The sequence below is a fragment of the Heloderma suspectum genome, chromosome 4, assembly GCF_057233095.1.
Source record: "Heloderma suspectum isolate Gila_16-S chromosome 4, 16-S_ref, whole genome shotgun sequence".
In the NCBI taxonomy this organism is placed as follows: Eukaryota; Metazoa; Chordata; class Lepidosauria; order Squamata; family Helodermatidae; genus Heloderma; species Heloderma suspectum.
The window spans coordinates 241361603-241470269 of NC_139461.1; the positions used below are offsets into that span (position 1 = coordinate 241361603).

General features: G+C 43.7%; 3 protein-coding genes across 5 annotated transcripts; 2 read left to right on the plus strand and 1 right to left on the minus strand.

Moving 5' to 3' along the window:
- Positions 1 to 497: 497 nt before the first annotated feature.
- Positions 498 to 12462, plus strand: LHFPL5 (LHFPL tetraspan subfamily member 5). Its single transcript, XM_084852944.1, has 3 exons — positions 498 to 909; positions 9365 to 9601; positions 10523 to 12462. The coding sequence occupies exons 1-3, from the start codon at positions 498 to 500 to the stop codon at positions 10534 to 10536; spliced, it is 663 nt and encodes a 220-aa protein (XP_084709070.1). The 3' UTR covers positions 10537 to 12462.
- On the minus strand, positions 12235 to 53157 carry SRPK1 (SRSF protein kinase 1). Of its 2 annotated transcripts, XM_084852936.1 has the most exons (16): positions 52775 to 53157; positions 52179 to 52239; positions 40423 to 40541; positions 35151 to 35259; positions 34722 to 34809; positions 33674 to 33761; positions 32917 to 33023; positions 30009 to 30174; positions 26180 to 26205; positions 24876 to 25089; positions 24006 to 24437; positions 22832 to 22932; positions 21233 to 21340; positions 20519 to 20588; positions 19440 to 19532; positions 12235 to 14952 (listed from the first exon to the last, which is right to left on the minus strand). In XM_084852936.1, exons 1-16 carry the CDS (start codon positions 53088 to 53090, stop codon positions 14768 to 14770), a joined length of 2283 nt encoding a protein of 760 aa, XP_084709062.1. In that variant the 5' UTR covers positions 53091 to 53157; the 3' UTR covers positions 12235 to 14767. The 2 variants fall into 2 exon arrangements, with proteins under 2 accessions (XP_084709062.1, XP_084709063.1); XM_084852937.1 differs by lacking the exons at positions 52179 to 52239; positions 52775 to 53157 and adding an exon at positions 42326 to 42571.
- A 1480-nt stretch (positions 53158 to 54637) lies between these two features.
- On the plus strand, positions 54638 to 89982 carry MAPK14 (mitogen-activated protein kinase 14). 2 transcript variants are annotated; one of them, XM_084852940.1, is made up of 12 exons: positions 54638 to 55176; positions 62830 to 62959; positions 69986 to 70044; positions 72203 to 72314; positions 73689 to 73718; positions 74152 to 74199; positions 74913 to 75027; positions 75372 to 75443; positions 80552 to 80631; positions 85431 to 85509; positions 86164 to 86337; positions 87891 to 89982. In XM_084852940.1, exons 1-12 carry the CDS (start codon positions 55061 to 55063, stop codon positions 87956 to 87958), a joined length of 1083 nt encoding a protein of 360 aa, XP_084709066.1. In that variant the 5' UTR covers positions 54638 to 55060; the 3' UTR covers positions 87959 to 89982. The 2 variants fall into 2 exon arrangements, with proteins under 2 accessions (XP_084709066.1, XP_084709067.1); XM_084852941.1 differs by lacking the exon at positions 80552 to 80631 and adding an exon at positions 84194 to 84273.
- Positions 89983 to 108667: the final 18685 nt, after the last annotated feature.

Genomic DNA, 108667 nt, shown 5'->3' on the forward strand with positions numbered 1-108667 from the left:
CCGCTGTCCGTGGTGCTGGAGCGGAGCGCGGAGGCGAGGAAGGAGACGCAGCGGCGGGAAGCGGCTCCCTTCCTCCAACGCTGATGGGAGCGGGAGAGGCTGCGCCGCGAGCGGGGGAAGAGGCGGCAGCCGCTGGGAAGGGGGCAGGAGGAGGAGCCGCGGCGAAGCGCCCCTCGGGCTGCAGCGGCCTCTCCACGCGCCGAGCGGAATGGAAAATAACCGCGCAGGCGGGCAAAGTGGCGCCTGAACCCAGGGCAGGGCCTCCGAAGCGGGAGCTGCTTCCCAGAGCGCTGATCTCCTGGCTGCGAGCGGGACGCGAAGTCCCAGCGCCACCGCCGCGGATTCAAGCGTCCCCAGACATCTGCTGCTCCCCCCGGCCCCCGATCGTCTGTCCTGGAGCAGCCTTCTGACCCTGATCCTGGACTCTCCAGTCCTGCGTCCCGCGCCAGCCCTCGCCCCCTGTTTTCCAGAAGAGACAAGCCACTCACGGCATCACCATGGCGAAGATGCTGCCTGCGCAGGAGGCAGCAAAGATCTATCACACCAACTACGTGAGGAACGCCCGGGCCATGGGAGTCCTGTGGGCCCTGTTCACTCTCTGCTTTGCTGTGATCATGGTGGTGACTTTTATTCAGCCCTACTGGATCGGGGACAGCATTGACACGCCCCAGGCTGGCTACTTTGGCCTTTACTCCTATTGCATTGGCAATGCCCTTACAGGTGAACTCATCTGCAAGGGCAGCCCACTGGACTTTGGCACTATCCCCTCAAGTGCCTTCAAAACAGCCATGTTTTTTGTGGGCATCTCGACCTTCCTCATCATCGGCTGCATCCTCTGCTTCAGCCTCTTCTTCTTCTGCAATGCAGCCACTGTCTACAAGGTGTGCGCTTGGATGCAGCTGGCAGCATGTGAGTTGGGCACAGGGAACCCAGGGGATAGGTTGAAGCACCCCTTTTAAGTGTCACACACCTATGTGCTAATAGGCCAAAAGGATGCTGTCCCTGGGGACGGTGTAACTCCTCGTCCGCCAAGCCTGCTATGTAAAAGCCATCCATGCAAAGAGAATATATCTGCCAACTGAATCATTAAGTTTCCTGTTGAGATGCCCAATAAACAATGTTAAAGCTAAAGTGCTACAGTGGTGTTGCAATGTGAATACCAGTTTCTTAGAGAAGTAATACATATCTGATTTGTCATTCTTGCTGTTACACATATTACGTGAAGGCAAACCAAGGTTTGTCACTGAGTGTACACCCAAAAGGGAGCTGCAGCCTATCGTAGCTCCCTGAACAGTGTAGGACACCCATGTCTGCAAATGCACATTTGCACTATTAATATTTTACATTTTTGCATGCCCACTTAAATATGTAATATGTGAAGTGGTCTATGGATATATTTTTGTCTTCAGTGACCTGTCATAGAGTAGGCACTCAGGATGGTACTTCATGCAGAAAAATTTAGCAACATCTGCCTCAATGGTTGCTTTGTATAGTTAGAACTAACTCATCAGTACAGATACAAGCAGCATATAGCTTTTGATCACTGTGCTGGGTTAGATTGGACTATAGATTAAGATCATCTAGTAGCCAGAGATAGGCTAGAGCAGCTTTCCTGAACCTGGTGCCCTCCAGATGTGTTGGACTACAACTCTCATCATCCCAAACCAGAATGACCCTTGATTGTGCTGGATGATATTGTGGGAGTTGTAGTCTAATACATCTGGAGGGCACCAGGTTGGGGAAGGCTGAGTTAGAGCTGTGAAGCACAAGATTTTGTTCCCTTCCTAGTTTTGATAGGGCTGCCTGCTCGATCAAAACTAGGAAGTATTGATTAAGGTTTTGGGGAATCATTCCAATGGGCTCATTCTTCCTTAAATCTTGCTAAGTTAATTGCTCTAAATAATATTTTTTAACAAGGACCTCTAGCCATGTGGTGTTAGTTTTAAAGCATGTGATTGTCTATATACTTCTAATGTATAAGACACAAAAGTAACATAAAATAAAATAAACAGATGCTCAGGCAGTTCACAATCTATACAGACAAGGACCACGAGAAAGAAGACATGACAGTAAGAAAAAAATAATAATTTGATATGCGAGCAACCACCACCATTTACCACCTTTTATTTAATTCATGGAGGGAGCAATCCTATGGCCGCTACACAGTGGCTAGATGGCCATAGGATATGCTGTTATCTGGGAACTGACCTCCCCCCACTTCCACGCTGCCTCAGAGGCAGCATGGAACAGCCCCGTCCTCTGTGCTCACAAGAGAAGTGCAGAGTGGCTGTGGGCATTCTGGGGCGGGGAGAGCATAGCTGCCTGCATGACACATCCTATGTGTCTTACAGCAACCTCCTTCCCTGCTCCGTGCTCCTGCAGCGAGACAGCTGCAATGGCCTGTCTAGCAGAAAAAGCTGGGCAGGAGGAGCACGGAGGGAGCAATCCCCTCCGTGCTTCTCCTGCCTCGCTTTGGATAGACAGTCGCCTCCGAGTTCGGAGGCGGTCGCCTATCTAGATAGGATTGCGCCCTTAGTGTGCAATCCCATGCATGTTTAGACAGAAAAAAAGTCCTACAACTCCCAGTATTCCCCAGTCAGTATGTCTTTCTGGAGAATGCTGGGAAATGTAGGACTTTTTTTCTGTCTAAACATGCATAGGATTGCACCCGTACTATGCTGTAGAACAGCCTTCTCCGACCTGGTGCCTTCGAGGTGTTGTGAACTTCAGCTTTCATCAGCTCCAGCCAGCATGGTCAATGGTCAGGAATGCTGGGAGTTGTTGTCCAAAACAGCTGGAGGGCACCAGGTTGGGGAAGGCTGCTGTAGAAGAGCATTATCTATTTATTTTACAAAATGTCTACCACTTCTTTCAACAACAGGGTCCCAAGGCAGCTTGCAATAATGCCATAAGTCAATAAACCACTCCAATTGCAAAAGATGGATGTTACTCCTGTATTATTTTAAAACAGAAGTAAAAGAGAAGGAGGGAACACAGACCAAAGAACATAAGATGGGCCCTGCCCCTGTTGGAGGTGACCAGTGGTCCATCTAGTCCAGCATTCCCACAACAGCCAAGGAGATGCCTTCGCGAAGCCCACCAAAGACAAACATGTGGATGCAAACAGGATATTAGCACCTAGAGCCGTCTTCCCCACCTTGGTGCCCTCCAGTGTTGGAATACAACTCCCAGCACCACCAGGTTGGGGTAGGCCAGTGGCCATGCTGGTGAGGAATGATGGGAGTTATAGTCCATCACATCTGGAGGGTACCACGTTGGGGAAGGCTGACCTAGAACATTCTGAAGTAATGGAGAAGTTATTCTTTAAGGGAGAGAAATGAGAAACTGAGCAAGATAGCTGAGGCTTAAGAAAAAGGGTTAGAGGCAAGAGTAAACGGGGCGAACTGAAATGTTTTGGCTTTCGCCCTGAAACATCATGAGAGCAATGTGGGTAATGCAAAGTAGGCCAGACTGTTAAAGGCTTTTGAGGCAAAGAAAACTAAAGATTAAAACTGATATGAAAAGTTAATAGGGCAGGAACAGTAAAGCACCAACATGACTAACTGGAAAATGTGAGTAGCGGAATTATTATCTCCCATTGATTTCAATGGGTCTACTGTAAGCCTGACTAAGGCTGGACCCAACCCACTATTTCTTGTTCTCATATCAGAAGAAGACTTAGGGAGCAATCCTATGCATGTTTAGACCAAAAAAAAAAGTTCTACAACTCCCAGCATGCCTCAGCCAGGACAGTATTTCCTGTTTAAACATGTATAGGGTTGAGGCTTTAATGAAGAAAAACAGGCAGGGTGAAGGATAGAGTTGGGTGTCTTTAAGTATACAGATAGCTGAGGTTACACAGCAGATTAGATTACCACAAGAGTATACATAAAAAATGGACCAAGAACAGTAATCCTGAAGAACATCCAAAAGGATAGGCAGAGGGACACAATTAAATCATCCAGTTTGAAGACAGAAACATACATTTGCTGATGCCCATCTTTACATTAATAAAGGCAAAGGGCAATTGGGTCCCCCCATCCCAGGGAGACAAATGAGCTGCAGTATTTAATGTAAATGAAGAGAGAGTGACTACTTGATAAGATCCAGATCCAGACTTCCCATCTATCTAAAAAGCACATTAAAATGAGGGCACGTGTTAGGTGACAACTTTGCCTAGGATGTCCTGTCTAATCTGCTGGTTATGTGAATATTAAGGGTGGCCATCAGCAATGGCAATGTCTGGGGCAAAGCAACAGCAAGGATTCTGTGCAATTTTATACTCCTGGAGAGTCCTGGGAAGTCTGTGAGATCCCACAGTGAGAAGATGCTGAAGCCCAAGAGGGACACTTAAAACCTTCTGAAATATTCATGTCAATGAAAAAGGTGACAGCCTTGTTACACGATCTGCAGAGCTCTGGTTCAGGAGATAGAAATACAATGGGCCAGAGAGACTGGCAGCATAAATTAAAACTAGCAACAACCCGGCAGGATGAGTGCTGGCATTTTACATAAGCAATAGGAAGCTGTCACAACGGCATTAGGCAAGCACTAATTCCTGGTGGCCCCAAAGCATAAATAGCTTAGAGTAAGAGGTTTGAGACGGTCTCTAAATAGCTCACAGTGGCCACAGAGCACAAATGCAGTGGGAAAGCTAAGGTACAGATGACAGGTGTGAGTAGGACTTCATGTGTTCTGTTATTTCATGCAAGCACAGAAGAGACATATCATTGGTACTGACTGGTGGAGTGGAGCCAACATTCACGGGTTTGCAGCACCAGCACTTCTTTTAATTAGCAGGAATACTGATATCATCTGCTACCTCCCCCCCCATTCCCATATTTCCCTTCTCAGTAATGGGCCGGGGGGGGGGGGGATGGCTACAGGGACTGTAATGATGAGCATCTGCACTTCAAAATTTACCACTACACCACTGGTACTGGCTACAGAATTCAGCAGTCTGTGAACCTCAGTATTCATTCATACACTTCCAGCTCTTCTAAGCTTCATGGAGGATAAGGCTACCAATGGCAACTGGCCTCAATGGCTATATGCTACCTCCAGTATGAAAGGCAGTATGCCTATGTACACCAGTTGCTGGGGAACATGGGTGGGATGGTGTTTTGCATTCATGTCCTGCTTGTGGGTTTGCCCTGGGCAGCTGGTTGGCCACTGTGTGAACAGAATGCTGGACTAGATGAACCCTTGGTTTGATCCAGCATGGCTCTTCTTATATTCTTAAGCTTTAGAATGGGTAGACAGTATCTGGTGAAATCTCTGGAGCCAAGGGGTAGGACTTTTAGCAATCAAAAAGTTTTGACTTTTTTCTTTTTCTTTGAACAGCAGCCACCCTCTCCCTCCAATGCCATATCACACAAACTGTTTTGAAGCCCGCCCCCCCACCATTTAAAAAGCAGTGTGCTAGATGCCCAAAGCTCTTTTGGGCACATGGAAGTAAAACTAGTTGTATGGCTCTTTGCCTCCTAGTTGTAAAGTCTGTCAACTCCCATTACGAATCCTGCAGGTTTCTTGTATCACCATAAACTAAGAGGATAGAACTAGCATATGTAAAGGATCTTCTTAACTTCTTCTTCCCTTCTATTTGTTTTTTTTTTTAAAACCAGAAGTTCTATCTACACATTTTCTCTCTCCCCCCACTTTCATGCCTTGTAGGAAGACTGGTAGGGGCAAGCTGACTTTGCTGTCCAAGGAAGACAGGAGACACAGATTACACTGTCTCTCCCCATGTTTCTCTTTAGCCAATTTGCTTCTTTAAAGAAACAAAGGGTTTATCTCATTAAGCTAAAAGGGTTTGGATATGGCTGAGAAGTTACCTTTCCCTTTCCTATATGCGAAGGCAAGATAAGGTGGCTCAGAATAGTTACCTTGCAGTCCAGTGAAAAAACAAGGTGGGTGAGACCCAAAATAATCTCTTTCCTTGGATCTAATCAGTTGGGCATAATTGTGTAAACTTGTTCAGATTTGCTTATTTAAAGCTCATTTTTTCATATACTGTATATTCACAGGGTGATATAGAGTAGGGGTGAGCAAAAGGTAAATCAGGGTCTACTAGTAGATTTTGGGGGTGATTTGCAGTAGATCTGCAAGGGTTTCTGACTCCTTTCTAAAAAACAGTATTAGCAACAAAAAGCCCTCCCCTTCTCAGTCAGGCTGATGAAATGAAGAAACCAGGAATGGATTTTTGTGTGAAAAGGTTGCGTACACAGTTCTGATACTCAGAAAAAACTCTTGGCCTGAGCCATGTGCTCAGAGGCACCCTGTTCCTGAATTCTATTAGGTATATTTCTGATCTATCCCAGTTGAACCACTATTTGGCACCTGACTCCAATTCGGGGACCTTGAGATTCTAGTGAAAAACAAAAACCAAGTAGATCCCAGGAGCCATGCCTGTTTTAGAGATTAAGGGTGCAATCCTATGCATGTTTAGACAGAAATAAGTCCTACACTTCCCAATATTGTAGGTTGGCTGGGGAATGCTGGGAGTTGTAGGATTTTTTTTTTTCTGCCTAAACATGCATAGAATTGTACCTTAAAGGAAACTGAAAGAGAATTAGCAATTTATGGCACCATTAGAGGCTCTTTTCACTGTGTGATAAGTGATCATATGAACAACAGTAATGTTGGCTGGCATGCTGGGGATGCTGGGAGTTGTAGCCTAACACATCTGGAGGGCACCAGGTTTGAGAAGACTGCCCTGGCCAATCATTGTTGCTGGTAACAGAGATCAAGTGTGTCTGCAAGAAACAAAGGCAGAAAGGGGTCAGCATGAAAGATACACCAGAGGTGACTAGTACATCATAGTAGAATATTATCTTGTGGCTGCTTTAGTGCATCGAGTGCTGTGTGCCACAGAAATCAACATCCATTCTGGAAATAAAAAGTTTCCTACTGAATGCTTGTTTTTTTTCTACCACCCTTGCCAGCAGTGATAAATGCTTGCGCAGCCTGGAAGGTCCATGCTAACAAGTGATGTTGCCAAACTCCAGTTAGTCAGCTCATTGGTCAAAACTTGTCCATTAATAATGCACACCTTTGTAGCAAGCCTGGTTCGATGTATTATGAATTTTTAAATAAGTTTGGAATTGATTGCAAGCTTTGGAACCTGAGTTCCAAAGTAGTACACAAATCCCCCCCCCCTTTTAGTCATCCTACCACCTAGACCTCCATAAATGTATTTGAAGCAGTCTCCTTAAGTTGCTTCCTTCAAAGCTGCTGATGCTGCCACAGCTGTTGCTCCCCTAGGAGGAGGATAATGTCTCTCAGTGTCCATCTTCATACTGGCGATTGGTGACAGCAGGTAAACATCCCATATCATCATCACGCAGGCAGGCCATGTGAAAACAACCAATCATAAAGGGTATGCCACACTATACAATTCCAAACTACAGTTCTCATGATGTAGCTTGATACTGCACACATGAAAAAACGTGTATACACAAAACATTTTGTATTAAAGTGAACTCTCATCCAAGCTCACATGGACAAATTGGTTACTTTCCAAGTATGTAACAAATTCACTTGGGGTAAGTGCACCCATCACCAATGCTAACATAGAAATAGCAATTTGTCAGCAGAAGCGCTTTAAAAGTTCCATTCAGGACAAGGTTACATAAACCCAGTCCTGTATAAAGGTGTCACATTCAATGATTGGCAGTGCCCCTGGATTTCTTTGGATGAGTCACCTTGAGCTCTTTGCTCTGCAAGAAGCACCTGTCCTCTCCCCGTGGGGAGGCTGATGATCTGTAAAAGGCCGGTGGGTGGGTGGGTGGATGCTCCAAGCACTGCTGCAGGCTGGGGAGATGGCCTTTTGATCCCACCCAGCTCTACAACTTTGTCTCTAACAGCTTATGAACACACAAATGTATATCATTTCTATATCACTTTAACCGTCATGGCTTCTCCCCCAATAAGCTTACAAATTAGAGTTAGGTGAGGTTCTGAGGGAGATCGATAGCCCTTCCCCACAGAGCTGCAATGGCCAGGGCTCTCTGAGTAGCAGGAATCGCCTATGACAGTCTCCCCCAACCTGGTGCCTTTCAGATGTGTTGAACTGCAACTCCCATCATTCTCAGGCTGCATGGAATGGGAATTGCAGTACAGCCCAACACATCTGGAAGGTAGGACTATCACATCAGGTTAGCTACACTGTGTCTGTGGTGGTAAAAATGTCCTAACACAATTACTTTAGGTGAAATATAGCCAGTGACTCAACTTGAAACTGGGGATTTCCAGTCAGTTTAGAAAATCTACAGGCTGCTTGCTGTATCTGCAGACAGCTTGGTCCGCACACTGCAGCTCCTTGTTGTGAATGCATCCCTGGGTACTGCTGCAGCCCACACCACGGAGCCCTTTTGTAAGGCAGAAAGCAGCTTGCAAGCTTAAGCACAGAAAACCATGATTTGAGCTATTTCAATAAGATTGGAGGGAATAATACAAGCGGTCCCAAGGGAAGTCATTTTGCAAGCAGGACCTTGTTGCATATTCGTATCAGAATTCAAAGGTGTTGCCAAGGCAACGAAGTAAGAAATGTCACAGAACCACATCTAGCAACAAAGTAGTCCCAACCAGCAAGGCTCTTGTATTATTAATGGATGCTACAACCATGGCCATTTTAAAAAAGATTAGGCTACGTGCATGTGTGCTTAGGGAAACAGTTCTAATAATACAAAGCAAAAGCCAAACAGATTAGAGTCCAGAAAAGCAGACTTCTTCCTAGTCTCAGATACTTAGGGTTGGGTTGTGCTTATTCAAAGTCAGCAGTGAAGGAAAGGCCTAGTGATGAAAAATGGCCTTCAGGACTAGGAACCTGGCTCTCAAATTAAGCCTGGCATTGCACACATTCAACCCATCACTAGCCAGGCTAACCTAAAACTGTGGCTCTCAAAAGCAGGTAAACTGCAAGACAGCCTCCTCTATATGTGATAGGGAGGGATTGGGGTTTGCAGGGGGCACATGAAAGTTGCTCTGCCCTGTCTAAGACGGTGCTACATGGGCAAGGCACTCCATTTGTGCTTCCTGGCTCCAATAATTTTCACTCAGCCTATGGTTCCTCTGCCCTACCCATTTGTTTTTGTTCCCTGGAGACCTCTCACAAGAGACATCAAGAGATCAATCCTATACACACTTACCTAGGAGTAAGTCCCATTGAACACAATAGGGCTTACTTCTGAGTAGACCTGCATAGCATTGCACTGTAACTGAACCAGAATGAATTACATTTGCAAACCTTTCTATATAACATGATCACACTGAACTGACATCTGCCCTGAATGGGAAAAGCAGCCGTGCAAAGGTTACTACAGCCATGTATTTTGAAATTGTAACAGAAGGTCTCCCCCTTCAGGTGCAGGCTTGTCAATAGGCTGCCTGCTCTACCCTGATGGCTGGGACTCCCCAGAGGTGAAACGCATGTGTGGAGAGAAAACTGACAAATACACCCTTGGGGTGTGCACGGTGCGCTGGGCATACATCCTTTGCATCATTGGAATCCTCGATGCCCTCATCCTGTCCTTCTTGGCATTTGTGCTTGGCAACCGGCAAGACAATCTTCTTCCATCAGACTTCCAAGTGGAAAATAAAGGTAAGCCCACCTTTCTCAGCCAGGACTGTGGAATGATCTAGCAAGCATTGATCTTAGCCAGATAACTGCATTAAAGCTAGCATCAGCATTCAGGTGTTATATGCTCTGGTTATTTGCACAGCCTACTAAAATTAGCGTTCATGCAGGATTGGAAACTAGGGCTGTGCAGGGACACCCCAACCCACTTCAGAGGCAGATTCAGAGCTTCCAAATCAGCCCTGACCTGCCTTGGAACCAGGCCGACCTGCTTTGGACTCTGGATCTGAACTGAGATTTGGATATCTGAATCACACACACACACACCCCAGCACTGAGCTGTACGCACACCCTCACCGAGCCGCACACCCCCTGCATGAGCCCCTTCTCCTTACCTGGACGCAGCTGTCACCCTCTATGAGGGAGACCCCATTTTCTTTTAAAACGGCAACTCTTCTTCCAGTAATGAAATCCTGTGCAAATAGTGCATTACAGGTGTAAATGGCCCATTTACACCTGCAATGTTGTGTACATGATGGCCTTACAGCTGTCATTTGCACAGGATTTACTTACCAGAAGAAGAGTCGCCATTTTAAAAGAAAATGGCAACGCCCTTGTAGAGGGTGATGGCTGTGGGTGCTCTGCATGGGTCCAGGTAAGGAGCAGGGGGCTCATGTGGCTGGGCAGGCGGCAGTCCGGATCAGGCCAAAGTGCTTCAGAGCGATTCAACTCCCTTTGGACCGATCCCGACCCGCCATGGCACCATACCGTTTCGGTCCGAATCACCCTGATCTGCTTCAGGATTCGGACTGAAGCAGTGCATAGCCCTATTGGAAACCTCTGTGAAGCCTTTGGAGTTCATTTTAATTATTACCTTTACATTCCACCTTTCTTCCATGATTAAACGTTTCTGGATCACCATTTGGCTACTCTTTTGTCTTGCAGAAGGGAATGAATGAAGACAAAGACTGAAGTCATCTCAACAATAGCTACTTCTGCCTTTGGATGTACACACTCCTAACCTTTCAGCTGGACTCAAGAAGGCTGCTCAACACACACACACACACACAGAGGAAGGAGTAGCAATGTCATTGCTTTTGTTAGTTATCTGTAAACATTTGACTATGCTGTGACACGAGGACAAAGAACCACAAAAAGGGAGCTTAAACAGGACAGAAAGAGTGTCTCCTTTTGCAAAACTGACTTCCTTCTTTCTACAGAAAACTACTTCAGATTATCAAAACCAGGACCAGTGAAGGCATGTGGCAGGGCCCATTGCCAATGCTTGCTCAGGCTTCCTTTTAAATCTAGCCTCCATTTTAACATCCCACACAATGCCCCTGACATAGTGTTCCTTCAAGGCATGGTGAGAAATTAAGAATGGAAGCTAAACCCAACCATATGACAGAATTTGGACTGTTGTTACCCTCCACCCCCAGATAAGCCCACCAGGATGGAGTTTATGGAGGAGGGGGTTCACCAGAGGGCATCTTGCCAGGACCAGGTGAAGCCCTGGTCAAAACCTTCACCTTTGCTAAGAACTATACTAAAACACATTTTCCTGGAGAATCATAGATCAGGACTGGGGAACCTGTAGTCCTCCAGATGTCGTTGGACTCTACTTCTCATCAGCCCCAGCCAGCCTGGTCAGTGGTGAAGGGTTATGGGAGTAGTACTTCAATATCTGTAGAGGAGGGCCACAGATTCCCCAGCCATGCCATAGATATTCTATGCATGAATCAACGTGTTTGTAAGTTTTTGAACTGATCCATTTAATCAAGACCAAAAGCAGGCTTACAAGGTATCAAACAGCCCATGGGAAGTTATCTGCTCCCTCTTTTTAATAAGCCTTTCCATATACACACTGGTACTTTTCACATAAAAAGCCCCAGAGGCATCCCTTGGGGAACAGTTGGCATCCTTCTTTGAACAAGGCTTTCTATCCTGCACTAAGAACTGCCTTTGAAACACCTTTCAGATTAGATTGTCATGCATCATGGAGAGCTGGTGACCATGGAAAGGTATGCAACTGCTTGCAGTTTTCTGGATTTTGTCATTTTATTCGGTCCTTATGTTCAGTGCTACCTACTGAAGTTTCCAAAGGAGAGATTAAAGAAATCTATTGCAAAAATGAGCAGCTCAAAAATATGCAGCAATATTGGTACTCAAGAACAATTGCTCTGTCTCAGACCTTAACTGCAATGCTAGCCCTTTTCCTCCCTGCCCTTATCAAACATCCTCTTCCAATGATCCTAACTGCTAAAGCTAACCACTAAATCTTCCTAGTTTAAGACACACCAAGACAGTGCAGAGCTAAACTAAACTGTCCGTTATAAAGGTGAATTTAACTGGGATTGTGGTAATAAAATGTCTGATCAATGATGCATTCCAATGTATGCTTTCAAGGATCAATGCACCAGCATAACAGTAGAACCATCATTGGATAAACTTAGCAGTAGCCAAAACCCCATTTTCTTCTCTTTCCCTCTAGCCATGGAACTACATCACGAAATTACTCACCACTCCCACAGTACAATTACATCAGTAGTGCTCGCATTTTACTCAAGCTTCTCACTGACTCACAGCCTATTCAGATAAGAGACTCAACTGTACAAAAGCTCTGGGTGAATACAGACAGCATATCAAAAGTACCTGTGGATTATTTAATAATCTGTTTATTGTGCTGCATTTACAAAGAAAAAAAGACAATGCACCCAATAGAAAGAATAAAAATGTATTTTTTTCCTTCAGGTTTTAGGCTAACAGAACAAGTACAAATCAGTTCGTGAGCACTTTATGGCAATTTGGAAGTTGAGTGAACCCGATGTGAGCCACAAAATATATAGGCAATCCTGACAAGCTACCTCTTGTATTACCCCAGATCTTCTCTTTTAGTGAAAAAGAGGTGGCAGCAGCCTTCTTCTGTGGAGGGAACCTAGATTAGAATCAAGAGCTGCACCCCCACCTCCCCAACCTGTGAACATTTTGTTGCTTTTGGGTAGTCAGGATGTTGAAGCAAACTAAGTTGCATTGACACCGGAGATCCAATTCTCCCTGCCAGCAAGTCTTCACAGTATTCAAAGAGAAAGTATTATTATACATTCTAGTCCCATCTTAAATCTTTTTACAGACAGGCACACAAGTGCTTTTGGGAGGTGAGGAGGATACTCCAGATAACAGGAATATCATTAAAACTTTTGGAACTTTTTTCTTTTCATCTTTAAGGTTGCACATACAGAACCTTACTTAAGATCTCCTAAACGGACATGCAGAACAGAGTTTGCTAAAGCCCCAGTCAGGCATCATAAGATAGCATGGCCAAATTGGAAAGCAAAGGGGATATGATGGTTACATTTACATTTTTTAAAGAAACAAAAATAAAACACCGCCAGATTTTTTTTTGGAAAGTGTGTGTGTGGGGTGTCTTAAGATTACTGTAAACTGGGATTTCTCACACAGAGAAAACACCTGAGAAGAGTGTCTCACTGCTGGCAGCTTTTGCATTAAATTGCCCCACATGGTGCCTGCAGTTTCCAGCCTTGGAGAATTTTGTAACCTCAAAGGCCAATTTGGTCCATGGTCAGGAAGGGCCGTTGGAAATCCCAACGTCTCCAAACCTAACATTAGAGGAGGATGCAGGTTTGTTTGTTTTTTAATAACCTGGGGAAGCCTGGGAGATAGTCATTGTAAAACTAGCAAGTATTACATACCCTTCTAATAAAATAAAAGCCTACAAGAGTCAGTCACAACTAACCCCCTTTCCTAGGAGTTTAAAACCTTATGTTGCATTCTGCTGAGCAACTATGTTTGTAATGATTCTGAAAAACAGAATTTGACACTTCACCTCTAGGGGGAGGGGGAATTGGACTACTCTTCCCCTAGATTATTTGTCCTGATGTTAATACATTAAAAAAAAGAAGAATTTCTATTCAGAAAGGTAATTTCTAGAGTCCAGCACCTTGGACAAGTTAACAGGGTAGATACTTTTACATTCATTAACCTTTGGAAATGCGGTGGTTCACAGTCTGGGCATATAGTATGGATGAAAAGACAGCCACTAATACCATCTTCCCTTACTGGTAAAGAATAAGGATATATCCTATTTTTCTAGACTGAAAACTAACTGCTCTCTATTAAAAATACAATTTTACACAAGGCCAATGTAGTGGCATAAGGCAGACCAACATAACAGGTGGCCTGCCACATGCTTGGTAATCCCACTGTTTTCGCAGGATTTGTGTTGCAGAAACCTGTGCTATTATCAAGCACCTTTGGGGCCAGAATACACAGCTGGCATGCCACATATTGCCCAGGGCTGCATGTTGGGCAGGTCTGGCATAGAACGTGGGCAACCTGGCTGCCCTTCTGCAGCCAACAAATGCATAGATCTCTATTGGAGGGACTGTTACTTTTACCAATTTCTCTTTGCTTTGATTTCCCCCGTGAAGCTTATTCAAGTCCACATGCTCCAGCTTTGGAGAGCAGCTTATTTCACTGGACTCAGAAAGTCACCTGAACACTGAGGGAACAAAAGTGGTGCTAAAATATGTATTTCATATAGGATGTTTCAAAAGATTCAATGGCTAAAACTAGAGAAAAGTATGTCTGAAAAGAAGAACAAAAAAATGTGACCCAAGCAGCAGAGCAGACACCGAAGGAATGAGTCAAGTTCAGTGCTCCACATGGAGCTACCACTTTGGTGCCATCTGCCATTTCTCCTCTTACTGCCAGCAACTGGATGTGCACTAAGAAAATGACTCCCGGAGTCAGTGAGCTAAGGAGGGATTCACAGCTCTTCACATCCCCCTTGGGATGACTGCAATATAGTTAAGGGAGTGTGTCCCAATGGAGATTTCCCCACACTGTCAGGGGAAGGTACTTGAGTAAGGAAGAGAGTTGGGGGTAACTTCACATTCCCATAAAAACTCTTTGGCAAACTCCAATCACAGCAAAACATTGGATGCCCACTGGCTGACAATCGTCCCTACTGAGTCAAGTACACAAACTCACATGAACAGTTAGATTTATCTAAAATCTCAAAAGCTCTCAAGGAGAAGCTTTGCTCTGAAATTCAACAAGGAAAAAACTGACCCAGGAGAAGGGGGGAAAGGGCAGCTGGGACATCTAGGTGTGTGTATATATATTATGCTGTAAACCCAACTATAGGGCCATGGTGTCAGGCTGCAGCTTCTAGGAGTTGAGCCAGGGGTGCCTGAGACACTGTGCTGCTGTAGCTCTCTTCTCGGGATTCAGCTCCAGCATTGGTAATAAGAAGTCTGTGAATGCAGCTGCCTCATCTTGGGCCCATTCGTATTTCTCCACCAAAACTTCAAAAAGGCCCCACGGCTTCAGTTTGGTGATGTGCTTCAGATCACCTGTGAACGATGACAGGAAGATTAACATTATGCCATTAACATGAACGGGAAGGTCAACGGAGGGGATGGCGGGACATTGCTCCTTAATAAAAGGGGCAGCAGTGTGTGTGTTCTTCCATATTTCACACCTGCCGCTAGGTAGTTTAGGGATTTTATGGTGCAGCGAAAGCTAGGCAGTATTGTGCCAAATATGGCGTACACTTGAAAGGCATGTCTGAGAACTTTGTATTTCAGGTTTTCACTGTTCATCACCTTTGCTCCAAAAAGTCAAAGTCCAAATGAAATTGTCTTAAGGTGCAATCCTATGCATGTTTAGATAGAAAACGTCCTACAATTCCCAGCATGCCCCAACGAGCACGGGGCTGGGGCAGCATGCTGGCTGAGGCATGCTGGGAGTTGGACTCTTTTCTTTTAAACATGCATAGAATTGCACCCTTAAAGCTCTTAACATAAAAGAAGAAACATGCAGATTACCCTAAGTACCTTAACCAGCTCCCTTATTTGTTATCACTCCTAAGCAGGATGATATTGCTCTAATGACATCCAGACTCTGAATTTCAGACAGTATTTTGAATCATGGCAAGACAGTCCTAGCTGTATAGATGTAGGCTAATAATTAGATGTAAGTCACGTCACGTCAAGGATCACTGCCTTGTTGTGGCGAAGGGGCTTGCGTAACTCAATGAAGCCATAAGCTGTGCCGTGCAGGGCCACCCAAGACGGACAGGTCATGGCAGAGAGTTCTGACAAAATGTGGTCCACTGGAGAAGGAAATGGCAACCCACTCCAGTATTCTTGCCAAGAAAACCCCATGGAACGTATCACAAGGCTAAAAGAGATGACGCCGGAAGATGAGCCCCTCAGGTCGGAAGGTGTCCAATATGCTACTGGGGAAGAGCAGAGGGTATTTCCAAGTAGCGCCAGAAAGAGTGAAGCGGCTGGGCCAAAGCCGAAAGGACACTCAGCTGTGGATGTGTCTGGTGGTGAAAAGAAAATCCGATGCTGTAAAGAACAATATTGTTTAGGAACCTGGAATGTCAGATCAATGAATCAAGGTAAGCTGGAGGTGGTCAAACATGAGATGGCAAGATTGAACATCGACATCTTGGGAATCAGCGAACTCAAATGGACAGGCATGGGCGAATTTAATTCAGGTGACTATCATATCTACTATTGTGGGCAAGAATCCCTTAGAAGAAATGGAGTAGCACTCATAGTCAACAAAAGGGTGGGAAAAGCAGTACTGGGGTACAATCTTAAAAATGATAGAATGATCTCAGTACGAATCCAAGGCAAACCATTCAACATCACAGTAATTCAAGTCTATGCCCCAACCACTGAGGCCGAAGAAGCTGAGGTTGATCGGTTCTATGAAGACCTACAACACCTTCTAGAACTAACACCAAAAAAAGATGTCCTCTTCATCATAGGGGATTGGAATGCTAAAGTAGGAAGTCAAGAAATCACCGGGATAACAGGCAGGCATGGCCTTGGTGTACAAAATGAAGCAGGACAAAAGCTAATAGAGTTTTGCCAAGAGAACATGCTGATCATAGCAAACACTCTTTTCCAACAGCACAAGAGGCGACTCTACACATGGACATCACCAGATGGTCAATATCGAAATCAGATTGATTATGTCCTTTGCAGCCAAAGACGGAGAAGCTCCATATAGTCAGTAAAAACAAGACCTGGAGCTGACTGTGGCTCAGATCATGAGCTGCTTCTTGCAAAATTTCGGCTTAAATTGAAGAACGTCGGGAAAACCACTAAACCGTTCAGGTATGACCTAAATCATATCCCTGATGAATATACAGTGGAGGTGAGGAATAGATTTCAGGGATTAGACCTGATAGACAGAGTGCCTGACTATACAGGAAAGATCTGAATGTCCCTGATAGCCATGATAGTGCGCTCACTGAACTTGAGCCGGACATCCTAGAGAGTGAAGTCAAGTGGGCCTTAGGAAGCATTAGTAACAACAAAGCTAGCGGAGATGACAGTATTCCAGCCGAGCTATTTAAAATCCTAAAAGATGATGCTGTTAAAGTGCTGCATTCAATGTGCCAACAAATCTGGAACACTCAACAGTGGCCACAAGACTGGAAAAGGTCAGTTTACATTCCAGTTCCAAAGAAGGGCAACGCCAAAGAGTGTTCAAACTACTGCACAATTGCGCTCATTTCACATGCCAGCAAGGTGATGCTCAAAATCCTACAAGCTAGGCTTCAGCAGTATGCGAACCGAGAACTACCGGAAGTACAAGCTGGGTTTAGAAGAGGCAGAGGAACTAGAGATCAAATCGCCAACATTCGCTGCATCATGGAGAAAGCAAGAGAATTCCAGAAAAACGTCTATTTCTGCTTCATTGACTACGCTAAAGCCTTTGATTGTGTGGATCACAACAAACTGTGGCAAATTCTTAAAGTGATGGGAGTACCAGACCACCTTACCTGTCTCCTGAGAAACCTGTACGAGGGTCAAGAAGCAACAGTAAGAACCAGACATGGAACAACCGATTGGTTCAAAATTGGGAAAGGAGTACGACAAGGCTGCATATTGTCACCCTGCTTATTTAACTTATATGCAGAGTACATCATGAGAAATGCCGGGTTGGATGAATCAGAGGTCGGAATTAAGATTGCCGGGAGAATTATCAACAACCTCCGATATGCAGACGATACCACCCTAATGGCAGAAAGCGAAGAGGATCTCAAGAGCCTTTTGTTGAGGGTGAAAGAGGAGAGTGCAAAAGCTGGTTTGAAACTCAACATTAAAAAAACTAAGATCATGGCATCTGGCCCCATCACTTCCTGGCATATAGAAGGGGAAGAAATGGAAGCAGTGACAGATTTTACTTTCTTGGGCTCCAAGATCACCGCAGACGGTGACTGTAGCCATGAAATTAAAAGACGCTTGCTCCTTGGGAGGAAAGCTATGGCCAACCTAGACAGCATAGTAAGAAGCAGAGACATCACCTTGCCGACAAAGGTCCGTCTAATCAAAGCTATGGTTTTCCCAGTAGTAATGTATGGCTGTGAGAGCTGGACTATAAGGAAGGCTGAGCGCCGAAGAATGGATGCTTTCGAACTGTGGTGCTGGAGAAGACTCTTACGAGTGCCCTGGACTGCAAGGAGGTCAAATCAGTCCATCCTAAAGGAAATCAACCCTGAGTGCTCATTGGAAGGACAGATAATGAAGCTGAAGCTCCAATATTCTGGCCACCTAATGCGAAGAGAAAACTCCCTGGAAAAGACCCTGATGCTGGGAAAGACTGAAGGCAAAAGGAAAAGGGGACGGCAGAGGATGAGATGGCTAGATAGCATCACGGATGCAATGAATATGAACTTGAGCACGCTCCGGGAGAGAGCGCAGGACAGGAAGGCCTAGAGTGCTATGGTCCATGGGGTCACGAAGAGTCGGACACGACTGATCGACTGAACAACAACAACACGTCACTCTAGTAGGCAAGGGGTTTACATATTTTGGCTAGTCTTGGTAGCCGGCCCAAAATATCTGGATGCCAGGACCTGGCACATCTTCCCTACCACTCCATGGGGCATATCTAACAGCATATTAGAGCAAGGACACTGCCCACCTCCCAGCTCCAAGTTTGAAAGGAGGACTGTCACACTGCACTTTGAGATGCTAAGAGCACCTGCAAAGTACAGTAAACCATGCAAGAGTCCCAACCCTTCTCCCTACCTTGAAGTAACTCTGAAGTGGAGTGCAATGCAGGAATGATACCACCACCACTCCCTCCCTAGCTCTAAGCTCAGGAGGGGGCTGGGGCTTGTCACACTCACCAAACCTGGGTGGGACACTCAATATGATGAGCATATTTGTAGATACCAGAAGATGAACAAGATGTCCAAGTAATGCTCCCTGAAATTTGCCAAATCCATGTGCTATCTTCAGCATTTGTTCAAGATGAAGTTGAAAAAACCACATATCTTTATAATTACAGCCACAGCTCCTCCTTTTCCATTTGCACAATGCTCCTTGAAAGTCTCAAGGGCTCTAACGGTTATAGCATGTCTGACTGTTTCCAAAAAATTAAATATAGAAATAAGTATGAGTGGAACAGGATTTTCTCCCTCTCCCGCCTCACTGCAGTCCTCCATGCCTCTCAAAAATCTGCTCTGGTGTGTTTCCCAGCCCTCTGGAGCAGATTTTGAGGGTCTGTGGGGAGGGAATTGCCTCCCTCTCAGTTCCACTGACAGAAGCAGTTTCGTCAGTCAAATGACACCACTGGATCCAACCCTATAGGGGTTAACCCACCCAACCCTCACATTGCTCAGAGAAGACAGTAAAGTAAATGGGCACTTCACTATTTAAAAAATAAACCAAAAAAGGGAGTAAAAATAAGAACAATAGTAGAACAGGAGTTAAAAAAAGAGTAAAAAACCCTTCCAATCACCCCTAGATTGGAGCCCTCACCCTTTCAACCACAGACAGTAGGGATATCTCAGATTCTTTCCCCTTACCTTTTTTGGTGAAAAACTCTTTAGAGTATTTTCCAGCCACAATGAGCTTGCGAGGTATTTTTCCCAAGAGTTCTATGATCAATGCAATGTGGTCTGTGTTCCCCAGGAGAAAAGAAACAATGAATATCAGTATTAACCCACACTGCCTTTTTTGTGAACTTGGGTCAGACACTCAAGTCTTTTGAAATCCTCTCTCTACCAAAGCAATGACTAAAAAAAGAAGATATAGCCACTCTGTGTTGCTGGGAGCTCTTAGTATTGATCAGTTGGAGCCTTCTGGGTTTTCCTGCAGCCTGGGCCCAGGGTACTTCAAAACACGTTGTTCCTGGTTCCTGGGTTTTATCGTTTAGTGATTTATTGCTTTATTAGCAGTTTGTTTAATAGTTTGCAAGTCATCTTGATTATTTTTAATAAGAAGAGAATGCATACATTACTATTCCCAATGTACAGATTTATGTCTAACAGAGTGGATTGACCCAATGCACTTGTGTAGAAGGTTGCCCTTATTTTTGCTTATGTCTTAGAAATACCAGGAAAGCTAGGAGGTGTGGGTTAGACCCACGTAATTTCTCTCTCTACTTCCTACCCTACACATTTAATAGCCAGCTGTCAAAGATCATCTGCAAGATACGGCCACAAACAGAGTTAAGTGCACTTAGGCCCACTGAAATCCATGGGTTTAAACACATTTATTTCTGTGTTGGAATGTAGGCTGTGCTTTTCCACAAAGAGTATGAGTATCCAAGGTGGGGGAGTCTGCTATTTTCAGTCCATGTTGCTTTTGCATGTTTTTACCCCTAATTCTGTTCTGGGCCCACATTAATCTGCAATTAAAAACAAAATGTATGCATTGATATACTTTAACTACCAAGAACTCTGTAATAACATTAGGAGAAGTGTGAAATCTGGCCTTTGAAGCCCAACTTCTTTAACCTGCTTCTGTGCACCCCAAACACACGTGGAAAAACCCAATAGAAAAAAACTGATTTAAAAAATGTTCCTTGTCTTAACTTCCTCTCCTCATTCCCCTAACCCACACCATTTCTAGCTGATTAGAAGAGTCTGTTGTTAGTTCTCACCTTCATCCCGTGAGTAGTCTTCACCAGAATGAGGCTCAAACAGATAGTCACCCGTAGCCAGCTCAAAGGCCTGAACAAGAAAACAACAGACAACTTTCATGCTTTTCATTTGGGAACAGTCAGTAAATGTTACAACTGCAGTCCTAATTACACATTAGTCTGTAGGGCAGCCTTCCCCACCCTGGTGTCCTTCCCATGCTGGCCGGGAATTATGGGAGTTACAGTCCCACATATCTGGAGGGCACCAGGTTGGGGAAGATTCTCTAAGTCAAATACATTTGATTCAAAGCAGTATCCATACTCCAGAAATCCATACTTACCAAACACAGAAAATGAATACAGACATGTTATTGGTTGGACTTCAGACCTGTATGTTACTTTGGCCATTAAGTCTGAAACAAGTGGGACTTACCAAATATTTTTATTATTATTATGCTGCCAATGTTTTAAAATTCTCATTTCCATTAAATGAAAAGCTTCATTTAGTTTTTTAAGTTTAAAACAATTTTTAGGTGACCTTTCATTGTATCAGATTTCAAGGTGGTGTAGAACATAAAGTGAATGCACCATACTTAAAAACAAGAAATAGCAGATAAAACAGGCTAACATTTATTTAGTTAAATCGGTTTTTGTGGTCTAACAGAATATGTAGCAGGCTAGCAATTTGTATAGAATTCTGAAATCAAAACTTGAAAGAAACATGATTGAACTTACCATGCAGGCTGTACTCCAAATATCGGCTGGGGTGCTATATCCTGCTCCAATCAGTACTTCCAAGGATCGGTACTGCCTTGTCTGGATGTCCTCAGTGAAGTGTTTATGCTGCAGAAAGAAGGGATGCTGTGTTAAAAGGACCAATGGAGACATGCACAGGAATGTAGCTTCCTGGGTCTTCACAAACTTTAAGATTTACAATCTTAAAGCTACACAGCTTTAAGATTAGACAAACAAATGGACCTCACTTCTATAATTTGTTACTCATTATTATAATAGTGATGTGGCCTGGCAGGTGTCTTTGAGGTGGGAACTCTGCAGTTGTGGCACCACAACAGAGAAAAGCCCTGCTCTGCAAGTATACAGCCGAATCCTGTGCCCGTTTGCTCAGAAAGGAATCCCACTGTGTTCAATGGCATCAACAGGCACCAGCTGAAGTCAAGCGGGCCCACAGCATTCCCGTATGGTCCATTCCCATAGCTAGGAATGGAGGATAGGCACAAGATCAGTGTAGCTAGGAATGGAGGACAGGAAGTGCCCCTCTCTCTTCGTTCTAAAGCAGTACAGTTTCAGGAGTGCTGTACTATACATTATGTCTGAACTTAATAGTTCAGCTGTAAGAGTTAGGTTACTGTTGTCTGATAGTAGCTAAGTGAAGCAGCTTGGGGGTCATAAATGCATCCTGGCATCTGAACAGCTAGCCTTAGAGACTGCAGTTGCAGAGCATGATAGCAGAAGAGAACTGAGGCAAGAAGTGGGTGAAAAGAAATGGTTTACAAAATGAGGACCAACAGTGAGCTGGAAAGCCATTCCCCCCTGCTTCCCCCAGGAAAAGCAAGCTTTCTGTGAAGAAAACTGAGTGGAATATCTTAGAACAAGCTAGGTTGAAAGCTGGAGGTCAGAGAAAATGGTCCAGTTCAGACAATCACCATCCTAAATTGATTGAAAATGAGCTGCAGTGACCCTTGGGCTTGCATGCTCCAATTCCTGAACTCCTATCAAAACTCCTATTACTAAACAGTAATGTTGTAACACGCTGAATCTTCTATCCTAAAATTAGAAAAATTTGGAGAATAACAGAAAAACTGTATGTGGTAGCCCAGGTAACGTGTTCCCCAAATGAGTATCATAGCAATTCTAACAAAACCAAATACAAAATAGTAGAATCAAGCCATGTTACTGAAACATCAGCAATTTTAAAATATGATGAAGGATCAACGTACCACTTACCAGAATGGCATATATCAGCCAAAATGTGTGGTTGCCAGAGTGCGATATTGGAGACAAGACTCTGTACCTCATCCAAACTGAGCGATGGTAGGGGCTCCACCTCTGATATTGGACTGAACTTCAGAGGCACCTGGAAACAGCAGGACATCCCACTGCTTTCTAAATGCCTCTGAAGCCCAGCATGACCACAGGGATGAGCAGCTGCCCTTATTCCATGCTATGCTTAAGAGATCAAAAGATATGATCGCCACTGGCCAGCTGCCATTTGTAAAACCCTGTTTACATGCTTAAAAGAAACTACATCCACTGCAGCTAACTACAATGAGATTAGCAACTTTTGTCACGGTATGGAAAGGCTTTTAAACTTACCACCCAGCATGCATTTCCTAGATCAGCTATCTTCACTTTGAGCTTTTCAGCATTCACAGGCTCAAGAGGATTAAGGAGGAAATTCCCAGCAGCAGATTTCCCTAGATACAATGCACACAACAGACAGTTAACTTTACACTGGCAGAGCCAGCATCTGTCACACAAATTCTAAAAACATAATTTGTCATAAGAACACTAGAACACAAGTATTAAATTCACATCAACAGGCTGGTCCAGATGCCATGATAAACCATGGCTTGTTGTGACAGGAACAAGCATCAGCAAGCCTCAGGTTCATGCATTCCCCCTCCCCTTTCACATGGCTGTAAGGAGAAGATCAGAAGCGTTCACTTCCATTTTTTAATTAACCACAGCTTGGTAGTTTTGTCTGAACCCAATGAACTGGCTAACTTTAACTATGGCTTGCTTGAAATAAGCCATCTTCTAACCATGGGTTATGAAGCTGGCTTGTTTCCAACAGTAGTTAACATTAACCAGTTAGTCTTGCTGGGTAGCCTTAAACAAGCCACTATCTGCCAACCTGCCTCTTTCCTTATATGGGAAAAATACTAGCTTGCCTTACAAGGCTGTTATAAGATAATGGAAATCATAGAATCATAGATTAGTAGGGCTGGAAGGGGCCTACAAAGCCATCGAGTCCAACCCCCTGCTCAATGCAGGAATCCAAGTCAGAGCATCCCTGACAGATGGCTGTCCAGCTTCGTCTTGAACGCTTCTAGCATGGGAGAGCCCACCACCTCCCTAGGGAATTGGTTCCATTGTCGTATTGCTCTAACAGTCAGGAAGTTTTTCCTGATGTTCAGCCAGAATCTGGCTTCCTGTAACTTGAGCCCATTATTCCGTGTCCTGCACTCTGGGATGATGGAGAAGAGATCCTGGCCTTCCTCTCTGTGACAGCCTTCCAAGTACTTGAAGAGCGCTATCATATCTTCCCTCCTCTTCTCAAGGCTAAACATGCCCAGTTCTTTCAAATTCTTGAAAGTTCTTTCTAGTTCTTTCTACAGGGTTCTTCAGATACAAATCATGTCTCTGAAGCATCCTGAACAATAAGGAAAAGGTCTGTATGAACATGAAATATTGTCGTGACATATTCTACAGCATAACTGGTCAAAACCACACCATTTAGTTCTTACATAGAGCCCACATGCAGTACCTTTACTGTTCTCAGAGGACCCATTATTCTCATTCTCATCCTCTGAAGGTATTTCTGCCCTGATGCTCTCTTGTAAGCTGCTGATCTGTTGCTCGCTGAAATACTGTTCGTCACTTGAAGTCCCCTGGCATACCATTGAATCCAGAACCTCCGAAAGTAAGGGCACGCAGGAGTCTGATATTGGCCCCTGTATCGTGTTTTCTGAGCCACCATTTGTTTGGCTGTAAGCACAGCTCTCATCCTCTTCCTGCTCCTGAGAGGGGCCACTGCAATCATTGGCATTATGAAGGTCTTCCTCGAGTCTCACTGACACTTGGTTCATTGAATCAGAGAAGGTAGCCATTTGCACCATTCCATTGCAATTGATTTCTGTTATGCATTTTTCAACCCCCTCCATTAAGATAGTTTGCTGTGGTACAAGAGAAACATCATCTAGAGAAAAAAGGAACAAGAAGTCAGAAAGTTTATGAGGCAAGGGAAGTTTATATAAGAATAGAATCATAATTCAATGTGTTTTAATGAACGGTGATTAGATATACGAGGGCATCAGTCAATCAATGCCCAATGCCTTAAGTATCCTGAACACTTGCAGACAGTGGCCTAAGATTAGACGCCCATTCCATCTGCTAGGAAAATGCTGAGCTAGAGATTAGCAAACTCTTAGGATAATTTATTTAATCAATTGTTTTATATCCAGCCTTTCCAATGAAAACAGCACTCAAGGCAGCTTGTGCAATGTTAAAGCACGTTTGTTCTGTGTTCTTCCAAGTTTCTGAATATCTATCAATGCTTATTTTAAAACCTCTTTAGCTTAAAAGGATGAACTATTACCAAGTACATCCAATGCACACATTTTCTAGAGCTCAATACCTGTCTTTCCTGGTAGCCCTTCATCTGGGGGGCTCTCTTTTAAGAGTAGCTCAGGGGGACTCGGAACCTCTTGCTGCTCTTCAGGCTGTGCTTCAGGGGGGCTTGCTTCCTTCTCCATCTCCTCAATTTCCTGTATTCGTTTCTCCAGCAGCTCTGCTTGCCGTTTCTGTTTCTTTTTCAATTTCTTTTTCTTATTTTTGGACATTTTGTCAGCCTGCAGGGTAATTGCAAATATGCTAACCCTCAGGCTTCTATTGCCTATTGCAATAACAAATAATCTAGTACACACCATTTTTAGAATTTATGAAAGAGACTTTAAATAAGAGGAAGGACAGAAGGAAAGATATTCTCTCCCAACTAACTATAAAGAAGATCCAGATGCCATGCACACACTGGGTAGTATCTAGTTGTGACGAGGGGAGCGTAAATCAACGGTTGTGCAATGTAACTAGCACATGCTAGGGCAATGGGAAAAAGCAGCGACTTAAAGCAAAATGCAAGCGCTAATCATGTTGCCCAAGCATTGATTTCCAGAAGTGCAACATCATCAGTGCTAGTGTGGGGAAATTATGCTTACTTCTTAGTATATATGTATAGGATTGAATTGTAAGCCCCACTGAGTTCAGTAGGGCTTACTTCCAAGTAAGTGTGTATAGGACTGCAGCCTTAACCAAGTCAAACAGACTTCAAATTTTGTTCTTGTAATTCTGTTATGATATTCATAGTGCCCACAGAAGATGCAAAATGAAGGCTTCCTGTGGTGACATCTGTCCACAGATGCCATCTTCTCAGATGTTAATACAGTTTTCATTGTAGAAAGATGGGACGAAGGATGCAAAATTGTTTTTAGTATTTATTTTTCCTCTCATGAACTGCTAATCCTCATTAATAACTGAATTTTAGATATTTCAGATATTAAAATAAGAATCTTCATGCGCTACAGACTGCCCCAGGTCTGTGCACACATGACGAAATGTAACATATGAACATGCTAATCACAGGTTTGGGCAGCAGCAATTCCTGCAGCTGCAGTGGCTGGAAAAAGCCAGATTAGTCTCAATATTACTAAGGCAAAGAAAGGGTGCCTGTTAACAGAATGAAAAGACATGAAGAGGATACGGCAGCATGCTAAAACTTAAGCTATTGGAATGGTGGGGGCTACAAATCTAAATATGTTCAGACATTATTATGTCTTTGGGTGGGAGCCTTTCCACATTACTGGAACTGCTCTGCAACACAAAGATTATGTACATCTAAATGCAAAGTTCAACTCAGTTCTAAAAGGCATAAGTTTGCACACTTACTGGTTTAGGCTGTGGTGCAGTACTCACTGTGAAGTAAGAGAGAAACATAATGAGTATGCCTGCATTCTAGGTTACAATAACGATGCAGTAGTAGTATACTACTCACAATCTTCTATAGTCAGAACACTATTGCTATAACATGACTGCACTAAGGAAAAAGAAAAAAGCTCTCAACAAGACATCATCAGATTTCATTCCATTAGGAGGCAGCCATGCACTTAAACACTTCCTGAACATTATAAACCTGTGTCGAACACTAAATGTTACTTATGTAAGCACGGAGAACTCAGTGCCAGATTTGTATAAAGAATGACAATTCATGCAGGAAAGATGATACAGCACTAATACTGCTAGGGCTTATTTTTAAAGAAAATTCAGATATATTAGAGGTTGATAGTTCAGGACTGTTGACTGTTATCCTCAAACAACAATCCCTTAGTGGGCTGATTGACACAAACGAACAGCTCACAGTGTCTTATTTAAGCCATGGTGGGCCGTGGCACGTGCATGAGGCCATCTGGAATATATAGCCACCGGACTCCACTTGCTGTGTTGTGCAAACCTGGGTGGTGGGGATTATGTGAGGGTTAAACAACCCTTGGATAACCCAGCAACAGACCACCTGCAGCCCGGGTTGTCATGACATCACAAGCCATGGCCAGGTGTTGAATATTCAAATCCTGTCCAGCATGTGCTGGCACATGCCACAGCCCACACCATGCCTTAAATAAGCCATGGTGGGCTGTTTAGATAGTGTGAATTGGGTCTTTATTTGGCCAATGGATTTGGGGAGGCTTCAGCTAGGCCCGTTGTTTGTTACCATACATTATTTAGTGGTTTAGTGGTTGCTATTTATGTCTAGTGATTTCTGACCATCTCTGCATACTCAAAAGAATGATGATGCCATTTTTAATGTAATCCAGAAATGAAACATAGGCAAGGCAGGAGTGTTTTTATTCTATTTCAAGGCTGTTCAATTTCTGATTAACAAACTGAACTGGTAAACCACAGGTGGCCTGTTGGCAGCCCACAAAATAATTTTCTCTGGCCCTAGCAGACCTATCACCTTTAATTAAGGGGGCAAAAAGGTTTCCAAGAGCTGAGGAGCCTAACCAAACAGAAGGGCCTGGGTTATTCAGCATTGTACACTTTTGGTCCCTGGACTCCAGTTTCCAGAACAGAGAGGTCCCAGAGAATAAGCAGACCCTTGGATGCAAGGCTTATGTACATATACCACCCTGACTGGTAACTGAAGACACTGGATTACACGTAGCAATGATACTACACAGTACATTTTGAATGGGATGCTCCCCAACTGAAGGGCATTGCTTTAAAACTGTTATCCCAACAAAGGGATAGGCCTACCCCTCGGCCACCAAGCAAGCCTCTTCCAAAGCTTTGAAGCTAAGCCTTAAAGTGCAAGAACAGGCAGCACTTTTGCATGGTGCATCGGCAGCATAATTGAGGAGTCACTTTAATAATCTACATTTCTACCCTTAAAGATTACAAGGAACAATGTGAAAAACCATGATAGCTGAACCATTGAACTGGTAAAGGGCATGTGTCTCACATACTTCCTAGACATGCCTGCAGTTGACATGAATCCAGGAATTCACAAGACATAAATCCTCTATAGAATAGAATCTATAGAATAGAATCTATACTAACTACAGTGACTATGGAGAAACTGCCTGGTAGCCTAAAAGCTACCTTTACTTGAGAACAGGGAGCACTATTTTTGGCTGCCATTGAATGGCACTGTTCCAGATCTATGGATAAAGTCAATTGACTTGCAGTGGTAAATGTGTACAGATAATCTCTGTTGCGAGACTTCCTCTAAACTTTGGACAAAAATCTGGATTTTTAACTCTTTTTTTGCTACTGCATGTTTTGGGGAACAAATTCATTAGGTGGAAATCAAGGGTAGATTCAGAAAATGCTTTTCATGCAGTGACTGAAATTCTTATCCAATTGCTCGGACACCTGAAACTTCCATCATGTGCTTCACCTGAAAAGAGCCAGATGTGACTTGGTTGTGTCAGATGACTCTTCTAGACAGAAGGCACTGAACACCAAAGGTAGATCATTCCACTGCCATCTGTTGCTAACCAGCACCCCATGGTTACTAACGAGTGCTGCTACTGGCAGAATTCTCTTCACTGCAGCTACTTTAAATTAGACACAGCAGCCAAGAATCAATTATGTAAAGTCTCCCAGAAGTGAAACAACACTGGTCTTAAGTTAACTGTGTTTATCACAGGAACTGCTCTCTGTGGAGATACTGGACAAAACCCAAATCTTAATTGACAAAAGTTACCACAAACTCTGGAGACTTCATACGGGTACATATGGAGACCTTGATGGAGGAAAGAGAATGTGTGGAGATGCTAGTCTGCACACTATGGAACTCAGCATACACGCACTGTGAAGGTAATGCCTCAGTAATATTCCTTGTTTCACCCTATATTTGATTTGTCTTACAGGACAGAACATCTACAATAATAAAATCACTTAACAGGGTATCTAATTAAACATATACCAATAGATCATATGAAGGAAATAATATTTAAACTCTCTGGAGAATAAAAAATATGTACAACATATGAGGTACATCCTAGACAGGGAGTAGGCAATGTCATGCACGTGTGCGTCAGTGCACTCTCAGACACTGTTCTTGGTGCCTGCCAAGTTGCCCTAATCGTCCCACTTTAAAAAAACAAAAGCAAATAACAATAACAAATTTTCTTACGAGCAGTTGGGATTGCTTCAAAGCAAGGGAAGGGCCTCCAGCCACTGCCATCTTCTTTCCCATGAATGCCTCTGACGCACAGGGACTTTCTTAGGAAATGAAGATGGTGGGCAGCTGCAGGTTGATGCTTTCCTCTGCAGCACGCCCAGCTAGTTTGAGGGTCAGGGAAACTAGTGGGGAGGGAGAGCAGCAGAAAGCCAGTGGAGGTTGGGGGAGCCAGCTGGAGAGCAACCTGAGGTGTTGGGGGAGGGTTGTATGCTTGTATGTCTGAATGGATGGGGGCTGCATGTGTGAGAAAAGGAGAGGGAGAGAGAAAAAGTTTATGGGGATTTTGGAGGGATCCTGGTTTTTTGTGTGCTTGAAGTGAGAAGGGCGGGATGTGGGTGTATGTATGCATGTATGGGGTGACTGCACATGTGTGAACAGGTGGAGGATGGGGGTGCAAGTGAGAGTGAACGTGCGTGTGTGTGTGTGTGTGAGAAAAGGGGATGCAGGGACTGAGTTGGCTGGCGGGGGAACATTTGCCTTCTGTGAAATTGGTTTATGTTAGCACTGAAAACTGCGAGTTCAAAGGACTTGTTTAGTATGTTGGGGCTCAGACCCCACCTCTGCCTTCTACTCAGTCTTTTGGGCAGGTTACTTGACCTTTGTGACTAGGCACAATTCCCATGGCAGCCATTTTGTAGTGGTGCCCAGGTCAGTTTCTCAAATTGCCAAATGTGTCCACAGGCCCGCCAAGAAGGTTGCCTACCCCTCTCCTAGATTCACTTCATCACAGAGACCTCCTACAATGGAGCTCTTGGGAAATCTTTCATGCAAATGGATAGACGTTCTAAGAAGCTGTTGTTCTATCACTTTCTTAAACTACACGAGAGCAGAAACAGTATTTTGGAACTGCTCAGCATGACAGTTTTCTGTTCACAAGCTGCTCGTGGAACTGTATAGCTATCTAATGATTATGTAATTTTATAGACAAACTGAAGTGTTCCATATTAACAATGCACAGACTGATGCAGACACTTTATACCTGTCATGTCCTATCTAATCACTTCAAACTGAGCCAAGCATATTAAAAAGTACCTGCAGAGCCAGAAGGAGGGGGCGCTCCAGACCTTTGCCACTCTGTTGCTTCTGCAGCCAGTCTGCGGATGTACTGGTCATTAACACACAGCAGAATGTTTTCTGGTTTAATATCAGTATGGATAATTCGACATTTGGCATGCAAATAATCCAGCCCTTGCAATACCTGCAGAGTGAGTAAAAGACAACGAACACTTGCATTTAGATGACATAAAACATCAATGGTGCAACTTGAAAGTATACTGTAAAGAGCCACAATTTGGTAGTTATATATATAACGTGACAAAACTCTCACTGCAATATAGTCAGCAATCCTGGATTCATTTATGAAGTGACCAATTAGAAAACTGGGTTACTATGGAAACTACAGTAAAATGGGCCCTCTTCACTTGATCTTCAACCTACTATTGCTTAAATAATAATTCCTGTTCAATTTAGCACTATTTTTCAACCTACTTTATCTGAGCTCTCCCATCCTCCCCAGATTTTACTTACTGCTTTTGAATGATAACCAACAAGCTAGTTATCTATGCTCTGGTAACCTTTTGTCTGTATTACTGCAATACATTATATGTGGGGGTGTCTTTGAAAACACTCTGAAAACGTCAGCTGGTCCAAAATAGGGCAGCAAGATTGTTAACAGGGACTGGCCAATGCAATCACATTATGCCAGCACTTTTTCATCTGCACTGGCTGCCAGTCCACGCCTGGGCCTGATTCAAAGTGCAGGTATTAACATTCAAACCCCTAAACAACTTGGGGCCAGGTTACGTGAAGGATAATCTCCTCCCATATATACCTGCCTGGACCCTAAGGTCATCCTCAGCGGCCCTTCTCTGGGAACCCCTGCCAAAGAAAGTGAGGTGGGTGGCTACTAAGAAGAGAGCCTTTTCTGCTGTGGCACCCCAGTTGTAGAATGAGCTTCCCAGACAAGCTCACCTGGCACCTACACGGTGGTCTTTCCGGCATCAGCTGAAGACCCTTTTTATTTACCCTGGCATTTTAGTCTTTTAGTTTCTGTTGTTTTAAATCTGTTAGGGCACAATCCTATGGGGATAGGCGGCTGCCTCCAATCTCGGAGGCAACCACCTATCCAGTGCAGGGCAAGAGAAGCACGGAGGGGATCATTCCCTCCATGCTTTTCCTGCCCTGTGTTTGCAGTTAGAGAGCCAATTTCAGCTGTCTAGCCACAGAAAGGCGGAATGGGGGAGGAGACTGCCAGACAACACAGAGGATGTGTCGTACCGGCATTTCTACCTTCCCTGCCTTGGAATGTCCCCCAGAACGCCCCATTTTGGCCGCTCCGCACTCCTCTTCCAAGCACAGAGCACGGGGCTGTTCCGTGCTGCCTGTGAGGCAGCGTGGAATGGGGGGAAAGTCGGTTCTCTGGGAACCAATCTTGGAGCGCAGACTCCGAGGTCAGTTCCCAGAAAACCACATATCCTATGGCCATCTAGCCGCTGACTAGGGGCTATAGGATTGCTCTCTGACTGTATTTTAAATCGTTGCATTGCTGCTAGGTTTTATTTTGGTTTTTACTTTTATTTTATACTGGAGTTTTAAACATTTATATTGTATCTCATGTTGTATTTTATGGTTTTAATTGTGAACTGCCCAAAGAGCTTAGAAGTGTAATAAATAAATAAGGAGAGACCCACCACAAAACATTGCAGTGTCCTCAGTATGTGTGTCACAAGATGGAATGATACCTCCAGAGTTAAAGGGTGTGGCTGAGCTCACGTACAAGTGTCTTGTAAGAAGGGAAGATACCTCTTGCAGCCAATGCTATGCTCCTAGGCCGCCTTATATGGGAACGTGACACTGTTCTCAGAGGCTCTTACTTCTGAATAAGTATGCCTATGATTGGGCTGGGTATCATTTGGCAGCTTTTCACCAACTCCATTTGTTCTCCATTTGCCAGTGACTCAAATGGTTCCCCTCCTTGCTCATAGAATGAAGAGGTGGCAGGCTTCTCTGGTGTATATGAGGCAAACAGGAAGTGAAGCAAAGAAATACCCCCCCATGCCCTAGGCAGATGCTGCCACTCCATCCCCTTCTGGACTTCACCCCAGAGCCATACTGCAAGGCTGAGAAGGGGACTCAGCGAGTGACCCATGATGACCATCCACCCTTCCTGTGGCTGTGTGCATGAAATGGCCGGGGGAGGGGGGGGGGAGAAAGGGACGTCTATCTGCCACAGTCAGCAGCAAGGGTGCCAACACCTCCCTGTGCTTCCTTCTGGCCTATCTGTGTCTCCTTGCCTCTTAGCCTAAGTTTTAAGAAAAAAAACCGAGAACATGGAACCCCGCCCAAACATATATGAACCCATATCAAAGCGAATGAAAGCAGTTACGGAGCAGAGTGAGGCACACACGCGCAGCATTTTTCTATCCAACACCCTTTTTCGAATTTTGCACCCCTCGGGGAGAAAATGTACTTTGGCATACATATTCTGGGATTTCCCAGGGTACGCAGCAAGGTATCACTTGTTTATTAATGGCTCTGTTTCGCTTCCAACCCACTAAAAAAAGTGTCACTGATTTTGCTTTTAGATGAAATTATAACCTAGAAGGCTAAAAGGCAATAACAGAACTCTTGAACTGGCCGATTCACAGCTATTGCTGACTATTCTTAAACACTGTGTAAAGAATGCTTAATCTTCTTCTTAGGATTCTAGAGGAACTGGATGATGGGATGTCCACCAAGGTAAGGTCATAGTGCAATTTAGATAGGCTCCACCAGCAGAAACTGACAAGATAGATCAGAGCATCTTCAGCTGCACACACTCATTCTACAGCATAAGCTTCACCAAAGCATAAAGTTGAAAACCGTTCCACTGTAAAGAACTTTCTTACACTTGACAGCATGCAACTTTTAGCAAATTAGTTCCAAATTAGGTGGAACGTGCCTGATGGATGATTCTTTTTACACAGAGTAGTGGAAGCCCTTGATAATTGGATTTGATGATCCATTTCAGAAGATGGTGCCCCAAAACTTCAAATACCATGCAAATATCTGTAGCTTAGTCAAGGTTTAATTTCCTGTAATATCTAGCATCTCAGCCACTGCTGAAAATATAGCCACTCTCAAAAATTTGCATGATTAGTTATTGTACATTCCTTCTTTCCCTAGACTTTCTGCATGTAGTTTTCTAGAGCATCTGTAATACTATCACGAGGTGGCATATGCGGCATTACATCAGGAAGTATGGCTGGAGCTATTCCAATTATTAATAGCCCTACATACTTTTACCAGTAAGCTCTATCCACACTGTGATGCCAACATATTATAAGGCAGCATAGATTAATTCAGATCAGAACCCATGAGAAAAACCAATAAAAAAAACTTTTTTTAAAAGCTTCTTCTCCACTTCCAACATACAAAAAAATCTCTTACCACTCACAATTAGAAAGTGTGTGTGTGCAGATAAAGATCACAGTGTCATACATGTGTTTTGTTTATTAAAGAACAGGATAAGCTTGCTATGCAGTTACCAACAATTCTGATCTTATGCCCTCCAGATGGTGCAAAGCTCCAAGGTGAGTGGCATGCTTTTATTACATATTTGTTGTGGATAAAGAATAGACAGAGATAATTTTCTTCTCCTGCTGCCATTACATCAACAGCTGTGTATGCCCTTGTGGCCTGTTCTGTTAAAAGGATACGGGAACCATTCACTCCTGAGATTTTGAAGTCATCTAATAGCTGAACCACCCTCTCTCTATTTGGATCATTTGGGTCAGTGTTGCGGACCTGTAATGAGAGGAAAAAACAACACAAGAAATTCTTTAATGAATAATCTCTCCCCACAAAACCTTGTAGGTTTTTGAGACTCTCTCCAGATTGTCATCCCATATGTTTCTTTTTAGGAAACTGAAGAATCAAATAAGTTAATATTTCTGACTGTTGTTACGAACCCAGATTCCTATGTCCTCAGATTCCTATGTTTCCTATGTAACCTTGCTTTACACCCCAACTGATAAAAGCCTGCTTTAAATTTATCCCTAAATTAAAGCTATGTCGTCTTAGAAACTGTACTGATTCTGGTCTGCCTCATGAGCTCCTGGTTCCCTCCCTCAGCTCCTCCATAAAAATCCCTTGAAAACATATTCACTCTGTGGAACTCCCTCTCTAGGGAACTCCGCCATGCCCCCTCTTTAATGAGCTTCCGTCGTGCATTAAAAACGTGATTGTTCAGGCAGGCATTTGGGGTGGGTCAGGGTATTTTAGAAAACGTTTTTATTGTAGAATTTTATTGTTTTAAACTGTTTTATTATATGCTGTACATTGCCCAAAGTGGCTGGGTGACCAGCCAGATGGGCGATTAATAAATTTAATAATAAATAAAAAAAAATAAATATTGCTGAATACATGAAAGTAAGGTTACCACCTAAGCTAACATGTTGACAGGACACCCAACTAATGATATGAGCAGCAAATCCAAATTAGGGATTAATTTACCCACTCTCGTGGATTACAATATCTATGTTCTATCATCTTTTCAAATGGCCTAGGAATGAAGGTAAAATGTACCCTTTAAAGATTAAAGGATAACAATAAAATGCCTAATTTCTCCTTCTTTATACAAATATTCTGCTTCTATATATAGATATCACATCTATTACAGAAAAACAGATCTGAGAGCTATACGCCATTAATGTTTTTAAAGGATATACAATTTGAAGTTACACTGTAATCACTGTGGATACTCACAGATTTTAGCAGTTTGATTTCATCCAATGCTGTTTCTGTGTAGTGTTCAGCACTCTTTACGACTTTCATTGCCACAAACCTCTTCCCCCTAAATGGACACAAAGTTGAATACTAAACTGTTTTTGGGAACCAATGAATACTAACAGATAAAAAAGGTCACTCCCTACAAAAAACTAAAAAAACCTGTTCACTTCTGAACAATAGCTGTCCAAAAAGCGAACTAGAGGCAACAATATGAAAAGACAAATATGAATCAATATCAGCATAAAACTTGAACATAGTATTGTTACTGTTCTGTGTACAAAATACGTGAGATGAATGCTTTGAATTTGAAAACAGATAGGAACTTGATAAGGAAAACTCTCATGTTAATCTATAACCGTATCCTGAGCAACTAGCAAAAATTTCATCCAAAAAACAAAGACTTACTGGATGTCCCAAGACAACCACACTGTGGAAAAGTGTCCCCATCCCAGCTTTCGGATCACATGGTATCTTCCATTGAACAGATCCCCTATTTTTACAAGATGATAGCCCCCTAGGAAACATAAAAACAGTTAACAGGTCAAGAAATCACAGAGATGCTGAGGTACTCACAAGTTGGTCTACACATCCTTGTCAGCTTTTAATTTCAGAACACCGTTCTGAAATGAACACAGAACACAGTACATAGCTGTTGGCAGAGTCATGTAATTTCTTCATTTTGGAAATAAATTCTATGCAAATAAATCCCACTAACGTACCAAACAATAAATGAAGTGACAGTATATAGTAGATGGGGCACTTGCTTCTTCAGTTTCTGAGGAGGTAATAGCCCTACAATGTGACTGTGAGTAGGACAGACAGACCAACATGGCTATCTGCAGGGAGAACTTCCAATCTGTTGATTTCCTATTAAAAATACTCCCAATGGCGCAATCCTATACATGTTTAGACAAAAAAAGCCCTACAACTTCCAGCAAGCCTCAGTATGGCTGGCTGGGAATGCTGGGAGTTGTACGACTTCTTTCTGTCTAAACATGCATAGGACTGCAGCCTAAATGAGTAATGTAATGCACACACCCTCACACACACACACAAATCTAGTTTATTCAACTGCCATATTAGTTAAGTAATGTCGTGGTGGTGGTAGGGGGAGGGAACAGACAGATCATGGTTCTGGTTAATTAACCCACAAATTGCAGGGATGTGTGGCACACGCAAGCTGCTTCCTATTTACATTAACAACCCTCGGATGCCACCTTTGATGGTTGTTTCCGTGACATCCAAACAGGGACACCTGGGGTTGATCATCTGTTAAACAACCCCAAGTTAATGTATGGCTTGTTCTTGGGTTAACTTGGGGCTGTTTAAAACAAGATTTGCTGCTGGACGCTGCCTGCACCAAACCCCAAATTGCACACGTCCCCGCAATTTGTGAGTTAATTAACCCACGATTTGCTGCCGGACACCACGGTGGCACCCAAACAGGGTCTGTGTATTACTAACTGTTCTCTCTGAGCAGCAGTAAGAAAATCTGTAGTTCATAAGGCTCTCCTGTGCCCTTGACAGAAACAGGAATGCCACCACAGGGTATTTTCTAATCTATATATCAAGTGCCATCTGCTGCTGATCAGGCACACAGATGCATCCTTCAACTGCAACTTCGGCTGGAAAAGGATGTTAATTTGTACGGTCCAGTCACAAGGTTCACAACACCAAGTGGTTGATTCTGACAATTTCCTCGTAAGACACTGAGCTCATGAAATAGCAGAACTACTCAGCTAAAGCACAGCATTGTCCTGAAAGAATGTGACCCTAGCAAGGTTTTCACGGTGAGGAGCCTTTGCCATCAGAAATGAGAACGACTTGATGGGCAATGTGCTCAGTGTTAAGGTCACAATGGAAACATATCCATTCTATGAGCCATTACTAATATATGTATTTTAGGTACATAACTGACCACAAAAACAATACCAAGATACACAGTCAATCCCTGCCTCTGTTCTAAGGGTTTGAGTCATATCTATAGAAAATAAGGTATCTAGAGCAAAGACAGATGCATGGTCAGATGGCTTGCAAGGGAAGTTTAATTATAAAGGTGCCTGCCACTGAATTATTCACTTGCCGCTTATATTTGGCAGTACTGGATTAAGAAATGACAAAAAGAGGTCCTATAAGCAGCCCTGCCAGGCACTCTTGACCAATTCTCACATCCCATTTGTGTTGCGATTGCCACCACCACCATGATTTGCAAGTGGAGTATAAACAGTATGGGAAGTGGCATGTGTGAAGCAGTTCACATGTCATAACGACCACTCAAAGTCATCCCACATCATATGAGAGCTGCTTCACATACGAACGAAGCTTCCCACCTGGTTTGGACCCCACGCAACCTGCCATGAAGGCTGCAGCCATGTCATATTATAAGTAATGTGAGGATTGGACCTGAGAGGCAGTTAAACAAGCCTGCATTTGATCTTGCTAACTCCATTCTGAAAGTCTGCCATGATATAGAGGTAATTCTGCTCCTCATGGTGAGAAGATAACCAGTATTTGCTCTCAGTGGAAAATGGCTAACGCTTCCTTGATATAATATAAGGAAATATCTATAAGATTCTCTCCCTGCCAAATGTGTAACTTTAAAGCAACCAACACAGGAGGCACAACAGGTATATTCTCCACATGGATACCAGATTACCATCGTAGGAAAGGGGTGGGGAAACCTGTGGTGTTCCAGATGCTGCTGGCCTCGAATGCCTATCAACTCCAGCTAGCAGTGCCAATAATCAGAGATGTGAATTTCAGTCCAATAAAGTGTAGAGGGCCACAGGTTCCCCACTCTTGCACTACTGTCAAACCCAGCAACAGCTGGCTCCAGCTCTCTTCCAAATACAGGGGTCGAGGAGGGCAGAAGATCAGCAGCTAAAGAAAAGGCCCAGAATCACTAACACCATGCAGCTCCCTTTTTTTCCTTTTTAAAGCAGGGGACAAAGATATATGGGTAACGCAGAGGTTCAGTCAGGAAAATCAGTTACTATTCCACCTCCCCTACCAAGAGAAAAAGACTCCAGTCCCATGGGAGGGGCATGCCTTTGGGGAAGGGGCAGTACTTTGCTTGGCCTCACAGGCCAGGTGGGGAAACCCCATGGGCCTAATCAGGTCTGGGGAATCCCACCCCTACTCTATGCCATATACAGCTTCAATCACCTCACCACAGATAAACAAATGTAGAAGCGCCCTGAATTTTTTATTTTATTTAAAACATTTATATCCTGTCCTATATCATTAGGATCTCAGGGCGGTGTACAGATAAAATCAATTTAGACAGTATAAAACAATAAATAATTTAAACAACTTAAAACATATTGAACCATTAAATAAGCTAATACCAATTTATGATCTAAAACAATAAAACAGTTAAAACAGTGTGCTAGTTTAGGGAATGCATTTAGCTCTCAAAGGGTTTGATAAAAAGCCATGTTTTAACTTGGCGTCAAAATGAAGCCAATGTCTGCACCAATCGGGCCTCCAAGGGGAGGGCATTCCACAACCAGGGTGCCACAGCAGAGAAAGCCCTCTCCCATGTCCCATCGTAGTGTATGTCTCACACTGGTGGGACACAGAGGAGGGTTCCTCCAAAAGATCTCAATCCTCAGGCAGGCATATATAGGGGGAGGCACTCCCTCAAATATTGAGGTCCTGAGCCGCTAAGGACTTTAAATGTCATCACTAGCACCTTGAATTCCGACCGGAAGTGTCGAGAAAAACCATTCAACTGGCTTTGTGTTCAGCCAACAAGGAGAATGGAGCAATCATTCCCAGGACTGTCTTAGCAGCCCTACAGTGCTTTCTGTTCAACAATTTACGGATCAAGACCCACCCTTCAAATACTTCCAACAAATTCCCTGAAATTCATAGTTCACTCACTAGAGTCTTTACCCCTTGATTTTGTGAAAAAATATCCAACCAAATATGGACTACTCAGAACTACTGTTCAAGGTGCAATCTTTCTTCCTACAACATAACTTCAAATAAAAAAGCATTTAGAGTGCATGCTTTCTATGCAATTCTTTTTCTGACATGCATACCAAGTCACTGTACCACTGTGACTCATGAGAACACCACGTTCTTTTTGGTCACTCAGTTGTACATGTTACACCTACACACATTTCATGACAAGATGTCACTGTTTGCAGATGGTTCCACCTGCTTTTAAAAGGGAAAGGAAACTAAGACTCTCTCATTTCTATACTGTCAGTGTATCTTTGCTTCTTGCTTGTAATTACTGATTTAGATGAGGTATACAAAGAGACAATATAGATCAAGGAACCAATATCCTACTTTTAAAAACACACATCTTGAAGGCATTTCTTTTGAGCATTTTTTATTTTTCATATATCTCTGGATCACTACGCTAGACTAGAGAATGGAAGAACTATAAGTCAGTTTTATTTCTAAACATTTACACCTGGTTGCCATAGGTAACAAGAAATTTCATCCAGGTGAGTGACTGAACTGCTGGGGGGAGGGCGGGGAGTGCTCCGACCTTCCTCCAGCAGCCCACTGCCTTTCTATACTGTGCACAGAAACGCAGTGGGCTGGCAGTGGCAACTGAGAGATACATTCAGCTGCTGCATCTCTATGCTGCACATGCAGGAGGCAAAGCCGCCCACTGTGCACCCAGCACAGAAACCAAGGAGGCTGGTGGTGGAGGGAGAGAGTACTCTGGGTTTCTTCTGTCAGCTTGCTGCATTTCTAACCTGAAATTCTTTTTACTAACCTGCTTTTTACTCATAACAAGAGTTGGCAAAGAAGGGATGAAGTCTGTCCTCCACTCTCATGAATAAAAATCAGGCTAGTAAAAACCTTTTGCAGCGATAGTAATGGGGGGGGGGGGCGTAATTCACAAGGCTGCTATACATTACGTTGGAGGTAGTTTTGCTTTATTAGTACCTGACAGTTGCTCCCAACACTCTCTAGCTTCTGGCAAACCATGGCTTGCAAACTGGTACTAAACTCAAGGATGTAGGCTCCCTCCAACTGGAGTGAATGCCCTTCTACTTGCTACAAATTCCATCTCTGCATCTGGTTAATCTTATCAATGACTGAAATAGTCTTTTTCATGGGGCGATATGGTTTTGGAACTCGCCCCACTAGAAGGAACTACCAGGTGGTTTAATTGTAGGCATTAAATTAAGATGTTTCCCTATTCCACCTGGCTTTTAGCCTGTCATGTTTACTAGCTATTCACTTGGGTGTTATTTTCTGGACCATTTTTTTCCTTAACTGCATTTTGAAATTTCTGATGTTAATTCTGCCATTTTGATAATATTTATGATAGGCCCCTTCCTACTCTACTATTCTATGATTTTTGCTTTTAGTTGAAAGCATGAGCATAATTTTAATGGAAAAGATAGAGATATACTAAAATGTAAATAAAAAGAAGTACTAATACCTGAAGCAAGCATACTCCCTCATCTCAATTATTAACTCAAGTTGATTTGTTTACCAAAAAAAAACCTGGTGTGGTGAATAACTGGCTTTATTATAAACAGCATTAAGTCTATCAAGCCATGATGTAATCCCTATAAATGAGATCTCATTTCCATGAACAAAGCAAATTCACTTTGGGGGCTATACACAAAGGGTACCAAGCCAGGTTTAGAGCTTTATTGACCTAAAACTAGGATACTGAAGTTGTAAAATGACATCCTCTCACCTTTGCAGTAATCATTGGGATCTTCCTGCTCATCATCGTCTGATCCCAGGATTTCTTCTTCTTGCTCAGGGAGATCATTCTCTGAATGTGTGGCAGGGCCTCGATGTTGAGTTTCAGGCCTGGGGGACATGATACATTAATAAGCCATAAGCTTTGTGAGCACTCAACAGCAGGGATAGAGAGATTACACAAAGACTGAAATGCTGTTTGAGGATGGATAATGACAGGTAAACAACAAGTTCCTATTTTTTTTTAAGTCAAGCCGTTCAACTCAGATGTATCACACCTCTCTTGGATTATTATGGTTTTAAGCTGGATAGAACAAACTACCTCTTCTCTAGTACTCCAGAGCCATGCTCCAATGGGCTGTGTTGTGAACTCCACATATGCAGCAAGCCTTCTCAGATCCACTCCCTTCTGAAAACAGGCCCTTAGGCATCCCAAGAAAGTTGTTCCTGAAAACTGGGCAAACTTTGGAGGCAGCCTCTGATGCAGCACAAAGAACTGGACAGGCTCTCCATCATAGGCCCAATGCAGATGTAGCATCCCCCCATTGCCTACCCATGGCTAGGCAAATTGGGAGCACGCCATGTACTCACATACTCCTCTCTCTCTGTAAGTCATTCCTCCCTTTTTTGTTTCAGAACTAACTTCAGTTAGCATTACATGTGCACTGGTATTTTGTCAGTCATAGTTGGCTCAAACCACAGTTTGCATACTTACTTCTAAACGTATTTGTGAACTGTGTTTTGGCACTAACACCACTGCATACCTAAGTCTAAACAAGCTTAGCTCTTAAGGAGGGAGGAATGCCCATGGGGTGCTTCCAATTGCTAACAACCAAAGTTGCTATAATTCCTGCCCCTTTAAAGCAGGTGTCTGAAAAGAGTAGATGCCAACACCTCATACTGGCTATATGAAATTATTATTTAAAAAAAACATGTATGCCTGGTTTCTAATCTAAAAATCATATCTATTACATAACTCCTTTTTTCCACACTAGGAGCTATTACAACATCTGCAGTTACACATCAATGTTTCTTTCATACATGTTCAGATTTGTTGCATCTCTTTAGCCACTCCTCAACACCATTTTATACACCCTCAACCAGCACAAACAGAATTTAGAGATGCTTCACACATTATATTTTTAAAGTGTCCACTTAAAGTGTGAATGCAATAAACACATATTTGTGAAGATAAGCATTTAACAGGTACATTTGCCAGAGCACCAGAATTGGCTGAAGCTCCCTGTTAAGGATGCAGTTGGTAGCAAATCTTGATCTGCTGCTGCATAATGAGTGAGATGGTCCTCAATGGCCACTGCATTCAAATCTCTTCTTGATACCCCAAATAAAAAACTTTCAAAAGATATGAGTCACACCAATCTTACACTATCACCAGGTGGAGCTGAGCTTTATGATACATTTTGTCTGTAATATAAAGGATCTGGAACTGGAGGCCACTGGGGCAAATCCAATACTTGAGGGGTGGACCTGTCCCCACAACTGTCAATCCAGAGGTGACCGGGGGCCTTGGCCCAACTATCCACCATCCACTCCCTTCTCATAGCAGACCTCCAGAAAAATGAGTTGCTTGACCAGGGATGCAATATGGAGGTTACATCACCAACTCCTTCAAGCTGCTCAGAGATGTTGTACTGTCAAATTGACTAGGACAGCACCTGGATTAGGAAAAAGTGGTAATGACTCATAGAACTCTTCTAGTGAAAACTGCTTTTGCGGGGGGGGGGGGGTTAAAAAGAAAAACACAACACAACAACAATGCACATCCACTAAAATTTCTCTTAAAATTGTAAGATATCTACCTTTGGCTCCCCTTACACAACAAATGCTTATTATTATTATTATTCTCTAGTTGTTGACTTAGTTGTATATCATACATTGAGTTCACAGACATTATCTCCTTTCTCCAGTGAAAACTGCTTAGTGATGGGTTCAGTGTGGATGGAAAATTCTGGGATTCCAAATTATTTTCTACAGATAGCCCCTTAGAATGGCTTCACTTCATTTGTCATCTTACTGCAGATACCCAAATACATTCCAGCCTTCGAAGTAACTCAGTGGGCTTCCAGAAAGCAGAACATCTTTGGAAGGCCCTCAAAGTCAGCATTTCATGTGGATATATGCTAATAAAGGTGAAAAAAAGATACTTTTTGAGTAGGAAAAATGATTGTGCACATCTAGAAACATGAAACTATTAAGAAGCACAAAAGTGGTTGTCAGTGGCTTAGATTGTTGCAATGACTGAAGTCATATTGTGAATCATGTATAATGACCAAGAGAAACAGGCTAGATTACTAACCCCTTAGAATTATTGAAGGTTTCCCCCCCTCTTTTTAAGAAAACAATTACTATATAGTTATTTTGTAAAACAGCTAGTAGTCCTTCTGTGAAATGTCTGGTTTCATAATACAATTGTAATCCATTGTGAGGCTTGGCGGAGGAATGTTTAAACTGGGGAAAAAATTCTGTACCTACATGTAGCGCTCATGTGCACTTCTGGAACATGGTGAAAGCATTTTGAACTGAACATTCCCTCACTCCCCGCCCCATATCTTGCAGATTTACTTTAATTTCCTACATATTATCGAATGGGGTACGGCTACCCGTGAAAGACCAGGTCCGCAGCCTGGGGGTCATTTTGGACTCCCAGCTGTCCATGGAGGCTCAGGTGTCAGCTGTGAGCCGGACAGCGCTGTATCAACTCCATCTGATACGGCGGCTGCGCCCCTTCCTTCCCGACCATCTGCTCCCATCAGTAGTACATGCCCTGGTCTCCTCTCGTTTAGACTACTGTAATGCGCTCTACATGGGGTTACCTTTGAAGACGTTTCAGAAACTGCAGCTGGTACAGAACGCTGCGGCTCGCCTGATTAAAGGCAGCCGCCGGTGAGATCACATCACTTCAGTGCTGAAGGAGTTGCACTGGTTACCAGTTGTTTTCCGGGCCAAATTCAAGGTGTTGGTTTTGACCTTTAAAACCCTATATGGTTCCGGCCCAGCCTATCTTAAGGAGCGCCTCCAGCAGCACCAGACAGGCCGCTTAGCAAGATCAGCCTCAGATGGTCTTCTGTCTGTCCCATCAGCCAGGACAGCTAGACTGGTGGGGACGAGGGAGAGGGCCTTTTCTGTGGTGGCCCCCACTCTGTGGAACTCCCTCCCTAGGGAACTCCGTCATGCCCCCTCTTTAATGAGCTTCCGTCGTGCATTAAAAACGTGGTTGTTCAGGCAGACATTTGGGGTGGGTTAGGGTATTTTAGGAAATGTTTTTATTGTAGAATTTTATTGTTTTAAACTGTTTTATTGTATGTTGTACATCGCCCAGAGTGGCTGGGTGACCAGCCAGATGGGCGATTAATAAATTTAATAATAAATAAAAAATAAATATTTATTTGGCAAAAATTAAAAGCCAAATCTGCACAGTAAGCCTAGTGCAAACAGAGCACACGCAGGGATAACACAAAGCCAATCGTAAAGTAGTATAGTTTAATATGAGCTTTGACAGCTGCAGGCAATGAAAAAAACAGAATGCTAATCAATAAATCCTGAACCTGGAAAAGAAACAAATATCAAAAAAATCAATATGATCCATCTAGAAGCCACACCCATCACAACAAAGCTATTTTTGTTAATTATGTCATAAATACCAGAACAATTGATAAGGCATTTTATATAGTGCTTCAATTAGACAATCCTTTATGGAAGGCATGGGCAATGAATTAGATTTAGTTGAGTCTCAGTGATAATGCTCCAGTCAAACATGCTGTTTAAGATGCCACGAACATTCTGCAATTACTAATCTCTTCAACAAGCACAATTTTCCTGCAGCAAGGAAGTTACTAGAAAGCCTCCAGAAAGGTTTTGAGAACTGCTGTGATCCTTTATCTAAAGGAAGTAAAAATGTCATATCTCACAGACTAAGAGAGGTCAACATCTTTGCAATTAAGCATTTCAATCATTATACTTCCAAAATGAGAGTTAACTATGATTTGCCAGGCAGTAAAAGACACTATGTAAAATCATGCAAAGGCATGATTGCATTTCAAAGGCGATGCTGTCACCATTTGGAAAGTATGCGTACTTTTACTATTACATCCTTAATAATGCTCAATACAATCCCCTCAACTGCTTCTTCCCCACCCCTCCTAAATGCACCCCAAATCATTATGGGTACAGGCCAGAACTGTAAAACATGCATATACTGTACAAAGACTTTAGAACAAAAAGTATATTGTCATAAACAAAAACAAGGATTCATTCAAGTAAACTGGTTCATCAAAAGACAGAGAAACCTACAAGCATCTTCCTATCTATTTCTGCCATTCAAACAATTCAAATTCAGTTTACAAAGAAGGACAAAAGGCTGATGTGAGAGTTCGAGATTGAATTTCAATGAACATAATTGCTACACAGCTAGCAACACATCCAATGCTAACAGAAGCCTTGAAAGCATCCGTTTTAGTCTATCAGAACATTTTGTGGCCATCCACCCTAACATGCACCTAAGGCTTCTGAACATCTGTCTACTTGCTTTTACAGCCTAACTTCATCGGATTTATTCTGAAGCGAAGTGTCTAATGAAGATTATATGCTGGGAGAAGGGAGAATGACAACTGAATTAGTGATCTCAGGAAGATTGATGTGCTTTTATGTCATTTGGAAAAGTCCTTATTGAGGGAATCAAACTCCCCATTTTTTCTGACAAAACTGCAAGGAAAGAAAAGGAAAGCGTACCTGCATGAAGCACGGACTCCCATTGATGAAGGTATCTCTGAAGACAGACCCACAGTTTTTGAAAGAGCCATCAAAAATCAAATGGCTCACTGGTCCATGTAACGGAGTGCATAAATTGCAAGCAGGGTGCTGGCTGTTCCTAAACACAGCAAAGCTTTGTGCAGAAGCAAGAGAGAAAAGGAATTTGCCTCCACCACCTAGCTGCAGATGCATAGCACTGCATTGCAGGTAAATGGCTTGCAGCATCACTGGAGAGGGTTGATCTCAGCTGATTTGCTTCCTGCAAAATTCAGCCACCCTCTGGAATGACCAAAGATTCGTTATATTCCTCTGATGTTCAATAGCATCCAAAGTCTTTCCAAAGACACAATTTTGCTGTCCCGTTTTGAAGACGTAACTGAAATGCATGCTCTGGATAATTTGTGGCCAGCAGCTCCTCTTGCAAACAAACTCAAGTTCTAACCTGCACATCTTATTCATGAAAGGGGTACTCACTTGCACTGTGATGTCTGGACAGATACCACAAAGTACACTGCTTCCTTCTCCACTGGCAGGAACTCCTTTACTCAGGAGGAGAAGAATCGAAGCTGGTGTTCTCAAGTGAACCCGCCAGGCTTCAGTTTTGACTTGCCGTTTTACACAGCAACCTGCAGTTCTTCCTCTCAAACAGACCTGCTTGCAAGGAAGAACCGCAACTTACTGAGTGAGGCACCAGACTGAAGCCTTTTTACTGCACATGGATCTGCGTGCTGTTAAGTGCCACAATCACACACTGGTAATTCCTATGCTGCTCTGGGTGGGCATGGAATGCATGCAAGTGAAGAACAGTGCAAGTACTCAACCAGGGAAAAGAGGAACAAACACCTTGAAGAGTTTCTCCCACAAAAAACAGCTAGTGCAAGCAGCTGTCTGCAAACCTGAAAGTCTGGACTGTTGAGGGAGAAACAACCCAGAGTTTTAACCAAACAACAAACCATGGGTTAAAACTCTGGGTTGTTTCTCTCTTGACACCAGAGTTCCAGGTTCATACATCAGAGCACAACCCAAGAACAGGGTGGGTGTGGGTGGGTTCCTGGGTTGTTTTGTAATCTGGAAACAAAGTGGAAGTGCCAAGCAGTTGGAAAAAGCACACTTGCCGGAACGCAGCCCCACCAACCCAGGCCCAGTTTGGACATAATGACAACCCATGAGCAGCTGGTTAGTCGCTGTATGAACAGAATGGTAGGTCAGATGTACCCTTGGTCTGATCCAGCATGGCTCTTCTTATGTTCTTATTTAACTCCCAGCAAACAGGAATTTGGGGTCCAAAGGGTTCTCTCACATGCCCCTCTGGGTATAGGAAGCAAAACAGAGGGGGCTGAAGAACTGAACAGTGCAGCAGTAGGAGAGGAGTTTCTCACCCTAAACTCCTACATTTTCTCCATTCACGTAGCAGAGCACTGGTAATGGAAAAGAACAGAACATAGAGCAGACATATACAGATAGATCTGTTTAAAAATATTAAAGACACCATGTTTGTGGCAGATAATATCTTCCAGCACATAAAATGGCCACATTTACTCAAAGGTAAACAGCAGCGGTAAGTTTTATAGCCTTTGTACTGAGATAAATGTCATCCATACTGTTTACATCATTTTTATGTATGCCAAAATCATGTTTTCCTCTGACTCTTGCAAGTCCCTGGTGGCCACACACTTCCAATATCCAGGAAGTAATTTCCATAGAGAACTGAACTGGCTCACAGAATCATCAATGAAAGGCAAATGATGCAGAGAAGCAACTGTCTAGACACCATTCTCAATCCTGACAGGAGGGCCTGTTGATCTATGGCATCACTATCTATGTCTCCTCAATGCCCTGCCCAATGACCCACCAAAGCCTAGCTGGAGGCCAGGGGAGGGTGACAACTTGGCTTGTGGCCAGCTGCATATGGCTTGCAGCCCTTCTCCCTCCGACAAAACTTAGCCAAATGCTCAGGGTCCTCCGAAGCTTTGAAATATGGGGGAAGGGAACCTTCTTTTCTGCACTGTTGCTAATGCAGACATGTTTTCACAACCAATCAGAACTATACTGATCACATACTAATGGTGTAGTTAACAACACTTTGTAGTTGGCATACCACCAATAAGAACTACTCCCAGAGCCAAATTAAATAGCAAGAAACCCAGGTTTCCAATGAGTGTACAACTGCCAGGAAGCAGCATCCAACCCAGGTGACAAGTGCACCATGCACATTTTCAAATATTACTTGCATACTTCTGTATGAATAGGATACACACACCATAAAACACTGGTTATGTATGAGCACCAGCGTTACCTGGTAATGAACACTGGGCCAGAAGGCAGCGCATATGGTTTGCAGTGCTCACAGCCCGTAATCCAGTAAATATAAACACCCCACATATATTGCCATTGATCACATCCATTTTTGACCTTTGCCTTGAGTACTCAATTCCTCTTCTTTTCAAGTGTAAGCTTTTAGCAAAGATCTAATATTTGACCTTGTCAAATACCACATACATTATCAGAGCTCATCAAAAACCATTTGAGTAAGGCTTGCCTCCAGACAGGGAAGTTTTACAAAAGTTGCTTCTTTTCTGCTTTTAGAAGACAGATGATTAACATCGGTGTGAGTGTGTGGGCTAGTAACATTTTGTGTGGCCTTTCGCACACTTATATACAAGACTGCATTACTTATTTAAATATTTCTATTCCATCTCATCACTACACTTGAGATGTCTTTCAATAAGCCACTGATAGCTCTGTATACATAATAACATAACTGGTGCTCAAAATTATTCCATAAAAGGAGGTATCACTGGAAGCTAGTTTTCTTAGGGTAAGCTCGTGGTTGCTATGAAGAAAGAAACTTATCTATCAACTCTAGGGGCACAACTCCTCTCTGCTCAAGCAGCAACTCTGAGCAGAGAAATCCCCATATGGCTCAGAGACCATTTCTCCTCTCCCCTAACTCAGTGTACAGATGTACAGAAGGGGAGAGCAGAGGAGGGCAGGATGAGGATATGGAACACATGCATAGACCTCCAATTCCCCACAAAGGTCTGTTGTACACATGCAAGTGGGAGAAATGGGGCTCTGTTAAGTCCTATGGGTTTTGTAGTGAAGTGAATATCAAGTTATAAGACTTCTGTTCTTCTTAGATAAATCTGGATGATACAGCAAAGCTTAATCTCTGTTGTTTCTCTTTCTCCACTGCTCTACGTTCAAAGCCCTGGCTATTTTAAGGCTCTCAAAACTGCTGAAGTATTAGCAATCTTAGATATAAAGGTTTGAGACAACACATGCTCACCGTGTCTATTGGCTAAATGGCAGTAAGCAATATTAACTATCCTATTCTTGACATTTTGGCAAGAACAAAGTGTAAGTTTCTAAGTGTAAGTCTCAAAAAAAGGAACTTTTCTGAAATACTTCCATCAAATGTGAAGCTACTTTGGTTGAACATCTTATAAATACTATTCTATTCAAGCCAATTTCAGAATGTTTTTAGATTATGGGCAGTATCCAACAGGGCACAACCACTAACGTAGATTATGTTGTACTAGTGCAAACTACTGTAGTGCAACACCAATAGCTATTGGCACTGAGCTTGAGTAGTTTATACTAGTGAAACGTAATTTACATTAGCGCTGATTGTTAAGTGTTCTAATAGCCAGATTTCTTCAGACACAATTTTGCTTTGAAACTGTTCAAATGAGAGAAATGCCACAAAGGCATGGATCTGTGAAATGAGCAACAGATGGTAAGAGGCCAAAAGAGGAAAAGGATAAGGAAACATTATAATCTGGTTTATACCGTCAGACAGCTGGTACATCTAGCCCAGTAGTTTCTGATTTTCCAAGGTCTCAGAGGCAGAGGACTTTCCCAGCCCAGCTACCCAAATTCATTTAATTGCAAATGTCAGGGACTGAACTTGGGACTTTCTGCAAAGCAGTACTTACTACTGCCCCTCCCCAACTGGATATATCAAGGATTGAACTGGGGCCTTGATTTTTGCAAAACACAAAATATGTCTTCTCCCATACTGACCAAAACATACAAATGGGAGAAAGGCTTTATGAGTACTGAAGGGCAGGACTAAAACCTACCTGAAGATGCAGACAAAAGGGTTAGATTTGGGCCTAGACTGAAGTGGATAGGAAAGAACTGTATTTATTGGAACATTTAATAGCATAGGATGGCATCTACATACATACGTTTCTAGTGAATATGCAATACAACTCAATGCCTCCTTGCTTAGAAGCAAGTCCCACTGTGTTCAGTGGGGCTTATTCCCTTGTAAGTATATTTAATACTGCAGTTTTAAAGACCAATAGCACTCCGTTAATTAGTCTTACTAAATAATACACAGCTTTGACTCAGTTTTCTTCTCTGAAAACATTTGCCCCTTAGCATGCACAACTACAATTCTACGCACACTTACTTGAGAGTAAGTACCACTGAAATCAGTGGGACTGCTCAGTAAATATGCAGGGGACTGGGGTACCAATTTTGTCCACCCAGGACAGTATAGCAGCTATTTAGCATTATTATTATTATTATTATATTTATATCCCACCTTTTCCCCAGTACTGGGACACAAGGCAGCTTACAAAAATTAAAACATATACAATTATAACATATGAAAATATACAAAAGTTAAAATATAAATTAAACAATACAATTAAAATTATATTAAAACATTAAAACAGCATTTTAAAACAGCATTTATACCTACTTGTATAAATCAAGAGCAAAGTGCCTTCCAATATTTGCCAGACATATGGAAACCCTGTTCTGCCTATGGCTGTAAAACAGTCTTCTTGATTTCAGTGGATCTACTCAACTGCTCTGAGTGCTGCAGCATCCTTAAGGACAGGAGCTGCATTTCAGATAAGGAACTGTCAATCACTGAAAATACTATCATTTATTAACTGCCAGCCGTTACTTCTACAGAGAGCTTATGACATTGCCTAAATACCTATTCATTTTTAAAATAATTAAGAGTAAATAACAAAATTCAGCATGTCTAAATTTAAAAGGCAGAATGTACTGCATTGTCAAAGCTGTGTGCTAGTCATAGTAACAGGGTGGAAAAGGGAAGAAAGCAACCCTAGGTGGTTGCTGAAATGCTTTAAGTAAATTCTGCTCTACAGTTTGAGGGAGTTATTCTTTTTCAGCCTTACAATAGTCTTGTACAACACAGAGAACACACCCCTATTACTTATGTTTGCTAAATTTACCTGCAAGCATGCATGCTCAACTGCCTATGTATTATTTTAAACTTTTCTACTATTTTTCAAGCTCTCTGGGTCTAAGATACCTACATGCTTATTATGATCCAAATTATCATGGCCATGCAAATAAGTACCTGAAAATCCAAGGCTGGCTAGAAGATACTAGCCAAGTGTAAATCTCAAATCTTCTGTATGTTATATACCATTCTTCACTACCACATCTATATGAATATAATTTAATCATGCATATTTGATTTGTTCAAGGCATCCCACATTAAGGGTGCAATCCTACTGATTGCACCCTTGCCTCCTGGAAGCCCCCAAACTTGGAAGCTTCCAAGTTTCCTACGCCCCGCTGGGCTAAAGCCGGTAGGGCAGGAGGAGCAGTGGAGGCAATCTTTGCCTCACTATCCTCCATCTTGGATGTTTTTTGCTAGATGGGCTTTTTAGCCCATCTGGTGAGGGTGCTTCAGAGGGAGAGGGAAGGAGGCTGAGGATAAAACATATCCTGGTCTCTCCAGGCTCCTCCCCTCCCTGCCAACCGGAACGCCCCCTTTCCTCCTCTGAGCCTGTTTTGTCAACTTCTGAAAGGAAGCTGGCACAATTCTCTCTGTGCCAGCTGCGAGGGGAAGGAGTCTGGGGTTGGATCTCCAACTCCCCCTTCCGAGGTTGGAGCACTGCCTCTGACCTTGAAGGGCTTTTATGACCTGTTGTATGGTCCCTGGGATGCCTGCCCCAGGAGCATAGGATTGCTCTCTAAATCAGTTTAAAAGGTGTGTAAACAAACAAATAACTGATCTACTCAACTTACAAAACTTATCTACTATTTCAGGTTAACACATTTGTCTTAAAAAAGAAGATCCAGCCAATGAAGATAAGAACATTACCAAAAAGCTGTCTAAAGTGCTGCTTACCATCTTTAGAATAAACAACAAGAGTTTTGTGGCATATTAAAGACTAACAATTTTATTCTAGCATAAACTGTCATGGGCACTGTCCACTTCATCAGATCCATAAAGTGTTAACCTCAAATTGGCAGATTCATATATACATGCTCAGGGAGGTTGGGGGAGATGTAAATTCTATTGGCAGAAGGAACTGAAATGCAGAAAGTACAGACAGTGATAATTACTTTAACAGTTGCCATTCACAAAATATTGTTGGGTGACAATGCATACATAATTGCAATGGTGAGCAGATAACACATACAGCATGATTAAAAATCACACAACATTGTCCTTAATTGAAGCACAAGAAATAAGAGTTGAATCTCTTGATAAATTGTACTTCAGCAATTCCACATTGATATCTGTCTTTGAAATTCATTTGTTCAAGAATGGTTACCACTCAAGGCACCTGATGAAGTGGACAGTGCCCACAAAAGTTTATGCTACAATAAAATTGTTAGTCTTTAAGGTGCCATAAGACTCTACGTTGTTTTTGCTGCAACAGAGTAACTTCTGGAAAGTCTACTGTATGCAGTAGATGCAGAACCATATTTGATTGCACCCATTGATGTTATTTACAAAAAGCAGAAGAATACCGTCGGTTTGAAAGGAGTGGATAACTATGTACTTTTAATAGTGAGGCTGCCCCTTAGGGTGGACTCGTAAAGGGTCACTTAAGAGAGGGAAATATGGGAGATTCTTAAGTTTGTCATAGAACCAAGTCTATGAGACTAGCTTCCTCAAATCTGTTCAGGTAGTTATGATCCCTGTCATTACACCATCTTGTTTTGGCTTGAAGTGCCAGAGGTTAGACTTACTTTCTCTGGGCCTTTTCCTTCTTGGCTTTGGTCCGCTTTTTCCGGGCTTGCAGTGCTAGAACTGGAACAAGATGGGGGAAAAAGAGAAAGAAGAGTCAAGAAGTTTTTGTTTGGTGAAGAGAAAGGTTCATTGTTAGCATCATCAACCCAACCAGGCTTACTTTGGTTTAGGATTATCCCTATCTTTCCCCCAAAGCAGCGTTAATCCGTGGGCAAGCTCGATTAGAGAGAAACACGCTTACTATCAGACTATTTTTCCCACATTAAATAATGTCAGTGGAGGTCGCCTGTTATGTCACCCTCTTTATCTCGTGCACACAACGAGGGGTGGGGGAGCTAGACATTTGTCAGGATGCCTGAAAAATAGGCAGTTACGTTCGGTAAGGACTCGAGGAAAAGCAACAGGGCACGAGGAGGAAAACAGAAGCCCGATCGTGTGAATTGGCGCAACGTCGGGGATTTGAGAAAACTAACGCCGAAAGGCCAGGAGGTGAACCCGGACTAGGAGAGTAGGGGGGCCGAGAGGGGCGGGGGAGGACGGCCGCTGCCTGACAAGAGCGAGGCGGAGCGGGGTCGGAGGGGCCAAGCGCACTCACCTTTTCGCTCCATGGCGGCCAGAGTCGGCGGCCCCCCCGAGCCCCCGCGCGTGCGCTCTAAAGATGTTCCTTGCGCCTGCGCCGGGCGCGGGCGAGCCGGTCGGCGCGTGCGTATGGCAGGTATCTTCGCGCGCCGTTGCGCGCGCCACCAAATCTCCTCCACGCCGCTGCTGTCACTTCCTTCCGAGCTGGGGCTGCTCAGGAAAGCCACTCCTCCTGGCTCTTCCAAACGCGCGCGGCACCGCCCCCTGCTCTGCATGAGAGGCAGGAGCTGGAGCTGCGCGTCAGGCGCCTCGCCCGCCTCCCCCTGTCCCATGTGCGGAGCGCCTGCGCCTCCTTCACCTCCGGCCCACTGCTTTCTCCTTCGAGGCTTCGCCGGATTTAGTAGGGTCGAGGGGATGGGCCCACGCAAAACCTCGCGCAACGCATACATGAACGATGTGGCGTCGCTGGAGGCGGGATTGTGACGTGCCCGCCATCCGTTCTGGCTGTGGGCGACCTGTCAAGCCACATACAACCGGCATGGGGCCGCTAGACAAGCAGGATGCAATCCTATGCATGTTTAGACATGGCTGGGGCATGCTGGGAGTTGTAGGAATGTTTTTCTGTCTAAACATGCATAGGATTGCGCCCTTTTGCATCCACAAGCTTGCAGCACCTCCCGGGGATTGTTTTGCTATGTATCTTTTGCACCAGTAGATGGTGTGTCAGCTCGCAGCAACTGCAATTACCACAGGACTGGAAACCCCTTTTTAAAAACAAATAAAAACACGAATGCAATAGTGTTACTAGTGGTGTGCGTGGTATATTTGGGGGCACACTTTCCATTGTGTTTGTGGCATTTAGGTTTTCTGTTACGTTCACATTCTTGAAGAATACTTTTCTGCAGTTTTTCTTTCCATGTTTTTAAGTTCACTTAAACATGAACTTTCAGACTGGACTATGCATTGCAATTCCATTTAGGGCACAATCCTATGCGTGTATAGGCAGACAAAAGTCCTGGCTATGCTGGCTGGGGAATGCTGGGAGTTGTAGGACTTTTGTCTGCCTAAACATGCATAGGAGTGAGCCCTTAATGGCTATATCGCAGCCGTTTTTACAGCTTAGTTCAAGTATGCAGCGTATAATATATGATTTGAGTGTACATATATTGTACTTGAAAATGAGCAGAAACTAGCATTTGGATGCTATCAGTTCAATCTACTCTCAAGGAGCAGGTATAGGTGAAAATGTGCAAGATACCATCTGAACCTGCATATGTGCAGCTATGTTATCAGTCTTACACCTTACAAGAAACTGAAGCAGCCTAGTTGTGCCCGTGTAAGGATCTTTATGCTTGGAAGGGGTAAACAATCATGCTGTATGGTCAAGTTTCAAATCGGTTCGAACACAAAGACGAGAAGCAGCAGTTACAGCTAATCCATACTGGTGAAGTGATAGCAAAAAAACCATGTACTAGTTCAAGGATTCCACAGGACTGGCAGTATAATTCGACATACTTATTAATCTAATGGGTTGCCATGAAGAACAACGTAAGGAATATATCAGTATCATTATTACTATTATGGCACTTCTGCCGAGGTACGGGAAAAACGGGGAGGTGGATCCACGCTTGATCTAACTTGGAAGTAAGCCTTCGGACTTACTTCCGAGTAGGCGCGGGTAGACCCGCGCTGCCAGAGCCACCACACCAGGGAGGCGACCCTGACCGGCATCGAACTCCACCTTCCTCCTCACTGTCTTCTCGCCTCCTTTCCGTTCTCGCGAGACATGCCTACTGCTAGCTGCGCTCATCATAGGGGCGCTAGCGCGAGGTCCCATATTGGGGCATCGCCTTCAGCTTTTCCGTACCGCTGGTCTCGCGAGACCTGGTCGGGAATCTAGGAAGAGGTCGGGAGAAGTCAGACGGTGGCGAGTCCTCGTCATTGCTTGGCTACTCGCTTTCCCTCAGTACAAGTTCCGACCTCCTCAGAGACTCCCGCGCACCACCTGTTGGCCCACCCTGCGGGAGACTGTGCAGGCGGCTGAGTGAGCGCTTGCGGGGACCCCGGCGATCAGCAACCCCCCCCAACCCTCCTCCCTTGCCTTGGCTTCCTTTACCCTCCGGCGAGTGGGGCCAGGCGCTTGGGCCGGGCGCGGTCAGTTACTGAGGTGGGCGCAAGCGACCTCTCCATCCTCCGCCCTCTGGGCAGGAAAGCCCCTTCCCTTGCAGGGGGAGGAGCCAGCGGTTCTGCTCGAGGGTCTCCCCCTCCCGGCCGCGCTGGGTGGGGCGGGCTCGGGGTCGAGATGACCCAGGAGCGGCCCACGTTCTATCGGCAAGAGCTGAACAAGACGGTCTGGGAGGTCCCTGAGCGTTACCAGAGCCTCTCGCCGGTGGGCTCCGGCGCTTACGGCTCCGTCTGGTGAGTTGCTGCCGTGCGGGGGCGGGGGGCTCGGGGAAACGTCGCTGTTCCACTGTGTCCACTTTGCATGCAGACATTTCCCCGCCCCCCCCCCCGTCCACATTTCTGCAGGCGTCTAGGGAGGGCAAGCTCCACGTTCCTTCCAAGGCCCGTCACCCTGAATGGGTGCTTTATTCCCTGTGGCTGGTGAGCATTCCTAAAACCGGCCTCAGAAGGCGGTCCTTTCCTGCCCACCCCCAGATGAAACCTTGCTAGATTCTGGCACTTCAAGGGATCGCATCGAGGTTGCAGGTACTGGAAGGAGCTTTGGCTATCCGGTTCTCTTGAAGCCAGGCCCGTGTAGGTTTGTACTGGCCTCATATACATGCACATTATGCATGATCACATTGTTTGCTGCAGTGCCCTGACCTCCTCATCTCCTGTAGTCGCTTTCTCGTGTTATTCGCTTCTGTCTTGTACATGTTATATAGGCTCTGCACAGCCCTGTATCTTGCTTTTGGGTTGTTAAATGACAGACCCTGGCAGAAAAGAGTTGCTTGATTCTTCTTGTTCCAGTTTCATTGGGGAACTGCAGGGCAGAGTGTCTAAAGAGGCTTCATTTTTGAGGAGACGTTTGACTGGTTTGATAACTTTAGGGTCTTTCTACCCAAAAGTTGTTTCTTACCAGGATAATCCAGCATTCTTTTATTGCATGAATGGATTGATACTGATAAAGCAATATCATCTCAGCACAGTGGAAGGATTGTAGTTCACATTATTTATTATATTTTTATCCCTCCCTTCTTCAAAGAAGCTCAGGGTGGTGGACATAGTTTCTGTTCCCTCCTCCCCTTTTATCTTCACAACAACACAACAGCGTTAAGTATCACTCCTACAGTGACCTTGCTGGGAATTGGGACAGGATAGCCTTTTCCTTAAAACTGAGGTAGGTGTGTACTGAAGAGTTTGAGTGTGCAGTTGCTGAAGAAGGAATAACAGCTGGTGAGGAGTGGCATGAATTAGTAGCAGAGGAACTTGTGTTGCACCTCCTAGTGATGTCATGGCACCACTCATGTGTATTTGATATTATTACCACCTTCTGCACAGCAAAAGGTGTGTTACAGTTGCACTTCCTGGAGAAAGAATAGAAGATTCAAGAACCCCAAATTAAATGAATGTCACTGTGGCTACAGACTACCCTGTGTACAGAAATACTAGAGCTGTTCTGTGTATATGATATAGCAATGATGTGATGCTAGATAGAAAGTAAATAAAGCAATGATTATGTAAGGAACGATGGTACCCCTGAAAAATCTGCAGCCAAGAAATACTAGTATTAGTCAATAGGCATGGTATGACTGCATATAAAAGCACTGCTGTCATACACAGGGTGGAGTCAGAAGATATTCTTGTGGGCTGTCACTATAATCTTGGGGCCCTTTAGAGGCTGCGACGTTCCTGTGGAAAACTGAACCACCCAGGTGACATCACCTTGGCAAATGCTTCCAGTGTGTGGGAAATCAAACATTCAAAGAGTACCCCAAGTTGCTGGTAAATTGATTGCACAGTATATCCCACATTGGTTATGGGGGAAAGGACATCAGAAAACAGTTTATTGCAATTTAAATAGGAGTCAGGATAAATGTATGTGCACATTGATAATGCTATATGAAATCTGAGTAAACCAGTTGCCATTTGAGTTCAGTCTACTGTAACACATCGTTCTAAATGTTTCAAATACATTTTGAAACATGTAAAAGTTAGTAGTTGTTGTAGGTACAAAATGTTATATTCTCATTAAGTTTATGATGGTCAGAATTTTTTTGGCAACAAAATATGTTCAGTGTATTTTTATAAGTTTGTCCTAGCTTTTTGTGGATTCCTAATGGTTTGTCAGAAGCCCATGTAAAAGTTCTGCAAGAGCTACATGTACATATTGCCAGTTTTATATTGAAAATAAAGGATCAGATTTTGTGCTTCCACATGTTCTTCTGTAGCCACATAATTCCATTTTTTAAAGTTTATATATTGACCCAATTTACTATTTTAAACAAGACTGTCAGAGTTCCTGTTCTGCAGTTTTTTTCTAGAAAAACATCTAGGCTATGTTTTCTCATTTCTAGTTTCTGGAATTCATGAGACAATATTTTACTTGTTTTATAGCAATCCTCCCTGCACCATTCAGGGATGTTTCAGGAGGAGAGAAACATCTCTTTGTCTCTCTCCAGAACCACCCCTAGTGTAGAGCTATAAAATGCTGAGGATTAGGCTGGCAGCCATCCCTAACCTTGATCCCTCAAGTGTTATATGATACAACAAGGGAAGGTCTCAAGTGGATCGGACAAGAAAAAAATGTGTCCTTCTCACATCAAACTCCCCATCCCCACCTTGTGAGGCTTAAACAGTGCTCTAAAGCTCCCATTTCAAGCTGACTGGCACCCACCTTAGGGCAGGTGTGGGGAACCTTTTTGGCCTTGGCAGCTAGATTGCTGTGTGTGACCAGTCTGGTAGGCTGGATGACATCAGGGGCGGCGTCCCACCCCATTATGTTTTCAAGCCCCTCTCTGACCCCCATTCTAGCTTTCTCCATACTGAGAGAGTCTCTCTCTTGATACAGAGAATGAGTCTCGGCTGAGTTGCACACCTGCTTCATGCACTGCTCATCATTGTGATTGGGAAGGCACGCAAAAGTGAATCCCTGCTGTTATCTCCAATCAATTATCAGAGATAACAATGAGGATTTCTCTTCCCTTCCAACGGTGCACAAATGGGAGCCTCTGCTGTTAATATGGACTCCTAGTGGAGCTGGGGCAAGGTCTGAGAGGGAACTACTGTGGGCTGGTTGGGGAACATCCATAATCTGGATTAGGCCCGTGGGCTCAGACATTTCCCATGGAATTTCCCCCCTGCCTAGGGGGTTGGGGATACATGACAACACTTTGTGGAAGGTCCGACTCGTTCTTTCTAATACCCAGCTTGGTGATCTGAGCTATTGATAGCACTTTGGCTTTCCTGTGTGTGCCCACACACTCATGCACAGGAAATCATGCTAGCATGATGGATTTCAATGACCAGTTTAAATCAGGTTTCCCTTCTGCACTTCAGATATTTCCCTTAAAACCAGTTAATACTAATGCTATTTTTACAATTAAATAGAGCCCATTGTACCCTGTTCAGTAGTATGTTTATTTCCTGTATTTTTACTATTGTAGAAAATGGTTCATGATATACTGCTTGTTTCACAGATGTAACATTGCTTTGGGAGAGTAACTGGAAGTTAATCCCACACACATAATGACAGCCCATGGATTAAACAAATCAGTGGGTTGTTGGGGACAAGTGGGACAGAGCAGCCACTTCTTTTCATCAATGACTTACGATAGGTTCATTCATAGGTTGTTGAGTATGACATGCAAACCCAGACTGATGGGTTGTTTTAGTTGCAAACAACCCAGTGGTTAACCCAACAACAAACCATTAGTCTGGGTTCACATGTCACATTCAGCAACCTACTAATGAGCCAATCGTAGGTTGTTGAGTAAAAGCGGAAGTGGTGCGTGTGCGAGAGGCAGCGCCCTCACTCTCTCTCACTTGTGCATGACAACCCAAGGGTTGTTAAGTTTGAACCAGGTCAATACAAAACAACATACCTGGTTGTTTCATTTCAAAACATGGAGTTCTGTTCTTTTTTTCTTTGACCAAGATCATTGACCAGGATCATTTCTTGGGGACCAAATAGTCAAACTCTCCCAGAAGAAATAGCTGGTAGTTTACTGAGTGCTTGTTCTGTGATAATGGGGAGTAAATTTGTTTGTTAGGAAAACATAAATTGGCAAATGAGGGAATTGCAGAGCTAAAACAGAAGGCGTAAAATATCATGAGATCACCCAGAACATGTGGATAATTTTGGTGCAATACAGAATGGTATATTATTAAGGAGTCAGGTGCTCGATCTCAATGCTGTGATAACTTCCCAGCTCCCGGCACTCAGTTTCAAGCCCTTAATAATAAGTACAATACATTATCTATTGTACCATATTTATTCTTGTCCTCAAAAGGCAGATCTTAATTTTAAATAAGAAACTGATGCTTGACTCAAGATACCTTTTATGAGATTCGGTGTTTGATAGTTGGCTAGCGATTCAGTGTTTTGACATAATGTTAAGCAAAGCCTACACTTGCATTGCAATCCTAGCGTGCTTACTTAGACATATGCCCCACTGAGTTCTATTGAACCCACTCCCAGTTCAGTGCATGTAGCCTTAAATTCAGTATAGAATTTAAACTAGACTGTTCTTTAAAAGGAAGTGCTTATTATAGCTGAAGCGGAAATTTAAATTTTTAGAAGAATCCAATTTTTCTCCACCCTGCTTAACAGTGCTCATCTCTCTTTTTTTCTATCTACCCAATTTCTGAGATCTCACTAGGTGTTACCCATGCATTTCTAAGCCTATTTGCACAGTGATAATAACTAGAATTATTTCTCTTCTTTTAAGGGAGGTTTTAGAATCTTAGGATACTCCGTCTTGCACCCAGTACCAAATTCTATGGCTGCATATTACAATTACACATCTTATTTATTATGTAGTTATTTACAGAATTTTTACCCTGCTCTTCAGCTGAAAAAGGCTCCCACTACACAAAAGGAAAAGGGAATGGGAGGCAGGAGGGAAAAAGCAACACTCAGGCCCAAATTCTTAGTTTCAAAGTAATTATAAAGAGTTCTTTCCCGCAGTGAAAGGCAAAACAAGCTGCTTTGCAGCTGTTCCTTCTTTGGTTGATGTATGGGGCTAGGTTAGTCCTCCCGTTGCCATGACATACTTCCTGGGAGGCAGGGGGTGCAGCCTCCCAGTGGCCCTTCGTTCTCTGGCGAATGGATGAGGACAGAGTCTGCAGTCTCAGGCCAACATCTTTATAATACACAGAGCCCTGAGAATAGTTTTGAAGCATATTAAAACTACTGTTTTGGAGCATATTATTATTAATATTTGCTTCTGAGGTGTTTACTAAACACTGTAGACACATTTAAAATATGTTGGTCCCTGTCATGTTTATTCCCACTGAAATCAACATAAAACCTTAGTTATAACTAACTGAAGTCCTGTTCATTATTCAGTATGACCGAAGTGTGGATAACTTGCTCTGGACTGAGTCTGAAGTGTTTATGGAGGGACCATAGCTCAGTGGTAGAGTACATGCTTTGCATGCAGAAAATTCCAGGTTGGGCTTGGAAGGAATACTGCCTGAAATCCTGCCAGCTAGTGTCAACAGTACTGAGCTAGATGGTCAAGGGAGCTTCCTATGTTCCTAGACTGAATTGAAATATTAACTATTTTAGTATGCTGAGCTGCCAGTACTGTGCTTGAACAAATCACATGCGTGTGCTAGCTTCGAGAGTTAAGCATCCTTATGATGGGTATAAGCGCTAGTGGCTTTGCACATGGCTTAACCAGCATCAGGATTTAAGTCTTTCCAGGCCTTGTACATGGCATTACAGCCTCTGGGTTTGCTTTACAAGTTGAGCAGTTAAGAATAATTGAAACTGTATAAACAGGCTGACAATTATCTAGGCTAGCACGTAGATGATTAATATAATGTTTTAGAGTGGATTGCACTGAAAGGCTTAATGGAAGCAGGAACTAAAGAGTAGATCAATTCCTTTGTACCACTTCTGATTGATCACTTTAAAGGGCATGCTCTGTTTTTTGCTCATCAGTCTTGTTCATCTTACTTTTTAAAGCTTTTAGAGACATTTGGAGCTCTGATGGCTACTGCTATTCCGTTTTCTGCACCTTTCTTGTCCTTTAGGTTTGAAGAAATATGTTAATATCATTTGAGAAAACAGGGCAATGGAATATATATATGTAGTAGCTATATTTGTACTTTCCAGAGACAATTTGAATTTTGTACTGGAGAAATCAATACCATGGATTCTTCTTTCCATGTTTAGTTCTGGAAGTGGATTAAGAACAAAGGAAACATAAGGGAGGGTGGAGTAAAATTTAGCCTGGACACTGCAGAATTTGGGGAAAGGTGGAAAGTAAGTAAGTATCTCCTTTCAGTTTTATGTTGAAACAATATATAGTTGGATAGTTATTGTTGGGTAAAACCCGATTAAATGGTATTCTCTGTAAGTTCTAAATAAAATTCCTTTTAGTAGAAATCCAATAGAAGCCCTACGTGGTCCACTAAATGTGCCCATATAATATAGCTCAGTTCAAATTAAAGTAGTTTATTCAAATCACAATTTTATTCAAATGCAAACATTTCCATTCAAGCATAATTCAGATTATTTTTTACTGAACTGTTAAGAGGCACATCAAATGTAACTGTACTCTCTTCTGAGTGGTGGTGGTTTGCACTTCTTTGTAACTTAGTAATTATAGCAAAAACTTGGTCTGTGTTTTTTAAAAAATGTGTGGTGCTTGTTTTGAGGTATTCAAGGAAAATGAACTTATCTTTCTACTCTTTCCATCATGCTTTAGCCTTTTTTTCTTATCTTTATTCTTACCCTAATTTCAAATAATTTAGTTTTCCAGTTACAATATTTTTGTCAGGGAGAACTTGATTCAGATGCAAAACAGAGAGGGAAAGCAGAAGTAGAATTCGGTTTGCAGCTAAACATTTTTCTAATACTTGCAACACAGCACTTCGGTGAGGTAGGGTGCCATGCAGGGGTATGTTTATTGGCCAAAATAAAAATGGATGGCATTCCTTAAAACAATGCTTTCAGGAAAATATGTTTCTGTACAAACTTCAAATGTTTGATAACTAACATTTTATGTTTGGGTACCAGATACAATTTTTTTAAAAAGCAAATCCATAGTCTGCAGACAATCTTCATAGAAATACGAATAACTTCCTCCTTGCTGCTAGTGTGACACTAGCCCTGATCTAAAGTGGGGAATTTGATAACTGTTCTGATGTAGTAGGGGAGGGACACATTGTTTTCATCATTTCTAATTGCTGCTTCTTCCACTAATTTCACACAGGTCAAAACATGTGTAACATAAGTAAAATGTGATGTGCTACAAAAACATGCCAAACCAATTAAATTAGATCAGAGACCATGACAGGTCACAGAAAATGAACATGTGTACTATGGACAACGTATTACCTCCAAGTCTCTGAAAAGCAATTACCTAGATATCTCCTTGCAAGTCACTCATCCCTAGAGATTCTGGAAGAATGGGGGGGTTTATTTCCACAAATGCCTTTCTGTGAGGCATGCATCATGTGTGAGCACATGCTTTGATCTGGATACAGTGTGAGCTTGCTTCTGAAATGTCGCAATACATGAACGTTGAGGTTGAAATATTCAAGGAAGTTACAGGGAGTCATTGCTGTATCTCTTGTTGCGAGTCACTAAATGATTGCAAAATTTGTCATTCTTCCTTTGTAAATCCAGCCCTGATTCCCAAACTGATCAATATATAATTAGAACTGTTCTAATGATTCAGTTTAACCTTATTTCTGAACACTGAAGTTAACTCTGTTTCTCTTGTTTTCTAGCCCTGTCTGACACAAACCTTTTAAATTATTTTTTCTTGGGCACAATTTCAAAGTTATAGTCGTTCAATGGAACAAAATATCTGTTAAGCATTTTCACAGAGAAATCTCACTTCAGTCTTGACGTGCATTCTTAATACTGATTTTTTAAACTATTTTTTGTAGTTCCGCCGTTGATGTTAAAACTGGGCTGCGAGTGGCTGTGAAGAAATTGTCCAGACCATTTCAGTCTATCATTCATGCCAAAAGGACCTACCGTGAACTTCGTCTGCTTAAACATATGAAACATGAAAATGTAAGTTTGAGGAGAAACTTAGAAATATGCCATTTGTTTTCTTTCAAACCCTAAGTTTGGAGTGATCCCTCTAGTTAGTTAACCATGGTTTATTTGATGCCGACAGAATGCCAAGCTATGGTGAAGGGGAGTTCGAGGTTGTACTAAAGAAAAGAGTTACTAGAGAGGGAGCAAATGATTCCAAAATTAATTTCCATATCCTTAATACTGGGCAATTGTAACATCTGCATCAGCCCCAACAGTAACATTCTGAACATACCAGTTCCAGTTGGCTATAAACTGGTTCAGGAGTTTCTGATTACGTTGTGCTTATTGAGTCCTGTACAATTCAAATGTTATGTACGCTTTTCTTACCAATTAAAACTAGAGAATTGACTTAATGTAGGGTTGTATCCTATGAGTATTTTCTCACTGCTGTTTTGGCAGATGTCTTACATGTGTTCTGATTTCTGGATTTTCTCATGGAACATACTGACTGGAGGCAGACTCAAACCTTGGGGAAATAATGGGTCTGTTAATACCACAGTTCTCAACTGTGGGAACTATTGCAAAATACTTCACAGCCTCAGAGTGCTTCACTACACTACACTACAACAGGGAGGTTGCAAAAACATTTATTCCTGCTATGCTCCTTTGAAGAAGATTTTAGTGCTAACACCTCAGACTGGTTCGTCTGCCAAAGTAGTATGCAGTGCATCAACCAGAATATTTAATTTGTACACTTGCCCTAACCCAAATAAATTCTGCAATTGCCAAATAAATGCAGTAGCATGGATCTTATGGAGATTTTAAGTACATACAATTATGCTGTGTGTACTGAAGATATTTCTTCAGGCATGCTAGCAAACACCAGAGGTGTGGAAAGAGCAAGGTTGCTGACTTACAAAAGCACCTCCTAATCTCCATCTCTAAAGTAAGACCAATTGGACTAAAACTGCAGATGGAGTTGTGTGTAGACTGTCAGCTGTTTAAGTCATAATACCTGAAATTCTATATTAGCCTGTTGGTTTATTTATTTATTGTATTTTCATCCCGCTCCTCGGCCAACAAAGGCTCCCGGAGCAGCTTACATGAACAAACAAGACAGTCCCTGCCCGCAGGCTTACAATTTAAAAAAGACACGACACTAAAAAGGCAGTGGGGAGAGGAGAAAAAAGAATTAGGTAGACTGTCAGCAGGGCTGGTGGGATGGCCCTGTTCCCCCCTCTCACCTCCCAAAGGAGGGGCAGTCCAACTGGAGCAGGTCCTGATGTTCCCTTTGCCTGCTCCCTTGCTCTTCTTCCCCACAGGGCCATGGATGTCAGTTAGCCCTGTGGGGCGGCGGCAGGGGGGTGGGGAGTCCAACTGGAGCAGGCCCTGATGTTCTCTTTGGTTCATGTCTTGTTTTTAAATCTCATGCACTCTCCATCTGAGCACTACCAGGTTGCATTATTGTGCAGATAGTTGAGTACTGAATTTATTGAAGCTTGGTGGTTGATAACTCAACTCTGAGTGAAGGAAAGACCAGTAAATGATATTGATGCTTTTGGCAAAATGTTTGAACTAAGGGAGCATCTCCTCTCATATGATCCAACCTCTTCGTTTGGGTCTTTGACGAAGCCCTACTTTGTGTCCCATCACAGTCAGAGGTATGACTGGTGGCTATGTGGGTAGGGTCTTCTTGGTTATGGCATCTGGGCTATGGAATTGTACCCTGATAGATATGTCTGACACACACACACACACACACACACACACACCCCGCTGGCATTCAAATGACAGATGAAAACTGGGTTTGTTCCAATGTGCTTTTGCAGTGGGGAATAACTAAGTTTTGGTCACCCACTTTTTATGTTTTATACTGGTTTCTGTTACCCTGTTTTTAATCTGCTGTAACTTTTTAATTTTAATGTTCAGTTTTATTCTTGTTTTAACTCTTGACTATTATCTGCCTTGGAGGCTCCCATTGGTGGACAGAAAAGTGGGGTAAATTTTTAAAAATATTTGGGAAAGTCTTTCAGCAAATGCTAATACTTTTTTTAATGCTACCTCTCACTCCAGTGAAGAGAAGCTTTCCTAGTGAAAACCTTTAGGTTAGGGCTGTACACTGCTTCGGTCCAAAGACCAAATAACAAGTTGAAGCGGGCTGTTTTGGAGGTGCCTCTGTGTGGCTCAAGGCAGAGCAGAATAGCAATGAAGCACTCCAGAGTGAAGCGGCTTGTATATAAAGCCCCTTGTCCAACTTGGTGATTTGTTCTGAGCAACCCAGATGGCCTGGCGCCAAAAGTATAAACTTCAGAAAGTTCAGCAAAGGGTTGAGGAGGAAGGAGGGAGGGAGTTTTGGCAAATGGAAACTCTAGTTGCCAAATCAGGGCTGAACGTAACCCAGCAGTCTCCAATCAGAGACAGTGGTGGAGGAGAAGGGAAGATTGAATAACTGGAGAAAAACAGCTACATCGCAGAGACTGAGATCATTCTGGTGGTGTTACTTAGGGATAATGGAAGTGAGAAAGCTCCCCCAGCCCCTGCTCTGCTCACTGTTTCCTCCGCTGTGATCACCATGTTCTTAAAAAACATGGTGATTGGAAGTCTGTGTGCACATAGTCTTATATGCAAAAAGCGCTGTGAATCGCCCAGGCAGGAGAAGGAGGTGAGGCGCATGTCCCCACCGCCCGCTAGCTGTTTCCTCCTCATGAACAGGAAACAGCTAGCAGTCCTTGGGGGTGTTTCCACCAGCGATTTGCCCCCTCAATTGACAAGGCACAGTGCCCCTTCGTTACAGAGATCCTGAGGGTTAAAATGGGGGCTGGCTTCCATCTTTGTGTTGGAAGAAAGTAAAACAGAGATCCATGAAATTAAAAAGGGATCCTCTTGATTTCATATGGTTTTTCAAACCATTTGAGGGGAAGCAGAAGATCTGGGATCTGCTGGGAAGCAGCAGATCTGGGATTCTTAGTGTGCATACTTGGACAAAGATAAGTTCTGTGCATTGATGGGGGGGCTTGGGCAGGGGGGCCTCAATATAAAAATTCAGAGGATCCATATTGAATTGGGCATCTTATCCATGGCTTTATAACGTGATGGTGTTATGAAGCCCCCAAATCTATGTTTATTGTCACTCAATCCGTGGGCATATATGTGCTCTGTGATATTATGGTGTTTGGGGGTATCTTTCTTGTAAAAATCATGAGGATCCCTGCCTTGAGTCCAATTTTTTCCACCGTGGCTGCACCCACAAGTGGTCGGATCCATGATTTTTCTGCTTCAGTCCGTGGAGGCAGATGTGCTTTGTGACTGGATGGTGGTTTGTGGGTCTCCCCTTTAAAAATCATATGAAATCAGCAGGATCCTTTTTGATTTTTTGGATCCCCGTTTTACCCAGTCCCCTTCATGTTTACTGCTCTCTTTCCCAGCACAAGCATATGTCTGTCTGCTCAGAAATAACTCCCATTGTGGTCAATGAGGCTTGCTCCTGAAATGCAGGTGCATCTGGACTTTCGGGGGGGGGGGAGAGTGGGGAAGCCTCTCTTATTGGTTGAGCAGCCAGTCAGATGATGTTCACGCCAACCCCCACCAGGAAGTTTGTTCTGTGAAGCGATTTTTACTGGTGCAGAGAACCTGCTCGTGGAGCCGTGCATGGACCACATTGCAGCAAAGCTGATTCCTTTTAAATTACAATCCAGTATTCCTCCATTAGCTTCTCCTTTGGTTGTTGTGGAAACCCAGTCATAGTCAGCCAAGCAGGCAGGGGGTGGCGGTAGTGCAGCACTGAGAGGTATAGCTTTTTGCTTTGAGAGTTTTTGTGGAAAAACTCAAAGTTCAGCTGCAGCTAGCACAAAGAGTACTGGGCCACGCTGTCTGAAATCTGGCAGGTGGTATCCCCTCCATGTCAGTAGAGAGGCCGCCATGTTTCATGTATTTATCATGAAAACTGAAAAAGTTATGGCCATTTGTGTTTTCCCATGCAAGTCAATGGGAAAATGCCCAAACCAAGTGGTCCAGACATCCGAATCTCACTTCAAATCTGGAACCGAGTTGAAGTGGAGGGGGCCCAAGTTGAAGCAGGCAGATTAGGAGGGTCCAAAGCGGCATCTGAAGCGAAGCAGGGGGGCCGTGCACAGCCCTACTTTAGATCACTAGCATTTAGGTGCATATTTATGGTGGCATTTGCTATTGTATATTTATTTTAAAAAGAAAAGTGAGCTTTACAATAATCCAAATCATTCAATAGAGCACATGAACAATGGCACATCTTCTGACAAATTCCAAGAGATTATGTAATCCTTGGGCTGATTGCATAGGGTGGATTTGCAAGAGCTAATATAATGTCTTGGCTCCAAGTGTTTTCTATGTTTTGCGCAAAAATGGCTGCTCTGTTGAAACTCGCAAAACCCTTGTACTGAACTATGCCTTGGTTATATGTACGTATACGATAGTGGTCGGGAGAGATTTCTGCAGTTCACTTGCATATCGCGGCAGCACTTTCACTTGGGCTTCAGATGTATACATACTTATATCATAATATGGCACTTGTATCAAAATATGAAGATTACACTGTACAATCCCTCCACATATATTAAGCTCTTGAAAGAGGAAATGTGACTAGAACTAACCAAGATATCTGAATCATGAAGTGGGCTTTACTATATTTGTGTATTTGGGGGAATATTAACCTAGTTTGGCGCATGGCACGTGGTGTTCTCCAGATCATATTTCTCTTTGCATTCATTTATATGCAAGGGAATAGACTATTCTTATAATTTAAAATGTGCTGGAGAGGTTGAAAGTAGTAGCAGTACTAGCAAGTGTATGTTAAAAAGAAAACAAAAACCACCTTCTGCTCCCAGTCCCAGTTCTTATTTTAATGTGTCTCATGTAAAGTCCATAAAACAAATAGATGGATGTACTGGATAAAGATCAAAACCAAACTTCATAGTTCCTGGTGCCAGATCACATGTTACATACAAACATGTGTAATGGCATCCTGGCAACCCTTTTTTAACTGGGAAGGCCATTTTAGGAGGGGGCAATTTGGATCAAAGGAGTGGAAGGGGAGTGCTGTAACCATTTCCTGATTCAAACCACTCTTTCCTGTCATCTCCCTTCCCCCAATCCCCCGGCGGTGTTCCAGTGTGCATTTGCAAGGGCAGAAGGTATTTTATTTATGTTTACTATAGCCAGTCAGAGACTCTCAGCCCAACTTACCTCACAGGGTTGTTGTTGTGAGGATAAAATGGAGAGGAGGACGATTATGTATGCCACCTTGAGTTCCTTGGAGGAAAAAAGTGGGGTATAAATGCAATAAATAAATAAAGTGTGTGTGTGTGTGTGTGTGTGCGCGCGCGCGCGCGTGTGTGTAAGAAGATAATAGAAGTTAGAACTATCATGTAAAAAGAGAGAGAGTAGAAATATAATCAATGTAGACTTGAGATGTTGGCCAAGTTTGGATGATCAGCAGGGAAAAGCATGCTGCTCACACGCCCACCATTTCCCTGATCACCCTTGGTGCGGTTTGCTGTGTCATCCAGACTTGGTGAGGTGCATGGCAGGGATGGCTTCCAAACAACTCCGCAACCCATGGCTTGTTACAGGGGTTATCGGGTGGTTTGGAAGCCACCCTCATTGCGCACCTCACCAGGTTTGGACAACGTGGCAACCTGCGGTGGGGGTAATTAGGGAAATGGCAGGTATGCAAGCAGCATGTGCTGGGCAGGAAAAGAAGCTATGTGTGTGCTTTGTCCAACCCTGCCATTGTATGTAATTCACTTGACCACCCTCTTCATGATTTGTTTCTAAAATCCATTCTGTGTTATATGGGTCCTAGTTATAAAGGCTACAGCATTCTAAATTAAACAAAGTCTTAAATGTGCTGCTATTTTTACTGCAGAATCTGGTATAGCTGCAGAATACTGAGCAGCAATTTGAAGGTGTATATTACTTTTCTTTTGCAAATATTGTACATTTTATGGACTCATTAAAAATACAGGCATTTCTTGATGTGCTTATTTTGAATTATACACGCTTGCTTCTGAAGCATAGCCAAGCACAAACACACTGGCTCTGAGACTGTGGAAGTACTGTTAGGCATAAACCATGGAAAGTAATGAAGTCATGTATTTTCATCTGTCAGAGCATATGCTGTTTTCTTTACACATGGTTAACCTTTATGACTAGAGTGGTTTAAAGCCACCTTGAGTGCCATTTTTGTGGAAATAAATGTATAAATTATATACATAATTATACATATAATTTATACATTATATTATACATATGATGTATATATTATATTAATATAAATATAAAGGATTTGCATTTAATAAAGAAAGGCTGAAGTCTCTTATTTCTCACATTGAATTCAAAAATGATTTCTTTTGGGGCTGTTGTAGTGGCAAGTGTACTCAACTGAATACAATAGCAGTACTGCATGTTGTGCATTATTAACAATGGTTGCATTCAGACATTACACTAAACCATAGCTTAGTTTGATGAGAACAGGTCATAGTGAGCCTCAGGCTTGCAAACTGCCCCCTCTTCCCTTCGTTTTCATGGCTGCAAGGAGTTTAGAAGCTTTTGGTTCTGTTTTCTGTTAACTGCAGTTTCCCATGTCATCGGAACTCAACAAACTGTGTCTAGTCTTAACTATGGGTGTTTCGAGACCATGCTTTTATTGTGCAATAACCCTGCTTCATTCATAGAATTTTATGGGGGGACACCAGATGACTTTGACTTCCATTTGTAATCCTCCCATGTTTCCTCACTGCTTCTTCCACGGTTTTCTTACCACAGAAATTCCATTAAATATGGAAAGATGGAATAGCTGTACAGTGCCTTTTGATTGGAGTGCTAGCACAGCTTCATTGTCATGCTCATTGAGGGGTGGGGAAGCTCTGGCCCTCTGATGTTGTGCTACAACTTTCATCATACCATTGGCTGGCCTGGCTGGCAGTGGGTTGCCCACATGTGATATACATGCTTGAGTTGGGAAAGGGCAGATTTGTGTATAAAATGTACATTTCCTTATGCATGTTTTCTTCTCCCCCGTTACAGGTTATTGGTCTTCTAGATGTGTTCACACCAGCAAAGTTGCTAGAAGAATTCAATGATGTGTAGGTAACACTTTTAAACTGAATTGCAAATATTCGGGCTATTTTCAAAGTAATCCAAAATTAATAGCTTTGATATTGGAATGTTTGCAGGCTCAGTGGAAATCCCCTTGTCAATAAAGAGTCAATGCGACAGTTGTGATACAACCAAAAGCTTTAGTTTAGAAAGGGCTTTAGACTTCCATTGGCCACTAAGACTGAGTACATGGAGGAACAAATAAATGAAGTCCTATATCTTACTGCACCAACTTTGCTGTAGAAGTATGCAAGCATTTGTGCTGCACAATCCTTCGTTAGTTTGTATAGGAGAGTAGCTAAGGGCTGTTTCACACAGTATATTTTCCTATACTGGACCAGGGAGAAGGTAAAATACATAGTCATGTATGAGTATCTACTTTACCATGTCTACGTGTGTTAAGAAGCAGCAGTTGACAGCTGGTTCCCAACTGCTATATCTGTGCTTAACAGTAGTGTTTTGAGCCAGCTTTACATAACAAATCTATCTGAATTTGAATAGCCGGTGAGGATGCAGGATATTTGTATGTCAATAATAACTCACAAATTTCATAAGTCAGCTGTCAGCTGCTCTGATCTGGAATCCTTAGTAAGGTTCCCCTCTGCATGCTGTCATGACAGTTTCTAATCTTTTTTGGCACTTAACTAGGCTTTGTGTCTGCTTGTGTATGGCACATCCCAGGGCACACAGTTAGTAGAGCTTAGGTTTCCAATTTTAGACAGTCAAAAATGAAGACAAAAACATGTGTTGTCCAAAATTATTAACATAGTTCTTGCTTTTTGATCTCTGCTACTGGAGTGACTGGAAGTGGAATGTATAGGAGTTCCTCTACAACTCTTCAGGTTTGAATCATTACTGCATCCACTTCTGATACCTTAAACCAGTTGAGTTGAATGGTACTGTGCACAGGATTGCAGTGCTTATTGGAACATACAGACTGGTGTTCCATAATTAAGTGCCCTGAATTACCTGTGTATATTTAGAGCTCTCAAATACTTCTAGTTGCAGATGAGTACCTTTACTTTATGAGAACCTTCTGTAGGTGCAGTTACTGTCAAAGCAGAAATGATAACACTTTCTTTTAAAAAAGAAAAGAAAAAAAGGCTTCACATGTTGAAAAAAAGACTCATGAAATCCAGACTGAGCAAAGTACTTTAACTGACTGGAAGAGCCTTTGAATTTTGGAGAGAATTGCTAATGCTAGCAAGGAGGGGAATAATGCTAAAATTGTATTAATCATGTGAACGTCTTCATTCTCTTGAAATGATTGAGGACTGGTTTCTTCAGTTGTTCACTTTGTACTAAAACAGACTCATGGATACTTGTGGTTGTATGATGAGTCCTTAAACAGCTGTGTTTAAAACCAGTTGGGCTTGTATGTGATAGTTTCAAAGAACATGTTGAGACAGGCTTCCTGACTTAAGATCAGTATTTCATTAGCAAATACTTAAGAGTGCCTTCATAAACCCTATACACACCTTTTCCCACTTTCTTTTGTGGAGAAGTGGAAAGACTGAATCAGTGCAGAGATCAGCGTATTTTATTTCATCATTGTTGAAAGAGGGATGCAGATGCAGGGAAATGACTTGAAACAGTGTCATTTTCTCAGGGCTTCATATCTAAGAAGATTTAGGATAACTACTGTGTTTTCCCTAGGAGCTAGTTTGTGCATAGCCCTGGCATATGGGTGGGGTGGAGTGGGGAATGCATGTGAATTCCTATGCAAGTGGTCCCCTATGCAAGTTCCTATACCATAGCAGCCTCCTCCCTGTGAAAATGTGACACATCAAATTGATGACTTTTCTTAAAAAAAATGTATTGGGTCCAGACTAAGTTAGTTGCATTAAATTAGGTGGGACAAGTTACCTGACTTAAGCATTGATTTTAATGGGAACTAAGTTCAACTATCAAAGGTTGCAATCCTGTACACACTTACCTGGGAGTAACTCCCATTAAACATACTGAGCTTCTGAGCAAATGTATAGGATTGCTCTTTGCATCTGCATCCAACCCAATGTACTGTTCATTAGTTGCTGATAGTTTAAGTGGTTCTGATCATGTTTCTTTATCTGAGCCCTAGAATGCTTTAATTCGTTTAACTATATGATGTAGAGGTAATACCTTTGATTAACTTTTGTTTTCTAGATACCTTGTAACCCATCTTATGGGGGCAGATCTTAACAACATTGTAAAATGTCAGAAGCTCACAGATGACCATGTACAGTTTCTTATCTATCAAATTCTTCGTGGTTTGAAGGTATTGACATCAGTCCTATATAGCAGCACATCTGTACATAAGTGGAAAATCCGACAGAAAACACTCCCCTCCACTTTTGAGAGCTTGTATTCAGATGAAAGCACCATCACATACTTGCTGTCTTGAATTGGTTAGACTGACCCCCATCACAGTGGACATGAAAGACTAACCACCCTTTTGAGAGCTGGGAGGGAGGTGAAAAGGTCATCACTTGCCTGCTTCCCTGAATTGGATCAGACTTTTCCTCTTCTACTCCCTTATGTTCAGAGAAACTAAATGTTCTCTGTGTGGGGGAGATTTTGTTCATTTTTGTGTGCTGCGTTTTTATTAGATGGGTAAAACACTGGTGGTCAGAGGGACGACTGCAAAAATCCTCATGTACAGGGAGGAAAGGGAACCTACAAGGAAATATCATGCTGCTGATAGTACTACAGAAGCAGCCTGTCTTCTCACTGGCTTTCTCTGCCTTGCTGTACTCTTCCATACAGGAAAATGGAGAAGGGCTCCATGAAGCATAGAGAGCTAGTGTGGGAGGCTGCTTCTGCAGTGACAATCTGCAGTGTGATCTCTCACCCCTTTTCTCAATTTCAAGCCTGGCTTCCTTTGCTGGCTTAGAAAAGTAATATGCTCATGATTGGTTAGAATCGCCCATGTGACCAGTCCAGGAAGCGTTGCCCTCACTCTAACATAATTATATTTGCCCTCAGTGACACCATCTCATCCACTATGTGATTCCTGTTAGACTGGGATCACTCCAGGAAGAAAAGTTCAGAGGTGGAAAATGGTGCTGCAGCAGACCAGAGAAACAATGGCTGCAAAGAGTGCCAAGAAATATAAGATCAAGGATTTGGGGGGAGCCATTTTGGCTCCCTGAAAAAGTCTGCAGATGAACAACATAGACCAACTAGAAATCAGGTTTAATTTTATTTTTTGAAGCAGAAATTCTTCCAGAACTTCTAGATGTGGTCTTAAATGCCATAATGTGACTTGTGATGAGATTACTATCTCTCAGGTTCCCAGGCACTTTGGTGATGGAGATTTTGATGGTGTAAACTCAAAATGCAAATGCACATTTCAATAGAACCAAGAGGAACAAAATCGAAAGAGATGAAAATTTTAAAATCATGCCTCTTGTTTTTCATGAAGGCATTATTCTTTCCTACTTTTGAGTTGGAAATTATATTCTGTTTACTTGCAAAGGGGAAAGCTGGGAGCAGACTGTGTTTTATTTTCCCCTGCAGTTCTCTTAAACACTATTATAAAACCACAGAAAACTAGATGATTAAATGAAGTAGAAAAGATGTAGATTTGCTTAATAAAGAAATGGAAAATAGTGCCCCAAACCTAATTGTCAAAATATCTTTTACCTTGCAGTATATCCATTCTGCTGACATAATACACAGAGTGAGTATTCTTGTTGGCTTAACTTCAATATGCAATGAAAGCAGTATCCCTGGAAAATATAGCATTGGATCCTTACATAGTAAAGCAGCTTCAGGATTGAGCTAAAACTTATTGAATAAGATTGCAGTAAAAAATTCAGTTAATGCTGGAGGAGATGGAGCTGAGTTGGATGCATTCTCAAATACATACACACACACACACACACACACACACACACAGCATATTTTTGTGCAGTAATTTTTAGTGCTTTCTTATACATAGGATTGATACAGGCTGCTGAAAAACAGTAAGATTATGATGGGATTGTATATAACATCTGGGGATTGGATTTAAAAGATGAGGGATATGTTAGATATTGTCAGTGCTAAATTTCAGAATAGGGACAACTTTGTTACTATTTTAATGCTGATGCTGGTATCTCTTTTTCTTTTAGGATTTAAAACCTAGTAACCTAGCTGTGAATGAGGACTGTGAGCTGAAGGTAATTTGTGATTAGTGTTCACACCTGGCGTATGGGTAACTTAGTGATCAATCCTATTCATATCGGTCAGGACATTAAATATCTTGCTAGAAAAATACAGACACATATAAGCAAGTCTATTTGATGGCCCTGGTCAAATATTTTCTGAATGGATGGGTCTTTATATAACTGTTGGCACAACAGGTATTCAATAAAAGTTCCAGTTTATTCCTTCCTGGATTGTATAGATGTGATACTCATGAACTGTGGTTACTGGGTGGAATCCAGTTAGCTCATCTTGCTGATAGAACAGCTTCCATCAGTGGAACAGGGAGGAAGGTGATTCCCTCTCCCCCTGTAGCCCCTTCCCACCCTTAGAATCTGTTCCGGGGGTCAGGGGATCTTCTGGAACAGATTCTGGGAGGAGTGGAGAAGACAGTCTCACCAGCACAAGCAGAAGTCTGCATGTGCATCGTTAGTTTTTTTCTACTGCTCTTGGCTGTAATTGGGCACAGTACAGTTAGAGAATCACAGATCTATTGCAAATCCTTGACAACTTTAGCCTTGTAAAACCTATGTTTTGCTAAATCCATGTCTGGAAGTGTTCAACAGTCTTTCTTTCCATTCAGTCTCAGATCTTTCCCAGTTGTAATTAATCAGATATGAGAAGCCCTATCTCTCCATTTTTGTTGTTGAATTAATTGTACCAGTTTATGGCTGTTCTTGTTCTGCAGATTCTGGATTTTGGGTTGGCACGTCACACAGATGATGAGATGACGGGGTATGTAGCAACCAGGTGGTACAGAGCTCCTGAGATCATGCTGAACTGGATGCATTACAATCAAACAGGTACTGTGTCTCATTAGCCTAGACCATTAAAAATTATCAAACAGCACTGAACCATAGAATAGAATATGCCATAATGGAGTTGTCTGACCCTGCCCTAATACAGGATATATTTAGTAATATCTATATTTTTTAAACTAATCAAGCAGTTCTGCATCTGAAGACCTTTTGTGTTAAAGTACAAATATATGCATTTGCATGTTCCCATACTAAAGCTAAGCATTTTAGGATTGGGCTACCCATTGTAATTAGGTAATTTTAACAGTTGGAATACTGAAACTATCGGGAGTCATACTCTGTGACTATCGGGAGTCATTAGCTTCTAACTTAGTGTGCTTTTTCCTCAGTTGATATTTGGTCAGTTGGATGTATTATGGCTGAACTATTGACTGGAAGAACACTGTTCCCTGGTACGGACCGTATCCTTTGAAAGCATCTAAAAATAAATTGAAACATTCATTTTCCCTCTTGAAGATAAAGTGCAGTTGTTGTTGTTCAGTCGTTAAGTCGTGTCCGACTCTTCGTGACCCCATGGACCATAGCATGCCATGCCTTCCTGTCCTCCACTGTCTCCCTGAGTGTGCTCAAGTTCATATTCATAGCATCGGTGATGCTATCTAGCCATCTCATCCTCTGCCGTCCCCTTCTCCTTTTGCCTTCACTCTTTCCCAGCATCAGGGTCTTTTCCAGTGACTTTTCTCTTCGCATTAGGTGGCCAAAATATTTGAGCTTCAGCTTCAGTATCTGTCCTTCCAATGAGCAGTCAGGGTTGATTTCCTTTAGGATTGACTGATTTGACCTCCTTGCAGTCCAGGGGACTCGTAAGAGTCTTGTCTAGCACCACAGTTCGAAGGCATCAATTCTTCGGCGCTCAGCCTTCCTTATAGTCCAGCTCTCACAGCCATACGTTGCTACTGGGACTAAAATGCAGTTACAGTCCTTCAAATCCTCTGACATTGGTTTTCCAATTCCAGCAATCCAAATGTCCTGTCAAACTTCTTAAGTTTTGGAACTGGTTATATGAAGAGACAGGCTCCCTCATAATTTTTAGAAGCCCCAAAGTAATAGCGATTTCAGCTTGTAAAAGGCTATAATAAATCATCTATAGGTAGATCTATTAATCAGTTCTAATGAAACTCCTAAATGTGGCTTTCCTTCCTATTTGAGGGCAGGATCCAACGGGGGCTTTCCACACACAGCCAGCCCCCGCTGGTCCCAGTGTGCATGTGGCCCCTGCCGCTGGTGGCCACAACATAGCGCTTCTGGGGCAAGCCCCGAAACAAGTGGAGACACTCATTTCTGAAAGGAGCACAACCTGCCCCTTCTAGAAACAATAATTTCTGCTCATTTGGGGGCTTGCCCCCAGAAGCACAATGTTGTGGTCCACAGGAGTAGGGGCTGTGTGTGCACTGGGGCTAGCAGACTGCCCACATTGGATCCCGCCCTGAATGTATATCTACAGATACTGAATGTTGGCCACATAGACATAACACCAGGGACATGCTCATGTAATATAAGCCTGTTAGGAATATATAAATGCTCTGTGTGATCATCTTAATATGAAGACATGATTTTGGTCTGCTGGCATAATTGAGAGAGGCATTTAGTATCAAATCTGAAAATCCCTCCAAAGTCTAAAAATCTTTAAAGGTATCTGTCCAACCCTTAGATCAAGAGTTCTTAACATAGAGGTAGTCTATCCTGTTGCATTATGTTCACACACATACTTTCTATTGGAGTGGAATATTTTAAGGCTTGTATTGAACTTTGCCCTTGCATTATACTCCTAAAGCAATAAAATACATATATTGATTCCTAGTGAGATAAAGATGTACTTCTGTGTTAAGATTTCAGTTTTCAAAATATTAAATATCCCCTGAAAGAGAACACTATGTCTTTTGGAGCTGCTTCTCCAACCTCACATAGTTGAGGTTAGAGAGAGAGAGAGAGAGAGAGAGTGTGTGTGTGTGTGTGTTTTTAAACCTTGTATTAATTTTGGTGTTCAGTCTCCTCTTATTCATACCGTATGATGATGCCTTTATTTAATTTTGGAAAGACCAAAATAAAGGGTTTAAAATAAATCCTTCAAAAATTTCTCCAGTGCAGCTAAGGCAAATGTTATAAAAACAATAATATGATAAATGTGTGACCTACATCTTGGATTTTGTCTTATTTTATCTTCCTATCGCTTGCCTTCACTCCTTCATGTTAACTTTATCTTCTCCTTTTTCAATATCCTTGCAGTTGTCTTTCTTTTCAATCTGAGGTATGCAAACAAACATTTCTCTTGCTTTACAGAGCAAAATAGGCGTGCTGCAAATGTGAATTGGATTTTACCGTCATTTTTACTATGTAAATATTTTCTTCTTTTTTAATTATATGTATCTACTTCACTTTTATATGTTCCTGAGTAAGGGTGAGTTTGCTTTCTGTAAATATTCTGGGCTCTATGCATGGCAGTTACTTAAGGCAAGATCAGAGAGTGATACCAATTCTTTAGGCTGCCTGCTCCTTATTGAAATCATGGGGGCATGTAGTGAACAGTTGTATCCACTGTTAGTCCCACTGTTAGAGTAGACCCATTGAAATGGATGGGACTTAAGTTAGACTAACATTGGATACAACCTAAAGAATGATATAGCACATGTTCACGTTATAAGAATTATCTGAGTACACACAGATGTATACCACCAATACTAGTAATTGGCAAAGTAGATCTTATTGCTCAGCTCTTGAAACCTGATTTGCATGGGTAGTTGATCCTCTGTGGCTTCTTGGGCTCTATTAATGGGAGTTGCTATCTTAAACTCACAATGATCAGGTGATAATCATTATCTGATAATCAAGTGCCCAAGTTGTAATTCCTTAATATTACATTTACTGTAAAAAGTTAATTTCTGTAGCTGCATTATGTTTCAAAAATATGGAAGGACATTTTGGTGGACACAGATCTGAGCATATCAACAAAAGTTTGATCTGGTAGTACTGTGTAAAATGTAAGATGGTAATTGCTGGGCAAAGTTCAAATTTCTTCCACCATGACCTAAATTAGTGTTAACTCTTCTTTTTAAACTGTCAATTAGTGGGTGCGGGGTGGGAAACGGGTTAAGTGCATCAATGTCTTCAAGTACTATGCCTTGATTAATCTGTTTCGGGGTGAGCTCTTTAACTGTTCTAACAACATGAAATACTACAAGAAACTGGGGTAACTAATTGGACTGTGGTGGAGAATTACTGTCATAAACTTATTCTAAGCTAGGAAGAATTCTCAAAAGGTAATCAATTCAGAACAATATGATTTCTTGGTACTCTTTGTCTTGAATATTCACTTTGACCTTGCATCTGAATTTTGCTGCTGGCTGTGGTGGCAAACTTGACTTCTTTCGGCATGTTAATATTTGGACATGCCAGCCCTTGAACGTGATTCTCTTCTGAGATCTGCATGCTTTGCTTTGCTTTGCTTTGCTTTGCACACACTTTCTCTTGAATTTTCTTTTGCTTTGGTTTTGCGAACAACTTGTTTAGTTTTGTAGCTGTTCACAGATAACACTATTGGTACAGTTAGAATTCTTTTACCATTAATAGACCTAATAGTAGGCGCAGTACATTTGTTATAGCTTATAGATAGGTTTAGTTCATTAATTGTGTTAGTCAGCTGCTGAGTTATATAGAGGGTTCCAATATCTAGTGTCTTCTACTTTTTCCCTTAGAAAATGGCTTGTAGAACTAGTGAAATAAAGTGAATAGTGTTCCTACATCTGCACAGCAGACAGAAATCTGGAAAAGAAATATGAGTTTCAATAGTGGATATATTTGTCACTACATTCAGCCAGAAAATGGCTATTATAGCATTAGCCCTAGCCAAAGCAAAAATGAAATCTTGTGGACAATGTGACTGTTGTGATTAACTGTCTTCTGAATAAATTATGAGATGTGAATTCATGGTTTTGGTTGTTCACTATAGTATTGCCATGACATTTTAATTTAATACAGATGTATATACATTTGCTATGGCTTAAGGCTGAAACAAATAAATTGGAACTGACATTTTCATTTTAAAGATGATCCTGCCTAGTCAACAGAGCTTTGTGGTAGACCTCAATTCAAATCCAGTCTGGGATTCACTTAAGTGGTTTCCATCAATTTACTGATAGAAGTGAAAGGTTAGTATGTTTAGGGTTGGAATAATTTTGTGTATAGAATTTATATCCCACCTTTCACCAGCTGGGAGAAACTTTTAGGAAGGTCCGTAATGAATTTGTGGCTGAGCTGAGATTTGGAGTTCCTGGATCATACTTGCCCACTATGCTACACCAACTCTGTGGTCTACAAAACTACATGGTAGATGCAGGTTCCAAAGACTTAAATATATTGTAAGTACAAAGCAAGCAGATATAACTCTTTACATTCTGTGTAATTTCCCTCTAAATGTTATAATAAATGTCCAGATGAATTTGACATAAGGTGTCTAATGTAATTTTAATATAGTCACTGATTAAAAAAAAATAAAAGAAAGAGGATTAAGAGTAAATATTCTGTTAAATTACACTGCTTGCCCAAAGTACAACTGCTGGCAACATCTGAAGAAGTAGGCTGTAACCTAGAAAGCTTACGCTGTATTAATATTAGTTTCAAACACGCTATATGACTTAGGCTTTAATTGTTATGCAACAGTAATTCTTACTGTCAGTAGCACCTGTGCATGCAAGTCTTCTCCATACTGCTTCTGTTACTAAATGTTGACCTTACTAATGACTGGGAGAATGTAGATCTAACATAAAACCACCACAGAGCCCTAATTATGCAGATCAAGTATCATTGTATTCTGATCGCAAAATGCGCATGTTTGAACAAACTGGGGTAGCCCTTTGGAATGTAGCTCAGGAAAAGAACTAGATTAACAGGGTGGGCATTAGTAGTGCAAATAGAATATAGGTCATAGAGCTGAGTAGAGCAAAACCAAAAAATGATGTTAAGCCTGTTGACTATAGAACCCCTAGCTAAGCTCTCCTCAATTTTGAATCTTTTGGGTAGAAGCTTTACTATATTTTTCTCACTTGAGGATATTGATGACAAAACCAAGATACAGATGACAGAGCCATGATTCACAATATTCTGAAGAAGCAACTAAATTCTGTAGTGCAGTCACTCTGCTCAGAAGTGTGTATTGCCTCTTCCCTTCCATAATCAGGAAAATTGCAGCTTGTGGAAGAGGAGTCACAATCTCGGGTAAATTTGCCCTTATGACATTCCACTGTCCATGTGAGCAACTATCTCCAGAGTTTAGCACCTGCAGTCATGTCTGTACTGGCTCAGTATTCCACATTTTTTTTAACAAATTTGGGTGTAGGATTTTCAGCAGATGGGTATGTATGGGATACATGCTTTATACATGAGAGATGTGCTAATCTTGCTTATAATTCTTTGGTTGACCTTTTCCCCCTTTAATTTTATTGGGCTGCTGCTGTGTGTGTGTATTTTTTTCATTTTATTTGTCCCAGCATTTTCCTTTATGGTCCATCGTTAGATATTGATCAGTTGAAGCTCATTTTGAGACTCGTTGGAACCCCAGGGGCTGAGCTTTTGACGAAAATCTCTTCAGAGTCTGTGAGTTTAAAACTTAATTGTAATGCCTGCCCTCTTTGGATTTTATGTTTTACCTTATTTACTTTGCTTCCTTATAGACTGCCTCTATCTCTTTCCTGGTTAGTTTCTTTTCCTCTTTCTTTGACTTGTTTTCTTAGGCACATTGAAGTCTCTCTCTTCCTCTGTACTGCTCATCATGTAAATGGTTCTTCCTGTCTTGCCTATTTCTTTTTTTTTTCCTGTCTGTAGGCTATACTACGCTTAGCTAAACATTAAGCATTCTTTATTATATGCTATTACTATACACTGTAACATACTTGCTACTAAGAATATCCTATGTGTCCTGGTGGATATTGCATTCCATAGAGCTGGGTTTTTAGGACTTGCACTGCATGTTCTCCCAGATCTGGCAATCCAAGGAATGTTCTAAAAGGGAAAAAATGTTCTGTTTAGGAACTAGTATGACTGTGAATCATGTTCAAAGCCACAAAGTGAATTCCAGTTGTTACTAGTGGCAACATTTTGTCTTTGTCTTCAGAGCATAAAACCCACCTAGTATTAGAAGTGCTGAGTCATAAAGGTGATGACCATGGAAGCAATGATAACAGCTATTCTTTCTCCCATAAGCAGGATGGCTGTGCATTCAGGGGGTGGGAGCTTAACTCCATTATCCTTCTACACAGATGGATTTTTTATATAAATGCTTTGATTAGGAACTCATATAAAACAGATCCACAACAAGTTGTCTGACTCTCTTCAGATATACTGTAGAGATTGAAACATGTTCAGAATTAAGAGGGGAAGTGAGCTTAAATAAATTGACAGACTCGGCATACATGCATTTAGGGCCAAACTAGGGTCTAATTTTATCACTAAATGGAATGCTGGGAGTGAAACCTGCTCTCCTTGCGCCCTGCTGTTTGGAGCCTTCCCCCAAACTGGCTTCTGGAGCTGGGCTGGGGAAAGCAGTGGAGTATGGGTAGGTAAGGTGGGGAAGGAGATGAGTTTCACTTGCATTCCCTTCTCACCATGCTCCATTTAGTGATAAAAAATAGAGCACACACACACCTCTCTACTTCATACCCACACTAGTTAGTGCATATTTAACAAAGGTATGCTCATCTTGTTTCGTCCTTAGTGTTTTTCTGAAATTAGGCTGATGGAATTTGAAAAATACCTAGATGACTCTTGGATGATCAGGTGAGAAAGGGGAGTGACATCAACATGAACATGACTCAGGCTTCTGTGGAATGCTGAACACAGGTGGAGAAAGTAGATAAGAAAGACAATAGTGTTCAAACTTATAGATGTACTGGAGATTAAAAAAAAATAAACATGACAACCTCAGGCGCTTTGCTTCAGGACAATTATTTAATCAGCGGGACAACTATTTAATCAGCAGTTGGTCATATTGGAGGGATTTAGTAGAACTTGCTTATTGAGGGTGAGGGGGAAAACTGATCCCTGAGAATAAGCGTGCATTCACAGTTGGGTGGTATTATTTATTTACTGTATTTATTTCTATAGTGCTATCTATGTATGTGGTGATTTACAAAGAACAGGTTGGATATGTCCCTACCCTAAAAGTCTTGTTCTTGGAAGACCAATTTCCCCTGGTGTCCACTGTGTCCATCTTAAAACACTAGCCTATCCTTGATAGCCCTTTAAATCAGGGTCCACTTTTCAAGTAACAGGACTTCCTATGGCTCCATTTCATCATAATTTTCTGCCCTGCAATATCAATTCCTACATGTATGGGTTGAGCATTGTTCTTGTAGAAGCCCAACTTGGTCCATATCTCAACCAGAAACAGAATGCTGAGTAGTGAAAAATGTGAAATTAAATGGCAGTGAACACTGAGATATAGCAGCTTATCACCTCAAGCATCTTCATATAAAGACTGAGATGGTAGCAAAGATTCTGTTTTCAGGTGGCTGTTTTGAATACTTCTGATGTGAAATTTGAAGAGATGCAGTCTAGGTAGAATGCACTTTAAGTAGCAAAAAGTATAAACAGTTTTGATGAAGTGTGTGGATGATTTGCAGGAGGTAAGTTAATGTTATGAAACCATAGCACCGAAGAATAATGTTTGAAGATAGACGGTGATTTAAAATTATTTCCCCTGAACTTGGATTGTGTATTTTTCAAATACAGGGAGGATCAGCTTTTATATTTATATGCCTGCTGTATCCCACCCTGAGCCCTTGCGGGGAGGTGTTGTTGCCTCTTTTAGGGTCTTAGGGGATGGCAAAGGGTATTCCTAACCCTGGCTGGAGAAAGGGATATATTGCTCTCTCCTCCACCCACCCCCTTCCCTGCGTGGGGGTTATAGCCATTAGATACCAGATATGAGTGGAGTGTATCAACTTTTGCCTTGGCTGACCCATGACTCTTCCCTTACTCTGTTAGTGTACAACAGGATAATATTTAGGCTAATGCCTTATCCTTGGGTTGTACATTTTCCTAGAATCACCTCGTTAGCTGTCTAGAGAAACAGAGAACAATCACTAACCTTCCAGTCTGTAGTGATCTCCTTATTTCCATACCCTTTTCACAAGTTTGAGCATATAAAGGCCTGGAGGCCTTGTCTGCCAGTTTGGGCATGTCTTCACCACACTATGTGGGATGGTACATTACTTAGGAATCTGATTTCTCCATCCCTTCCTATGTGATCTGTGGTTTGATACAAGAATCCTGCAGTTGGAGGAGCAACTATAGAGGGCAGGCTATGAATCAATCAATCAATCTCTCTCTCTCTCCCCCCCTCCCCCCCCACAGTATGGTTTTTAAATCAGTACGTAGAGAGTTTCTGCTTAGAAAGTTCTTTGAAAGTCTGCCAAAATAGTGATATTCTTTAAATCGGGAATGAAAAGGCTAGATTTTTTAAAGGAAAATAGGTTGTGATAACTTTTTGTTGTTGAAAAGTCTATTTCCTTAAAAGGACTAAGTGGAAACTCTTCCCTCCTCCTATAAGAAAAATAACAAAATTTAACTTCTGAATAAAGAAATTTGCTAAATAGAGCCAAACTGACTACTATTCACTGAATTTGTTTGCTAGCCCCTTGTGCATATACTTAGTTTGCTTTAGTTGCCATTAAATCTGCTTTCTTTTGTTCACTGACAAGCTAACATTTTTGTGCAGTGCCAATAGATTGCTAACATTGCATGTTGCTTTCCTACCATTCACAGCTACTGAGGGAAGAGTCTTTCAGATGGTGCAGTCTTGGGTAGCAAAAGTGAGATAGGAGGATAAAATTACATCTCTAAAGTGGTCATCTGTTGGCTAACTGCCTTGCTTAAGGGAACTCTTAATTTAAGTCTAAAAGGAGCCCACACTCAGTTTAAGGCTACTTTTGATTATGACCAATGAACTAGCATCTGGCTTTACTGAAAGGTTCTTAACTGATTTCTAATTTTAAGATGCTTTACTTTCTAGTTCACGTTCCTGTGCTTAAAGATGATATAACACACAGAGGGGTTACTGCTTGTTGTGTGCAGACTAGATGCCTTGTATGCAGTTGTCTTGATTGTATGTTCACAGTGTTATTGAACTATTAACAAAGCCCTTGACTAGGCACTTAAGATATTAACCAGCTTCAGCAGATCATGCGTCTGACGGGAACACCCCCTGCATATCTCATTAACAGGATGCCCAGCCATGAGGTGAGATCTGACAGGGTGTGCATAGTGGTCTGCAGTTTAAAACATTCCTTTATTTATTACAGCCTTCCCAAGGCAGCTTACAAAATTAAAACCACATGAAACAAATGGATTATGGCAACTCCACCCCCATCTAAAAACTGCAGCGTTTGAAACCCCAGCAAACCACACTTCCAGTGGATGGCAGACTGAAACTTTGGGGGTTGGACTCGATGGTCTTATAGGCCCCTTCCAGCCCTACTATTCTACTATTCTATGATTCTATGAAACAAAATGCCTTCAGAGTACAGGTCTGGACATATGCACCTCTCGAAGAAGAGAATTCAACAGGTGTGGGGCCACTGCCAAAAAGGCCCTCACTCTGGTACCCACCAAACTGATGGACTTTACCTTTGAGGTCAGTCTTAAGGCTCCAACAGGCTCATATGGATGCAAGTGATCCTTCAGATAATCTGGTCCCAAATGGTTTAGGTGTTAAAGATTAAAACCAGCACTTTAAATTGAGTGCGGAAATGAATAAGTAAACAGTACATCTGGTATAGTATCAGTGTAATGAGCTCTGAACACCTGGCTCCCACAAGCATTCTAGCAGCTGCATTTTATACCAGCCAAAGTTTTCAATGAGTCTTCAAAGGCAACCCCACGTAGAGGACATTACAGTAGTCTAGTCTGGATATAACCAGAACATGTATAACTGAGGCAAGATCTGCTTTCTTCAGATAGGGCAGCAGCTGGTAAACCAGTTTGAGCTCATAAAAGGCACGTCTGTATGAAGAGACACTGTTTTCTTAGTGCAATTACGTAGCTTTAGGTTGCACAGTTAGCTCTACTTTCTTGGTGTTTCATTGCTTGCTGCAAAAAGATTGAAAAATAGCCAAATGTGAATGGGTACGACCCTTTTTTCAGCATGTTGCATTGGTAACATTTCTATTGCGTTAGGGTTCAACTACATTGAATGCTCTTCCAGATTTATACAGCTCAGAAGGCCCCAGATTCCAGCACTTGTTTTTATTAGTATCCACAGTGGTCCATATGTGAATGAGAAGTGCTAAGATAAATGCTTATTAAGGATCTAAAATAGAGGAAGAAAAAGTAAGCACATACAGGTGCTCTTGGTGATTAGGAGGTACAAGTTAATAGCATGTTTTATTTTCTCTCAGGCAAGAAACTACATACAGTCCTTGTCTTACATGCCGAAGATGAATTTTGAAAATGTATTTATTGGTGCCAATCCACTGGGTAAGATTTGTATAGTTTCATTGTAGTGGGGAATATAACATATATACACTAAAATGGTGAATGTCTTTTGGGATGGTACAGCATGTTGATGCTTTAAAGTAGAGCTCTTTTTACAGAAGGCGAAGATGCCATTAAGTCAATCCCTTTGAAATACTCAAAACTTTATCAGAACTATTGAATATGTTTATGCCTCTCAGGTTATTTTTAGGTAGAGTTTCTAGATTGAATTCCCTTCTAAAATAGAACTCTGAAATTCTGATAACTCATTTTAAAATTTTAAATTAAAACTTTTAATCTTTTAAGAGCAGCTTCTGTATCTTGTTACGAACCTTGCTTCAGGGGAGAGCTTGGCTGAAGGGAGCAAAGCAAATTGTCCGTTCAGTACTACTTGTTGTTTCCTATCAGAAGAGGAATTCAAAGTTTGTTTTGCAGGCCTTTCTAAAAAGGTAGAATGCTTTCTTATGGGCACATTTTAAAATAATATTGTTCCTTCCCAATTATGGTTTGAATGCTAAAATGCTGTCATTAGGAAACTATAACATTTCTTAGACCTCTCGGACTGGATTCTGATCTCCTACATCTTTAGGTAGGGCTTTTAAGAACTGTTGTATATTAACTCCCACCCCACCCCTCTTCCCCTTGTGGCTCCTGAAGCTGTGGACTTGCTGGAGAAGATGCTGGTGCTGGACACAGACAAACGAATCACTGCTGCAGAAGCTTTGGCCCATGCCTATTTTGCTCAGTATCATGACCCAGATGATGAGCCAGTGGCAGATCCCTATGATCAATCCTTTGAAAGCAGAGAACTTGATATTGAGGAATGGAAAAGTAAGTTTTCTGGAAGACTGATTTGGTGAGCCAGGTCTTGGTGGGTGCCATTCACCAACATTCCTATAGCTCATGAGAGCACAAAGATAGACAGGTGATAACATCTAATGCAACTCAGTAGCAGTATTCCTTCTGAATAGTGGGGGTGGGGTGGAATAGCACTGTTCCAGTGGAGCATTATCAAAAGAATGAATCTAGTCCTCTTTGAACTATATGTGATACCAGATTAGTCCTGCAGCTTTGGGTAGGGTTCACAAAATTCCTCTTGAATATTTCCATGTGCTCTATTGGGAAAGCCCTGTGAATGCACAGCACTGTGAATGGACAACAGTCTTCACATTCTTTACCTTTAAAAAAGCAAGCAGGGGGGCTTGCCTTGGGAATTGTAGGCAGCATAATGTCATCATGCATTTCATCTAATTTGGCTACATGATGTCACAATCAAATTGGAGTGAGGGCAGCCATTACCTTTGTACTTATTTGAATGAGTGAACACTTCCACTCCTTTTCTCAGCCCCCCAGCAGTTGGCAAAATGTGGAGGTGCAGTTCATGATGGGTGAAGTCTTGGTTAGTTTCCCCTCTGTTTCTGCTCAGCCCTATATCAGGTTTCTACTCACACAGGCATAGTTATCTGGATTAAATATGCTTATTGACCCTAATCCCAGCCCATTACAGACCCCAGATAATCTAATCAGGGATTCTACTACCTCACTAGAATTTGAAGGAAAAGAGTCATTAGCCTAAGGACAATACACTCCAGATTCCCACATTCTCGGTGATTTCACATCTAGGTTAGACAACTCGGAGGAAAAAGAATAATTTTGTAGCACCCCACAAGGTAACTAATGGGGTAGAGCAGGAGTATCCCCCCCCCACCTGCCCTGTGCACACCCTTCTGATGCTTACTTGTCAGGTGGTGCTGTTGGTTTAACTCACAGCCTTGCCAGGTAGTTCAGAAGGATACCATAGTCTGATAGTATTGGAGGTTGGAGAGAGGTTCAAGAGAGTCCCACTGTTTATCTCAATGAAAGACACTGAGGCACCGTTCCTAAATCAGGCCTGAAGCAGGATTGAAATCAGCCCAGGCACTCAGCCTGACCATGTGAGGGCAAAAACTGTGTAAGGGGATGGGGGTGCCAGACCTGCCCCCAATGTGCTTAGAATTGACTATCAGTTGGGAGAGGAGGGAGAGCTGGCTCACGTGGGTACATTAGGGGCAGAGCTAGCATGTGCCCCATGGCTTTCTACACACTTTTGCCCTGATGTGTTCAGGGTGAATGCCTGAATAGGGTTTTGGGAGATATTATCTAGACCCAAGAGAATCTGGAGCTTACCAGCTACTACATGATCTGTCACCTTGTTCCAAAAACTAAATTGGAGTCTGGCCTTTAATTACATGGATCCAACGTGTAAATTTGGAAGCACTAGCACCTTATTCTAGTTAACAGCTGTAGATGACTGAGGACTGAAATAACTTAGAGTGATTCCTTGGGGGCAGGGGCTGTTATCCACTAGTTTCACTAAAGTCTTTGTATCTTCCTTTCTCCTTTAGGCCTGACCTATGATGAAGTAGTTAGCTTTGTGCCACCACCGCTTGACCAAGAGGAGATGGACTCCTGAGAATCTCTTTCCCTTTTCCCCATATCACTGTGAGGGGAAGGCCTTTCTACAGGGATTCTCCACATATCATTCAAGTGCCTCTTTCCATGAAGATTCTCCTTGGTGGAGGGGTTTTGTGTGTGTGTGTGTGTGTGTGTGTGTGTGTGTTTGTGTGTGTTGAAATGGGGGGGGGATTTGGAGGAAAGTATTTATACAGTTACTGTATAAATAATGTTGCATGTTCTCTTGTATTTTTGTATACAGCCTGGGACATGCTTCTGAAGACCTGTTTGATTGCTTTTTAGCCTTTACAGTTTGTAATCAGCTTTCACTGCTCTGGGTCAAGGCAGACATTATGCAGGGAAGCTGAGATTTCAAATTCTCAGTAGCAATTCTTGCCATTAAATGGCTCTCCTACCAAGAAAATACTTAAGATAATGGAAGCTGAACTATTACTTGAACTGTGCCCTCTGCTTTCCAGGATGAGAGAAGAGAGAGTAAGGGATGTCTTTTCATCCCATACCATTCAACTTCACACCCAAAGCCTCTTCCTGGTCGTCTGTACAGCAGGAAGGGTGGGCCCATGAATGGCTGGCTTATCTTTTGGGAGTTTTTTTTTTTGTCTGAAACAGTATAACAAAATTAAAAGTTTGTGCCTTAAATGACTGAGGGAAAATACGACTCTGGGTTTAGTGCTGTCAACAGGGGACTTCGGAGCTTGCTGCTTTCCAGGTTGAGGGCTAGAGAGTACCCATGTATGACACTGCTATGGCCAGGATACAAATCTTCCAAAAATAGGGTGTATCCCTCATGAATTGAATTTGGTCATTTCTCTCTCTTCCCTGCCCAATCCTGAGATGTTTCAGCAGTAGCTCTGTTACACTGCCTGTTCATTTTGTGTATCTACTTAAGATGGAGTGTGGGTTTTTGCATGTTGTAATTGTGTGCGCATGTAGGCTTACTTGTGTTACCTTGGAGGAGGCACTGGGGTGGTAAATCAGCCAATAAATTATTGTATTCAGCACAAAAGTCAGAGCCATAAAGAATTGCAGCATCCATCTATTTTTGTTGAACTTATTGTTGACATTCTGGGCACTTTGTACATGAAAGGAGGCTGATGAACATGCACCTTTCTTGGATCTTCCTTTTGTGGCTTAAAAAATGAATTAATTTATCATTTTGCATGTGCCTAAACACAAGATTCAGTTCATTGTATTCATATACTATAGAAATCAAGTAACATTGAAATTGCCCTGTTTAGGGACAGAGTGGGGGGCATCAGTTCAAGTATTTTGTGGTCATCAGGTATTCTGGGTATCCAAGATCCTATTTTTAAAGTATTTTCTGAAATTTATATAATGCAGGTATCATGCATGGATTGTATGCCTGTCTCTGAAAGAGTGAAGTGTTGCAGTATTTTTGTTTTTCTGATGGATCTGGGATTTTTGTGTATTTATCCCTTTTGTACAGAGAAGCCGTTTAAAAAATGGCATGTGGATAATGAAGCCATCAGATCCTTCCTTTCTAGTGATCTCCCTTCAGGTCAGACCATCTGTAGAGAAGCTTGGGCTTTAGGGTCCAGAGAGCAGTGCTCTTTCATGCTTCTTGTTCAGAGGCCTTCTTAAGACCAAACAAAATCAACTCCCTCTGCTGGACCTGCAGTATGGGTCTGGGTATTCAGATGGAAATGTAGATATATTCTGTAAAACATACAGGAAGATTATTTTTATCTGTCATTTTATGTGTAGATGCTACCATGTGACTTTCATGCAGAAATACTACAAGAAGAACTTTAAAATGTGTAGGTATATTTGTGAGTGGAAATATCTCAAAGCCAAGATTCTATGTGGGAGCCCCTGTGGAGTGCACTCCTTCTCGCTAATGTGGTGCTGTTCTACTGCCTGAACTCTGGACAGGAAGTACACACTTTAAAGAGAGATTCTGCAATTTTGTTTGTATCCAGGAACTTTGCTCTAACTGGTTATGCCATATAGGATATCACACAATGCCACTGGTTTTAAAATAAACCTATTTTTCAGACGTAATGGGCTGTTGGTGGTTATAAATTAATGTCTCCTTGTAATTTTGACTCCTTCGTTTTGGTGATGTAGTAGAGATCGTTCATAGCACTACATGTACTAAACAAAACACATTTTCATAACTGCCCACTGTGTGTTGTGAGGTGTGTTGCTTTTCGTATACTGCCCTCCCTTCTCCCTTTCTCCCACCCATCCACTAAACTACTCTTGAATAAAGACTCCAACTAAGCCTGTTCAAAGTTGTAACCTGATAATAAAAATGATTTATTAATAGTTACACTAAAAAAACTAAGATCATGGCATCTGGCCCCATCACTTCCTGGCATATAGAAGGGGAAGAAATGGAAGCAGTGACAGATTTTACTTTCTTGGGCTCTAAGATCACCGCAGACGGTGACTGTAGCCATGAAATTAAAAGACGCTTGCTCCTTGGGAGGAAAGCTATGGCCAACCTAGACAGCATAGTAAGAAGCAGAGACATCACCTTGCCGACAAAGGTCCGTCTAATCAAAGCTATGGTTTTCCCAGTAGTAATGTATGGCTGTGAGAGCTGGACTATAAGGAAGGCTGAGCGCCGAAGAATTGATGCTTTCGAACTGTGGTGCTGGAGAAGACTCTTACGAGTGCCCTGGACTGCAAGGAGGTCAAATCAGTTCATCCTAAAGGAAATCAACCCTGAGTGCTCATTGGAAGGACAGATAATGAAGCTGAAGCGCCAATATTTTGGCCACCTAATGCGAAGAGAAAACTCCCTGGAAAAGACCCTGATGCTGGGAAAGACTGAAGGCAAAAGGAGAAGGGGACGGCAGAGGATGAGATGGCTAGATAGCATCACGGATGCAATGAATATGAACTTGAGCACGCTCCGGGAGAGAGCGCAGGACAGGAAGGCCTGGCGTGCTATGGTCCATGGGGTCACGAAGAGTCGGACACGACTGAACGACTGAACAACAACACTACCAGGATGTTACTAACAGACCCTGAAATCCCAAAGCATTGGTAGGGTGTGGGCATGGGGAGACATTTTCAGGTACCCCTGTATACACCGGAGCTATATTAACTGTGAAAATAAACTTCATAAACAAGCCTGAAGAAAATGGAATGAGTGTGAACATGTCCTCCACTGCTATACTACAAGAAACTGTATCGCAATGCTATCATCAATGTTTTACTAGCATGCATTAATTGTGCTTGCACAGATACAATTCAAGCAAAACTATGTTTCTGTTCCATTAATGATTATTTAAGCCAAGTTTTCTTGACTCTACAAATGGGTTTATGCATTTTGTAAGCAAATCTAGAATGATTAAAAGTTTACTATGTAGAAATTTAAAGAACAGGCTAATCTGAAGGTTTCCCACTTAGAAGTCATTTGATATGAAAAGATTGTCTATATGCTCAGTCTTTGAACTGACAATCGCATTGTTCTCAAAAAAATAAATGGGAGAACATCTGATGGAGGAAAAGGTATGAGTAGTGGAAAGAAGATTAGAGGAAATAGCATCTGATTGGGCTTTTCTTGCCTTCTTCATGAACTGTAAGCAGCTGGCAACACAATATTCCAAATTAGACTAAGACAAAAGAGTGTACTTCTGCTGTGGGTGGTGGTCACCCCCTGGATAGCAGAGGTTGTGAGAAGACTCAAGACTTCTGAAGTTGGAGTTGGCAAAAATGCTTGGAGTTATCAAGGAACTATTGTTTTCTAAAAGGAGATCAGTTATGCCTACTGTTCTAAGGAGACTACAACTTTTAGTGTAGGTGGTCAACACCAGGAATGGCCAAGACATTTCATTTCTTTCAGGTTGAGATTGTATGCATATGGAAATTTGAAAATAATCTGGGAGACTTCTACAAGAAGTCTCTGGTATCGATGGGTTCTACTTCAAAGTAAATCTGCCTAGGATTTCATTTTTATGATGAAATAATAAAAACTTAGGATATTTTATCAAACATACCTTGACTGCATGCAGTAGACTTGCTATATTTACATCCTGCCTTTCATTAGGGAACATAAAGCAACTTACCTAAGGTTTCCTGTTGGTCTCCTATCCAAGTACCAACCAAACCCACTCTTGCTTAGCTTTAGAGAGATCATTCCCTCTAGTACCTTCAAACCATATCTGGATCCTAGTGCTTAAGTTAGTGGTTTTACAGGTGTTGTATATTAGATTGTGCACCTCCCAGCCTAATTTGTTGGCAGGAAGACTTGGGATAGATACAAGAAGCTATTGGTTTGGTTGAAATCTCCCAAATCTTATAAAATAACATAAACAAGTCTGACTGCCCACTTGTAGTAGTTGTATGTTTTGAATATAGGCAACCAGTTTGCTGAGAACTGACTCATCTGCAATTTAAGAACTATTAATGTTCAGTTTTGTATAGGGTGGCCAGATGCAAAAGAGAACAGCGCTCCTGCACCTTTGATAGTGGTGTAGAGGGAATTTCAGCAAGTTTGGCTTGCTGCCTGCTGATACTCTTCTGCACAACTATTAAAGGGGCAGCGACCCTTCCCTCTTCTGTATTTGGCCACCCCCTAGTTGATATATAATCAGCATCTTGCAACTGGATTAACAAGTTATTTTCACTTTTTAAGAATATCTGAAGGTATACAATACAAGCAAGCTTTACTGCTGCTGCTCAACAAATCAAGATATTTGAGCAATTGGAGTTTTATCAACTGAGTAGGCATTGTTTAAAGGTCATCCCGCTGAAAAGGTCATTTTATCCAATTTAAAACAGTAAATAAAAATGCCAATATAAAATTCTTTTAAAATATGATTAGTAGAAGCCAGTCAAAACCAGACCTAGAAGGCACCTTTTGGACTGTTTATGAAATTGTCAGTGAACTGGTTGCCTACCTGTACAGCAAGGTTTTGCTTACTGAAAGCTAGTATAGAACTGCCTTTAAGAAACTTAGGTCTGCAATCCTGTACACACTTACCTGGGAGTAAGTCCAATTGAACCAATGGGACATTACTTCTAAGTAGAAATACATAGAATTGCACTGTAAAAGAAAACACCACTAGCTGCTAGCCATAAGAAACCTAGCTGTCAGGAGCGCCCTAGCAGCCTCTTTCAGTACACTCCAATAGCTAACTCAAGACACAGATGAAAGGATTCTTTTCAAGGCTTTAATCCTTTTACAACTTAATGACTTTCAGATGCTAATCACCAGCGACTAAGCAATGAACAGCAGAGTAGCCTATGCTCCGGGTAGGCAGTTGGTCCCCGTTTGAAGGAGAATCATTTGAAGACCCTGAACTTATGGGCTAGGGAGAGATCCTCCCTCTTTCCCTTGGGTCCACGGGATGCAACCGCTGTTTGCGCGCCAAACGGGCGCTACGCTTCCTTTCCGCACCCTCCATCGCTTGTCGCTCCCTGCGTCTGCGTCGAGCGTCTAGCAAGCCCCCCTCCCGCACTTGCTCACTGCCAGGGTCACTATCTCAGGAATGCTGGCAGGAGGAATCTCTGCCAGCTGCTGTGCCTGTGAGGGATGAGCTGGCTCCTCTCCCACGGATTGTTGATCCTCCTCAGAATCAGAACTGCTCTGGGGTTCTATCGGCTCAGTTTCCACCCTGCCACTAACAGTGCAAACATAAGCAAGCCTTATAGACCCCGGCTAACCCTACTATTCTAAGTCTAATCCGCCTCTGGTTTAAGGCACAGGCTGTCTGAAGATGTTCCAGGTTGCGATGGTCAGTTCTAACTTCAACTGGGTGCTGTGCCCCCTCCAGCAGACAATGCCAGGTCTCCAAAGCGGACTTGATGGCTAACAGTTCCTTCTCCCAGATGGTATAATTCCTCTCAGACATGTTCAGCTTCCTGGAGTGGTAGGCGCAGGATTGCAACCCACTGCCCGCCTGATCTGGCTGAAAAAGCACCGCCCCCACCACAAAGTCAGAGGCATCAGTTTGCACCACAAAAGGCTTCCTTGGGTTGGGATGTAACAGGATCAGCTCAGAACTAAAAAGCTTCTTAAGTTTCTCGAAAACCTGTTGGGCAGATGCCGTCCAATGAAAAGGAGATTTCCTGCCCTTAAGGAGGTCTGTGAGAGGAGATGTCAGCTGAGCAAAGCTGGGCAGGAACTTTCTGTAGAAATGAGCAAACCCCAGAAAACATTGCAAGTCCTTCTTGGTGGATGGAGCCTGCCAGGAGAGGACAGCCTGGACCTTTGCAGGATCCATCCTGATACCGTCAGCTGAGATAATGTAACCAAGATAGTCCAAAGAGGTTAGGTCAAATGCACATTTCTCCAGTTTGGCATACAGATGGTTCTCATGGAGGCACTGGAGGACGGTGGAGACATGGTGCTGATGGGTGTGGGGGTCCTCAGAAAATATAAGTAAATCATCGAGATACACAATGAGGAAAGAGTCCAAATAGTCCTGGACGATGGCATTCATAAAACCCGAAAACGTGGGGGGGGGGGTACAGGCGAGCCCAAACGGCATCACTAGGTATTCATATGCTCCGTACCAGGTGCTGAAACAGGTCTTCCACTCATCTCCCTCCCGGATGTGAATCAGATTGTAGGCACCACGCATGTCCAACTTTGTGAAAATCTTGGCTCGCCCCAGGTGCTCCAGCATCTCAGGGATCAGGGGGAGGGGATACTTGTCAGGGATCGAGACCGAATTGAGGGCTCTGTAGTCGTGCACCGGGCAGAATTCTCCAGATTTCTTGGTCACAAAGATGGTAGGGGTGCAGGCGGGGGAGGAGGAAGGGTGAATGAAGCCACGTCTGAGGTTTGTGTCCAAAAACTCCCACAGAGCTCAAAGTTCCGGCTCCGACATCGAATACAGTTGGCCAGCGAGAATGGTCGCCCCCGGAATGAGGTTAATGGCACAGTCAAATGGGCAGGGGGGGGGAGGTGGTCCGCCTCCTTCTTGTCGAAAACATCCCGAAAAGCTGCATACTTCTCTGGGAGGATCACGGTAGCTGAAGAACTGCCAGAAGCAAATGAGGAGGGGGAGGAAAGGATTAAGGCCTGGACTGGGACTGGCACCTCGATCGGGCGGTAATGCTCCCAGCAGTAGGGAGATGCAAACTCCACTTGCTGAAGCTCCCAAGAAATCTGAGAATTATGCTTAGAGAGCCAGGAAACACCCAGCACGATTGGGTATTGGGGAACCTTGGCCAAGTGAAACTGAATCTGCTCAACGTGGGACTGGGCATGCAGAGTGAGCGGAGCTGTAATCCGGGTCACCGTGCCCGAAGAAAGAGGATGCCCATCGATGGTCTCCATTGCCAAAGGGGCAGGAAGAGGCAGGGTAGGAATCTTATGGAAGAGGGCGAAGGTTTCATCCATGAAACTGGTCGTAGCCCCTGAGTCCACTAAAGCCAGGGCTTCCACCTAGGGATGTCAGAGAATTTTGCCACGAATCTCGGGGAGGCCGAATGCCAGCGCATCCGGCCCCCCGAAATCAGTGGCGGAACGGTCTGCCCCCCCGCCCCCCCCGGGACTTACCTTGGGTGAATCTTCCTGGCGGCGGTGGCTGCGGTTCAGCGGCTGCGGCAGCCGGTCTTCTGACCGGCTGCCGCCGCCGCCATTTCCAGTAAAAACAAAAACAAAAAAACGTGATAAGCTATGTAAAGATTTACGTAGCCTATCACGGCTAGATTTTTAAAAAAATACCGTGATAGGCTACGTAAATGTTTATCACGGCTGATTTAAAAGAAAAAAAAAATGTGCGTATGCAAATGGCGGCGCCCATGGACGCCATTTGTGTTCCTTATTTTGACACGTCTTAGTCTACGTAAACACTTACATAGACTAAGACGGCAAAAATAAGGGGAACGCAAATAGTGTAGACACTACGCTATTTGCGTTCCCCTTATTTTTGCTGTATAAGTCTACGTAAATGTTTACGTAGACTAAGACGTGTCAAAATAAGGAACGCAAATGGCGGCGCCATGGGCACCGCCATTTGTGTACGCGCGGTTGTTGTTTTTTTTCCTTTTAAATCAGCCGTGATAGGCTATGTAAACATTTACGTAGCCTATCACGGCTGACTGCAGAGACGCAAACGGCGGCGGCTACAGCCACCGCCATTTGCAGAGCTGGCCGGCCAGGATTCGGGGGGGAGGGACAGAGCGCCTCCCCCCCGGCCAGAATTTCAGGGGGAGGGACGGAGTGCCTCCCCCCCACCGCGAATGTCACCCTTCAAAAAGGTAAGTGACTTTCATACATCCCTACTTCCACCCCACTCCACTGGGAGGAGCGGAGGTGAACATGCAATAGCGGATGGGAGGGTGGGGGGGGTTGCGGAAGGCACCCACCGGGTGTGGAACCGACCCCCACACTGGAGACCCCCAACAGGCTTGGGGGGCAGCCTAGTCAGGCCTGGGGGCAAGGAGGAGGAGGAAGGAGAGGAGGGGGAGGCAGAGGAGCTGCGGGCCTAACGTGGCAGGTTTTGGCAAAATGTCCCAGCTTTCCACACCGAAAGCATCGGTGCTCAGCGCACCGCCGCTCTAGTTCCTCCGGCAGCAGTGGGGCTCGGGTAGCTCCCAGCTGCATCGGGGTCTCCCCCGCCCCCACTGCAGGGGCGGGGGGTGGGGGAGGGGGCAGGAAAAGGGGGGGAATGGGAGGAGGGAAATCTCGGCCCCCGGCGCCCCTCCAGCCGACTATCTATCTGGAGGCAGGTCTGGATGAGGTCCTCCAAAGTAGGCGTGCTAGGCGTGCACGCCAACTCGTCCAAGATCTCGTCGTTCAAACCGTCCAAAAACTGAGCCACCAGTGCGGTATCATTCCACTGTAAATCCTGCATCAGCAAGTGAAAAGTTGTCGCATAGCTGGAAACTGAGTCCTTGCCCTGCCTGAGGCGGCGAATCTCCCGAGAAGCCGTCTACGTATGCAGGGGGTCACTGAAAAATCTGGCCATCGCTGTCATTAAACCTTGATAGTCCCCAAGCAGGGGGTCATTAGCAAGAAGAAGTCCTGAAGCCCATTTAGCTGCCACGCCTGAAAATAGGTTATTTTCTGATGAAACCCACACGAATCTGTTCCATCAGGCAATGTCGAAGGCGCATGTACAGCTCCAATTGGGCCCGGAAAATCTGAAAAAGTCCTTTCTCACCAGAAAACGTCTCTGGCAAAGCCACTGGGCACTTGCAGTGGGGGGGGGGGATTGGAGGTGGTGGGGGTTGAACTGCAGCTTGTAGATTCTGCACGGCACTTGTCAGTTGAGCCACTTGATCACAGAGAATCTGGTTCTCTTGCACCAGAGCTTGCACCGCCGGGTCCCTGGCACCCTCCATTCGGCAGTAGAGGAAGAGACAGAGAAAAAAAAGAGGAACAGGGACCAAGCTGTCAGGAGCGCTCTAGCAGCCTCTTTCAGTACACTCCAATAGCCAACTCAAGACACAGACAAAAGGATTCTTTTCAAGGCTTTAATCCTTTTACAACTTAATGACTTTCAGATGCTAATCACCAGCGACTAAGCAATGAACAGCAGAGTAGCCTATGCTCCGGGTAGGCAGTTGGTCCCCGTTTGAAGGAGAATCATTTGAAGACCCTGAACTTATGGGCTAGGGAGAGATCCTCCCTCTTTCCCTTGGGTCCACGGGATGCAACCGCTGTTTGCGCGCCAAACGGGCGCTACGCTTCCTTTCCGCACCCTCCATCGCTTGTCGCTCCCTGCGTCTGCGTCGAGCGTCTAGCAAGCCCCCCTCCCGCACTTGCTCACTGCCAGGGTCACTATCTCAGGAATGCTGGCAGGAGGAATCTCTGCCAGCTGCTGTGCCTGTGAGGGATGAGCTGGCTCCTCTCCCACGGATTGTTGATCCTCCTCAGAATCAGAACTGCTCTGGGGTTCTATCGGCTCAGTTTCCACCCTGCCACTAACAGTGCAAACATAAGCAAGCCTTATAGACCCCGGCTAACCCTACTATTCTAAGTCTAATCCGCCTCTGGTTTAAGGCACAGGCTGTCTGAAGATGTTCCAGGTTGCGATGGTCAGTTCTAACTTCAACTGGGTGCTGTGCCCCCTCCAGCAGACAATGCCAGGTCTCCAAAGCGGACTTGATGGCTAACAGTTCCTTCTCCCAGATGGTATAATTCCTCTCAGACATGTTCAGCTTCCTGGAGTGGTAGGCGCAGGATTGCAACCCACTGCCCGCCTGATCTGGCTGAAAAAGCACTGCCCCCACCACAAAGTCAGAGGCATCAGTTTGCACCACAAAAGGCTTCCTTGGGTTGGGATGTAACAGGATCAGCTCAGAACTAAAAAGCTTCTTAAGTTTCTCGAAAACCTGTTGGGCAGATGCCGTCCAATGAAAAGGAGATTTCCTGCCCTTAAGGAGGTCTGTGAGAGGAGATGTCAGCTGAGCAAAGCTGGGCAGGAACTTTCTGTAGAAATGAGCAAACCCCAGAAAACATTGCAAGTCCTTCTTGGTGGATGGAGCCTGCCAGGAGAGGACAGCCTGGACCTTTGCAGGATCCATCCTGATACCGTCAGCTGAGATAATGTAACCAAGATAGTCCAAAGAGGTTAGGTCAAATGCACATTTCTCCAGTTTGGCATACAGATGGTTCTCATGGAGGCACTGGAGGACGGTGGAGACATGGTGCTGATGGGTGTGGGGGTCCTCAGAAAATATAAGTAAATCATCGAGATACACAATGAGGAAAGAGTCCAAATAGTCCTGGACGATGGCATTCATAAAACCCGAAAACGTGGGGGGGGGGGGTACAGGCGAGCCCAAACGGCATCACTAGGTATTCATATGCTCCGTACCAGGTGCTGAAACAGGTCTTCCACTCATCTCCCTCCCGGATGTGAATCAGATTGTAGGCACCACGCATGTCCAACTTTGTGAAAATCTTGGCTCGCCCCAGGTGCTCCAGCATCTCAGGGATCAGGGGGAGGGGATACTTGTCAGGGATCGAGACCGAATTGAGGGCTCTGTAGTCGTGCACCGGGCAGAATTCTCCAGATTTCTTGGTCACAAAGATGGTAGGGGTGCAGGCGGGGGAGGAGGAAGGGTGAATGAAGCCACGTCTGAGGTTTGTGTCCAAAAACTCCCACAGAGCTCAAAGTTCCGGCTCCGACATCGAATACAGTTGGCCAGCGAGAATGGTCGCCCCCGGAATGAGGTTAATGGCACAGTCAAATGGGCAGGGGGGGGGAGGTGGTCCGCCTCCTTCTTGTCGAAAACATCCCGAAAAGCTGCATACTTCTCTGGGAGGATCACGGTAGCTGAAGAACTGCCAGAAGCAAATGAGGAGGGGGAGGAAAGGATTAAGGCCTGGACTGGGACTGGCACCTCGATCGGGCGGTAATGCTCCCAGCAGTAGGGAGATGCAAACTCCACTTGCTGAAGCTCCCAAGAAATCTGAGAATTATGCTTAGAGAGCCAGGAAACACCCAGCACGATTGGGTATTGGGGAACCTTGGCCAAGTGAAACTGAATCTGCTCAACGTGGGACTGGGCATGCAGAGTGAGCGGAGCTGTAATCCGGGTCACCGTGCCCGAAGAAAGAGGATGCCCATCGATGGTCTCCATTGCCAAAGGGGCAGGAAGAGGCAGGGTAGGAATCTTATGGAAGAGGGCGAAGGTTTCATCCATGAAACTGGTCGTAGCCCCTGAGTCCACTAAAGCCAGGGCTTCCACCTAGGGATGTCAGAGAATTTTGCCACGAATCTCGGGGAGGCCGAATGCCAGCGCATCCGGCCCCCCGAAATCAGTGGCGGAACGGTCTGCCCCCCCGCCCCCCCCGGGACTTACCTTGGGTGAATCTTCCTGGCGGCGGTGGCTGCGGTTCAGCGGCTGCGGCAGCCGGTCTTCTGACCGGCTGCCGCCGCCGCCATTTCCAGTAAAAACAAAAACAAAAAAACGTGATAAGCTATGTAAAGATTTACGTAGCCTATCACGGCTAGATTTTTAAAAAAATACCGTGATAGGCTACGTAAATGTTTATCACGGCTGATTTAAAAGAAAAAAAAAATGTGCGTATGCAAATGGCGGCGCCCATGGACGCCATTTGTGTTCCTTATTTTGACACGTCTTAGTCTACGTAAACACTTACATAGACTAAGACGGCAAAAATAAGGGGAACGCAAATAGTGTAGACACTACGCTATTTGCGTTCCCCTTATTTTTGCTGTATAAGTCTACGTAAATGTTTACGTAGACTAAGACGTGTCAAAATAAGGAACGCAAATGGCGGCGCCATGGGCACCGCCATTTGTGTACGCGCGGTTGTTGTTTTTTTTCCTTTTAAATCAGCCGTGATAGGCTATGTAAACATTTACGTAGCCTATCACGGCTGACTGCAGAGACGCAAACGGCGGCGGCTACAGCCACCGCCATTTGCAGAGCTGGCCGGCCAGGATTCGGGGGGGAGGGACAGAGCGCCTCCCCCCCGGCCAGAATTTCAGGGGGAGGGACGGAGTGCCTCCCCCCCACCGCGAATGTCACCCTTCAAAAAGGTAAGTGACTTTCATACATCCCTACTTCCACCCCACTCCACTGGGAGGAGCGGAGGTGAACATGCAATAGCGGATGGGAGGGTGGGGGGGGTTGCGGAAGGCACCCACCGGGTGTGGAACCGACCCCCACACTGGAGACCCCCAACAGGCTTGGGGGGCAGCCTAGTCAGGCCTGGGGGCAAGGAGGAGGAGGAAGGAGAGGAGGGGGAGGCAGAGGAGCTGCGGGCCTAACGTGGCAGGTTTTGGCAAAATGTCCCAGCTTTCCACACCGAAAGCATCGGTGCTCAGCGCACCGCCGCTCTAGTTCCTCCGGCAGCAGTGGGGCTCGGGTAGCTCCCAGCTGCATCGGGGTCTCCCCCGCCCCCACTGCAGGGGCGGGGGGTGGGGGAGGGGGCAGGAAAAGGGGGGGAATGGGAGGAGGGAAATCTCGGCCCCCGGCGCCCCTCCAGCCGACTATCTATCTGGAGGCAGGTCTGGATGAGGTCCTCCAAAGTAGGCGTGCTAGGCGTGCACGCCAACTCGTCCAAGATCTCGTCGTTCAAACCGTCCAAAAACTGAGCCACCAGTGCGGTATCATTCCACTGTAAATCCTGCATCAGCAAGTGAAAAGTTGTCGCATAGCTGGAAACTGAGTCCTTGCCCTGCCTGAGGCGGCGAATCTCCCGAGAAGCCGTCTACGTATGCAGGGGGTCACTGAAAAATCTGGCCATCGCTGTCATTAAACCTTGATAGTCCCCAAGCAGGGGGTCATTAGCAAGAAGAAGTCCTGAAGCCCATTTAGCTGCCACGCCTGAAAATAGGTTATTTTCTGATGAAACCCACACGAATCTGTTCCATCAGGCAATGTCGAAGGCGCATGTACAGCTCCAATTGGGCCCGGAAAATCTGAAAAAGTCCTTTCTCACCAGAAAACGTCTCTGGCAAAGCCACTGGGCACTTGCAGTGGGGGGGGGGGGATTGGAGGTGGTGGGGGTTGAACTGCAGCTTGTAGATTCTGCACGGCACTTGTCAGTTGAGCCACTTGATCACAGAGAATCTGGTTCTCTTGCACCAGAGCTTGCACCGCCGGGTCCCTGGCACCCTCCATTCGGCAGTAGAGGAAGAGACAGAGAAAAAAAAGAGGAACAGGGACCAAGCTGTCAGGAGCGCTCTAGCAGCCTCTTTCAGTACACTCCAATAGCCAACTCAAGACACAGACAAAAGGATTCTTTTCAAGGCTTTAATCCTTTTACAACTTAATGACTTTCAGATGCTAATCACCAGCGACTAAGCAATGAACAGCAGAGTAGCCTATGCTCCGGGTAGGCAGTTGGTCCCCGTTTGAAGGAGAATCATTTGAAGACCCTGAACTTATGGGCTAGGGAGAGATCCTCCCTCTTTCCCTTGGGTCCACGGGATGCAACCGCTGTTTGCGCGCCAAACGGGCGCTACGCTTCCTTTCCGCACCCTCCATCGCTTGTCGCTCCCTGCGTCTGCGTCGAGCGTCTAGCAAGCCCCCCTCCCGCACTTGCTCACTGCCAGGGTCACTATCTCAGGAATGCTGGCAGGAGGAATCTCTGCCAGCTGCTGTGCCTGTGAGGGATGAGCTGGCTCCTCTCCCACGGATTGTTGATCCTCCTCAGAATCAGAACTGCTCTGGGGTTCTATCGGCTCAGTTTCCACCCTGCCACTAACAGTGCAAACATAAGCAAGCCTTATAGACCCCGGCTAACCCTACTATTCTAAGTCTAATCCGCCTCTGGTTTAAGGCACAGGCTGTCTGAAGATGTTCCAGGTTGCGATGGTCAGTTCTAACTTCAACTGGGTGCTGTGCCCCCTCCAGCAGACAATGCCAGGTCTCCAAAGCGGACTTGATGGCTAACAGTTCCTTCTCCCAGATGGTATAATTCCTCTCAGACATGTTCAGCTTCCTGGAGTGGTAGGCGCAGGATTGCAACCCACTGCCCGCCTGATCTGGCTGAAAAAGCACCGCCCCCACCACAAAGTCAGAGGCATCAGTTTGCACCACAAAAGGCTTCCTTGGGTTGGGATGTAACAGGATCAGCTCAGAACTAAAAAGCTTCTTAAGTTTCTCGAAAACCTGTTGGGCAGATGCCGTCCAATGAAAAGGAGATTTCCTGCCCTTAAGGAGGTCTGTGAGAGGAGATGTCAGCTGAGCAAAGCTGGGCAGGAACTTTCTGTAGAAATGAGCAAACCCCAGAAAACATTGCAAGTCCTTCTTGGTGGATGGAGCCTGCCAGGAGAGGACAGCCTGGACCTTTGCAGGATCCATCCTGATACCGTCAGCTGAGATAATGTAACCAAGATAGTCCAAAGAGGTTAGGTCAAATGCACATTTCTCCAGTTTGGCATACAGATGGTTCTCATGGAGGCACTGGAGGACGGTGGAGACATGGTGCTGATGGGTGTGGGGGTCCTCAGAAAATATAAGTAAATCATCGAGATACACAATGAGGAAAGAGTCCAAATAGTCCTGGACGATGGCATTCATAAAACCCGAAAACGTGGGGGGGGGGTACAGGCGAGCCCAAACGGCATCACTAGGTATTCATATGCTCCGTACCAGGTGCTGAAACAGGTCTTCCACTCATCTCCCTCCCGGATGTGAATCAGATTGTAGGCACCACGCATGTCCAACTTTGTGAAAATCTTGGCTCGCCCCAGGTGCTCCAGCATCTCAGGGATCAGGGGGAGGGGATACTTGTCAGGGATCGAGACCGAATTGAGGGCTCTGTAGTCGTGCACCGGGCAGAATTCTCCAGATTTCTTGGTCACAAAGATGGTAGGGGTGCAGGCGGGGGAGGAGGAAGGGTGAATGAAGCCACGTCTGAGGTTTGTGTCCAAAAACTCCCACAGAGCTCAAAGTTCCGGCTCCGACATCGAATACAGTTGGCCAGCGAGAATGGTCGCCCCCGGAATGAGGTTAATGGCACAGTCAAATGGGCAGGGGGGGGGAGGTGGTCCGCCTCCTTCTTGTCGAAAACATCCCGAAAAGCTGCATACTTCTCTGGGAGGATCACGGTAGCTGAAGAACTGCCAGAAGCAAATGAGGAGGGGGAGGAAAGGATTAAGGCCTGGACTGGGACTGGCACCTCGATCGGGCGGTAATGCTCCCAGCAGTAGGGAGATGCAAACTCCACTTGCTGAAGCTCCCAAGAAATCTGAGAATTATGCTTAGAGAGCCAGGAAACACCCAGCACGATTGGGTATTGGGGAACCTTGGCCAAGTGAAACTGAATCTGCTCAACGTGGGACTGGGCATGCAGAGTGAGCGGAGCTGTAATCCGGGTCACCGTGCCCGAAGAAAGAGGATGCCCATCGATGGTCTCCATTGCCAAAGGGGCAGGAAGAGGCAGGGTAGGAATCTTATGGAAGAGGGCGAAGGTTTCATCCATGAAACTGGTCGTAGCCCCTGAGTCCACTAAAGCCAGGGCTTCCACCTAGGGATGTCAGAGAATTTTGCCACGAATCTCGGGGAGGCCGAATGCCAGCGCATCCGGCCCCCCGAAATCAGTGGCGGAACGGTCTGCCCCCCCGCCCCCCCCGGGACTTACCTTGGGTGAATCTTCCTGGCGGCGGTGGCTGCGGTTCAGCGGCTGCGGCAGCCGGTCTTCTGACCGGCTGCCGCCGCCGCCATTTCCAGTAAAAACAAAAACAAAAAAACGTGATAAGCTATGTAAAGATTTACGTAGCCTATCACGGCTAGATTTTTAAAAAAATACCGTGATAGGCTACGTAAATGTTTATCACGGCTGATTTAAAAGAAAAAAAAAATGTGCGTATGCAAATGGCGGCGCCCATGGACGCCATTTGTGTTCCTTATTTTGACACGTCTTAGTCTACGTAAACACTTACATAGACTAAGACGGCGAAAATAAGGGGAACGCAAATAGTGTAGACACTACGCTATTTGCGTTCCCCTTATTTTTGCTGTATAAGTCTACGTAAATGTTTACGTAGACTAAGACGTGTCAAAATAAGGAACGCAAATGGCGGCGCCATGGGCACCGCCATTTGTGTACGCGCGGTTGTTGTTTTTTTTCCTTTTAAATCAGCCGTGATAGGCTATGTAAACATTTACGTAGCCTATCACGGCTGACTGCAGAGACGCAAACGGCGGCGGCTACAGCCACCGCCATTTGCAGAGCTGGCCGGCCAGGATTCGGGGGGGAGGGACAGAGCGCCTCCCCCCCGGCCAGAATTTCAGGGGGAGGGACGGAGTGCCTCCCCCCCACCGCGAATGTCACCCTTCAAAAAGGTAAGTGACTTTCATACATCCCTACTTCCACCCCACTCCACTGGGAGGAGCGGAGGTGAACATGCAATAGCGGATGGGAGGGTGGGGGGGGTTGCGGAAGGCACCCACCGGGTGTGGAACCGACCCCCACACTGGAGACCCCCAACAGGCTTGGGGGGCAGCCTAGTCAGGCCTGGGGGCAAGGAGGAGGAGGAAGGAGAGGAGGGGGAGGCAGAGGAGCTGCGGGCCTAACGTGGCAGGTTTTGGCAAAATGTCCCAGCTTTCCACACCGAAAGCATCGGTGCTCAGCGCACCGCCGCTCTAGTTCCTCCGGCAGCAGTGGGGCTCGGGTAGCTCCCAGCTGCATCGGGGTCTCCCCCGCCCCCACTGCAGGGGCGGGGGGTGGGGGAGGGGGCAGGAAAAGGGGGGGAATGGGAGGAGGGAAATCTTGGCCCCCGGCGCCCCTCCAGCCGACTATCTATCTGGAGGCAGGTCTGGATGAGGTCCTCCAAAGTAGGCGTGCTAGGCGTGCACGCCAACTCGTCCAAGATCTCGTCGTTCAAACCGTCCAAAAACTGAGCCACCAGTGCGGTATCATTCCACTGTAAATCCTGCATCAGCAAGTGAAAAGTTGTCGCATAGCTGGAAACTGAGTCCTTGCCCTGCCTGAGGCGGCGAATCTCCCGAGAAGCCGTCTACGTATGCAGGGGGTCACTGAAAAATCTGGCCATCGCTGTCATTAAACCTTGATAGTCCCCAAGCAGGGGGTCATTAGCAAGAAGAAGTCCTGAAGCCCATTTAGCTGCCACGCCTGAAAATAGGTTATTTTCTGATGAAACCCACACGAATCTGTTCCATCAGGCAATGTCGAAGGCGCATGTACAGCTCCAATTGGGCCCGGAAAATCTGAAAAAGTCCTTTCTCACCAGAAAACGTCTCTGGCAAAGCCACTGGGCACTTGCAGTGGGGGGGGGGGGATTGGAGGTGGTGGGGGTTGAACTGCAGCTTGTAGATTCTGCACGGCACTTGTCAGTTGAGCCACTTGATCACAGAGAATCTGGTTCTCTTGCACCAGAGCTTGCACCGCCGGGTCCCTGGCACCCTCCATTCGGCAGTAGAGGAAGAGACAGAGAAAAAAAAGAGGAACAGGGACCAAGCTGTCAGGAGCGCTCTAGCAGCCTCTTTCAGTACACTCCAATAGCCAACTCAAGACACAGACAAAAGGATTCTTTTCAAGGCTTTAATCCTTTTACAACTTAATGACTTTCAGATGCTAATCACCAGCGACTAAGCAATGAACAGCAGAGTAGCCTATGCTCCGGGTAGGCAGTTGGTCCCCATTTGAAGGAGAATCACTTGAAGACCCTGAACTTATGGGCTAGGGAGAGATCCTCCCTCTTTCCCTTGGGTCCACGGGATGCAACCGCTGTTTGCGCGCCAAACGGGCGCTACGCTTCCTTTCCGCATCCTCCATCGCTTGTCGCTCCCTGCGTCTGCGTCGAGTGTCTAGCAAGCCCCCCTCCCGCACTTGCTCACTGCCAGGGTCACTATCTCAGGAATGCTGGCAGGAGGAATCTCTGCCAGCTGCTGTGCCTGTGAGGGATGAGCTGGCTCCTCTCCCACAGATTGTTGATCCTCCTCAGAATCAGAACTGCTCTGGGGTTCTATCGGCTCAGTTTCCACCCTGCCACTAACAGTGCAAACATAAGCAAGTCTTATAGACCCCGGCCAACCCTACTATTCTAAGTCTACTCAAAAGTAAATCTCAGGGTTCAATGGAACTTACACCCAGGTAAGACTGTATAGAATTGCATTGTAAATACTCTTTAGGCTTCTTTCTAGTTATATTAACAACTGCCTTAATGACTTCACAGATCTAAGCAGCCAGAGATTGAGACAACTTCCTTCTTTCAACAATTGCTAGTATCCCCCAGCTAAGAGTGTTTTAACTTGAGATTGTTGGGATTTGGTATTTTCTCTTAAAGGTATTTGAAGTCCCACTCCCCCTGCCCCATCAAATATTTCTTGCTGCTTTTGATGATGTAGGTTTACCCTTCCAATGAGTCCTGTAATTATACCTCTTACCCCATGAGTTGTACAAAATATGCAAGGTGTATCCCCCCCCGCCAAGAAAAAAACCAACCCCTAAGCAAGAATAGCCCTTTTCTTACAGTAGCATGTTATGCAAAGCATGGAAAACAACTGTAAAAAAATAAAAATAAATAACAGTACAGAGCCACAATCTTAGATAGTTCATGTGTGAATATTTAATGGAAACAGCATAACCTCAGAAATTAGTCTCCTTTAAAAGTTTTGCAGCAGTTATTCAATGCTGAATTTATATTTGCACTCCTTAATATTTTCTTTTTCATGCTGGATTCTTTGGGAAATCCTAAAAACTCTGTAGTGGCTATTGAATATGCAACATATTTGCAGTATATTCCGAACTTCCATGATACATTGAAGACCAATAATAAGTGTGAAGGAACAATGCAAAGAAATCGAGGAAAACAACAGAATGGGAAAGACTAGAGATCTCTTCAAGAAAATTGGAGATCTCAAGGGAACGTTTTGTGCAAAGACGGGCATGATAAAGGACAAAGAAGGCAGGGACCTCACAGAAGCAGATGAGATTAAGAAGAGGTGGCAAGAATACACAGAAGAACTATACAGGAAAGATCTGAATGTCCCTGATAGCCATGATAGTGCGGTCACTGAACTTGAGCCGGACATCCTAGAGAGTGAAGTCAAGTGGGCCTTAGGAAGCATTAGTAACAACAAAGCTAGCGGAGATGACAGTATTCCAGCCGAGCTATTTAAAATCCTAAAAGATGATGCTGTTAAAGTGCTGCACTCAATATGCCAACAAATCTGGAACACTCAACAGTGGCCTCAAGACTGGAAAAGGTCAGTTTACATTCCAATTCCAAAGAAGGGCAACGCCAAAGAGTGTTCAAACTACCGCACAATTGCGCTCATTTCACATGCCAGCAAGGTGATGCTCAAAATCCTACAAGCTAGGCTTCAGCAGTATGCGAACCGAGAATTACCGGAAGTACAAGCTGGGTTTAGAAGAGGCAGAGGAACTAGAGATCAAATCGCCAACATTCGCTGCATCATGGAGAAAGCAAGAGAATTCCAGAAAAACGTCTATTTCTGCTTCATTGACTACGCTAAAGCCTTTGATTGTGTGGATCACAACAAACTGTGGCAAATTCTTAAAGTGATGGGAGTACCAGACCACCTTACCTGTCTCCTGAGAAACCTGTACGAGGGTCAAGAAGCAACAGTAAGAACCAGACATGGAACAACCGATTGGTTCAAAATTGGGAAAGGAGTACGACAAGGCTGCATATTGTCACCCTGCTTATTTAACTTATATGCAGAGTACATCATGAGAAATGCCGGGTTGGATGAATCAGAGGTCGGAATTAAGATTGCTGGGAGAATTATCAACAACCTCCGATATGCAGACGATACCACCCTAATGGCAGAAAGCGAAGAGGATCTAAAGAGCCTCTTGTTGAGGGTGAAAGAGGAGAGTGCAAAAGCTGGTTTGAAACTCAACATTAAAAAAACTAAGATCATGGCATCTGGCCCCATCACTTCCTGGCATATGGAAGGGGAAGAAATGGAAGCAGTGACAGATTTTACTTTCTTGGGTTCCAAGATCACCGCAGACGGTGACTGTAGCCATGAAATTAAAAGACGCTTGCTCCTTGGGAGGAAAGCTATGGCCAACCTAGACAGCATAGTAAGAAGCAGAGACATCACCTTGCCGACAAAGGTCCGTCTAATCAAAGCTATGGTTTTCCCAGTAGTAATGTATGGCTGTGAGAGCTGGACTATAAGGAAGGCTGAGCGCCGAAGAATTGATGCTTTCGAACTGTGGTGCTGGAGAAGACTCTTACGAGTGCCCTGGACTGCAAGGAGGTCAAATCAGTCCATCCTAAAGGAAATCAACCCTGACTGCTCATTGGAAGGACAGATAATGAAGCTGAAGCTCCAATATTTTGGCCACCTA

Coding starts and splice junctions, on each gene's coding strand:
- LHFPL5 (XM_084852944.1), top strand. CDS start 498: ATGGCGAAGATGCTGCCTGCGCAGGAGGCAGCAAAGATCTATCACACC. Junction 910..9,364: donor TTGGATGCAGCTGGCAGCAT/GTGAGTTGGGCA, acceptor CTCCCCCTTCAG/GTGCAGGCTTGTCAATAGGC.
- SRPK1 (XM_084852936.1), bottom strand. CDS start 53,090: ATGGGACAGGGGGAGGCGGGCGAGGCGCCTGACGCGCAGCTCCAGCTC. Junction 35,260..40,422: donor TCCCAATGATTACTGCAAAG/GTGAGAGGATGT, acceptor TATGTTTCCTAG/GGGGCTATCATCTTGTAAAA. Junction 34,810..35,150: donor TGGTTGTCTTGGGACATCCA/GTAAGTCTTTGT, acceptor GTGTCCATTTAG/GGGGAAGAGGTTTGTGGCAA.
- MAPK14 (XM_084852940.1), top strand. CDS start 55,061: ATGACCCAGGAGCGGCCCACGTTCTATCGGCAAGAGCTGAACAAGACG. Junction 62,960..69,985: donor AACATATGAAACATGAAAAT/GTAAGTTTGAGG, acceptor CCCCCGTTACAG/GTTATTGGTCTTCTAGATGT. Junction 73,719..74,151: donor CTGCTGACATAATACACAGA/GTGAGTATTCTT, acceptor TTTTTCTTTTAG/GATTTAAAACCTAGTAACCT.